The following is a 123,232-nucleotide window of genomic DNA, read 5'->3' as shown; positions in this document are numbered from 1 at the left end:
TTAGTTGGTTGCCAGGGATTTAAATTCTAAATCCCAATGGAATACTCAAGTCAGAATAGAATTTTATGGTGGTTTATTTACAATAGAAGGAAGAAATTAAGAAAGAGAGAGGGAAAAGGGGAGGGTAGCTGCCCTGGCCTGATCTGAACCCAGTGGGAGTTCAGAGGCCTAAGTCAAGGAAAGGGTGTCCCAAGAGATGGGCTTTTCCAGAGGCTGTTTCCTCCAGAAAAGACAAGGAAAGAGGAGTCAGTCTTAACACTCACCATGTGATCATCTCAAGGGAGCAGTCTGGGGTCTCACACTCGAGCTCCTCCAAGTCAAGTTCCACCACCAAATCCCTCTCACAGGAAGTGACGTGAATTATAAAGGCAGTTCTTTACATCATTTCCTGTGTCTCACATGTACCAATGGTGGCTTAAACTTGGCTTAGGACAGCCCAGGGGGTGTGATAGATAATTTTGAAGGGGTTATATTTGATGGGTAAGTGATAACTGATGGATCAGGTAGTTATCTTCCTTTTGCCTACCCTCCTCCCACTATATCTCCCTTTCTCCATCTTCCAGCCTCTTCTTCCCCTCCCCCTTTCTTCAGCCTCCTTCTAAGTGAGGGTGAGCAATGATGTTTCAGAGGAGATACTCTTTATCTCAAGTAGAGGTTTCTTGGGGAAAACAGGAAAAGATGGAGGATTGATGTAAGAGAGTTGAGGGTTTTTCTATTATCTATAGTGAATCTTAGGTTAGAGGATATTGAGAGAAGTGGCAATTCAGTCATTACCATAAAACAGAACAAGTCAGAGAGAGATATATGGACTATTGTCTTCTGCCTTCAAATCAGCCAGGCCACCTTCAACTTGATTATCCCAAGTCCCAGAGATAAACCCAGCTTCTTCTTTCAAAGTCACCACCATCAGCCAAGAAGCCCAGAAAATCAGTCAGCAGTTGGCTCTTGCCTTCAACTGTTTCCTGGTAGCATTCCAAATGAAATCTTCCTGTGATTGACAGCCAATCAACCTCCAACCATTGCTTCTTGTCTTTTTACATGTCTTATAATTTCTCTCCTTTCCACAATCCTCCCTTTTTGTCTTTAAAAATGCAACCAGGGGGCAGCTGGGTAGCTCAGTGGATTGAGAGCCAGGCCTAGAGATGGGAGGTCCTAGGTTCAAATCTAGCCTCAGACACTTCCCAGCTGTGTGACCCTGGGCAAGTCACTTGACCCCCTGCCTTGTAGCCAATACACAGTATTGGCTCCAAGACAGAGGTAAGGGTTTTAAAAAAAAAATGCAACCAGCATTTTTTAATGATACTTACCTTTTAGATATATTTTGTTATATTTCTAACTATCTAATTCTTAATCCTGTACCATCTTAAATATTCCTTTACCCTCCCCAAATCCTAAACTTATCTTAGGTATTCTTTCTATCTAGTTCTATGCTAAGTTTGGGTATAGGAAAATGGTTTAGGTAATAGGGATTTACACGAACATGTTTTTGATGTAATAAGTCATGTAACAATTTTAAACAATTCCAACAATATATTGAATATGTAACTGTCTTATCTCTTAATGTATATAAATTCAACTAAGTAAAATTTTCTATTACTAACAATTGGTAACCTAACATCATAATGCAATCCATCTTCTATACTTAAGTAGTTTTATGTCTCTCCCTACTTCCCTAAGACTTTGAACAAATTTTCTAAACTGTCCCTATATTTTGGTTATTAAAACATTAATAAATTACTCTAATATAGTTAGTTTGTTAGTACATTAGTATTTACATATGTATATAGGTTGTATTTATACAGATTTACATATGTACCTCCATAATACATTGTTCTAGATTTCTGTGCAACTCATGCAGATAAGAAATTTCTTTGTCTATTTGAATTTTCCACAGAAATTTATATATCAGTGTGACTTTTGTTTTGCAACTATGCATATGTTGTATACTTACCCATTCGATGAGATATTTTCCTACATTATATTTTAGTATAGCATGTGTATGTATATATGTGATGTTAACATGTATGTCACATTCTTACATAGCCTCATGATCACAAGTCCAAAATTTTAAAGCCCTTCCATGTTCTTAGATGTTGATTGTAGAAACTCGTGTTTCTAAGTCTCTTGTCATCTGGTTAGCATACCACTCTTGTCAGCTGTTAATCTTGATTATAGTCCTGTGTTCTTCAATTCAGGAACAAACTGGAACAAAAAGGAACATACTGGAACAATCAGGAACATGCATGCGTGTAAGGTTTTCACATGTGCATGTATATAAGATTGAAATTTTCATGGTGCGTGGAAGTAAGCTATGAGTTCTTGTCAAAATTCATTAGTTATTCTTCATGTGTGGAAGAAAGCATTACTTATGATTATCTTCATGTGTGGAAGTAAGCTTTACATATGTTAACCTTCATGGGTAGGTGTAAACAGTATAGTTTCTTAGAATTTTTTGTTAAGACTATGAATTTGAAGTTTTATCTTTTTGATGTTTGAATTTTCACAAGGAGATTTATTGTATGTTTTCTTTAGTTATGTCTTGGAGATAGAATTTGGATATAATGTAATTCGTTTGGTCATGGAGTTATGTTTTCATTTGAAATAACATTGTTTCTTTCTTTGCTGTTACCATGGTTGGCAGAGACTTTGTATAGAATATGTAGGGACTTTTTCATTGGCACTAATATTTTAAATGCATATTTCTTTTACTCTGTTTTACTGGCTTTTGCAGTGCTTTCCTTTTATAATTTCCATTCACAGGCTATATTATCTCTTACAGGGGTCAGTCAGTTGTTTCTGATTTGTCACTTGCTAGTACACATGGGTCATAGATCTTCCTCCCCCACACACAATCCTTATGTGGGGGGTGTATACATTCCTGGTTGCTAAAATTCTAAAGACTAAGCAGGGTGGAGTAAATCTAAAATTCACAGGAAGCAAGATAAAAGGGTGTTGTGCTCACAAGGCTACAAAAAATAATATGAATAAAATTTCCTTGTAGTCTGAAATGGTCTAACAAATATAAATAGACATTGATATAAGAAGCCCCTGATGTCTTTACCTAAACATAGGGTGCCTGATTTCTTGAAGGCTATGTCAGGGCTCGGATAGATCATCCTAGGACTTGCTTATGTAAAATGAAGTAGAATATCATCAATATATTGGTCATCAGATGAAATATTTGGTCAAGCTATGCCATAAAACAAGTCATCACTATGATAATAAGATAAAAATTATCAAATAATTAGTGTACATAATGATGACCCTATGTCACCCATAATAACTGCATATTTTTTCTGACCATAATGCAGTAAAAATTATATTCAATAGAAGACCTTCAGAGAATAGATTAAAAATTAATTGCAAACTAAATAACCTAATCCTTAAAAGTCAAAGAACAAGTATAAAGTAATTGGTTTCAATAAAAAATAATGCCAACAATGAGACAACATTCCAAATTTTGTGGGATGCAGCCAAAAAATTACTTGGAGGAAAACTTATATTTCTAAATGCTTACACAAATAAAAGAGAAAGAGTAAACCATCAAATTTGGCATGTTACAAAAAACAACAACAACAAAACAACTAGGAAAGGCAACTTAAAAATCCTCAACTAGGGGGCAGCTGGGTAGCTCAGTGGATTGAGAGCCAGGCCTAGAGATGGGAGGTCCTAGGTTCAAATCTGGTCTCAGACACTTCCCAGCTGTGTGACCCTGGGCAAGTCACTTGACCCCCATTGCCTAGCCCTTACCACTCTTCTGCCTTGGAGCCAATACATAGTATTGACTCCAAGACAGTAGGTAAGTGTTTAAAAAAAAATCCTCAACGAAAAATGAAAATAGAAATTCTAAAAATCAAAGCAAAGATTTTTTTAAATGAAAATTCAAAAACATTAAATTATAAACTAGGAGCTGATTTAAATAAAATAGATAAGCCATTGATTAATTTTATTAAACAAGAAGAAAACTATATTACCAGGACCAAAAACAAAAAAGTGAATTCTTAACCAATGAAGAGGTAATACAAGCAATTGTTAGGAACTACGTGCCAATAAAATTGATCATCTAAAATAAATAGATGAATATTTACAAAAGCATAAATTGCTCAGATTAACAGAACAGAAAATAGAATACCTAAATAATCCTATCTTAGAAACAGAAATTGAACAAGCATAACCCCAATCCCCAGACCAGGTGTATGTACATGTGAATTCTACCAAATATTTAAAAATTGATTCTAATAATATATATTTTAAAATAGGTAAAAGACTCTTATTTTTATGACTTAAATGGTCTTGATACTGATCAGAGATGTCAAAACAGAAATAAAATCAATTTAGTGAATTTTTATGCACAATTTAAAAATAAAATATAAGTAGGAAAATTAAAGCACTATATGACAAAGCTCATATTATGACTAAGCTAGAGATGCCAGGAATAAAGGGCTGATTCAGTATTAAGAAAACTATAAGCATAATTGATTATATCAAAGACAAAATTCAAAATTACATGATTATTTTAATTGGTGAAGAAACTTTTGATGAAATAATATCTGTTCTTGTTTAAAAAAAAAACAACTAAAAATCACAGAAACAAATTGAGCTTTTCTTAAAATTTATAAGTAGTATTATATCATCATTTAAAGCCAAGCACAAGTATTGTCTGTAATGGAAAAAAGCTGCCTTTCCAATAAAATCAGAGGTGAAGCAAGTATGATCATTGTTAAAAATGGGGAATAGCTTAATCAAATCTTCTGAAGTAGAGTCTGAGCAATTTTAAGATTCACACTACCCTGAACAAAAGTAGGAATTTTTACCTTATTTCCCTGATCAAAGAAGAAAGAGAAAAAAAACTAGAATAAAATTACTCTATGTTACTAATGTTACTAATAATATTCATTAGGTGCACATTTGCATAGGTCCCCATTGTTCCTTATCATTTTTCTATTGGTTTGTAAATGAACTAACACTAACTCTAACCCTAAAGATGTTTAATAGTGCTTGGACCTATTATCAATTAAAAATTCTGTTAAGCAAGAAATAGCCAGTACATGTTAGTGACAAAACAAAAAAGTAAAAACAAATTGCTATAATTATTCAGGGCTAGTGAATTTGTCCAAATATTCTTGAAAATATTTTGAAATTATGGAAGAAAAATTTCCAGGTGATTCATATGATTTGTTCTAGTAGTACCACTTTTGGGTTTATAACTCCAAAAAGTCAATGGCTGAAAGAAAGGATCTATATTGGTAAAATATTATTAGCAGCACTTCTGTGTTTTGGCTCTGCCTTTTTGAGTGCTACTCTGGCTCATCACCACCCCTTCACATTAGGAGATCCACTATGAACTTCAAAGATGTGATATCACCCAGTACATGAACCAGATTGTGAGACTTTTAAGATTTACTTTTTCTGAAGGAGGCCTCCACATTTTTGTTTTTGCTTTTGTTTTATTCTGTTTGCTTTTATTCCCTTCTCTTTCCCCTCTCTTAGAACTATCTATGACTGTAAGACTTTCTAGTCATTGAAATGGTGGAGATTTGTGTTAGGACCAATAGTCTATTGATGTAGGTTCACTGACTTCTTTGAGACAATTACTCCACCTGCACCCTTCAGCCACATGTAGTCAGTTACTCTGACCTCTGGGGCTATGAGTGGAAGGAAGGAAATTGAAGTGGCCTCAGATGTATTCTTGTTCCTTCAGGTCTTGTGAAATTTCACACACACAAGCACACGTTTCCTCAGCTGCTATGCTATCATCCCACACAGAGCATATTTCCTGCTTGTATATCTGAGATCAATAGGGTGCTATTTGTTAATTGTTGAATAACTCATGTGTGCCTCATTTTATTCCAATTGACAACATTATCAGTGTTAAAACAAAGAGCACAAAAATCAGATGACTGAATTAACTTTGAATTAGTCTTGCCTCTTTTCCAAGACTCAACTTCTTTTGCCTAAGAATTGAAGTTAAAGGGAGGCCCTTTCCAGTCATCCTTGTCTTTGCTATTTCATCTTTCTGAAGTTTTTTTGTGTGAATAATCTCAGAAGAAAAATTAAGAATCCCAAGTTCCCATTTACAATGGTTACCATCTGTTCTATTTAAAAATGAATATATCTACCAGTTATTATTGTTCATAAAGTTTATTAATAGAAAAGGTAGATAAGCATAGATTTAAATCTCTTCCTTACTCTGAGTTCTCAGACGATGTGTCTCTATTCTATCAGCATATTTTCCCTCTCCTTCACTTCTCTGCTCCCTTCCAGAGTCTGTGCCAAAAGACACAGATGGGCTCCACCCACTTTCTTTTATTGATGTACACAGGGGCAACTCTGGTATGAGAAGAATGTTGATGAACTGGGTCCGCAACTCAGGAGGGGGAGGGGATAAGATCCCCTTGACATAAACCCACATATTGGGAAATAACATAACCAATAAGAGAATTATCATAATTGTTACCATTTTTTTCCACCCTACCCCAAGGGAGGTGAAGAAAGAATCAATGGCATTTGGTGACTAATGGGATAAATGGAATTTCTAAACTTATTATTGTCAATATCAATTTCTCTAATAAGAGACAAAGAAAATGGCTTGGTCAATTTGGGGGTGATACAGAATAGTATTAGAATCATTTGATTTTCTCAATTTCTCCTTTTTGTCAATGGAATATTTGCCACTGTTTCCCCTTGTGTGAAACGAAGATTATGTATTATTCTCAATGTGTTAGGTAGTATAACAATAGAAGTAATATTAGCAATTTCAGAACAATACCCCTTTGGAAACTCACAATAGAAATTAGTGAAAAGTAGCAGCTCTTTAGGAGAGGAATTGAAGAAGCACTGACATAAAGCTGTAGAAGAGCCTTTGGTAGACTCACCAATCTCTCCTAACTAATGAAGTGTATATAGCAGTGATGGTGAACCTATGGCACAGGTTGCCAAAGATGGCATTCAAAGCATTCTCTTTGGAAACATGGCTGCTATCTTCTCCCCCACCCCAGTTGGTTACTAAAAAGCCAGAGGGCCTCTGTGGAGCTCCTCTCCTTCCCCTCTCCACTGTGCCTGATGATATTTTTTCACATCACCCGCTCCCAGCCCAGCAGCCCAATGGGGGTGCACAGTGCTAAGATGGGTGGTTAACAGTCAGCAGAGCTGAAGGGGAGCAGAGGGCTTGGGCCATTTCCCATCCCTTCTCTACACTCAGCTGAGGACATCCTCACATCACCTGCCCCTCCACCCAGCAGCCCAATGGGAGCACTTTCTCCCTCCCATGTATAGGGTAAAGGGGGCAGAGCTTGCCCAGCACTTGGGGGGGGTGAATGACACATGGTCTGGGGGGGGAGGCACAGCACTCTGTTTGCGGGGGGTGGGTGGGTGAGGCCTAGCACTCGTCTCTAAAAGTTTCACCAGCACTGGTATATTATATGATACCTCCAAAGTGACCATTTATTAGCGCATAAAATATTCACATTCAAATGCAGAAAAGCAAAAGTCTTAAATGCATCCTGTTTGGAACATAATGCAATAAAAATTATGTTCAATAAAGATATATGGAAAGAGATTAAAATTAATTGGAAATTCACCTAATCCTAAAGAATGAGTGAGCCAGAGAACAAATCATAGAAACAATCAACAATTTAATAAAGGAGAATGACAATGAGACAACATACCAAAATTTGTGGAATGATGCCAAAGTAGTACTTAGGGAAGAATCTTCATCTCTAAGCACTTACATCAATAAAAGAGCAGATCAATGAACTGGGTATGCAACTAAAGGAATAACTGAAAAAAAAAACAAATTAAACATTCTCAATTAAAACAAAGGAAAGATGGATAATATTGAATGTAAGAAAGCCATTTTACTAGTGAATAAGACTAGGAGCTGATTTTATGAAAAAAAAAATGAAATAGAAAAGCCACTAATTAATTTGATGAAAAGAAAAGAAAGAAAAAAGAGAACAAAATACCAGTATCAAAAATGGAAAGAGCAAAATCACCACCAATGTAAAGGAAATTAAAGCAATTATTAGGAATTATTTTTCACAATTATATGCCTACAAATCTGACAATCTAAGTGAAATGGATAAATACTTACAAAAATATGAAATACCCTGATTATCAGAAGAGGAAATAGAACCCTTAAATAACTCTTCATAAAAAGAAATTGAATAAGCCATCAATGAATTACCTAAGGAAAAAAACCCAGGGTCAGATAGATTAACCAACATCTCTTACTGTATACCAAGAAACATCAAAATGGATACATGATTAGACCTAAGGCTGATAACATAAGGGGTATCATTAGGGAAACATGGAATAATCAGTTCTATGGATAAGGGAAGAATTTGTGACCAAACAAGAGATAGGGAGTATTATAAGATGTAAAATGATAATTTTGATTATATTAAATTTAAAAGATTTTGCACAATAAAACCAGAGCAACCAATATTAGAAGAAAAACAAAACTGGGGGAATTTTTTTTACGGTGTCACCAAACAAAAGTCTTATTTCTCAAGTATATAGAGAATTGAGTTAAATCTATAAGAGCACAATCATTACCCAACTGATAAATGGTCAAAAGACATGAGCAGGCGAGGTTTCAGATGAAGTAATAAAAGCTATTTTCATATGAAGATATGCTCTAAATCATAATTGACTAGTGAAATGGGAATTAAAATAACTCTGAGGCACCACCTCACAGCTATCAGACTGATTTGTCAGGAAAGGGAAATGTTAAATATTGGGGGAAATGTGGGAAAATTGGTACTCTAGTGCACTGTTGGTGGAGTTATGAAGTGATCCACACATTCTATAGGGCAATTTCAAACTATGGCCAAATTTCTATAAAACTGCTTATAACTTTTGGTCCAACAATAAGACTGCTAGGTCTGTATCTCAAAGAGATACAAAAAAAGGGGAGGGGGAGGACATATTTGAACAAAAAAAAATTATGGTAGCTTTTTTTGTGGTGGCAAAGAAAAGGAAATCGAAGGGTATGTAATTTGAATCTGTTACCCTAAAAACTACAATCCCCAGCAAAACTATGATTCCCAGCACCCTACTCACTTCCTATCCTTAGGTGCTGATATAGATAGGATATAAATTGAGTGTAGCCTCCTCTCAGTCTCTTTCCATCCTGTCCTGGCTTTGGGGGAATGGGGATTTTTGAGCAGGTAGGAAGACTTAGTCATTTGCCTCTGTTTTGTCAGATAATAAACTTTATAAAAATAATACTTGGAGTATTGGACATTAATTAAAAACCTACAAGGGATACCCATCAATTGGGGAAGGTCTGACCAAGTTGTGGTATTTGATCATAGTGGAACACTAGTAGTAGTAGTAGTCTCTCGGTGATCGAGAATGACTATTGTCTTTGTGCAGTTTCATCTACGGTGTACCCTCATGTGGCTTTGGAGTCCAAAGGCTGAGGCGCAGAGTCTGTGGCACATGGGGCATGGGACGCCAGCTGTTACAGGAGGTGCAGTTGTGGCCTGGTGTCGGCCTTCGCTCATCTTCAAAGGTGGCAGTGGCATGGTTAATGTGGGTTCGCCAGCTGCTTCTGTCAGAGGCAGCGAGTTCTAGTTGCTTTGGTGTAATGCCAGCCCACTTCGAGTTGGACTTTAGCTGATCCTTGAATCTTTTCTTTGGTTGGCCTTGTTTCCTGAGTCCAACTGACAGTTCACCATAGAATACCTGTCTTGGTATTCACTGTGGGTCCATGCGGATGACATATCCAGACCATTGTAGCTGGGTTTTGAGGACCATGACTTCGATGCTGGTGGAGTTGGCTCTGTCGAGGACTTCGTGGTTGGTGATACGGTCCTGCCATCGGATCCTCATGATTGACCAGAGAGAGTGTTGGTGGAATTGCTCCAGCTGTTTCATGTGCTTCCGGTACAGTGTCCATGTTTCACAACCGTACAGGAGCAAGCTGAGGACCACTGCCATTTTTCATTTTATTTTCTTGATGAGTTTTTTAGTGACATGTGCCTTCTTCCACAACATGACAAATATGAAAATATGTATTATATGAGAGTTCATATGGTATAATCTATATCAAATTGGTTACCATTTTAGGGAGGGGAAAAAGAAGGGAAGAAGAGAATTTGGAATTTTAAAAGTGAAAAAATAATGTTAATAATTGATAATTGGAGAAAAAATAAAATATGACTGGAAAAAAGTGTAATCTGTACTTGAGACCAGGAGACAAAGGAGAACAATGAAATGCCATCTCTCTCCCTCCATTGCAGTTATGAAGACAAGAGGCTTTGTAGAATTGTGAGAATGGGAGCACATTACAAAGAGCAAAGGGCTGAGCTGGTGGGTTAAGGCAGATGAGAGGAGGGGGCAAGGAGATGAAGGAGTGAGGTGGTGTTAGGGTAAAATTCAGGGTGTGATTGAATATATTATATTAGTGGTTGCCAGGGATTTAAATCCAATCCCAATGAAATACTCATTGGTCAGTATGAGATTTCATGGTGGTTTATTTACAATAGAAGGAAGAAATTAAGAAGAAGGAGAAGAGGGAAAGGGTAGACGATCTGCTCCGGCCTGGCCTAAGCCAAGGGGAATTTAGAGGCCTCAGCCAAAGGGCCTTCTCAGAAAATTAAATCTAGCTCAGCTTCCAGCCATGAGGCCTCCTCCAAAATGAGGGGCCTCTTTGGAGGATAGTTTCTTCAGAAGGTCAAGGAAAAGGGGAGTCAGCCTTCTCACTTACCAAGTCTGATTCAGGGAAATTGCCTCACCTAGACCAAGCTACAGAGCTCCTCCCAGTAAACTCCACCACCAAGTCCGCCAAAGCTGCAAGCATGCCAAAAGCTCCCTCATAGGAAGTGACTGGGAAATATAAAGGCAGTTCTTTACATCACTTCCTGTGTCTCACATGTACCAATGGTGGCTTAAACTTGGCTTAGGAGAGTCCAGGGGGTCAGTCAGTTGTTTCTCATTTGTCACTTGCTAGCACATGCTGGTCATAGGCCATCCTCCTCTACAGTTAATCCTTAAGTGGGGGTGTATACATTCCTTGGTTGTTCAGATTCTAAAGACTAAGCAGGGTGGAGTAAATCTAAAATTCACAGTGGAAGCCAGGGGCTCACTGAAAGAGTTTTAAGCCAGCACTCCCTTTGTCCACCTTGAGGCAAGTCTCACCAGCGCCCAGGTCCCCCAACCCAGTCTCTCTGTCTCTGTCTCTGTCTCTCCCGCCTCCTGCCTCCCTCCTCCCCTCTCAGCATTGGCCCCCCCACCAGGTTCCTGTGGCAATAAATAGCTGATGGCAGAGGCCTTTTGGCTCAAGGGGAACACTGACCACCAGTCTGAAGAAGAAGCAGATCTGGATGCGGGGAGTAGCTGGCCTAAGAGAAGAATGCTGGGGTCCACATTGTGTACCTTTTGGCTTACAAGGATAACAACGTGATCTGGGACAGCAAGACCTGCGCTCGCTGCTGCTTCTTGATCTATGACCTCCACTGGTCACTGCAAACCAAGCTACTTGGGGGCACTGAGGACTGGATGTTGTGCTTCGCTCAGACCATCCAGCCGGGGGAGAAGTGGAGCATCCACATTGCTAGGCATTCACAGGGAAACATATATAGCCTGATCCTCCAGTGCTACCCATACCTAAGCATTGCCCTCATGAGATCACTGTGGACCGTGAATGTCCTGGGGTGTGGACTAGCTCATCACCCTGGTCTTCCAGGACCATCACTACAGGTGTGCAGACCACCTCTTCCTGTGCAACAAGGGGCTCTAGGTGGAGAGAACAGAGCCCAGCACCAGCTACACCCTAGAGTTTAGTTCCTGTAAGGTGGCCTTCTGGTCCTGCGAGGACCTCTACCTGGTGCTGTTGGGCCCCTGAGGCATGCTCAAGATGGGCAAGAGCACCTAGGTAGGCAAGAACAAGCACTTTGTCCTAGAACAAAATTGTCCCCTAGTGGTATCAGGTAGCAGGGCAACCAGAGTAATGTGTGCACCCTGCAGGGAATGGACCTCTCCATCAATCAGGATGAGGACCATGACCAAGAAACTACAGATCAATTGGGACAAGAAGTGTACTTTCCATGGAGAACATGGCTTCATTGGATGCCGGAAAGTGACTGGGACCATGGATTCCAATTGCTTTTCATATGATGGAGCTGGAATTTAATGATTTTGCCTAAAGTATCAAAGACTCTACTGGGAAGAACTGAATGGAGGGAAATTAATGATCTTTCACCAATAGCACCAATTCCAGTGGGCTTCTTTTTCAAGCTCTGCAACTCTAACAAAGTAGCCATCAAAACCAATGACTGATATCTGAAGGGTGATCATTCTGGAGTCCTGCAAGTTTCCATGGAGGCCATTTATCCTTCCACACTCTGGGAGTACTAAATGCACTTTAGCATTGGGTTTTCCTATTTTCCACCCAACCCAATTCCCATATCCTGCCTTTTGATAGTTTTTATTTCTGTCCTTTCCCTTCCGTTCATCTTGCTCCCCTCTGTTCCCACTCCCACCCTCACTTCTCTCTGTAGGATTTCAGGATGGTTTTCCTGAAGCCATTTTCCTATCATGATTAAAAAAAAAAATCTCTTGCAGCTTTGGCGGACTTGGCGGTGGAGTTTACTGGGAGGAGCTATTTGGGGCTAGAAAAGTCTGGTCATATGTTAAAATTTCTGCTGGCTAGTACCCAAACCCTTAAAGCTGCTATAGGTACTTTTGAAGTAGTGGACTAGAGATCCTTTGGTTGGAAAGAGCCAAACTGACTTGTTTCTTAGTTCCCTTTTTTAATTTTTTTCAGGAATAGTGGTTAGAGTTGCCAAAAAAAAAAGGTAAAAACTTTATAAATCAAAAATCTTTCTTGGTGAACTTTGCACAGTGGTGGTTGGATCTTTTTCTAAGTGTTCTGCTTTTCCCCCCTCCTTTTATATAATATACTGGAAACCTTTAACCTAATTGCACATTTGTTTTAACCACTAGATGCCTATTCCCAACTGCAGCTACTCCACTTCCCTGTAGCCAGAATGCTCTTTGAGTTTCACTCAACCCCTTTTTTCCTACCTTCTCCCCTACCCCCAAAGGATTTTTCCTTCTGCAATGATGGCATGAAAATATCATGTTACTGGATGCAGAGAAATAACCAAAACAGCTTTTTATTTTTATTTATTTTTAAATTTTATTTAATTAGATGATTTAGAATAATTTTTCCATGGTTACAAGACTCATGTTCCTTCCCTTCCCTCCCTTCATTCCCTTCCATATATGATGCACAATTCCGCTGGGTTTAACATATGCCATCAATGAAGACCCATTTCCTTATTATTAGTATTTGCACTAGGGTGATCTTTTAGAGTCCACTTTCCCAGACATAGCCCCACTGACTCATGTGATCAAGTGGTTGTTTTTCTTCTGTGTTTCTTCTCCCACAGTTCTTCCTCTGGATGTGGATAGCATTCTTTCTCATATGTCCCTCTGAAAAGTTCTGGATCATTGCATTGCTGCTAGTTGAGAAGTCCATTACATTTGAATTTACCGCAGTGCATCAGTCTCTGTGTACAATGTTCTCCTGGTTCTGCTCCTTTCACTCTGCATAAATTTCTGGAGGTCATTCCAGTTCACATGGAATCCCTCCAGTTCATCATTCCTTTGAGCAAAATAGTAGTCCATCACCAACAGATACCACAGTTTGTTCAGCCATTCCACAATTGGAGGGCATCCTCTCATTTTCCAATTTTTTGCCTTCACAAACTGTGTGGCTATGAATATTCTAGTATAGGTCTTTTCCCCTATTATCTCTTTGGGGTACAAGCCCAGCAGTGCTATGGCTGGCTCAAAGGGCAGGCAGTCTTTTAGCATCCTTTGGGCATAGTTCCAAACTGTCTTCCAGAATGGTTGGATCAGTTCATAACTCCACCAGCAGTGCATTAATATCTCAATTTTGCCACAGACCCTCCAAAATTCACTACTTTCCTTTGCTGTCATATTGGCCAGTTTGCTAGGTGTGAGGTGATACATCAGAGTTGTTTTGATTTGCATTTCTCTGATTATAAGAGATTTTGAACATATTTTTGTGGGCTTATTAATAGTTTTGATTTCTTTATCTGAAAATTGCCTATTCGTGTCCCTTGCCCATTTATCAACTGGGGAATGGCTTGATTTTTTTTGTACAATTGATTTAGTTCCTTATAAATTTGAGTAATTAGACCTTTGTCAGAGGTTTTTGTTTATTTTGTTTATTTATTTATTTATTTTATTTGGTCAATTTCAAACATTATTCCTTGGTTACAAAGATTATATTCCATTCCTCTCTCCCTTTCTCCCACCCCTCCCATAACCGACTGCGCAATTCCACTAGGTATTACATGTGTCCTTGATCAGAACCCATTTCCATATTGTTGTTTGCATTAGGATGTTCATTTAGAATCTACCTCCCCAGCCATATACCTTTGACCCATGTAATCAAGCAGTCATTTTACTTCTGTGTTTCTACTCACACAATTTTTCCTCTGAATGTGGATAGTGTTCTTTCTCATAGATCCCTCTAGAGTTGTTCAGGAACACTGCATTGCCACTAATGGAGAAGTCCATTACATTCGATTGTACCACAGTGTATCAGCCTCTGTGTACAATGTTCTCCTGGTTTTGCTCCTTTCACTCTGCATCAATTCCTGGAGGTTGTTCCTGTTCCCATGGAATTCCTCCACTTTATTATTCCTTTGAGCACAATAGTATTCTATCACCAACAGACACTACAATTTGTTCAGCTATTCCCCAATTGAAGGGTATCCCCTCATTTTCCAATTTTTTTGCCACCACAAAGAGTGAGAGGTTTTTGTTATAAAGATTACTTCCCAATTTGTTGCTTCCCTTCTAATTTTGACTGCATTGGTTTTGTTTGTACAAACCCTTTTTAATTTAATGTAATCAAAATTACCTATTTTTTTAAACCCTTATCTTCCATATTGGAATCAATACTGTGTATTGGTTCCAAGGCAGAAGAGTAGTAAGGGCTAGGCAATGGGGGTTAAGTGACTTGCCCAGGGTCACACAGCTGGGAAGTGTATGAGGCCAGATGGGTACCTAGGGCAAATGTCTCTAGGCCTGACTCTCAATCCACTGTGTAACAGTTAAAATTTAGGGGAGACGGGTAGACTGAGGCATCTGAGGCAGGTAGAAATTAGTTTCTCTCTGCAAGAAGTATTATATTTTTTAGAGGTTTATTAAAGGTTAAAGATTAAAGAATATACAAGTAAGAAACATGTGCCTAGGCCAGAGGCCTAGACAAAATAACCTCACATCATGCAAGAGACCCACCTGCTCCAAAACAGAAGTCCAAAAAGAGCCAAAAGAGAGCGCTCTCAAAAGCCTTTGAATCAGCTTAAATACCTTCTCGATCTCGGCCCAGGTGAGATTACAAGGCATTCTGGGCAAGTGGAGCAAAGGCTCGTGGGGATTGTAGTCCTGTATTTGAGTCTATTTTTTTATATCCTCCCGTGTGATCATTTTAGGAAAAATTAATTTTTCTCCAAAAGTATCATAAAAACATAATAAACTTAAAAGATTACAATAGTGTGAGGATAAGAGAAAAAAGAATCAAACCAATAATTGCTGAACACATTGACAAAAAGCCGTTAGGGGGCAGTCCCCTTTGGCATAAAAGTATACATACAAATAAATGTTCAATCAACCACACCCAAAGTTCAATTTTGTGCAACTTGTGGTCTGGAGGCTTCTTCATGGTGGCTTCTCCAATAGTTCAGTTCTGGATTCAGAGAGCTTGCATCTTCTTTACCTAAAATTCTTCTCAAAAGGAATTTAAACTTTACAATTTAAATAATGGTATTTTTTTACATTCCCCCGTGTTGTGGGTGATTGAAAGATTCAGAATCAGTTAGGGATGCATGGCTGAGGTATGAGGTATATGAATCAATTGGCAAGAGATATTAAAAAGACATCAGAAAATCCAAAAGAAAAGAAAAATTTCTGGATGAAAATATAGACTATCAAAGTCTTATGTGTAAAAATTCCAAGTAGAAGAAAAATAAACCTATAACAGGTCCTTCAATCAGGGCCCAATCAAAATGATCTAAGTAATGATGCATTTACCCAGTCAGTGCCAGTACTACAGAAAGGTACCACACTATGAGAGGCAGAAAAGAAAGGGACCAGATTATAGAAGCCAAGTAGGAGCCAAGGTTTTGGGGATACTCGTCTGTGAGTATCTTCAGGGTGAGTGTGAATACAAGGAAAGCCTATGTCTTAACACATGTTAAACACAGTAACCTCGAGTCTTCACACTAGGTTCAAGACCTTTGTATTGGCCTAGAAGTGCATCAATCCATCCTAGATTGGCCTTTCTTTGGCACTGTGCAAAGGCTCTTGTGTGTATATCTTCTCCTGGAATCAGACAGAATCATTAAGCAAAGTCCCATAATTTATTTAAATAATTAGTGGCATCATTTTTATAGTCACAAGCTTTTTGGGCATGCTCTGACAAATGTATCTTACACTTGTAGTACTGAAAAATCAAAAGGTTAAAGAAAATCTTAATGCTGGTGACATGTGCTTCAAATATAAAAATGAGAGAAAAAATAATAAAAAAAACTGAAAAAGTATACTGCACATGCAAGAAAAATATAATAATAAAAGAGCTTTAAAAAATTCAAAAATATAGCTTATACTCATTGACACTCTGTGTCAGTTAAGAAAATATAAAATACAAGGCTTTCTCACCAAAAAATGAGATCCATTTCCTCTTTGTATCTGGCCATGATCACTGTGAGTAGAAGCAAATGAATTGAACAAGGTTAACAATTTTTTCATCTTTAAAAATACAGTAGTACAAATATGCAGATATCAAAATCCCCAAAATTTTCAATAGCCCAATTAATTACAATAGCAAACAAACACACTTTCATATTTCACATAAGTTGCTGTATGACATTTTTAAAACCTATGAATTGATGGACATTTGTCACAATTTTTACAAACATAGCAATCTTTCAACCTTGGTAATAAACATATATTTTTTTTTAAACAAAGTAAAACTCATCTAGGGTTAAGAACATAATCAAGAAATCTATATATCATTCTGGTGCAAGTAAAGTAGTGAGCTGAAGAGTATAAATAAAGGGGTGCTCCTTTTGGAGGCTTTTTTTTTCTTTTCCCATTTCTTTTAGTCATAACCTCTTTTCTTTTTTAGCTTTAGTCATGTATATATATATATATATACATACACATGTATATGTATTTATGCATGCATATCTCTATATACCTATTTATGTCTTGTCCTTTCATCCTATACAGTTTGTCACTGTTTCCTCTGAGTGTAGTTCTTCTAGCTGCTTAGGTGATAGCAACAGTTTTTAAGAGTTGCCAATGACCTCTTTTCTTATAGGGATACATATCATTTTAACTTATTGAGTCTCTTAAAAAAAAACCTTTGTTGTTGTTGTTTTCCCCCTATTTTTTAATTACCTTTTGATGATTCTCTTGAGTTCTGTGGTTGGACTTCGAATTTTCTGTTCAGGTCTGGTCTTTTATTTATGAATGCTTGGAACTCTTCTGTTGTGTTAAATGACCATACTTTCCCCTGTAAGAATATAGTCAGTTTTGATGGGTATTTTATTCTTGGCTGTAGGCCTAATTCCCTTGCTTTCCGGAATATCGTATTCCATGCCTTTCGGTCCTTCAGTGTGGATGCAGACAGATCCTGTGTAATCCTCACTGTGTTTCCATGGTATCTGAATGGTTTCTTCTTGGCAGCTTGTAATAACTGTTCTTTTATCTGATTGTTTTTGAATTTGGCTATAACATTTCTTGGTGTTGTCAGTTGGGGATTAAAAACAGGGGGTGATCTGTGGATTCTTTCAATCTCCACTTTCCCCTCTTGTTCTAGGATTTCGGGACAGTTTTCCTGGATAAGTTCCTCTAGTATTATGTCCAGGCTTTTTCTTTTGTCGTGGTCTTCTGGTAGTCCAATTATTCTTAAATTGCCTCTTCTTGAACGATTTTCTAAATCGTCTGTTTTGTGAATGAGATGCTTCACATTTTCCTCAATTTTTTTCATTTTTTTTGTTTTGTCTTATAGTGTCCTGCTGCCTTGTGAGGTCACTTGATTCTACTTGTTTTACTCTGGTTCTTAAAGATTGGATTTCATCTTTGGCTTTTTGGTCATCTTTTTCCTTCTGGTCTGAGTTTCTTTGAAGATTGTCTTTCATCCTCTTTATCTCATCTTTCATCTCCTTTGCCTCATCTTTCATCTCCTTTGCCTCATTTTCCAGCTGGATGATTTTGGCTTTCAGGACACTATTTTCTTGTTTTAGTTCAAGTGCCTCTGTTTCCAGATGACTTATCTTAATTTTTAAGTTCTTTTCCCAATTGTCTTCAGCCTCTCTTAGTTGTGTTTTGAGTTCTTCCACAGCCTGTATCCAATTCGCTGGGATTTCTGGTTTATGGTTTGCTGATCTCTCCCTCTCTGTTCCATTTGGTGAGTAGTAGCTGTCTATTGTAGTTTCTTTCTTCTGTTTCTGTTGTTTCTTCAAATTCACCCCTTCTTTCCTCCCTGTATTTGTCTGTGCTCTTGTTCCTCTCATTTTTTTGTTTTTTAGGGACTTCTATCAGTCTCCCCTCTTGGAGCTTTAACAGAGGATCTCTTGGTGTAATCTCTGAGGGAGGATTGTTGGGGGTTTGAGCTTTCATGTCCTCTGGAGGCTTTTGATTGGCTTAAAGTTCAGCAGTCAGTGAGGATGGATGGGGAGCCTGGGCTTCCCTGTGTTATGGAGACTTTTGATGGGATTGAGTTCAGCTTAGTTGGGCTGGGTTTATTCTTAGTTTTAAACTTCCTGGACAGCTGGAGCAGATATGGAGGATCTCTAAAGCTCTGGCCAGGCTGCCATCTTGACTTCGCCTCTAGGTTTCTGTTTTTTTCAGAAGACCCAGCTCTCTAAGGGGGGAGGGGTTGTGGCTTGCCTGGACTCTGAGGGCTCCTGATGAGATTAGGTTCAGGTGGTGTGGGCCGAAAGATCCCGGAGCCAAAAAAAGGAAGAAAAAAAAAGTAGCCACCTCCTCTTCCACAGTCTGTGTTGAGTGCCCAGAAACTGGCCCAGGTTACTTTCAAGGTAAGCTCCCCGGAGCAACCCCCTTGCCAGCCCTGAGTTCTCCATCCTCTCAGCAGCTCTGAGGGCTCCTGATTGGATTAGGTTCAGCTGGTTCTTTCAGAAGACCCTGCTCTCTAAGGGGGGAGGGGTCTTGGCTTGCCTGGACTCTGATGGCTCCTGATGGGATTAGGTTCAGGTGGTGTGGGCTGAATGATCCCGGAGCCAAAAAAAGGAAGAAAAAGAAAAGCAGCAACCTCCTCTTCCACAGTCTGTGTTGAGTGCCCAGAAACTGGCCTGGGTTACTTTCAAGGTAGGCTCTTTGGAGCAACCCCTTTGCCAGCCCTGAGCCCTCTGTCCTTTCAGTAGCTCTGAGGGCTCCCGATGGGATTGGGCTCAGCTGGTGCCCCGAAGCTGGGACCTCCCCTGAGACCCAGATGGAAGAACCCAGCCAGGGGGCCACAGGCTTCCCCTTTCTCTCTATGCTTCCCTGCCGTCTGTGTTGGGCGCTCCGGAGACTGGCTGGGGTTGCTTTCAAGGTGAGTCCTCAGAGCCCTGAGGTTCCCGCTGCTGCCTTGGGCTCAGCACTCTGGGTTGGGGGGGATGGGTCCTGGGACCTTCTTTCTGTCTACCCCTTAGATCCAAGTGATCTAGGGTTCTGGCTTTTGGGGTGCGGTACCTTTTGATCCAGGTCCAGGAGGAGGTTTCCCCAGGTCTATCCTGTTGTTCAGCTTGAATTTCGGTGGCCTAGGAACACTCTGTTTGCGATTGGTAAGGAAGGGTTTCCGAGGTCTGAACTTTTGCTGCTTCTACACTGCCATCTTGACTGGAAGTGGAGGCTTTTTAAGGGTACAAATGCCCTGAAATTAACTGCCCAACTTCCATTCACATGTGGGAAGGTTGGGGTTTATAAAATGTATTTCACTTCAGCTAATGGGCCTTACCTCGTGGTAGGGGCAGGCAAAAATAACCAGATTGTTAAAAAAAAATTCCAAAAATCATATTTAAAAAACCCTTAAAATCAAATCATTTGAGGTATTTAGCACATTAAAATTCCAAAGGTTGTTAATGCAATTATAACCAGTTCTGAAGTCCATCTATCCTCAGCAAAATAGAAAAAAGCTGTTTTTTCATATATGGGCTTATTCACAATAATATTTGTTCAATACAGTTACAGGGGAAAAACAACAGAATTTTTAAAACTCAGTACATTCAAAATAAATTCAATCAACCTTCAGTTGAAGCAGAATAATATTGAATCCAGTAATATATGAACTTAAAATCACAAAGTTAAACCATAACAAAAAATGCAATAGAATACAGAGATTTTTATAAATCACTGGAGTCTGAAATGCCTTAGAATATAGTCTTTAGTCTTTAAAGTTCCTTGGGTGGGTTTTTTTTTGTTTGTTTTTAATTATCCATTTAAATGTCTATTTTCCGAAGGTAGAGTAGTAAAGGCTATCGATCTGTTCGATCTGCTTGGAGCCCCACAGCTGGGGAGTATCTGAGGCCAGATTTTAACCGAGGACCATGCTCTCAGTTCCCTGAGCCACCCATTTGCAAATTCAAAGTTGAATATTTGGGCTGAATGTTTCTTCTGGCACGCAGGTGAAATCAATGAAATTATCAGAACAGTCAAAAATCCTTTTAAACAGCCCATTGCATTTTAAGTTTCTGTTTGAAAAATCTGTTTCTTCTCCTCTCCCTTTTCTCTCTCCCCTGCTCTGATCCCCCTGTGGTCAATACCCCCATCCACTTAGCCTAAGGGAAAATTACCCATTCTCCTTTCCCTCTCTTCTCTCCCCTCCGCCCAAGTGGCCAATACTGTTACCAGCTGGTCGCAATAAGTCCTCAGCAATCGGCTCCAAGGATCTGGGTGATGAGCCGGCTGGGGTCACCGCTCGTGGGTCTGGGGCTGGGGTGATGAGCCGTCTGGGTTGGAGGCCAGATGGGTGAGAGACAGACCGCCAGGGTGGGTTGGGGCGGGAGCCGGAGCACAGCTCGGGCACCAGGTGAGAAGCCAGGAGCAGAAACAGGAGCCGATCAAGATGGTTTTCTAAAGAGTATATTGGAGAATTGTGGCTTTTTAAAAAAATTCTCTAGGCTAAAAAATTTTGGAGAAGTTCTCATCCAATCTAGTGGTCGCCAAAAACTGTAACAGTTAAAATTTAGGGGAGACGGGTAGACTGAGGCATCTGAGGCAGGTAGAAATTAGTTTCTCTCTGCAAGAAGTATATTTTTTAGAGGTTTATTAAAGGTAAAAGATTAAAGAATATACAAGTAAGAAACATGTGCCTAGGCCAGAGGCCTAGACAAAATAACCTCACATCACGCAAGAGACGCGCCTGCTCCAAAACAGAAGTCCAAAAGCTCCAAAACAGAAGTCCAAAAAGAGCCAAGAGAAAGCGCTCTCAAAAGCCTTTGAATCAGCTTAAATACCTTCTCAATCTCGGCCCAGGTGAGATTACAAGGCATTCTGGGCAAGTGGAGCAAAGGCTCATGGGGATGGTAGTCCTGTATTCGAGTCTATTTTTTTACACTGAGCTACCCAGCTGCCCCCCAAAATTATCTATTTTGCACTTTGTAATTTTTTCTAACTCTTACTTGGTCTTAAAATTTTTCTTTTCCCAAAGATCTGAAGAGTATACTCTTCTGTGTTCACCTAATTTACTAATTGTTTCCTTCTTTATTTTCAAGTCATTCACCCATTCTGAGTTTATCTTGGTATAGGGTATGAGATACTGATCTAAACCTAATCTCTCCCATACTGTTTTCCAATTTTCCCAGCAGTTTTTGTCAAATAGTGGATTTTTGTCCCCAAATCTGGGATCTTTGGGTTTATCATAGACTGTCTTATTGAGGTCACTTACCCCAAGTCTATTCCACTGATCCTTCCTTCTGTCTCTTAACCAGTACTGTGAACTTTAGATTTACTCCACCCTGCTTAGTCTAGCAAAACAGGAATGTCTATACCCCTACTTAAGGATTAAGTTTTGAAAAGGATGGCCTATGACAGATATGTGCTAGCAAATGACAAATCAGAAACAATTGAAAGACCCCTGGGCTGTCCTAAGTTTAGCTTAAGCTACCATTGGTACATGTGAGATGCAGGGAAATGATGTAAAAATGGTCTATATATTTTGCATCACTTCCTCTCTTGGGGTCTTTTCACAGAGAGGTGGCTCTGGTGGTAGCGTGCTGAGCATCTTGGCATCTTGGCATGGAGCCAGCTTTTGTACGGGTTTGGCAGTGAGTTTCCTTGATACAATACTGGGAGAAGCTTAGTAGCCTAGTTCAGGTGAGGCATCTTCACTGAGCTCTCTCAGAGTTTAGGCTGATTCTTTTCTCCTTTACCTTGCAAACACTGTCCTTTTAGGAAAGCCTCTAATCTGAAAAGACTTCGTGGTGGAGGTCTTTGAACTCCCCCTGGAACAGGCAAGGCAGGAGAAATCCTATACCTTTTCCCTCTCTCTTCTCCTTAATTCTTTCCCTCTATATTAATTAAACCACCATAAAATTTCCAAACTGACTTGGGTATTTTATTTGGGATATTCCCTGGTGACCAAATTAATTTAGATTAAGTCACAACCCTAAAATTACTCTTACAGTACCATATGGTTTTGAGGATCATTGCTTTAGGGTACAATTGAAGATCTGGTATTGCTAGGTCACCTTCCTTTGTATTTTTTTTTCATTATTTTCCTTGATATTCTTGATCTTTTGTTCTTCCAAATAAACTTTGTTATTGTTTTTTCTAATTCTATAAAAAAGTTTTTTGGTAGTTTGATGGGTATGGCCCCAAATAAGTAAATTAGTTTGGGTAGGATTGTCATTTTATTATGTTAGCTTGTCCTACCCATGAGCAATTAATGTTTCTCTAATTATTTAGATCTAGTTTTAATTGTGTGGAGAGTGTTTTATTAGTTGTGTTCATATAGTTCCTGCATTTTTCTTGGCAGATATCTTCCTAAGTATTTTATACTGTCTGTGGAGATTTTAAAGGGAATTTCTTTTTCTAACTCTTGCTGCTGGGATGAGTTGGAAGTATATAGAAATGCTGATGATTTACGTGGGTTTATTTTGTCTCCTGCAACTTTGCTAAAGTTGTTGATTATTTCCACTAGCTTTTTAGTTGATTCTGTAGGATTCCTTAAGTAGACCATCTTATCATCTGCAAAGAGTGATAGCTTGGTCTCTTCATTGCCTATTTCAATACCTTCAATTTCTTTTTCTTCTCTAATGGCTACTGCTCATGTTTCTAGTACAATGTTAAATAGAAAAGGTGATAATGAGCATCCTTGTTTCACTCCTGATCTTATTGGGAAAGCTTCTAATTGATCCTCATTGCAGATGATGTTTGCTGATGGTTTTAAATATATATTGTTTATTATTTTTAGGAAAGGTCCTTCTATTCCTATACTTTCTAGTGTTTTCAATAGGAATGAGTGTTGTATTTTGTCAAAGGCATTTTCTGCATCTATTGAGATAATCATGTGATTTTTCTCAGTTTGCTTGTTCATATGGTCAATTATGTGAATAGTTTTCCTGATATTGAACCATCCTTGCATTCCTGGCATAAATCCTACCTGATCATAATGAATAACCCTCATGATGACTTGCTGGAGTCTTTTGACTAGTATTCTATTTAAGATTTTGCATCTATATTCATTAAGGAGATTGGTCTATAGTTTTCTTTCTCTGTTTTTGATCTATCTGGCTTTGGAATCAGTACCATTTTTGTGTCATAACAGGAATTTGGTAGAACTTCTTCTTTGCTTATTATGTCAAATAGTGTGTGTGGTATTGGGACCAGTATTGGGATGTAAAAAATAGACTCGAATACAGGACTACCATCCCCATGAGCCTTTGCTCCACTTGCCCAGAATGCCTTGTAATCTCACCTGGGCCGAGATTGAGAAGGTATTTAAGCTGATTCAAAGGCTTTTGAGGCTCTTGGACTTCTGTTTTTGGGGCAGGCGTGGCTTTTTTTCATAATGTAGGTGAGGTTGTGTCTAGGCCACTCTATGGCCTGGACAGGTGTCTCTTATCCTGTCTTTTCTTTAATCCTTAATCCTTAATAAATCTCAAAAAAATATAATACTCCTTGCAGACAGAAACTAATTTCTACCTGCCTCAGTCTCCCAGTATTCCCTAAATTTTAATCTTAACAGTTGGCGACCACTAGATTGGATGAGAACTTCTCAAATTTTTTAGAATGATTTTTTTAAAGCCACAGTTCTCCGAGATGCTCTTTAGAAAACCATCTTGATCAGCTCCTGCCTGCCCTCTCTGGCTCCTGCTTCTGCTCCTGGTCTCTCACCTGGTGCCCGAGCTGCGCTCCGGCTCCTGGCCCGACCCACCCTGGCGGTCTGTCTCTCACCCATCTGGCCTCCGACCCAGACGGCTCATCACCCCAGCCCCAGACCCATGAGCGTGACCCCAGCCAGCTCATCACCCATATCCTTGGAGCAGATTGCTGAGGACTTATTGCGACCAGCTGGTAACAGTATTGGCCACTTGGGCAGAGGGGAGAGACCTAGAGGGAAAGGAGAACGGGTAATTTTCCTTTAGGCTAAGCCCCTGAGCAAATGGGGGTGTATTGGCTCCACGTGGATGGCCTGGGCTACACGTGGACTGGGGCAGGAGGAAGGATCATATCAGGGGAGAGGGGAAAGAGAGACTAGAGAGAGAAGAAACAGATTTTTTTCAAACAGAAACTTAAAAAGCAATGGGCTGTTTAAAAGGATTTTTTACTGTTCTGGTAATTTCATTGATTTCATCTCCGTGCCAGAAGAAACATTCAGCCCAAAGATTCAACTTTGAATTTGCAAATGGGTGGCTCAGGGAACTGAGAGCATGATCCTCGGTTAAAATCTGGCCTCAGATACTCCCCAGCTGTGGGATAGCCTTTACTTCTACCTTCAGACAATAGACATTTAAATGGATAATTAAAAACAAACAAACAAACAAACAAACAAAAAAACCCACCCAAGGAACTTTAAAGACTAAAGGCTATATTCTAAGGCATTTCAAACTCCAATGGTTTATAAAAATCTCTGAATTCTATTGCATTTTTTGTTTAAGGTTTAACTTTGTGATTTTTTTTTAAAACCCTTACCTTCCGTCTTGGAGTCAATACTGTGTATTGGCTCCAAGGCAGAAGAGTGGTAAGGGCTAGGCAATGGGGGTCAAGTGACTTGCCCAGGGTCACACAGCTAGGAAGTGGCTGAGGCCGGATTTGAACCTAGGACCTCCCGTCTCTAGGCCTGGTTCTCAATCTAACTTTGTGATTTTAAGTTCATATATTACTGGATTCAATATTATTCTGCTTGAACTGAAGGTTGATTGAATTTATTTTGAATGTACTGAGTTTTGAAATTCTGTTGTTTTTCCCCTATAACTATTGAACAAATATTATTGTGAATAAGCCCATATATGAAAAAACAGCTTTTTTTCTATTTTGCCAAGGATAGATGGACTTCAGAACTGGTTATAATTGTATTAACAACCTTGGAAAAATTTAATGTGCTAAATATCTGATTTGATTTTAAGGGTTTTTTAAATATGATTTTTGGAATTTTTTTTTTACAATCTGGTTATTTTTGCCAATTGTAGCTGAAGTGAAATTCATTTTATAACCCCTAACCTTCCCACATGTGAATGGAAGTTGGGCAGTTATTCTCAGGGCATTTGTATCCCTAAAAGCCTCCAAAAAAGGAGCACCCCTTTATTTATACTCTTCAGCTCACTATTTTACTTCTACCAGAATGATATATAGATTTCTTGATTATGTTCTTAACCCTAGATGAGTTTTACTTTGTTTAAAAAAATATATATTTATTACCAAGGTTGAAAGATTGCTATGTTTGTAAAAATTGTGACAAATATCCATCAATTCATAGGTTTTAAAAATGTTATACAGCAACTTATGTGAAATGTGAAAGTGTGTTTGTTTGCTATTGTAATTAATTGGGCTATTGAGAATTTTGGGGATATTGATACCTACATATTTGTACTACTGTATTTTTAAAAATGAAAAAGTTTTTACCTTGTTCAATTTATTTGCCTTCTACTCACAGTGAGCATGGCCAGATACAAAGAGGAAATGGATCTCATTTTTGGTAAGAAAGCCTTGTATTCTATATTTTCTTACCTGACACAGAGTGTCAATGAGTATAAGCTATATTTTTGAATTTTAAAAGGTCTTTTATTATTATATTTTTCTTGCATGTGCAATATACTTTTTTCAGGTTTTATTTTTTTCCTCTCCTTTTTATATTTGAAGCACATGTCACCAGCATTAAGATTTTCTTTAACCTTTTGATTTTTCAGTACTACAAGTGTAAGATACATTTGTCAGAGCATGCCCAAAAAGCTTGTGACTATAAAAATGATGCCACTAATTATTTAAATAAATTATGGGACTTTGCTTAATGATTCTGTCTGATTCCAGGAGAAGATATACACACAAGAGCCTTTGCACAGTGCCAAAGAAAGGCCAATCTAGGATGGATTGATGCACTTCTAGGCCAATACAAAGGTCTTGAACCTAGTGTGAAGACTCGAGGTTACTGTGTTTAACATGTGTTAAGACATAGGCTTTCCTTGTATTCACACTCACCCTGAAGATACTCACAGACGAGTATCTCCAAAACCTTGGCTCCTATAATCTGGTCCCTTTCTTTTCTGCCTCTCATAGTGTGGTACCTTTCTGTAGTCCTGGCTACTGACTGGGTAAATGCATAAGACTTTGATAGTCTATATTTTCATTCCAGAAATTTTTTCTTTTCTTTTGGATTTTTCTGATATCTTTTTAATATCTCTTGCCAATTGATTCATATACCTCAGCCATGCATCCCTAAGTGATCCTGGTTTTTTAATCACCCTCTTAAAGGGGGGAATGTAAAAAAATATTATTTAAATTGAAACGTTTAAATTCCTTTTTGAGAAGAATTTTAGGTAAAGAAGATGCTACCTCTCTGAATCCAGAACTGAACTGTTGGAGAAGCCACCATGAAGAAGCCTCCAGACCACAAGTTGCACAAAATTGAACTTTGGGTGTGGTTGATTGAACATTTATTTGTATCTGTACTTTCATTGCAAAGGGGACTTCCCCCTAACTGGCTTTTTGTCAATGTGTTCAGCAATTATTGGTTTTATTCTTTTGTTTCTCTTATCCTCAAATTATTGTAATCTTTAAATTGATTATGTTTTCATGATCCTTTGGAAAAAAAATATTTTTTTCAAATGATCAAACGGGGGTAAAAAATAGACTCGAATACAGGACTACAATCCCCACGATTCCACTTCCCCAGAATGCCTTGTAATCTCACCTGGGCCGAGATCGAGAAGGTATTTAAGCTGATTCAAAGGCTTTTGAGGCTCTTGGACTTCTGTTTTGGGGCAGATGTGGCTTTTTTTTCATAATGTAGGTGAGGTTGTGTCTAGGCCACTCTATGGCCTGGGCACATGTCTCTTATCCTATCTTTTCTTTAATCCTTAATCCTTAATAAACCTCAAAAAAATATAATACTCCTTGCAGAGAGAAACTAATTTCTACCTGCTTCAGTCTCCTCATCTCCCCTAAATTTTAATCTTTACAGGGACCAGTTCTTTGGATGTTTGATAGAATTCCATCAGGCCCTGGGGACTTTTTCTTAGAGAGTTCTTTGATGGATTGTTGTAAGGGGTAAAATTAGGGGTTATTGACTGAATATATTATACTAGTGGTCGTTAGGGATTAATTCAATCCCAATAAAATGCTCAAGTCGGTTTAGGATTTTTATGGTGGTTTAATTACAATAGAGGGAAGGAATTAAGAAGAAGAAGAAGAAGAAGAGAGAAAAGGGTATTAGTTTTTCTCTGGCCTAGTCTAAGTCAAGGGAAGTCCAAAGAACTCAGCCACAAGGCCTCCTCAGCAGATTAAAACTTGCTCAGCTTCCAACCATGAGGTCTACTCTGAGATGAGGGGCCTCCTAAGAGTATAGTGCTTTAGGGGGTAAAGGAAAGGAGGAATCAGCCTAACCACTCACCCAGGTCTCTTAGGGAAGACACCTCCCCTAACCCATGCTACAGCATGGTCATTCAACATTAAAAGAAATTGGGATTTTTTTTCAAGCTATTTAGAGCCAATTTTTCCTAACACAAAAGCAGACAAGGCAATACGTGATGGACTGGACAGTCAACACAGACACAACAAATATGAATGTTGGGCTAGACATACTCCTTTACTCACCTCAAGGGGCTAGGGGTGAGTGGTCCCAAAACCAAAGTGGTATGGCTGGGTTTCCCCTGGGGCAGCACCCCCTTCCTCCAGTGCATCCACTGGGTTTCTTACTTTCAATGGGGGGGAGGCTCTAACCATCCCAAATTCCAACCAGGGAGCCTCTAACCACCCTGAATTCCAACTGGGGGCCTCTAACCACCTGGAACTGGGGACTCTAACCCCGGGAAAGGGCCTCTAACCCTTGCAGTGAGGCCTCTAACCCTACAAATACTGGGGGGCCTCTAACCACCCCTAACTTCACTAAAATCAACTGGTTAGAATACCCTGATTAAGGGAGTTGAGTCCAACCGATCCTTCCCACAGCCCATCCAAGGGAGAAGGAGTCAGGGATCCTTAGGTGAAGGTAGCTAAGAGGGGTGTCCCAGTCTTTGTCCACATGCTTCCCAGGATTTCCTACCTATCCCTTCGTGGGAAATAGGAACTGTGTACTTTCCCTGTCCATACTCAGAAATAGGTGGGCAATTCTCCGTTGATGAGTCTGACTCAGCAATAGGCTGTCCTGGATAAACCCCAGGCCATTGACTAGTGGTCAGCCACTTAGCCATATGTTGATGACTCAGGAGATCTTACCCCCACACTCTCACACAAAATTCTCCGCACATTCATTCAACACCTCCAGAGGCTACTCACCAGACCCTGCTGTCCTCCACCGAGATGTGGCATGTTCTGGATCACATCGAACCGAGTTGCCCTGGGGACAGGGGCCCCCTTCCTCTGTTGGTCATACTCCATTTCCTTCATGGGATCCCAGACAAACCTCCATATTAAGTGCCTGGTTATGATCCCAAGTATGAAACGGTACCCAACAGTGTAACTGACAAGAGGGATTCTATTGTAAGGCTCAGCGCCAGGGTTGGCCAGCCCTGTGTGAACTTACTTGGGGTAATGAAAAGTGAAGAGTAATGAATGGACGCTATTGATAATGACCCTTTATTGAGTTCAAACAAAGCATATATAGATTAAGACCACAGGAAGATATGACGTTAGAGCCCAGCAACAGCAGGAACCAATAATTGGGCAACTTCATAGGAATTCATGATGTTACCTGCCAGGCACAAGGAGGAACTGAGAGGATTCAAAAAAAGGGCAGAGAAACAAGTCTCTCACAGTTTCCCACAGTGTTTATCAAACCTCTCTCTGTTGACTATTCCAACTTTGCATTTTCTCACAATCATTATCAAACCTCCCTCTATTGACTATTTCAACCTTGAGCATGCAGCTGGGCAGGTCGTACATAGTTCAATCCACGACCTTGACTATGCAGCCCAAGCAGGGAGAAGAGGAGGGCTTTAACCCTTACAGCTCTGCCTCGACTACATTCTATTAAAGCAAACTGCAATTTGGGGCACATCACTAAAATTTCTGGCCCTGAGGCTGGGGTTTGCAGGCTTTTTATACACTTTTGTGGTAGGGGGGAGTGCAGAGTAATTCCTGGGGTGGGGGGAGTTAAGAGGAACTCCTAGAGCTGAGGTGTTATCCATTCCTGGCATATGTCAGGAGGGGGAGAGATAGGAACTTCTGGAATTGGGGGTCAGGGAGAAAATAGGTTCCCGGGCTGGTCCAGACCTAAATTCAAATCTGGCCTCACTCACTTACTAGCTGTGTTACTGTAGGCAAGTCACTTCATTCTATTTGCTTTAGTTCCCCATCTATAAAATGATCCAGAGAAGGAAATGGCAAATTACTTTAGTATTTTTGCCAAGAAAATGCCAGATAGGGGGGTCATGAAGAGCCAGATAAGACTGAATAACAATAATAATCTCTTGTTCAATTTCTTCTAGGTATTTCTTCAAGTTCCTATGACCAGAACATTTTTTTCCCCCTCAGATGCTTTTCCTTGACTTCTTCAGGAGATTTAGTGCTTAGTGTCTCACTACCAAGAATTTCCTTTTGGTATTCAACTTGTCCCTGCTATGGTCTCTGCCTTGAGTCCTTCTCCTCTTCTTCCACTACTGGGCCCTTGGGTTACTCCTATGCTGGGTTCTCACTTCAAGCTTCAAGAACTGTTTGGGTTGATTTTGCATAGGGTCTCTCCTACCACTAGGTTTTGTCCATTGGTACCAAGACCTTTCCTAGACTATCCCAGGGCCTATTTTTCTACTTCTTGGGCTAGGTTCAGGTTCTCTTTGACTCTTGGACTTGCCCTAAGTTTGCTCTTTCTCAAGTTAGGCCACAAGGTTGGGAAAGGTCTTAGCTGTGTTCAGGCACTGTTTGGTTTAGGCAGGGAAGACCATGCTGGACCCACCCAAAAAGCCCTAGGAAAGTTTGGGCTAGGCTGGGCTTGCATGCTGCTGGATTCAGTCCAGGTGTTCAGAATTAGCCAGAAAGTTGAAGTTAGAGGGTATTTGGTCCTTTGCTTTTCACTTTTGACCCAAGGCTTGTAAATCCTAGAATGTCTGCAAGAAGCTCGGGGTGGGGGACCCTCTGAGGATTCCTGCATTGAGTGGGGAGTCTATCCTAATGAAGTATTTTTTGGGGATATAGAATCTTTTGTTTTCTTGCTTTCTCCTATCTTCCCACAACCATTGCCTCTCCTCAAAGTTGTGAGATTTTTTTGATTGACCTTGTTGATTGGGAAAAACAGAACTATTAAATAGTCAAAAATCACTCTTTAATCGAGGGAAAGGGGTTCAATGCAATAATAGGCCTTGACACAGAGCTGCACACCACACAACTGCATGGAGTCTGAGGATTGAACTCTGGCCATTCTGGACACTGACCCCTGGGAAAGCCAACAGTGCTAGATTGGACAATTCCAAGGAACAAAAGAATTTGGGGAACCTATATACTATTTGGGGGAAAACCAGGGGCAGGTAAAGATGATTGACATTACTATAGCTACAAAAGAAATGGAAGTGTTCAAACTATGCTGCTAGGATACAATCAAGCTTGGGAAAGGATCATAGCTAGAGGCTATGGTGTAAGGGAAAGGGCTGCTTACAATGGATACTAGAGGATGGTTCCTGCCCAGGTGTGAATCTTCTTGGGAAAGGGTCTCTGGTACAATAGGGAAGTCTACTTAAGACAAAGAGAGTCCTTAGCATATGCTTAGTCCCTCCTAACTAGGATTGTCCTTCACCTGAGGGTCACCACTCAGTCTGAAGCTGCTTGCCAGGGATTCCCTTCAGGGTGGATTCCCATGGGAACAGGGAACAAGTACAAACTTTGGAGTCTCCAACCTACAAACTAGTCCTGAGGGGTTAGCTGGGTGGCTCAGTGGATTGAGAGCCAGGCCTAGAGATGGGAGGTCCTAGGTTCAAATCTGGCCTCAGACACTTCCCAGCTGTGTGACCTTGGGCAAATGCTTAACAATACTCAGCATTGATTCCAAGACAGAAGGTAAGGGTTTAATAAAAAAGCTAGTCCTGAAACTTGGGGCTCACCAGATTCCACTAGGCCACAAGTTTGGGGTTCTAGATTCCATGTTGACAACCTCTTGGATAACTTAACTCACTTCATCTTTTTGCTTTGTTTTTGTTTTTTTTTCTTTGTTTTACTCATATTTTCAGCCTTATTCCCTGTTTTGGAATTTTGTGCCAGGACAAGTCCTCTAGTGCTTTTGGATGGGTTAAATGTAGGACTTGAGAATTTCCTCTCACCTCTGTGGTCTTGATGCTGTTAAACTGTAAATAACACAGAACTATTAAATAGTCAGAAAAACCAAGTCTTTAATCAGGGTAGAGATAAATTCAGTATTTCATTCTTTACTCATAGTCTGTTGCCACAACTTTTTCAGGGTATAAACCCTGGACTCTGGATAGTATCCCTGGGAGTGCCACCATACTAGATGGCAACTTGGAGGAGCTATTCAAGTTGGGGAGTTTAAATACCTTGCTAGGTAAAACATGGGGGCTAAGGATAAGAGGGACAGTTGATTGACTTTACAATGGTAACAAAGGAAAATGAGGAGTTCCAGACAGGAATAACAGTAAGGGGCTGATATTTTACAATGGACACCAAAAGGGAAAGACCCAGCCAAAGGTTGGGCTACTTTGGTAGAAGATTTTGGCTTTAGGGGGAAGAGACCTTTGGGACAAAAGAGATACTTAACATCTTAAATTCTATTGTTAGTCTAAGAGGCAGTGAAGCAGAATTTTCTCTCAGGGAGGATCTTTCATGTGACAAGGTCAAAACCTGGGGTTTCCAGATCCCACTAGGCCACAAGTTTGGGGTTTCTAGATTACATGTTGACAATGCTTACTAATCTGGATAGGCCCCAAATTCTTCTTTTTTTTTTCCAGTCTCCTTTTGGTCTACTGTGAGTTCTGTGAGTTGCCAGTCTCTGTTTTCTCTTGCACAATTCCTAGTTATAAATTGGTATCATGGATAAGCTATTACTGGAGCCTTTCCCCTTCCCTTTCAAGGCATTGCTTGAATTCAGATCTGTTTGTGGGAATTGGCATTGGCTTTCCAGGCACATTTCTTCTCATCCCTTCAGCTGGCTTTCATTTTGATATGAACTTATGCTGGCTCCCTGCTGATCTTTTTGGTTAGTACTAGATGAAACAAAGGAATTAACTTCTGTTTCTTTTCAGTCTTCTTTTATCATTGACCTTGTATGGGGTCTTTTGCAGATATTGCTGGGCTTAATGTAAGAAATCTTCGTTTCCCTATAAACACAACCAACTAACCAGTAAACTTCTGCAAATTGTTAAAGTGTTGTAGGAAAAGCATTTCTTAGTGATTGTATGGAATCCCTGCTCAGTTCTATGCTGATAAAATGGACATATTTTGGGAAAATGTTTTTCAAGGAAATCCTGGTATTTGCTAGTGTTGCTAGTATTTGGCATGTAGCAAGGCGTCTATAGCTATGCCTTACCATTCTCAAGGAGACCCACAGTCAGTTGTTAAACATGATAGGAACCCTAAGTATACAGGTTAGAAGTATCTCTGCCTATAAATGTTGTCACTGAATTATAAAGTTTTAGAGCTAGAGGAAACCTCATTATAATCCTCTCTTATTTTACAGATTAAGAAACCAAGATTAGAGATGTTATGTCTAAGGTTACACGTCTAATTTGTGAACAAGTCAGGACTAAAATCCTGGTTTCCTGGCTTCTGGTTTGTTGCTCTCTTCACCACCACTCAGCTGCATCTCACATACAAGAAAACTCGTATGCAGGTTTGAAGGGCCTTTGTTCAAATTTTGGCAAATTTTTGCGGAGTTCTCTGGCGATTTAGGAAATTGGTCTTAGGACAGAGCATCTCGGAGTCAAAGCTGGGCGGGATGAAAAGTGAACTGCAGACGTTCATAGAGCGCCAGACCTATAGTAAGGTAGGAACTGCCTTTTCTCAAACCCCGGGTGCTTCCCTTTGCCTCCTCTCAGCCCTGCCCCTTCCAGCTCCTGCTAAGAGCTCCCAGCGCAGGCGCAGTAACCAGGGAGCGGAAGTCGCTCTGTAGTGGAAGGTAGAAGGAGGAAGGACTACAATCTGTTAGCTCTGTGGATTCGTTCGGACTCCGTGCTAGGCCAAGGCCCAGCTCACTATGAACCGGCTTTCTGAAGATGATGATCCGTATGTAGTTGAAGAACCCAGCGATGAGGAACCAGCTTTGAGTAGGTAGGTCTGAATTGGGGCCTCCGCAGTTATCGGGGCAGGACTTTCTTGTATCTATCTCGGTTCCCAGAATGGACCAGGGCTAAGCTCAAAGGCAGATGCAGACTTGATGCTGGACACTTGATTACTGTTCGAGCCGTTCCGAAAAGAAATGGGACCTCGGGGAGGAGAGCAAGCGAGGGAGCGCCCGCCGCCTCCCCGACGGTTTTTAGGATCAGGCCGGGAGTCACCGAGCGAGATTCTTGTCCACCTCCTGGAGAGGTGACGGTGGGTCCCTGATATGTGACCCAGGAATCCTTTGGCTTTGCCTTGACATCTGGTGATGACAGTGGGGGATCTTGGGAGTATTTCTTGAGGAATAGCCACTGAAAACACCCAGCTGAGAGGGAGGGGTCTCCTGAACCTGAAAAAGCTAGGGGATAGTTGGGAGCACAGCCTGCAGGCATCAAATCTACAAGGGCCTCCCATGTGTCTGTCACTGTGCTCTGTCACTCTGGAGATACTAGGGCAAAAGACAGTTCAGCTCCCGAGAAGCTGACTGTCTGGTGAGAACGAAACACTACAAACAGGCTAAACTAGTCTTAGATGGATCAGAAAAGACTTCTTGCAGAGAGGGGGATTTTAGCTGGAAATGGAAAGAAGAGAGGAGGCAGAGATGAAGAGGGAAGAGAATACCAGGTATTTCACCAGGTACAGCTGGTGAAAATTCAAAGAACTGGGAAATGGAATGCTTTTGGAAAGTAACGGTGGGGACTAGAAAGGTACAGGTTATGAAGGACTTTAAATGCCAAAAAGAGGATTTTATATTTTATCTTGAAGATGATTGGGACCCACTTGAGTTGATTGAATGTGAGGAGAGGAACCCCAGGAGGGTGGTAACATTGTCAAATTTGTGTTTTAGGAAGATGTTTGTCAGCTGAGTGGAGGATAGACTGGAGTAAGGAGAGACTTGTGGCTGTTGCAGTAGTTTAGATCTGAGATGAGAGGGGAATAACCATTTATAAAGTGCCCTACTGTGTGCCATGGGAGTTAAGCACCTTACAAATATTATTTAATCTGATGCTCACCACAACCTTACTAGGTAGGTGCTGCTATTATCTTCAGTTGAGAAAATTGAGGCAAACAAGTTAAATGACTTTTCCAGGGTCACATACTTTGTGTCAGAATCTAGATTTGAAGTAAGATCTTCCTCACTCCAAGCCTGATGCTTTATTTATTGTACCTCCTTGCTCTGTTATAAGGACCTTCAGGTACCAGGGTAGCTGCAAGTTGAGGTGAAAGAAACTAGTTAAGCCTGGCTGAGTAAACTTTATAAACGATACTGCAAATTTCATAGTATCCAAAGTTCAATCAGACTTTTATGTAAGGAGCTAAGAAGATAGCAGACATGGATGTGAACTGTTGCACATATTTTTAGAACCAGCGGATATAGCTGTTAGTTTTGATGAACTGGGTAGGTAAGAGTGAAAGGATATTATGTGCGTGTTGTATTTAAATTAGCATTTCATAGCACTTTACAGTTTACAAAGCATTTTACATGTATCATCTCTTTTGATCCTCATTATAGCCTTAGTGGGGTAGGTGCTATTATTATCATCCCTGTTTTACAGGTGAATAAACCAAGGCTGAAAGAATCTGGTGACTTGCCCAGGATCATACAGCTATTATCTATATGAGATAGAAAACTTAAATTCAGATCTTCTTGACCCTTCAGTTTAGTACTCTTATCATTGGATCATTTAGCTAGGATAAATATAAAAGGCATCAAAACCAAGATTTTTCTTTTTAAAAAGAAGCATTTTGTACAGTAGAAACAATACTGGACTTAGAACCTTAGAACTTAGATTTGTTCCTGTGACCACTTCTGAATCTAATGCATTACTCTGTAAAAGAGAGCTGATGTTGGCTGCATTTTCTACCTCGCCAGGCCCTTTTGAGGCTCAATTAATAAAGTTAAATGCCTGCTGTGTATATATTATGCTGGGTGCTGGATATAAAGACAAAACTGAAACAGTCCTAGCCCCTCAAGGAACTTTTATTGAGGAGCTTACACTTACAAAATTAAGTGTTTGCAAAAATACTTTGAAAATATATATAAAAAATTCTGAGACTATATTAGTCAGAAATATCAAGTTTCATTTGTTCAGCTCTCTCAGCCCTTCCCATCAAAAGTTGGAGACTCAAGATTGTATACTCCATAGCAATACAATAATAATCCAGGACATTCCTGAGGGACTTATGAAAAAGGAAGTACTCTGGAAGTAGAAACACAAAAGAAAAACATAGACTTATCACTTGTTTATTTGGGTATGATTTGGGGTTTTGGCTTTAAAAGATTGCTTTGTTGCAAAAATGAATAATATAGAAATAGGTGTCAAGTGATAACATTTGTACAACCCAGTGGAATTGCTTGTTGGCTCAGGGTGGGAAGAGGGTAGGGGAAGAAAATGAATCATGTAAACATGGAAAGAAATTCTTTAATTAAAAAAACAAGCAACTCCAGAGGACAGAAGCAGAGAACCTGTATAATTCATATGTTGATTAAATACCCCCGAATAATTGATTTAATTATGAATAAAATTTGTAGAAAAGAATTTTTATATTTAATTTCTTATTGAAAATTAATTTTATTCATAGTCTTAACATCTCTATTTAAATTTATGAGGCTGGTTGGGGAAACATTAGCAAAGAGAAGGCAGAGAGAAAATTAACTTGTTGAAAGTGCTAATCAAGATTCTGCGTAAAATTAAATTACTACTTTCTCTTAGTTCTCCTAGACTTCTCTGCTTTTGCTGGATCTTCATTCCAGTCATGCCTGTTGTAAGTGGGTGACCCATAGAATTCAGTTCTGGTCCCTCTTCTCTTTTCCCTCTATACTACTTCACTTTATGATCTCATCAGTTCCATATTATCATTTCTATGCCAATGATTCTCAGATCTACTTATCCATCCCTAACCTCTCTGCTAATCCTCCAGTTTTTGGACACTGCCTACTGCCTCTTGGATATCTCTTATTGGATGTCCTGCAGGCATCTTAAACTCAAATTCCAAAATTGAACTCATCTTTTCTCCTCCAAACTCTCTGCCCTTCCCAAGTTCCCTATTACTGTTAAGGACATCACCATTCTACCAGGCCCCCAGGCTGACAACCTAGATGCCGTTCTTTACTCCACTATTAGATTGTGAGCTCCAGAAGGGCAAGGACTGTATTTTACCTTTCTTTTTATTCCCATATATTAGATGATTAATAAATGCTTGTTGACTGATTACCTTGTTTCCTCTGTTTACTGTGCCTTTAAGTAAGCTCTATTACAAATCTTTTGTATACTTATATATTGCTAATTGTCTGTTTTTAAATATTAGTTCTGAAGATGAAGTAGATGTGCTTTTACATGGCACTCCTGACCAAAAGCGAAAACTTATCAGAGAATGTCTTACTGGTGAAAGTGAATCATCTAGTGAAGATGAATTTGAAAAAGAAATGGAAGCTGAATTAAATTCCACCATAAAAACAATGGAAGATAAGTTGTCATCAATAGAAACAGGTAAATCTTCAACTTGGTATTTTAAACACTTAGTTTAGATCGCCGAGTCAAAAATTTTTTTCTAGTGATTTAGTTGATGTTTGTCATTCATTATCCACAGCAATTTTTTCTCTGTTGTTGCTAGGATACAAGTGATACTTTTATATTAAGACTGTTTTGGAATAGGATAATGTTGCAGAGAGGGAAAAAGAAAAGCTCAGAAAGACCTAAGATTAAGTTGTTTAAGGAAGATTTCAGGATTTACCATACTTGATTTCCTTTTTTTCCTGTCCTTGAAATTTGTCCCATGTTTTGAATATTCTTTAGAAAATTTTTTTAAATTATTTTTTTTAAACCCTTACTTTCCATCTTGGAATCAGTACTATGTGTTGGTTCCAAGGCAGAAGAGTGGTAAGGACTAGGCAGTGGGGGTTAAGTGACTTGCCCAGGATCACACAGCTAGGAAGTGTCCAAGGACAGATTTGAACCTAGTACCTCCTGTCTCTAGGCCTAACTCAATTCACTGAGCTGCCCAGCAGCCCCCTGAATATTCTTTTTTTTTTTTAAACCCTTGCCTTCCATCTTAGAGTCAATACTGTGTATTGGCTCCAAGGCAGAAGAGAGGTAAGGGCTAGGCAATGGGGGTCAAGTGACTTGCCCAGGATCACACAGCTGGGAAGTGTCTGAGGCCAGATTTGAACCTAGGACCTCCCCCTGAATATTCTTAATAGTTTAAATTTTTCAGACTTTTTTTCCCCTTTTGATTTGATAATAGTAAATGGCCCTGTGAGTTCTAATAATTACTCTGTAACACTGAGTAACCCATATAGGGCTAAGGAGATATTATTTTGATACTAAGTCCTTGGATAAAATGTAATTGTACTCCAGACTGATTTTTAGTTACATATCAGAATCTTATTTGTATTGTGGGAGGAGTTTGGTAGAATCCTTTCTTTCCCTGATTTTTACAGTTTATGTGATTGGATTCTGAGTTGAATGTGTGATAAATCCACTTGTAACATTTTTTTTTTTGCTTCTGGCTTTTCATTTTTAAAAATAGGTTCTTCCTTAGGACCTGTGAAAACTTCAGTGGTTCTATCAAAGTATTATGATGACATGTATTCTGATTCTGATTCTGAGGATGAAGATACAGGCAAGTACTATATACTTACTCTTCCAGTAAGGTTTTTTTTTTCCTTTTTGATAAACAAAAAAGGCTAGCCAGTTAGTATTATCTTGATATAACTGATTTTAAGTAGCTGTAAGACATTTTCATTTAGTGTAGCTATGTGGTAGAGCAGGGAAAGTGCCAGGCCTGGAGTCAGGAAGACATATTCTTGAGTTCAAATCTAGCCTCAGAAACTTATTAGCTTTATGACCCTTGGGCAAATCACAACCCTTTTTACTTCATTTTCCTCATTTGAGCTGTAGAAGAAGTGGCAAACTACTTTAGTGTCTTTGCCAAGAAAACCCTAAATGGGGTCAGGAAGAGTCAAACACAACTGAAAACAACTTTTCCTATCAACTTCCCTTTCTCTTAGCTAGATTTTTACTATAAACATTCAAAGGCAAGGGTGGTGACATGCTCTAATCTCTTTTCATTCTTTTTTTTCTTTTCTCTTTTTTTAATAATACTTTTTAAAATAATACTTACCTTCTGTCTTGGAATCATTGATTCCAAGACAGAAGAACGGTAAGGGCTAGGCAATGGGGGTTAAGTAACTTGCCCAGGGTCACACAGCTGGGAAGTGTCCGAGGCTAGATTTGAACCTAGGACCTCCTGACTCTAGGCCTGACACTGAGCCACTCAGCTGCCCTCAATCTCAGTTTTCTTAAAGAAATGTAAGTAATTCCATTAGAATGAATATCTGAAGACTTCATATGAAGAAAATATAAACTTTACTCTTCCTTGTTGATTTTGAAGTGTTTATACTATCAACTATATTTGAATGCCTTAAATATGAAGAAAAACAATTTTATTGATTCCTATTACAATATTCTTTACAAATCAACCAAAAGTTTTTAATTGTATAGTCTAAAATTATTTTCATTATAAACCCACCTGCCAACAAAAGTAACAAAATAAACCTGTAAAATAAAGAGGTAAGATCCTATTCTGATGTTAGAACCAAACACATTTATAAACAAATGAGCATATAAAAACTTTTCTTTTGCATCTACTTTGTGGACTCTGAGAAGTTCCACTTTTTGACCCTGTTTTCTTCCTCCATTCCCTTTCTTTATGATATTTCCTATTTATCATTTTCATAACATAATTTTCTATTCTGCTTTATGAATTCAGCAATTCTCCCAGTTAATGAGGTTAGGGGTTTTTTGTAGTAATTTGATATTACAAGTAAAGCAGTGGTGAATATTTTTAAACAGCTGGATCAAATTTTATTTCACAGTTCAATAGCACTTACCATGAGAATGGAGGGAAACTTTAGGCCCAGAGAAATTAAGTAATTTGCTTAAGATGATGAGTAAATCAGCATTTATAATATTAGTTACTAGAATTTTTATGGAGAGTTTTGTATTGGTATGTGGATTTATTCCTGTACCATAAAATGCTAAATTTCTTTTTTAGCTAGATAAGAACTTGGGGCTGAGGCAGGTTAGGAGGGGAGAGGTATCGTCTTTTTCCTTTTTTAAAATTTTTAACAAAAATGTATAAATGAGAAAGAGAACAGAAAATATTTAGCATAGAAAATTCTTTATAATGTGCTTAAAAAGACATGACTATTTGATTAAAAATTTTTTTTATTTTAATTTTTTAGACCAATTACTTGTAATAACAAATTTCCATACAAATTTTCCTAAGCTGAATGATCGAATTTATCCCCCTCCTTCCTTTTTCCTTCCTGGTGATAGCATATGATTTGATCCGTGTTAGACATGTATTATCATGCAAAACATTTCCATATTGTTTGTTTTTGTTAGTGAGTAATCTTATAAAACCAACCCCCCCCCAAACATAAACACAAATAAACAATTAAAAAATGGCACACTTCTATCTGTATTCAGACTCCAATAGTTCTTTCTCTGGAGGTGGATAGCATTCTTAGTTACAAGTCTCTCAGAATTGTCCTGGATCATTGTATTGCCTATAATAGCTAAGTCTATCACAATTGATCATTACACAATATTGCTGTTACTGTGTACAGTGTTTTCCTGGTTCTCCTTATTTCACTCTGCATCAATCTGTGAAGGTCTTTCCAGATCTTTTTGAAATAATCCTGTTCATCATTCTTTATGGCTCAATAGTATTCCATCACTATCACATGACTGAACATGTTCAGTCATTCCCCAACTGATGGACATCTCTTTAATTTCTAATTCTTTGTCACCACAAAAATAGCTATAAATATTTTTGTATAAGTAGGGCCCCTCCCCCATTTTTTTAAATCTCTCTGGGATATTCTTAGTGGTATTCTTAGAACAAAGGGTATACTTTGTTTTATAACCCTTTGGGTATAATTCCAAATTGCTCTCCAGAATGGTTGGATCAGTTAGATATGCCTATTTGAAATGGTATTAAGGCACTTCCTTTACATTTTCAGTAATATCACAAGTGAATAAGAAGAAAAAAAAACAACAGTATCGGATACCAACAAATGATGAATTATTATATGATCCTGAAAAAGACAATAGAGATCAGGCCTGGGTGGATGCACAAAGAAGAGGGTAAGAAATTTAAGCCATAAAAGAATTTATGTTAGAGCAGTAAGAGAAAATCATTATCTCAGCTAAGTACCTTGGGATAATTGGAAAATGAGATCTCATCTTTGTAGTGTTTGAAATAAATTTGTTTTTAAAATAGATGACTGAAATTGTTGAATTTCATCTGATTGTGTGATTAGGTTATTTTCTTTACTTTTTCCCCTAGTTTTTTAAATAATATTTTAAAGGTTTCTCATAATCTCACATATATAATACACATACAACCTTAAATTACTTCTTAAAAGAAAACTTAAACCCTGTTTCAACACATCTTATCAATACCCCTCCCTCTGACTGAAGAGATCTTTTGTTTAAGAAGGTTGCTCAGGCCAGCCCTCTATGCTTTTCCTCTCTGGCTGCATTTCAGTATTCCTTACGTTGTGAGTGCCTTTTTTTTTCTTTCTTTATATTGTAAGTACTTGGTACAGTTCCTGGCACATATTAGGACCTTAATAAATTCCACTTAATTTAACTTGAATGTTCTTTTCACTTTCCCAATCATTTTTGCCTATTAACATCCCATCTGTCTTTAAAGGCCATGTTCAGATGCCATTTCCGTGAAATTTCCCCTTTTATCATCACCATGATATAAACATTTTTTGTATTTTATCCTGCTTCTTTTGTGCTTTATCATATTTTACTTTGTTACATTATTTTTGTAGTTTTCCTACTTAATTTTAATCTCTTTAAAGGAAAGGAACCCATTTTATTTGTATTTTCATCTTCTCTAGCTTCCAAGATATAGTGCCTTGTATTTAATGTTTATTGGATCACTTTTGAATTCTTCCCAAACCTGCTTTTCTTTAGCATAACTCCATGCTCTAAAATTTCCTATTTTTATCCACAATCAAAAAACTAGCCCTTTAGACTGTTCTTTACTGTAAAATGTTCCTTTGTTGTCCCTTTTTTCTTTATCTAGACTATACTGAGAAAACATTTAACTAGATAATTAATCAACCAAAAAGAATTTTTAGAATTTATTTTTAAACCCTTACCTTCTGTCTTGGAATCTATACTGTTTATTGGTTCCAAGGCAGAACAGTGGTAAGAGCTAGGCAATGGGGGTTAAGTAACTTGCCCAGGGTCACACAGCTGGGAAGTGTCCGAGGCCAGATTTGAACCTAGGACCTCCCATCTCTAGGCCTGGCTCTCAATCCACTGAGCCACCCAGCTGCCTTCTAAAAAAAGCACTTGTTAAGAGTTGGTTACATACTAGGCATTATATAAGGCATTGGATAGAGCAAAATACAACCAGGTATATCTCATTTTTATGTTGATCCCTTGTTATTCCAAGCACAGAAATAACTTTGGTCCAGGATGCTCTTATTACCATTATTAAGCAAAGTAAAAACCAATCAATCAATTAAGCCACTCTAGTATGTACCAAGTGCTGTGATTAGCACTGGTGATATAAAAAGAGTCAAAAGATAATCCCTGTCCTCAAGAAGCTTGCAATCTAATGGGGAAGAAATAAGGGAGATACATATGGTTCTTATATGGTTCCTGATAGCTGATAGGTAAAACTGTTCACTTCAAAAATTAATCTTAGTTTTCTATTGCTACAAGAGATTCATTTGCTGTGTGAAGGGATGCAGATATATTTAAACTAGTTTTTCTATATATATGTGTAAATGCTGGTGGTGGCAAAGATAGTTCTGTGAGGAAATCTGCATTAATGCAGTGAATAAGCTTCCTATTTTATTCATAACCTCATGTTTTATATTCTGTATAAATCTATAGGCTGTACCATCTCTTAGGTCAATTAACCAAACACCTTAAAGTATTAGATACCAATTTAAAATATCTTTTATAGGTTTTATATAAAATGTCTGGCTATGATTTTGTGTGAAAGTTCTGGTACCAATATTGTAATGAATTCAAATTTATGTAAGCAATAAAGAATGAAATGACAGATACTGGAAAAATATTTTGTGAAAAACTGTATTTTTTATAACAGGACTGTGACAAAGAACTATCGGGATTGAGTCATTCTCCCAATCTATAATTTAATAAAGTCTTAACCACTAGGAGGTATCTGTAAAAGTTGGAAGCAGCATACCATTTTGCAATAAAATGTATATTTGTTTGACAAATAATATTTGCAATTTTGGGTTTAAGGGCTGGAATTATAGTAAATGTACAAGTGACAATTACTTTGTGCCTCGATATTAAAATTCAATTTTATTACTGTTGATAATTTCTGAGTAAGAATGCTGAGCAAAATTTAGTTGTAGTCTTCTGATTGACTCTCTTAATAGCCTGTTGATAAGCAGATCTATCAATTCTTCAGAAGGAATTCTGCTGAGATAGCAAACCTGGAAATATATGATTTCTAATAATTGTGTTGAAAGCTCAGTTTGTTTTCCTTCCGGTTTTGGTAAGTGTGTCATCATTGTCCTGGAAGATTTTCAGAACAGAGTCCAAATGGAAGAGGGATTCCACCTATAAAGATAGTATAAATAGTCCTCTATTAAATGAAAAAAGACATCCTGGAAGAGGCTTTGAATTCCCTGGGCTGATCTTCAGTTTTATTTGGAATATGGAAAGACATAGATAAGAATTATGTAAAATGAGAAACATAGAGAAGTGACAGAGAAGGCAGTCTTTTGGAATAGATGGGAGAGGATGGGTTAACCTTGGTAAAGGGTAAGGTCACTTTACATGAAACAGCATTGAAAGTGAAGGAGTTGTTAAGCGGCAGAAGGTACTTTAGAGTTTCCAGGAGTGAAAGTATTATATTCTATATATTTTTATAAAATAGGAACATAGCATAACAGTACACCTTAATATTATAATACCTTTTTTCACTTTTTCTGTAATAGATACCATTGTTTAGGAGTGCAACTCTCTCACCAACAACAGGCTGTACCAAACAGTGATGCTGTCTTAAATTGCCCTGCCTGCATGACTACATTGTGTCTTGATTGCCAGAGGTAATAAATGAGGGGGGATTGTTAATGGATTTTATTTTTAATTAGAAATACATTTCATATTGGGACAGCTAGGTGGCACAGTGGGTAGAGTGGTGGACCTGGAGTCAGGAAGACCTGAGTTTAAATTCAACCTCAGACACTTTATTTGCAGTGTAATTTTGGACAACTCATTTAATTCTGTTTGCCTCAGTTTCCTAATCTTTATTTAAAAAAAACAAAACTCTTACATTCCGTCTTGGAATCAATACTGTATATTGGCTCCAAGGCAGAAAGAGTGGTAAGGGCTAGGCCATGGGGGTTAAGTGACTTGCCCAGGATCACACAGCTGGGAAGTGTCTGAGGCCATATTTGAACCTAGGACCTCCAATCTTTAGACTTGGCTCTCAATCCACTGAGCTACCCAGCTGCCCCCAGTTTCCTAATCTTTAAAATGAGTTGGAGAAGGAAATGGCAAGCCACTCTAGTATCTTTGCCAAGAACACCCAAATAGGACCTGGGAAAGTTGGACATTACTGAACAACAAAAAAGTTTTCTATTTGTCTAATTTATATTAAGATTTTCATGAATTCCTTAGGACAGAGACATTATTTCATGCAAGCTCAGAAAATTCTTTAAAATATTAATAACTATTTTTCTATATGACCTGTTGTGTGGGGTAGAAATTGAGGGGACCTTGGAAATTTCAAAGTTCACCCTCTTTTTACCACTTATTAAACAATATATGACTGTGGGTGTCAGTCAGTTAAAATATAAAGTTTTATTGAGAGAGAGAGATGGGGGTTGGGGTTCAGGTTGAAGACCTGATTATAGATGCCCCCAGGGGATTACAGAGAAAATGTGGGGCACTGCCTCAAGTTGTGACCCAAGACAAATGCCCAGCAATTCACTTAAAAACCCCCCTTTTATAGGAGCCTGAAAACAAATGTAATAAATGGATGATCTGTCTGGAAACTATGTCTGGTTGTGGTAACTGGTATATACTCTGGCTTGGCTAGAGAGCTACTACCAGGGGAACATTAGGGATGCCTATGTGTTATAATGGAGATAAATGGATAGATGCTGCTAGAGGGGTGCTCTGGAGCTGCCTATTAATCACTAATGGCTAATAAATCAAGATATTTTCCTACCCTTTTCCTCCCTTCACCTCCCAGGTTTCACCCAAACCTTTTGCCACCTCTCTTGGTCAGTTACCCCCAGAGAGAGCCAAAGTCTCAGTTTCTCTCTCTGGCCAGCTTCAACTTGCCTCTTCCTGGGAACATTCCGTTTGGAATCTTCACCTTGATTTTGTAGATCAGGTCCCTAGCTTTGTTTCTTGCATGCTTGGCTTGTCCTACAAAACCTCTCTTTCTTCTTGCCTCTTCCACACAAGTCTCCTAGAAGGGATTATAATATTTTACAATAATTGGAGATAATGTTGAATAGTTGGCTTTACAAAAGCTTATTAACATCTTCAAGAAATTGGAGGGGGCAGCTGGGTGGCTCAGTGGATTGAGAGCCAGGCCCAGAGACGGGAGGTCCTGGGTTCAAATCTAGCCTCAGATACTTCCCAGCTGTGTGACCCTGGGAAAAGTCACTTAACCCCCATTGCCTAGTCCTTACCACTCTTCTGTCTTAGATTCTATTTTTTTTTAATCCCTTACCTTCTGTCTTGGAATCAATACTCTATTGGTTCTAAGGCAGAAGAGTGTTAAGGGCTAGGCAATGGGGGTTAAGTGACTTGCCCAGGGTCACTACTAGGAAATATCTAAGACCAGACTTGAACCTAGTACCTCCCATCTCTGGGCCTGGTTCTTAGTCCACTGAACCACCAAGCTGCCCCCATCCCAGTACTGATTCTAAGATGGAAGGTAAGGGTTTATTAAAAAGAAAAAAATTGAAGAATAGCTGCACAATGAATACATCAGCAATTAATATTTTATAGGAATGACAGGGGAGTTGGGGACAACTTCAAAGAAGGACAAAGATTCAAAGAGGGAAGTGGTTTGGGACTGGGTTATCTAGGAGGGACTGAGGAGATGATCATTCAAGCCATGGGCTTGACCTCCTATGAGAAGCTTCAATAATCCAAATACAAAGATACAAAAGGAGAGTCCTCTTAAGACAAAAGGGTACTCAAGATTACTCCAGTCCTTCAGGACCTAAGACCATCAGCCTGGGATTCCTGCTTGGAGCAATTCCTAGGTAGTGAGAATAACACACTAATTTCCCACTTCACATACCTATATTTCTAAATATATTCCTCTCCCTTCAACCACTCCCCAAACCACTCTCTTATAACAAGAAGTAATTACAAGTAATAAAAAAAACAGTTCAGTAAAATTAGTCAGTGGAGATGCCCTCAATATTTTGAGGGGCAAGCTTTGCCATTATATTTTTGCAGCATTCAATTTCAGTTGTTTGGCTATTCTTTCCATTTATATGTATATTGTTTTCCTAATTCTACTTATATTTCTTTTGTGTCAGATTATATAAATCTTTCCATCATTCTTTGAATTGGTCATATTCATCATTTCTTATAACACAGTAATATTCTATTACGTTCCAGTTCCATTACATTCATGTAGTACAACTTGCTTACCCTTTCCTTGTTTGTGATTTGAGCAATACCTTAATCTCTCCCTCTAATCCCATTAGGCTAGTATTTCCTTGATAGATGTTGAGACATTCCTCATCTCCTGAGTAAAAAGCACTCTAGGGTTTCAGGTAGGGAGAGACTTGGGAGGTTTGTCCCATGAATCAAGATGAAATCAGACAAGGGAACTTTGATCAGCTGAATCAGATCAAGATTTCTTCAATACTCATCCTTATTTGACTATCTTTCCATGCTATGGTTAAGTAAATCTCTTTGTTAACTGTTAAATGACTGCCTCTGAGTGTCTCATTTTGTTTTAGTGTTGAGCCTAAACTATTAAGGGACTGACCCGACACATGGAAAATCAGTTGGAATAGTCTTAGGATTAGAACATAAATTGAGCTCTTAGAGTGGGCAATGGGTCCTACAAAGGAGGGGATTTATGCTTTTGGTGGTACTTTTTGGTAATGCCAAGAGTTGGTTTCTTAGTATGAGGCACTTATACTCAGAGTAAACTAGCTGGGGCCATTCAGTGAGAGTAGAACTTATGTGATTTTGCTCTGTGTCCTTAAGAACCAAACCTTGAAGATAATTACTGTAAATTATTTTAGGCTCTCTAGCTTTGTGGATCTTCAAGCCTGTAAGCCTCTTCCAAGTTATGCTAGGTGATAGCTTCTGAACTATTTTCCTTAAAAGTAGCTTCTAGGGACTCAGTTTTGAGCAATGGAGAAAGAATTATTTTTTTGTTTGTTTTTCATTAGTAATGGACTAATTCAGAAGAACTAGACCATAGGCCTTGCTGGGAATGGTGCATTTGGAACAGATGCTAATTATCATTTTGACCTAATTGCCTTGTGGAACAAACGCCCCTTTTAGCTGTAAGGGAGTCATTTGTACAAACTGTGAAAATTTAACTTAAAATTTTTTTTCAATTACATTTGAAACAATATTTGACAATTAAAAAAACAACCCTTTTCTTTCTGTCTTAGAATCAGTATTCTATATTGGTTCTAAGACAGAAGAGTGGTAAGCACTAGGCAATGTGACTTTCCTAGAGTCTGTGAATCTGTGAAAATTTCTCAGACTCTACTTTAGAACATTTGGTTAAGGCTATTCCCCATTTTAAACAATTGAGGTACTTGATTAGGAATGTATTGGGAATTTTATATTACTCAACCCATACTTAGGAATACTTTAGGGGAAGATAAAGTTGTAAAACTCCTTACTGAACAATGAAAAAGTATTTACCTCATACTTATAGTGAGGCCAAAACCTTAAGCTAGGTCTATTTTTAGTAGTAGTAGTAGTCTCTTGGTAACCGAGGATGACGATTGTCTTTGTGCGTTTTCATCTATGGTGTATAGGTGAGTATGCACAAAGACACTTGTGCATGAAGGAGATTTAAGTGGAAAAGTCGTTGCACAGAGACAGTCCCACTTTCTCGGCGTTGGAAGCCTGGGTCCATTGGCACAAAAGGTCATTATACCTGGAGACTTCCTCAGCTGCATTGGATGGCCGTGTTGTCCTTTGTGCTCCAACATGCCCTAAGCACTCCACAGTGCTTTGCTGCATCGCCATCTCAGCCGTTGAACTTCAAAGGTCTATCTTTAGATCTAATACAAAAGGGTGCTAAGTACCTATAAAGGTTAAATTGATCACTAAAAGGTCAAGCAACTTAGAAAGGTCGAGCTTAGCAAGAGGTGTGAAGTTTTAGTCTACTCAGAGAAGGTGATAACAAAAGAAGATGTGAATTAATGATCAGTTCTGTGGAGAGCGTCTACTGTGATTGGTAGATGTGAAAATTTAGGAGAGGTGACATAAGAGAAATTTCTCTTTAAAAGGAGCTGGCTCTCTCAACTTAGGGGGAGTTCGGACTAGTGAGAGTTCAGTGAGTTGGATCTCGGATTAGTTGGAGTAGCTGGGCCTCTGAACTTAGTTGGAGTTTTGTTTGGGACAAAATCTTGTGGTGAGACGATAAAAGACTGACTTAGTTTTCTCTCTTAAGAGAAAGGCCTAGGCCTAGGCCCTAGCCTTTTCCTACTATTTCCTCTTATTCTATCTCTCTCCCTTCCCTTAATTCCTTCATTTGTATTAATTAAAATCTCCATAAAACCCAGCTGACTTGGGTATTCATATTTGGGAAATTTTTCCCATGGCAACCACTTATTTTTGATATAAATCAAGACACTAACAATTATTTTTACAGTTTTGGCAATTTAAATCTTGAAACCCACATTTTCAAGGTTACAAGTCACACAGCTAGGAAGTTTCTGAGACTAGAATAGAACCAAGGACCTCCTATCTCCAGGCCTAATGCTCTATGCACTGTGCTAACTAGCTGCCCCAGGTTGGCAGCAGTTGTTTTCTAACGTTTTTGATTCAGATTCTCTTCATTCTCTCTCTTCCTGCAGTGGTAAATAGTCTGACATAGGTGCAGTAAAAACTGCACTTGATCCAATTTATATGCACATGCAATTTATATTTCCATATTCTTCATGTCATGAAAGAAGACATATAAAACTTTTGAAGGGAATAAAGTAAAAAGATGATGTACTTTGATTTACAATCAGATTCCAACAATTTCATTTTTGGCTATGGATAGCATTGTTTATATCATGAATTCCCTGGGGTTTTCTTGGAACCTTATTTTGCTGATAATAGTTTAGTACTCTACAGTTGATCATTGTACAATATTTCTGTAACTGTATTCTGTTCTGCTAATTTCATTTTGTATCAGTTTATATGTCTTCCCAGGTTTTTCCAAACTAATCTTTTTTTTCTGGTTTCAGGCAATGAACTTTATTTTTTATTTTATAAGTTTTTAAATTTTTTATTGATTAATTAATTCAGAATATTTTCCCATGGTTACATGATTCATGTTCTTTCCCTCTCTTCCTCCCTCGCCCCTCCTGGAGCCGACAAGCAATTCCAGTAGGGTTTACATGTATCATTGCTCAAAACCTATTTCCTATCATTAATATTTGCAATAGAGTGATCATTCAAAGTCATTAATCCCAATCATATCCCCGTCAAAGCCATGTGATCAATCATATGTTTTTCTTCTGTGTTTCTATTTCCACAGTTCTCTTACAAAATTTTCTTAAGAATAATCATTTTAGATAAATAGAGTCAAATTCTCCAAGCCAGGTAATTATTTTGGTTTATTGGAATAGGGCCAAATCCTCCAACAAAGCCAGATTCCTAATTAACATCAGAAGACCCAGTACATTGGGAGAGACCTTCTTTTATAATCTTAAAGTAACAGTCAGGTTTTCCATACAAGCACAAAGAAAAATATAAGAATAGTCATACCCTTCAAAAGATGAAGACATTCAGCAACACTGTTCATTAGCTAGTTCAACTAGGAAGCAATCCTTATTTATCCATTGGTTAGGTCAGCTAGGAAGTACCCCTTATTTGGTGAGAGACCTAAGAGTCACTTGAAGGTTATGGGTGGGGAGGTGGAGAAGGATGTTCTCTGGGCCTATTCTGGATAAGGATGACTGGTGATGGATAACATCATATCTGGTCATGGAACTAAGGTCAAAGCCAATGACGCATACCCAATCACACATTAGGTGCAAGTCAAAGCAGTTTTTTAAAACTTTACTAAAATATAAATGAAAAAAACCTCCTAAATCATAACTTTTAAACTATCTTAGAATTACAAACTATCTTAGAATTACAATTATGATTATGTCAAAACTACTGATCACATTAAACTCTAATCATGTATAAGGGGTAGGAGTACTTTCTCACTCCCAGTTCTTTCTTTGGATATGGATAGCATTCTTTCTCATAAATCCCTCCAGATTGTCCTGGATCATTGCATTACTACTCGTAGAGAAGTCCATTACATTCCATTGTGCCACAATGTGCCACACTGATATCTCCAGGATAACAATGTTATCCTGATTCTGCTCTTTTCACTCTGCATCAATTCCTGGAGGTCATTCCAGTTCACATGGAGTTCCTCCAATTCATTATTCCTTTGAACACAATAGTATTCCATCACCAGCATATACCACAATTTGTTCAGCCATTCTCCAATTGAAGGGCATCGCCTCATTTTCCAATTTTTTTTTTTGCCAACACAAACAGCGTGGTTGTGAATATTCTTGTACAAGTATTTTCCCTTATTATCTCTTTGGCATAGTTCCAAATTGCCATCCAGAATGGTTGGATCAATTCACAACTCTACCAGCAATGAATTAATGTCCCAATTTTGCCACATCCCCTCCAACATTTATCACTTTCCTTTGCTGTCATATTGGTCAATCTATTAGGTGTGAGATGGTACCTCAGAGTTGTTTTGATTTGCATTTCTCTGATTACAAGAGATTTAGAGCACTTTTTCATGTGCTTATTGATAGTTTTGATTTTATTGTGTGAAAACTGCCTATTCATTTCCCTTGCCCATTTATCAATTGGGGAATGACTTTATTTTTTGTTCAATTTATTAGCTCCTTAAAAATTTGAGAAATTAGATCTTTGTCAGAGGTTTTTGTTATAAATTTTTTTCCCCTTTTTGCTGCTTCCTTTCTGAATTCATTTTGTTGGCCATTTCTTATGGTACAATAGTTTCTATTACAACTGTTCTCCAATTGATAGATACCCACACCTTTAGTTTCCAGTTCTTTGTCACTACAAAAGAAGTTGCTAAAAATATTTTTGTACAAGTAAGTCTTTTCCCCCTATTTCTTTGGGATGTAGATCCAGTAGGGGTACTGCTGGGTCAAAGGGTACACATAATTTTATGGATATGATTCCATATTGCCCTCCAGAAAGGCTGTATCAATTCACAGTTCCACCAACAATGTTTTCTTACATTCCCTCCATTATTTACTTTCCATTTTGTTTTTTGGTTATAGCAACTGTTGTATAATTTCTAAGCATAGGAACACAAATAAGAGAAAGTCTCCAAGTCAAAAAGAAATAGGTTTATTGGGAGAGGGCTAGTCTCACAGTAAAGCTAGACTTCTGGTCAAGACCAAAAGATCCCAAGCACTGTGAGAGGCCTTCCTTTATACCCCAAGAATATCACCAGTACATAAATAATTCAAGACAGTAGTTATACCTATCTAAAAGTAGAGCTACTTTCTAAGCCTGTTAATGTCAAGAATCATGTATTCTAAGGTGACCAGGGTAAGGAAGAGGTGCCAGGCCCATGATGTATACTAGGGTGTATACAAAGGTGAAGGGATGTCATCAGGCTTCTAATCGATGTAAAACCCTCTATGCTAATGAAGACCAAATCACAAGTTCAAGACCATAATTGCTGAGGATGTATGATATAGCACATAAGGATTAAGGCTGAAACTGAGGCCTATGTTAACAATGATTAGATATATTAAAGTATTTATCCTACTTAATTCAAAACTTAATATAATCATTACTTATACTAAAATCTAATCCTCATATAAGGGGGCAGAGGATCTCACACTCACATGGCCACTTTGATAGGTGGGAGGCAGTATCTGAAGATTTTGTATTTCTAATTAATCTAAAGAAATTTACATTTCTAATCAATAGTTCTTTGGAGTTGAGACAAATTTCTGATATTTCAGGATTACCTAATAACTGTGCTGAAGAAACAAATTATTTGTTGTAGCCCCCAGTAATGAGAGTATGCCTCAGTAAAATCAAAGCCATGGTGTAGCCAGAATCACTCCTCACATAAGGCCCCCAAACCCCTCCCTGGTGTACTTGGTAAATGACTATCTGTTCTATACAAACTCTCTGAAGCCAAACATTTCCCCGAGGATCTGGAATAGATGGTTACATATTTACTTGTGATATAGAAAACTATGCTTAGAGCCACTGAGGTAATCTAAATCCATAGTCTCCATCTTGCAAATCATTACTAACCATTGTCCCTTGTAAGGGGGAAAAGGGGTTTAGTTTTAAAAGGGTTGAACTTTATATTTTATGAGTGTGGTTGCTAGGAATTTAATTAATTTCAAAGAGATTTTATTTACAAAATGTAGAAAGAGTGAAGCAAGAAATCAGAGAGAAGATAAGGTAAGATATCTAGCCTGAACACTTAAGTATTTTGTCTCCAGCCCTTTACTCAGCCTGGGCAGGGAGAGTTAGTTCTTAGCTGGAGGGGCTTCAGCCCTTATAGCCGAGGCCCTGGGAATGCAGGAAAAGAGTAAGTCTCTCCTAAGGATAGTTTTTTTTTTTTCAGAAAATCCATCAGAGTCAGCTTTTCACTCACCACATGTCAGTTCATAGGAACAGGGTCTCAAGTTCAGTCAGCAGATCAAAGAATGAAGAATTTTTTTCTCTCACAGGAAGTAACAGCTCCTTTTAAAGACATTTTTTCTTGCATCACTTCCTGTGCCTTCCCCTAATTCCACATCTACCAATCACAGTTGAAGTCCTGCTCTAGGACTGCCCAGAAGGCAGTCAGTAGATTCTGAATCATCACCCAGTATCACACACATGGGTCACAGATCTCCCACTTCATGATTAAGTGGGATGTTTGCACTTTTGATGATTAGATCTAAAAATGGGCAGATCTCCATACTCAACTTTAAGTACTGTGTTTACTCTTATGGGGATTAAATCTGAAAATAGTCAGGGGTTCAATTTAATTTTCACAATCAGGGAAGAGTTAAGTATTTTCATTGTTATAATCAGGGGAGAGTTAGATTTAATCGTCACACCATGCAAAAGGTTTACCTAATCCCTCAGCCTACATCAATTACCTTATAAATTGTAGCCCCTTGGGCTACATTCTTAATCTGGTTATATACACAGATTGTTGTCTGAGTATGCTCTTATTATAGTTACATTATAAAGTTACTATACAGTTACATTTTATAGTTTAAAGATCACACTCAAAGCATTGATTAAGGTATTAATTATTGATTTTCTGATACTTAGCCCTCTATAATGACTGCACTACCCAAGTGCCTCTTTGGACATGAATAAATATGTTGATTGCACCTCATTGTTAGTTGAGAACAGGCAGGGTGCTGCATAAGTTTTGTTTTCATTCTCCTGCTAGGTAGTTGTTGATAACCTTAGTATCATCAGACTGAATTGGCTCCCTATTTAATGTTAATAACTCATTAGCAGAAGTGGAGGACACTTACATGCTCAGTGGTGTGTAAAGGGAACCCCTTCTTCCCAGGATCGTGAACTTTCTGCTAGTCTGAGCCAACCCATTAGTGACCTAGAACTAGGGGTTAAGAGTCTGGGTCATAGAGACTTTGATTGGTTTCTGAAATGTGGCAGACTAACACAGAGGGAAAAGGCGTGACAGGGAGAAGCAAGTCTATAAAAATGAGACTAAGAGGAGGCTAGGCCTTTTTCTCTGGAGATTTATCTCCAAACTGGTGTTGGTGGCTGGGCAGAAAACACTATTGTAGGCTGATAAGATTAGAGTGGCAGGCTAGGAAGTAATTTTTTCTATTTCCTCTCCTTATTTCTTTCTTAGACTATATATTAAAATTAAATTGTTAAAAGCTGCTATCATCCTCATGACTTAAGGGTTAATTATTTTATAAGTGATGACCATAATAATTTTTAAAACTAATATTATATTTCCAAATTTCTAAATATTACATTTAGTATATTTGGTATAATATTAATTTTTCAGTAGTACAGTGGTCAAAAGGCAGGCCCATGGTGTTGCTAATTCAGTCCCATAGGAATTGGTGCCCCAAGCTCAACTTGGAGGGTGAAAGGGGTCATTGTTGGAAAGGAACTTACTTAGAAAAGTAGAATTATCTATCTAGCTGCCCTTTTGGGGCCTCAGATTTTTTTACCCCTCATCCTAGAGTTCTTGGCCTATGGGCTATCAAACACTAAGTGGATGGCAGATAATTCTCCTAGAGCAGTGAGAATTAGTGATTATGAAGGAAGTGTTACCATCTTTGTAAGCCTGATCTTCCTAGTGCTAAGGTCATTTTACACTGAGAGACTCATTGGGAACTACAGAGATTTGGCATAACTTCCCAACATGGATGTGATTATTTAGACCCAGGACGTTATCCTTCCCAGGAGTCTCCTAAATTTAGTTACTCCTTCAAGGATACATTGCATTTTTTGTTTTTGTTTTTTCTCTTTTAGTGCCGTCTGTGTCAAGTTTCTTGAATATAGCTTTGGGTAGGGTTATCCTAAAGTCATTTTAAGTGGTAGATGGGTCTCTGTTGAAGTGTCAAACAGGCACCTCTTGGACACTATAATTGGGAAATATTTTACAAGATAAGTAAGAACACAATTGAACATAGATTATGTTAATATGTAGTTTTCTAAGTGATGAAGTTATATCTTATATTATAAAGATTCCTGCTATACTTTTCACATTTGACTTGCTTCCATTTTTGTTCTAGTTATATTACTTTCAGAGTATTTTAAATTATAAAATCATTTCAGCCCTTCTCCAACATTTTCTTCTATAGATTTTTATGATATCTGGATTAAAAGTTATTTATACCCAAGAGTTTATTTTGCTCTTCCCATTTCTTTTTGAGGCCAAAGCTCTTTTAGTCAAATCAACAGACAATTCTTTTTTTAAAAAATTATATTTTTCAGTTAACAAAAATCTGTTTTTGTTCCCACCTATTCTCCCAGTCCCAAAAGAAATTGAAAAACTTAATAAATATTTGTGTCATAATGCAAAATAAATTTCCATTTAGCCATGTTCAAAAGACAATTCATTACTCTCAACTTTTGCTTAGATGGCTTCTATTTTTGGACAAGAGCACATCATGACTGTATTTTACTTAATGATCTGTACCACCTTTTCTCTAGTAAGTACCTTTTGGAAAAAAAAAAAACTTTTAAAATTAATACATTTTTTTTCTCTCCTCACCTCTTTCCATTGGGGAAAAAAAGGAAAATCCCTTTGTAACATATTTGTAATCAAACAAAATAAGTTCCCACATTGTCTCTGAAAAATGTTTAAGTGCATCATCAGCCCTGATCACCTCTCTCAGGGGGACTAACACAGTCTTAGTATGCTGTTGAGATCTTCACCTCACATTGACCAGGGTGATGAAAACACTGCTTGTACCTATCATTTCCCGCTTAGTGAAGCGCACAAATCTAGAACAGGAAGGACTTCAGAGATCACTTAGTCTAACCTCCTCTTTTTTTTTTTTTAAACAAATGAAGCAATTGAGGTTAAATGACTTTCCCAAAGTCACAAAGGTGTTACACATTAGAAGGGGAATTTTTAAAAAATATATTTTTTCATGTTATTTGATACATTTTTTTGATTCATTTTCTTTTCTTCCACTCTTCCTTCCCCCTTCCTGGAGCCGACAAGCACTCCCACTGGGTTATACGAATGTTATCACATGATACCTTTTTCCATATTATTAATTTTTGCAATAGAGCAATCTTTTGAAACCAAAACCCCAAATCACATCTAAACAAATGTTATATGTTTTGTGTTTCTACTCCCACAGTTCTTCCCTCGATGTGGATAGCATTTTTTCTCATATATAATTAGAATTAGAAAATGTCTGATGCCATATTTGAACTCAGGATCTCCCATCTCCAAGCCTGGCGTTCTGTCCACTGAGCCATCTAACTACCAGCATTTTGCATTTGACTACTATGTTCCATAACTGTGAAAATGTGTTTTGCCAAGACTGTGAATTGCCAAAACTGTAAAGGTTTTGGTCAAACTGTAAAGATAATTTTTAGTGTCTTGATTTAAAATCTAAAATTAAGTGGTTGCCATGGGAAAATTCCCAAATATGAAAATACCCAAGTCAGCTGGGTTTTATGGAGATTTTTTATTTAATACAAATGAAGGAATTAAGGGAAGGAGAATGAGAGAGAAAGAGAAAATAGTAGAAAGGGCCTAGGCCAAATGGCTTAGGCCTGATCCAAGTTAGTCTTAATTACTCACCACAAGATCATCTCAAGCAAGCTCCAGTCCTCCACTGAATTCCTGAACTCCTGAACTGAGTTCCAATCCTTATCCTTTTAAAGAAATTTTCTCTTATGTCACCTCCCCTAAATTTTCACATCTACCAATCACAGTAGATGCTTTTTCCCAGGATTGCCCATTCTTAGTTCTCATCTTCTTTTGTTCTCACCTTCTCTGGTTAGATAAAATCCTCTGAGTACTTCACAACTCTTTTGTTAAGCTGGCCTTTTGTAAGTTGCTTGACCTTTCAGTGATTAATTTAACCTTTATAGGTATTTAGCACCTTTTTGTATTAGATCTAAAAGTAGACCTAGCTTAAGGTTCTAGCTTTACTATAAGGTGTGAGTTAGGGACTTTTCATTGTTCAATTAGGAGTTTGCAACTTTATCTTCCCCTAAGGCACTGTCTCAGTAGGGTGGAGTAATCTTAAAAGTTCTCAATACATTCCTGACCAAGTACCTCCATTGTTAAAAATGGGGAATAGTTTAATCAAATCTTCTGAAGTAGAGTCTGAGCAGTTTTAAGATTCACAGTTCCTGGTAGTTTTTGTTTGATAGTTTTATTCAAGACAACTAGTGGATTCTGTTTCTACTTTACCCCCTAATACTAGAAGATTGGAGAAGTTTGCTTTAAATATTTTTTTGAAATTTGATGTTTAGGCTCTTTTTGGGCATGGTTTTCAAATCATCTAATGATTCTCAAATTTTTTTTCTGCTTGGTCTATTTTCCAGGGCAATTGTATTTCTTTTGATAAAATCTACATTTTCTGTTTTTTTCAGCCTATTGAGTTTTTTTTTTTGTGAAGAGAGTTTTGTAGCTAAATATGATAAAATGTGTTTAGAAGACAGTATATAAATTACAGTATGTACAGTATCAATTTGGGCTGAGACAAAATACCCCTTTTAAAAAAAATCTTTTTAAAAACTCACTAGCTTATAAAAAGTATCTTTAGTAATATTTCCTGTTCCATATTTCCAAGTGAAGGGGTTATGGGTCCTTTCCTCCACACTGAAGGAGGTGAGGATGGAGAGAATAGGAAAAGTGATGTCTGCCAGCCACATGCTCAACTCCCACTTCTTATACTCAATTGTTCCCCTTTGACATTCAATTCTCATTCAAAAACAAGGTTTTGTAGATTGTTTTTAATTATGTTCAGGAAGTCTCTGGTATTAAGTTATTCAGCTTCACATTACTTCAAACATGGATGCAGCCTATGAGGTCCTTGGCCACATCTTCCTGCTATCTTGTCTCAATACATACTTCTCCAGTCTGTAAATCTTATTAAGTCCTGATTACTGTCTAGCTTCCCTCAGTGTTTTAATCTTGTCCAGACAAAAACGCTAGCAGTAGGATTGGTGTTGGTGGGATGGCCCTTTTGGTGTTCTTAGTATTCTTAGCAGGTGACAGTTCCATGGTAGCCTCTGCTTCAGTGGTCTTTTCATCTGGGCAGACCAACACCGAAGTCATCGGGCCAGGGGAAAGTAACATCTTAGTTCTTAAAAGTTCAAACCCAAACCACCTGAGACTTGAGTACTTGGGCTACCATGTCATCAGTGAGTTGGTGTTCATACCAAATATTGTTCTTGTCAATCTGTCTCATAGAGCTTGTCAAAGATTTCTTAAAAGATGTCTTTGAAGTGATTGTCATAGGCTTTCAGAATGGTGTTCCTCATGCTCATGTATAGGGGTCACTTGTGAATGGCATACTAGAAGCAACTGCATGCAAAACCTGAAATAGACTCTTCAGTATTGTACATGTCCATGCCTACATCTCCAGCAGGGAAGTTGTACACTCCACATTCCTTTACACCACTGTCTAGTGTAAAAATAGACTCAAACTCTGAACTTCAATCCCCACAAGCCCTTGCTCCACTTCCCCAAAATGCTTTGGAATTCTGAGGTGGGTGAGATCGAGAAGGGATTTAAGCTGATTGCAAAGGCTTTTGTGGCTCTTTTTGGACTTCTGTTTTGGAGCAGAGGTGTCTCTTTCATGATGTGAGGTTATCTTGTCTAGGCCTCTGGCCTAGGCATGTGTTTTTTCTTATTATGTATTTTCTTTAATCCTTAATCTTCAATAAACTTCTAAAAATATAATACGCCTTGCAGAGAGAAACTAATTTCTACCTGCCTCAGTCTCCCCTAAATTTTAACTGTTACACTAGTTAGAAGGATACTATTTTTATCTCCATTTTACAGATGTAGAAACTGAGGCTAAGAGAGGTTAAAATAAAGCTCAGGCTTCTATAGGTAGGGAATATTTAAGGAAAGATTTGAATTTAGGTCAATTTAGATCTATCTCTAGTAGTATATCCACCAAGCCACATTCCCTACCCATGTATAAAGAGATGATACTAATGATTATATTATTTACCTGATATCATAACACTCAAATGACATAATATGTAAAGGGCTTTGCAGAGTGCATCATAAATGTCATTGGGAGTTTTGGTGAGTAGTTGATGGTAATAGTCTTACTTTGTTAGATAAACATATTTATAACATTTAATTTCTCTTCCCCTTTCTCCTAGGCATGAATACTACAAAACTCAATACAGGGCAATGTTTGTGATGAATTGCTCTGTCAATAAAGAGGAGATTCTAAGATATAAAGGCCCAGTGAATCGGAAGAACAGGCAGAGCCATAAGAAAATGAAGTCTGACAGTGAAGATTCTACAGTTCAAGCAGAGAATGAAGAAATATATCACCCAGTAAAATGTACTGAATGTTCAACTGAAGTAGCAGTATTTGATAAGGATGAAATCTTCCATTTCTTCAATGTATTAGCAAGCCATACATAAAAACATTGCTGACAATTTGCATACCTGCTACTATATAAATACAAATTTGGAATATATATTCCTCTTGAGAGTTTGTACATTTAAGAAAATCTAAAGTTTCTAAAGATATAGAATAAAAAAATCTAAAATTGTCACTTGAGGAAATATTTTCAATCTTGATTAGAAGTGGTTAGTAATTTTTAGGCAGGTTTGATTGAAAGATGATTTAGAAGTCATGATGTTTAACAGGTAGTTGGATATTGATTAGCTGTTTGGAATAAACATTTTCCTGAATTATAGCAGTTCTTGGCCTTTATGAAATTATTTTACCTTTGCCCTTTCTGTTACTAGAAGCTTTTGTGTTATTTAATTGTAGGGTTTGGCTCACAAATGTGTCACTTTAGGGACAGCTAGAGAGCCAAGCCTCCAGGTTGAGTGGCCCTGGTTTCAAATTTGGCTTCAGGTACTTCCTAGCTGTGTGACTATGGTCAAGTCACTTAACTCTAATTGCCTAGCCCTTACTGCTCTTCTGCTTTAAAATGGATACTCAGTATCTATTTTAAGACAGAGGGTAAGGATAAAAAACAAATAAACAACCATGCATAACTATAGAATCCACCATAATCTATACTTTCTTAGAAAGCTCCTTGTGTTGAATTATCAGTAGATCAAAAACAAGTATAGTATCTGGAGAGTGATAAATATGGTTTTTGAAACTATTATAAGCTATTGTCAGTTAAAGAATTTACTTATCAGGATTTTAAACTTAATGAATTTATTCATTAACAGGTTTATTCAAAAGCATCCTTAAAAAGTAAAGCTCTTTGATCATTCTTTATACCCACAAGGTATCTCTGGTATGGCCTTTATCTGGAGTTATAGTTTTAGATTTGTAGTAATGGTTTTTTAAAAAGTTTCAACTTTAGGAAAAAACTAAAGCTTACAGAAATAAATAAGCTTTTAAAAATTTCCTGATTGAGTATCAAAATAGAGGGTTTTTTCCCAAAGCAAACGTTATCTTGAAAACTCTACATTCTTTTGTTCTACAAGATGACTGTGACAAGATGATGAAGGGTCTCAAACATTGTATCCTATATTGAGACTTGGGAGTGTCCCATAGGAAGGGGAATGGAGGTGTGACAGTGGGCAAAGGGTAGAGTGTGATGCCCATGTGCCCACAGGGCAGAAGTGCCTGATCTCTACAAGCTGGTCTGTTGACCTGAGGCCAGAAGTCGACGAGACTGTGGAGGCCATTAGACCCACGAGACTCCTCCTTTAGATCCCTATTCATCCATAGCTCGCTAAGAGTACACATGAAGACCATCTTCCCTGGAAACAGGGCATGGAAACATACCTTCCCCAACCATCAAATCTGCATTTTGTGCTATACCAGCTAGGAAAAAGTTTGATTTCTCCTGTGACAGAAATAAGCCCTTTGAGTTTGTGCTGGGATGCAAGTAAGTGTTGAGACTTCTAAAAAAAGCGAATTTCTATTGAACTTCTATTTATTACATCAGTGTAATTTGCCCAAATATCCCTTTCCCTAGCCTTACAGAGAGTCATCCCATATAATAAACAGTAATTTTTTAAGAGAAAAAAATATCAGTACAACTGGATAAACATTGAAAAGGACAAAAAAATTGTGCAATATGTACCACTTATTGATTTCCCAACTCCACAAATGAGTGGGTTAGGAGTTTCTTCTCATATCGCTTCAATAGAATCATGCTTGATGGTTTTTTTTTAATTAATGGAATTTATTAACAAGTGTCTCAGTCTGTCCCTCTCCTCCCTGGATCATCAAGTATTAAATCTATACCTGTGTATGATGTTCTTTTGGTTCAGTAGTGATTTAGAGCCTGTTTTTTTTTTTCATATATCTATATATGGCTTTGATTTTTTTCATCTAAATTGTCCGTATCTTTTGTCCATATCTCAGTTAGGAGATGGCTCTTATGAGTTTGACAAAGTTCTCTCTATATTTTATATATGGGACCTCTATCTGGGATTTGTTTTATCTGTACAAAAACTTTTCAATTTAATGCACTCAAAATTACCCCTTTTACATTTCTTAATGCTTCCTGTCTCTTGTTGACTCAAATTCTTCTGCTATCCATAAATCTGATAGGTAATATATTCCCTGTTCTTCTAATTTACTTATATCTCCTTTTATATCTAGATCATGTATTCATTTTGATCTTGTCTTAGTGAGTAGACTAAAGATACCTAGTTTCTGCCCAACCTGTTTCCAGTTGTCCCAGCAATTTTTACCAATGATTGCTTATCCCAAAAAATTGGAGCTCTTTTTTTGTCAAATATAGGGTTACTACAGTCTTTATAATGTTTGTTGTATATCTGTCTTGTTCTACTGACCTTTTTTTTTCTTAGCTAGTACCAGATAGTTTTGATAATTACTGCTTTATAATGCAATTTAAAGTAAAGTTATTGCTAAACTTGTTCCTTTACATTTTCCCATAAATTCTTTTTATATTCTTGATCTTTTATTTTTTCAAATGAATTTTGTTATTCTTTTCTAGCTCAGTAAAATAATTTTTTGGTAATCTAATTGGTATGACATTGAACAATTAGATTAATTTAGGTAGTATAATTATTTTTAGGTAGTATAATTTTAATTAGCTATGCCCATATATGACCAATTAATGTTTCTCCAATTATTTAGATCTTACTTTTTTGTATAAACAGTGTTTTAAAATTATGCTCACATAGTTCCTGGATTTGTTTTGTCATGTAAACTCATGTTTTGTCATGTAAAAAAAAGGTATTTTATTCTATATGTGATTATTCTAAATAAAGTCTGTCTATCTCTTCTTGTAAGACATTGTCAGTAATATATAAAAATGCTGATGATTTATATTGGTTTATTTTATTTCCTGCTACTTTGCTAAAATTATTGGTGGTTTCAACTAACTTTTTAGCAGAATCACTCAGATTTTCCTCATATACCGTCATGTCATCTGCAAACATAGTTTTATTAACCTAATTCTAATTCTTTCCATTTCTTTTTCTTCTCATTGCTATTCCTAGCACTTCTAATAACATGTTAAATGATATTGGTGATAATGGGCATCCTTGTTTCACTCCTGATATTATTGGGAAGGCTTTTAGCTTCTTCCCATTACGAATAATATTTGCTGATGGTTTTAGGTACATGCTTTGTATCATTTTAAGAAAAATATCTGTTTATACCTATGCTTTACAGCTATCTGTAAAAATATCTGTTTACACCTATGCTTTTTTTTAATTTCTGAATTTTTAAATTTTTTCCTCAATTACATTTAAACAGTTCCCAACATTTTAAAAAGGATATTGAATCTCAAATTCTCTCCCTCCCTTCATACTTTCCCGATCTTTGACCTATTGAAATGAGGTGCAATCAGTCATATAAAACATTTTTCCATATTATTCTTTCTGTGGAAGAAGACTTGAATACAAAAAATAAGACAATGAATTATTTTCTTTGGTTGGATTCAGACTATCAGTTCTTTTTCTCTGGAAGCAGTTGACATTTTTTTAAAAACATGAGTCCTTTTGTATAATTTTGGATCATCATATTGTTGAGAATAGCAAAGTTATTCATAGATGTTCATTGTACTGTATTCCTGTCACTTTGTACAGTGTTCTCCTGGTTTTATTTATTTCACTCTGCTTCAGTTCACATGAATCTTTCCAGTTTTTTTTTTTTTTGGAGGTCCTTCTGTTTGTCATTTCTTATAGCACAATAGTATTAGTCTTATTATAATCATATACTATAACTTGGACATTTCCCAATTGATGGGTATCCCCTCACTTTCCAATTCTTTGCCCCATGAGAAGAGTGGCTCTAAATATTTTTCTACATATAGGTTCTCCTTTTTGTTTTTTCATTCTCTTTGGGATACAAACCTAGTAATACTATCACTGGGTCTTTATAGCCTTTTGGGCATTGGCCCAACTTGCTCTCCAGAATGACTGAATTATTTCACAACTCTCCTAACAGTTTCAATTTTCCCACATCCCTCAATGTTTTGTCATTTCCCTTTTCTGTCATAATAGCCAATTGGATAGGTGTGGGGTGGTGCCCCAGAGTTGTTTTAATTTGCATTTTTCTAATAGGTGATTTAGAACATTTTTGCTTGACTATAGAGAGCTTTAATTACTTTGAAAATGGCTTGTTCTTATCCTTTGACCATTTAAAAATTGGGGAACGACTTGCATTATATAGTTGACTCATTTCTCCATGTATTTGAGAAATGAAGGCTTTATTAGAGAGACTTGTAAAAAAAACATTTGCACCATTATGATTACTGTGTATTCCTTTCTATCTTATTTCCTTAGTTTCTGACTACCACTTCCTCCAATTCACCCTCTTTTCTATCAGTCCCTGTCTTATCCCCTTCCCCTCCTACTATCTATAGGATAAGATAGATTTCTGTACTCAGTTGATTGTGTATATCCTCCCATTTAGCCAATTCCAATGAAAGTAAGGTCCACATACTCCTTTCCCTACCTCCCCCATCTTCCTCTCCATGGTAAAAGATCTTTCATGCCTCTTGTGTGTGATAGTTTACCCCATTCTATTTTTCCCTTCTCCCAATACATTTCTTTCTCATGCCTTAATTTTATTTTTTCTTATATCATCCCATCATATTGAATTAACACTCTTGCCCTTTGCCTTTGTATATTCCTTCCAACTACTCTAATGATAAAGTTCTTTGGAGTTACAATAATCATCTCCTCATGTAGGGATGTACAGTTTAACTTTACCAAATGTCTTTTGATTTTTCTTTCCTGTTTACTTTTTCATACTTCTTTCGAGTCTTATATTTAGAGAGTCAAATTTTGCATTCAGGTCTTATCTAAAAGATCAGAAATGTTTGAAAGTCCTTTCTTTTCCATTTTTTTCCTCCTGAAAAATTATCTTCATTTTTGCTGGATAAATGATTCTTAGTTGAAGTCTTAGCTTTTTTTTTGCCCCCTGGAATATCAAATTCCAGGCCTTCCAATATTTTATATAGAAGCTACTAAATACTGTGTTATCCTGACCACAGTTCTTTTTGGCTACTTGTAATATTTTCTCCCTAACCTAAGAGTTCTGGAATTTGGCTATGATATTCCTGGGAGTTATCCTTTTTTGGGTTATCTTTAATCAGATGATTGGTGGATTCTTTCCATTTATTTTTTGCCCTCTCATTCTAGAATATTAGAAAAGTTTTCCCTGATTTCTTGAAAGATAATGTTGAAGCTCTTTTTTTGATTATGATTTTCATGTAATCCAATAATTCTTAGATGATCTCTCCTAGATTTATTTTCTATATCAGTTGTTTTTCCAATGAAATATTCCACATTTTCTTCTATTTGTTTTATTCTTTTGACTTTGATTATTTTTTTTTGTGTCATAAAGTCATTAGTTTCTAATTGCCCAATTCTAATTTTTTTAGGGATAATTTCTTGAGTGAGTTTTTGTACCTCCTTTTCCATTTGTCCAATTTTAATTTTAAAAAATTCTCTTCTGCAGTGAATTTATGTACTTTTTTTCCATATGGCCAATTCTACCCTTTTTTGGGGGATGGGGGAGGTTAATGAATACTTTTATTCTTCACATAAAAAACACTATGGATCTGGCTTGGGATCTTGTCAAGGTTGCAATCACAATTACATGGCTCAATACATGGGCACAAATGGGTGGGAGCAGAGAATGGGGATGGCACAAAGTGAGGGCTTTGAACAGCACTGGGTGATCAGGTGTAGCCTCTGATAGGACAATTCTAATAAAGCAGTGAGAACATCATATAAAGTTAAGGTGAGATGGGCATTAAGCAACACAGACCCTGGTCTCATACTTGAAGCAAACTTATACCCAGGTAACTGGTGCTTGCTAGCTCTAGGTTGTGCTTACTGGGCCTGAGGGTTTCTTAAGTATCTTATAACAAACAGCCTTGTTGCCCAGTTCCTTCTCAGTTCTGAGAATCTAATTATACTTGATCAGATGCTCAGATTGGCAAGGGATTTTGATCTGTCTTGTGCAGAGATCCACCACTGGGTCTGCAATTGAGGTACTGGGCTAGCTTCTATGACCTGGAGAGGTTTGGTCATGGAACCAATGTGGTTGGTTCACTTTGAGCAGAAGGCTGTTTGTAGGCTTTGATGTCCACAGCCTTTTCAGTGCACTTGGGATTGGTCACTGTGAAGTCATTCTCCGCCACCTAGATACATGCAGTATCAATAAATTTGACCAAGTTTTCTAGTCATCCTGGTCAAAGGGATCGTCAATAAACACCACTGAATAGACCTTGATGAAGCCCTAATAGAGGTCCCCAAGAGTATCAGAGGTGATGTGTCAGCTTGGGTCAGCATCAGACTTGAAGTCCAAGGGAAATATCCCAGATTGGTAGAATTCTGAAGAAGAAACATCCATGCCAATGACCACCTTATCAGTATAGCCAGTTTTACCAATAGCAGTTGTTAGCAGCTCCAGAATTTCTTTATTCTCCAGGATGTTAGGAGCAAAGCCACTCTTATCTCTTATATTGGTGGCATCCTGTTCATATTTCTGCTTAATCACATCCTTCAGGTTGTGGTAGATCTGAGATCCAATGCACTTGGCTACTTTGAAGTTTGCTGCCCCAAGAGGAAGGATCATGAACTCCTTCATGGCCAGCTAGCATGAGAACCACCACTGATCATGTTGAAAGATGGAACTGGCAAGACAATTTCTTTCACTGACTGCAAGGCCAGCAATGCGGTGGTGCAGAGAGACATCTTGCTCAGTAGTTCTGGTCTTACAAACAGAGAGACTCCCAGGATGACATTGGCACCAAAATGAAATTTATTATCAGTGCCACTCATCTCTAGCCTCAATGTGTCAATCTTCTCCTGCTCTACAACATTCAGTTTCTTGTTAATCAGGGTTGTGTAATAGATTTAATAATGTATTAAACCACTTTTGATATGCCTTTCCTTATGTAACAGGTTTTATCATTGTCTCAGAGCTCCAGGCCTTCATGGACACTAGTAGACACATCACTGAGTACAGTATTTCGGAAGAGACCTTTTGAAGTGTGAAGATCACCTTCAACAGTAGGGTTTCCATGAGAGTTGAAGATTCTCTTGTATGGATCTTCCCCCCACCCCTAAAATCTGTTTATTAGTTTTTTTATTTGGAAATTTTAATTTAATTAATTAATTTAGAATATTTTCCCATGGTTACAACATTTATGTTCTTTCCCTCCCTTCTCCCTTCCCCCCTCCCATAGCCAACCTGCAATTCCACTGGGTTTTACATGTTTCATTGAACACAACCTATTTCCATATTATTGATATTTGCTCTTCGGTGATCATTTAGAGTCTACATCCCCAATCATATCCCCATCAACCCATGTGATCAAGCAGTTGTTTTTCTCCTCTGTTTCTATTCCCACAGTTCTTTCTCTGAATGTGGATAGTGTTCTTTCTCATAAGTCCCTCAGAATTGTCCTGGATCATTGCACTGTAGAGAAGTCCATTACATTCAATTGTGCCACAGTATAAAATGTTCTCCTGGTTCTGCTCCTTTCACTCTACATCAATTCTTGGAGGTTGTTCCAGGTTACATGGAATTCCTCCAGTTCATTATTCCTTTGAGCATAATAGTATTCCATCACCAACAGATACCACAATTTGTTCAGCCATTCCCCAATCAGAGGGCATTTCCTCTTTTTCCAATTTTTTGCCACCACAAAGAATGCAGCTATAAAGATTTTTGTGCAAGTCTTTTTCCTTATCTCTTTGGGGTATAAACCCAGCAGTGCTATGGCTGGATCAAAGGGCAGGCAGTCATTTAGCTCCCTTTGGGCATAGTTCCAAATTGCCATCCAGAATGGTTGGATCAATTCACGACTCCACCAGCAGTGCATTAATGTCCCAATTTTGCCACATCCCCTCCAACATTTATTACTTTCCTTTGCTGTCATGTTAGCTAATCTTCTAGGTGTGAGGTGGTATACCTCAATGTTGTTTTGATTTGCATTTCTCTGATTATAAGAGATTTAGAACACTTTTTCATGTGCTTATTAATAGTTTTAATTTCTTTATCTGAAAATTGCCTACATCTTGAGAAAAGTCATGTTGAGTTCCTGGATATGGTTTCCTCCAATGAACTTAAACAACAGAGGCCAAGGCCAATTTAAGAGTTCTCTTCAGTGCATTTTTGAATATTTTTTGACATTTGGCCAATTCTGCTTTTGAAGGAGTTCTTTTCATCAGTGGATTTTGTTCCTCTTTTACCAACTGACCTTTTCTGGTTTTTAGGTATTAATTTTTTTTTTACATTTTTAAATTGTCATGCAAAGCATACTTCCATATTGGTTATTGTTGTAAGACCAAACTCATACATAACCAAAACCCCTAAATAAAACCATAAATACTGATGTGAAAGATGACCCCAACAGCTCTTTCTCTGGAGGTGGATAGCATTCCCCATCATAAGACTTTCAGGATTGTCCTAGATCATTGCATTGCTGAGAGTTGCCAAGTTTTCACAGATAGTCATCATCCAATATTACTGTTACTATGTACAGTGTTCTCTCAGTTAAATTCCTGTAGAACTTTTCAGCTTTTTTTGAAATCATCTTTCTTATCATATAATAGTAGTCCATCACCAACATGTACCTCAATTTGTTTAGGCATTCCCCAATTGGTGGACATCCTCTCAATTTCCAATTTTTTGCCACCACAAAAAGAACTGCTATAAATATTTTTGCATAAGTAGGTCCTTTCTGCTTTTTCATTATCTTTTTGGGATATAGAACCAGTAGTGGTTGATAGATCCTGGGACCAAAACTCCCCTTTCCCTTGTACCAGCTGGAACTCCAGAACAAAGCATGTAGTTCCATTTCATGGAGTGCCATTACTTCCCACTCTGTGACCTGACAAATCTATGATGGATTGATGTTCTGGACTTATACTGTATGTACTGTAAAGGTTAAAATTATGGTTGAGACTAAATGTAATAATTATTTTGGTCACCAAGGATTTTATTTATAAAATCTTAATGAAACACCCAAGTCAGCTGGAAGTTTTATGGGGATTTAATTGATAGTGGAGGAGATTAAGGAGAAGGAAGAAGGAAAGGAGTAGTCTCCTTTCCCCCTCCCCCCACCTGACTAGTACTGAGTGGGGAGATTAGGAGATAAGGTTTTGGAGTATGAAGGAGGAAGGAGTCAGCTTGAACTCCAAAAAGGAAAGGGCTAAGCCAAGATGCCCAAACCTGAAATCAACTCCAGGGCAAACTCAACGCCAAACCCAGACAAAATAACTGCCATCACTCCAAGATTGTCAGAACGCCTAGCACGCTGCCAGCCAGAGTCACCTCTCCAGGGAAAGAGGAAGAGAGAGGAAGTGATATGCCTTATATAGACAGTTTTATATCACTTTCCTGCATCTCATCTGTACCAATGATAGCTTAACTTGACTTAGGACAGCCCAGGGGTCTGTCCGATTTTTCTGCACATGTGTGTTGAAGGCCATTTCCTCAGATAATTAAATCTTGAGTTTGGTGCAGACCTTCCTAATCTTGTTAAACTAAGGAGGGTGGAGAAATTCAGGATTCCCAAGACCTGGTTCTGTTAGTCCTAGTGTCTCTATTGTTATTGATCAGGAAATAGCTAAATCAGATCTTCTAAAGTATGGTCTGATTAGGATGGAATAATTTTAAAATTCACAGTACCATACTAAGGACTATACAAACCTGGGAAACACCCCCCCCCCCAAAGCCATTTAGCCTGAGACTGGATTTTGGAGGGAGCAACAACAACAAAAAAAAGAAAAAACTTTCTATTTTAGGCACAATGAAAGTAAAAACTCCTCAGAGCCTGAGCTGGTCTGAGAGAGCAAAAGGATTTTATGGGTGTAGAATACAGGCTTAATAAAAATATTCATAGCTGTGCTCTTTGTGGTGGCAAAAAAATTGGAAAATGAGGGGATGCTCTTCAATTGGGAAATGGCTGAATAAACTGTGTTGTATGTTGGTGATGGAATACTATTGTGCTCAAAGGAATAATAAAGTAGAGGATTCCATGTGACCTGGAACAACCTCCAGGAAGTGATGCAGAGTGAGAGGAGCAGAATCAGGAGACTGTACACAGAGACTGATACACTGTGGTAAAATCGAATGTGATGGACTTCTCCATTAATGGCAATGCAGTGATCCTGAACAACTTGGAGGAATCTATGAGAAAAACCACTATCCACATTCAGAGGAACAACTATGGGAGTAGAAACACAGAAGAAAAACAACTGCTTCAATACATGGGTCGAGGGGATATGGTTGGGGATGGAGACTCTAATTGAACATCCTAGTGCAAACATCAACATCATGGAAATAGATTCTGATCAAGTACACAAGTAATACCCAATGAAATTGTGCATCGGCTGCGGGAAAGATGGATGGAGGAGAGGGAGGGAAATAATGTGATTATTGTAACTAAAGAATAATGTTCTAAAGTTACTAAATAAATTAATTAAAAAAAAAAGAATACAGGCTTAAGAGGCTATGAAAGCTTCCCAGGGTTAGTTTAAAATTGTGGGAGCTAAATGGGGGTGGTTGGTCAGCATGGAAAGGGCAGCTCAGTGGTCTAATAGCAGCCTCAGCTGCAAGCTGGAAGTTCAAGTGGCTAGCATGTGCTTAAGACCCATGTGTGTGGGGAGAAGGGGATTTATACCTTATCCTTCAAGAAAGAAAATGGCTCTAAAGGACCCCCCAAGCAGTTAGCAAGGGAGACAGAGGCAGAAGCTTTTAAAGTGAATCTGTCTTTAACTAAGATAGGAGTAAGGCTCCAGACTTCTGGTCACCAAAAATGTAAGATTTAAATTAATATTAATAACTCCAAGTATTATATTTTATAAGATTTATTAGTAATCACTTGAAGTAGAAGAAATAAAAATAAAAGTACAAAGCTTAAGTATGACCACGTGAATAAACTTTCCTGCCTCACTCTCCCCCCTGCCTCGCTCTCTCCCCTGCTTTCTGGGAATTTTAAAATCTTACCTTGATTGACCATTGGATACTAATGAGGATAGGCAGTGGGAAATGGGGCTTTACACTCCTAGAAGTGCTTTGACATCCCTTTTACCATAATAGTGCTTTTAGATCCTGTGCTTTTTACTAGTTAGCAAATATCAGAATTTGTAAACTTTTCTAGCTACTCCCAGTTGAAGAGCTTACTGAGTTCAAAGAGGAGAAAGCACCAGAGATAACCTGTAGATCATTATAACCTTGTTACCTTTTTTTTTGGGGGGGGTCTGGTTGTCTTTCTTTTATTTTTCTTTAAATTATTTAAAAGAAACTTAAAATAGCACATAGAAAACTTAAGTATATGAAGAAAATGGCCAAAGTGAATGGAACACAGCTCTAATACAAGGTGAAAAATCTGGAGATAATATATTGCATTTAAATTCAACACCCACAAATACTGAGTCTTCTCACTTTCTATAAGCTTCTCTAGCTAATTTGTGAACTTCAGTATTTCCTCCTTTTGAATGAGCAGGAACATACTTCTAGTCAATATTCATGTCCCGAGTCATTTCATCCAACTTAACTAATTGGTCTTTGTGGACAACATCCATATTTTTACTTCTTTTCCAATCATTTTCTTTCCATTTGTTAATCCATTCATTCCTTTGGTGACAAGTTGATTATTTGAGTACACAATGATTTTGTCAAGGTTTTGGGCCTTAGCTTGCTCAATTCCTCTGGTAGCTGCTTCTAATTAAGCACTTTGGTTTGTCTGTCATCCAGAATATGTACTACTTATATTTAGATCATTGGCTTCTGGCCAGTAGATACCAATGCCTCCTTGGGTCCCTTCTCTTCCATTATTTTTGCAGGCACCCTTGATATACACAGGGTCAGATCCTTGGTGTAGATGCTCATTCCAACCTCCAGAACCTCTACTCTGCCAACCATAGTTAGACCTCCCTGAATCCTGCTGATAAGGATTCAAACTCATTTCTAGTCTTTCCAAAGGTTTGGAAGGAAGAGTATCTCTGACCTTCAGGGTATATGCAACTTTGTTACCTTTTGATGAGTTTGAAGGTGAAATAACCTTGAATGTCTGCCAAATGACGACATGAGAGGAATTATTACCCAGGTTCACTGGGGATTTTTTTCCCTCTTTACTTATCCCTTTCCTCTGGATTGCAATATGATTGAGGGTGGGGAACTCAAAGGAGGGAAGGAGGACAATACCCTTGATCCATAATGAAAATGCAAAAAACCTGAGAGAAGAATGGGGGCATTCCATTGTCTTGGACACACTATCTGTATACATCCTTAAATAAATACTTACAAAAAATAAAACCCCTTATCTTCCATTTTGGAATCAATACTGTCTATTGGTTCCAAGGCAGAAGAGTGGTAAAGGCTAGGCAATGGGGGTCAAGTGACTTGTCCAGAGTCACACAGCCAGGAAGTGTCTGAGGCTAGATTTGAACCTGGGACCTCCCATCTCTAGGCCTCACTCTCAATCCACTGAGCTACCCAGCTGCCCCTCTTAAATACTTTCAAGCCTTAAGATGGATTCCAAGTTGCCATTCTTTGAGTGAAAACCAGAATTTGCTCTACCACAACAAAACTCATTCTCCCACAACAAATACAACCTGGAGAGAGAATCAAATGAAACCCAAAAGGGACTGTGGACTAGGAGAAACTCCTCATGGTCAAGAACTGTCTTTTTTCTTTGTAGCCTTACCAGCTAATATAGTGGTTTGAATAAGTTGGTGCCCGATAAACGTCTTTTGAAATTACTTTAATTATGGGTTCAGGTATTGATGATAGCAAAGAGCAAGCCAAATATCAATAAGTAAATATGATAAAGTAGAAAGCAAAATATGAGAGATTGAGATACTGGAGTTTATGGAATAGTTTCAAGAGATAATAATATCTAAGGTATGTTCCTCATTGGTGAATTGTTTTTTTTCTCTCTAAAATAAACCATTTATTGAGAGAAAAAGAAAAACCAAAAAACTTTTCCCTTAATTTCTATTAATTAGCTCTTGTACCTCTCCCTCCAAAACTGTATATTGGTTCATAGTCAGTGCATTCAAACAAGATATTTAAAAACAAAGTCCAGTTGCATAACAACTTTTTTGAACCTAGAAATGTAAAAACTACTACATATTAATATGATGGTTCTTCATATGTGAGAGACAGAGCCGACAAAGAAGGAAATGGTCCATGTAAAATACTTATGGTACTTTGACTTATACTCTCTGCAGACACAGCTGCACATGAGCATCACATGCCATGTAAAATAGGAGCATCAAGACAAGTGGCATTTGTCAACTGTGCAGTCTTCAGTCATAGTAGGTCATTGGTGAATTATTGAAGGAAATGGTGATAAGGTTTTTTGAGCTTAAGAATATCAGAGATTTAAGAGAAGAAATGTCCAAAGACTGTTTCTTTTCTGTCCTTGTAGCATTACATGTTTGTGTAGTAGTGGTAGTCTCTCGGTGACCGAGAATGACTATTGTCTTTGTGCATTATCATCTATTGATGTACCCTCATGTGGCTTTGAAGTCCAAAGGCTGAGGCACAGTTTGTGGCACATGGGGCATGGGACGCCAGTTGTTACGGGAGGTGCGGTTGTGGCCTGGTGTCGGCGTTCACGCGCAGCGGCAAGACGTCAACGTCGCTCATCTTCAAAGGTGGCGGCGGCATGGTTAATGTGGGTTCGCCAGCTGCTTCTGACAGAGGCAGCGAGTTCTAGTTGCTTTGGTGTCATGCCAGCCCACTTCAAGTTTGACTTCAGCTGAACCTTGAATCTTTTCTTTGGTCGGCCTTGTTTCCTGAGTCCAGCTGACAGTTCACCATAGAATACCTGTCTTGGTATTCTCTGTGGGTCCATGCGGATGACGTGTCCAGACCATCGTAGCTGGGTTTTGAGGACCATGACTTCGATGCTGGTGGAGTTGGCTCTGTCGAGGACTTCCTGGTTGGTGATTCGGTCCTGCCATCGGATCCTCATGATTGACCGGAGGGAGAGTTGGTGGAATTGTTCCAGCTGTTTCATGTGCTTCCGGTACAGTGTCCATGTCTTGCAACCGTACAGGAGCAAGCTGAGGACCACTGCGTTATACACTTTGAGCTTCGTCGCAGTGCTTACACCTCTGTGTTGGAGGACTTTGGAACGCAGCCGCCTGAGTGCCTGGCTGGCCTTTTGGATCCTGGCATTAATCTCTTGGTCTAGGGACTTGTCGTTGGTGATGGTGCTGCCCGGGTACTTGAAAGTGTTGATGTTAGAAAGCTGCGTGCCGTCGATAGTTATGCACGGCTGGTTAGTTGGCCTCCCTGGTGCAGGTTGGAACAGCACCTCTGTTTTGCTGAGGCTGATAGTCAGGCCAAACAGTTTTGTTGCTGTAGAGAACCTGTCCACAATGGTTTGGAGATGATTTTCTTGGTGGGCCATGAGAGCACAGTCATCTGTGAAGAGAGCTTCCAGGATGAGTCTCTCTGTTGTCTTTGTTTTTGCAGTCAGGCGGCGAAGGTCGAATAGTGAGCCATCCAGTCGGTATTTGATGTAGACGCCCAAGTCTAGATCCATCACAGCATGTCGTAATACTAGGGTGAAGTATAGGTTGAATAGTACCAGAGCGAGGACACAGCCTTGTTTCACGCCATTGGAGATGTTGAAGCGATCGGAAGTCTCTCCTCCAGATAGGACTTCCCCTGTCATGCCGACATGAAAGAGCTGGATCAGTTTGACGAATTTTGCTGGGCAACCGAGCTTGCTGAGGATCACCCACAATGCGTCCCTGTTCACTGTGTCGAACGCCTTTGAGGTCTATGAAGACAATGTAGAGACTCAGGTTCTGCTCAAGGCATTTTTCCTGCATTTGCCTCACCGTGAAGACCATATTGATGGTGCTACGATCTGTTTGTGTAGTGGCTTGAATAATAATAACACTATTTTTCATGTATCCCAATTCACTCCCCTGAGACTTTAAAACTTTATCCTTCAAAAAAATCAGCTTACTACAAGTTATCTGGCTCATTAAAAAACATTAAAGCCTCTGCTTTAACTTAAGAGGTGTGGTACTAATACTACTCATTCCTTTCACAAGATAAAATATACACTAACAAAAGATACATTCAAGTCAGATGTGCCCGAGAAAACAATAGTCAGTTACTTAAGAATCAGGATCATTACCCAACATCAAGATAAGCAGTTCTGACTCTATTATTAAATGAATGCTTTGCCTCTCCTACTTACAACATCTTGTTTAGACTATAATCTATGTGCATTACTGGACGAGTTATGAATAAGAATAATGTCAAGATCATGTCCTGTTATGGTTCTTCAAATTGAAGGGTTCCTCCATAACTATAGAAATGATAACTATCAGTTATCGGGATAGTTAAACCCTCTTACTTTTCTTATAGATTATATTATAAAGACATGGATATAATTATGTTTCCATTAGTAAGGCAAGTTTGTTGATTCCCTAGTATAGAAAAACTAGATGTAAGATTTGATTTTAAAATATACTTTGTCAGGGTAGCTATGTGGCTCACATAGCTGTGGATAGAGAACCAAACCTGGAGAAGGCATGCCCTTGGTTAAAATGTTTCCCTCTGATACTTCCTAGCTGTATGATGCAGGGTAAGTCTCCTAACCACAGTTGCCTAACCCAGGGGTCCCCAAACTATGACCTGTGAGCCACATGTGGCCCTCCAAGGCCATTTATCCAGCCCCCACTGCACTTCAGGAAGGGGCACCTCTTTCATTGGTGGTCAGTGAGAGGAGCACTGTATGTGGTAGTGCTGCAGAGCCCAGTGTCACTCACATACAGTACTACTTCCAGTGACATAATCCTTTGTGTGGCGCCTTGTTCTGGGAGTAACTGAATGAGAATAAGGCACCACACAAAGGATTATGTGGCTGCACAATGGAAGACATCAGCATGGTGAGCAGGGATCTGGGGGAGGGGATTCCACACTGTGTATACGGCTGCCCAGTATAGTGGTGGTAGTGATGGGGCTGTGCAAGGTATGACAGGCCCATCATAGCCAGTGCTGCCTCTCCTATCCCAGACAGCGGTATACAGATTTGTTCATAGTTGTTGTTTTTTTTAATAGTCCGGCCCTCCAACGGTCTGAGGGACAGTGAACTGGCCCTCTGTGTAAAAAATTTGGGGACCCCTGGTCTAACCCTTACCACTCTTCTGCCTTAGAACCAATACTTAGTATTGATTCTAAGACAGAAGTTAAGGATTTAAAAAACAAAATACATTGACTAGGCAAGTTACTTCTAACTAATATTATAAATAATCCTTAGGGGCAGACATGAGAAGTGAAAATATTTTTTGCATCTTAAGTTCTGTCAACTGTGCTTTTTGAAATCCCAAATTTGCCCCTTGTCCTTTAGGAATTTGCCTTAGGGGAAGTTCCTGACTGCCCTGACTGACCCTACCTCTGGACTGAACAGTAGACTTTGAGGTACTTAATGATCCCAGTTTATATAGGATCAATATGCAATCAAGTCTTAGGTACCCTTTTTGTTTTAAAAGTTTATCCTCATTAATTAGAGACCCTCCCCAGTAGTCCAGCCCCTGGCTGGAAACATCTTTTTGAAGCTAGTTTAAAGCATCTGCCTCTTCCTGTCAGTCAAGCCCTGGGCTCCTCATTTCCTTGTATCCATTGTAGAGCTAATCAATCATATTTTCCAGCCCTTTGTTTTCCCAAAGGATATATAAGACCGCCAAGTTCTGTTACTCTTGGGAGAATTATCTTTGGCCTTGCATTTTCCTAGAGACTCTGTTCCCAGAGTCCCAGAGCTTTGGATCTGTGTGGTATTTAGTGCTTGATTATGTGTGGTGGCTGAATATTAAGAGCTTGTCTCTTATCCTGATTAAAGATTTGTTTTTTTATGGCTACTGTAACAGTTAAAATTTAGGGGAGACTGAGGCAAGTAGAAATTAGTTTCTCTCTGCAAGGAGTATCATATTTTAGAGGTTTATTAAAGGTTGAGAATTTAAGAATATACAAGTAAGAAAAGGCACGTGGCAGGTGGGCCATGAGGCCCACCCAAAATTTCACTCACATCATGAGATGCATCTGTTTGCCAGCGGAGACAGGAAGTAAAGAGAGCCCCGCCTACGGGGAAGACCCTTTAAATAAAATTTTGCTCTCATCCTAGGTGAGAATTCAGTGAGATTAGAGGGCATTCTGGGAGCTAGCAAGGACTCCTGGGGAATGGCGTCCAGAGTTCAAATCTCAATTTTACACTACTTTAATGGCTCTGTGTTTCTTTCCAAGTCAACAGTTCCTTTGTTCTAATTGACTTGATGAACTGGAGGTAATATGGTACATAAAACACCCCAAATAAAAGTATTAAATATGTGGTGCCTCTTCTGGACCATACTGAAATAAAATGTTGATAATATAGTTGGAAGGGTTTGTAGACTTGATGTTTCACAGTTTGGCGTATCACTCAAAGACTAGGCCTTCAGGCCTGTGTAGGCCTGAGAAGCAGCTTGTAATGCTCTCTGACTGTTTGTAAAAAACAGTAACTTAGGTTTATTTATATTCAAGTAAAGAGGAAAGAGGAGGACCAGGGAAAAGGTGTCCCTAACTTTAAAATCTAGATTCTCTATCCAAATACCTCTAAGGGCTCTTCACGGAGCCATCTTCATAGGTCTTCCAGCTACACTGTCTCTACACTGGCTCTCTATAACCAAACCCCACTAACTATTGAATCTGAGCTAATTGGTCCTCAAATGGCTGATAGACAAGTTAAAAGTTCATTCATATAAGATAGATTGAACTCTTGATGAGTTCACCCTTGTAGGCCAAAGGCAGCTCTCTCTCCCCCACACAGTCAGGAACTCTCAGGGACACAGGAGCTTACAGGATCACAGGGAGATGGAAACTGGAGACAGGGATGGAAAGGATCTCAGGAATCTCTGGATTGCTGGGATAGGTTGTAGGGTCCAAGAAAATCCCTCAGGAATGGAGACATGGAGACAATGCAAGTAAGCAAAGGATCGTTTTTAATAAATCTAAGGCGTTAGGGCTGCCCCAAAGAAGGAGCCCTGCTGGCTTGGCTAGGGGAACACCTTTTATAGTATAGGGGCTAGCATGAAATGTTAAACAATAGGATGTCGTGATTTGGCAGTTGCAGCTAACTGAGGGGTTCACAATACAGGGAATGTCTGCTTAGCTGCTGGACTTGGGCAAGAGTTTACCCCTGGCCCCCAGAGGGAGGTTGTTCTGACTTCCTTGAAGGTAAATCATCTCCTTCAGGCTTAGACAGAGCCACCCAATAGAAAGGTCCCTCTCCACTCCCCAGGCAGGACAGGAGCAATGGATCCCCAGCTGCCTCAGGTGTCCAGTTTTATCCCTTCCCCAGATTCTGGAACAGCTCTTTCAGTTCTGTGCGTGGGACCAGACCCTCTCTTGCAAACCCTTGTCTTTAGCCTCTTTTGCAGAAGTCCTGCTTTCCTTCATTCTCCCTTACAATACCCTAATTTGTACTCATAGACTTGTGGGTTGGACTCCTAAAGAGTGACTCCTTCAGGTTCTAGAAATAACCTATAACGGGCCTGTATTTATAACAATATAGCTTAAAAGTTCCTATTAACAATCAGTTGGACACAAATACCTCTTACTGAAGTCCTTTAGAGTAACGCAGTAAACTAGCAGCAATGCAATGACCCAGGACAATTCTGAGGGATTTATGAGAAAGAACACTATCCACATCCAGAGAAAGAACTGTGGGAGTAGAAACACAGAAGAAAAAGAACTGCCTGATCACATGGGTCAATGGGGATATGACTGGGGATGTAGATTCTAAACAATCACCCTAGTGCAAACATCAATAATGTAGAAATAGGTCCTGATCAATGGCACAAGTAAAACCCAGTGGAATTGTGCATCAGCTATGGGTGAGGGGGGGCGGAATGGAGAGGGGAGGGAAAGAACATGAATCATGCAACCATGAGAAAATATTCTAAAATAATTAATTAAATAAAAATTTCAAATTAAAAAAATAAAGTAATGTAATAAGAATAGTAGCTACATAATATTCCACCCCTTGCCCCCCCCACTCTCCCACAAATGCATAAGATGTCCATGGTAGACTCAAATTTAGAGAATAGTAATGAGGAATATGTGTAGTATACATGTATGTCAAAAATGACTCATGACTGCTGAGTTATGAAGTCCTTTATAGAGGCCTTATGCAGCTCCCATTGGACATACTGCCTCTACTGAGAGAGTTGGTCACTTGGGTTCCCTAGGCTTATACCTTTCTATCTTTCCATATCCAAGTCCATCTGGAATCTATATCTGTACTCCCTATTGGATTAAGTAGTGTCTTCTACTAATTGAGTGGATCCCTGGAAAAATTCCCTCCACCTTCCTCCCTTCCACCTCCATAGAGGTCTCTTCCATAGGGAGCTCCAGTATGTCTCTAATTCCCCAGAGCCTCACTATTGTATTTTTATTGTATATTATTGTATAACATTCCCTCAATGTTTGAAGCCCAGCAATCATACATCTCAACCCCCTCCTCCCCAGCCCAGGATTCCCCAGGAACATTAAAGAGATACTAGATAGGGTGTTTTGGCTCTCTTCCATTGGCTCCAGCCTCCAATGATGTGTTTCCTTCCAATGTCAAGGGGGAGGGTCTCCTGTGTCCCAGTTCCATATAACTACTGAATACTGAGATTAATTTTTTACAAAGAAATATTTACTTCAAGAGTATAGTAAGAACAAACATTCAAAAACATTCTCCTCCCCTTTGAATACCCTCATTCTCTGGGAAGGAGAGGAAGATTCGTTTACAGTTTAATTTAATTTCTATATGGCAAAGTTCCATGAAATTCCAAGTTCTGGGCCTTCTTTTAGCTACAATCTCAGATATCCTTGGCTTCTCAGAACTGACTGGCTGAAAAACATCTGGCCTGGAATTCTGCATCCACGGTTACCATGGCTTAATTCTGGACCCAGTGGATATTCTACTGCCTGTCCCTAGAACTAAGAAAGACAAGAAAAATAGATAAGAACAAAGTCCCAAGACCATTTCTCAGAGTAAAAAGAGAGACCTCTTTCCTCCTGTCCAGAAAGTTCATAGTACCTTTGCTGGGAGGAACATGACCTTTATACTTTCTACATATGCAAGAAAGAACATTTTAGTGTTATAGTTTTAAAGACAGCTTACTCTGTTATGCAGCCATCAGAAAGAGGCTACTCTACCTATTTGGTAGAGGAATGAAGAATGTCTTTTCCTAGAAGTAGATCCCTGGTGTTTCCTATATAGCTGCCTCTATTTTAGACAACTTGGGCAAGCACAAGGCAACGCTTTGGTTGCACTCACGGAGGTTTCTTCCTTTGGTTTTGTCAGAGAAAAGAATTCACATTTGATAAAGGAAATGCCTGGTGCCATTTTTGCCATTAATTTAATACATCATTAATACCTTGTGATTACATCCTAGACTTTCTGGATTGAGTTGGGGTTGTTTAGTGATAAACTCACCTAAAAATGTGTACTTAGTCATATGTGTTGTGAGTTATGGGTATAGGTTTTCCTAGAGTCTAGAGTTTTCTAAATATTGGGTTGGGAAACATTGAGGATGATTGTGGGAGGATGATACAAGAAACAGAAGCCAAAATTATTATTGGATATTTCCAAGTACACTTCCTGCATCAGTACTTTCCACTTTTTTGTTTCAGTGAAAACAAAGTTTTAAAAAAGTCAACAAAAGCAAGACTTACAGAATGTATTAGTATCTATTTTGGTGGTGGGTGATGGGCTGGGCAACAGTGATAAAGGGGCTATGTGCACTGGCAGAACAGTCTCTTCTCCTTGGAAATGAACTATTATTCCCCTAATTCATTGATAGGATTCAACATTTGGGTATATAGCTCTGTAACTCTATCTGTCAGCCTGGGAATATTAGGAAAGGTTTCAGCTAGAGAAGGAAATGTAGCATAAGTGGTTGGAGGAAACCAATATTTGCATTTCGCTAGAAAAGCCCTTCATTCTGTGTGTTCAGACAAGGTCCCTGACTCATATACCTTGAAGGGAGGAAAGGATGTGGATAGGTCAAAGATCATGAAAAATTTGTGGCAGGAGAAAGGGCATTGACTAGAGTCAGAGTCCCCAAATCAAATTCTGCTTCTGATGTTTTATGACTTTCTGGGAGCATAAGCAAGTCATTTAATCTCTTTGGGTCTCATCTAAACTGAGAGATGGGACTATATGGCCTCTGGGGTCCATTCTAGTTTTCAAACTATGATCCTTTGATTTTTAGAAGCAGGAACAAGTAAGTCATGGTGAAGTTAAGGCTAGTTTGTAGGAATAGCAAGGTTTGGTTACAGAAGAAAATATAACAGTTGATGATATAGTAAAGAAAGAATGACTTATTCAGTGGAGTAGGGCATGATCCCAGTTCTGTCATTTATGTTCTAACTTGAACAGTTTCTCAAACTTTCTTGATCTCAGTTTCTTACTATATTAATTGAAGAGGTTGGCCACTAGGTTCTTTCTAGCTCTATGATGCTAAAAAATAATGAATTAATAAAAATTATTTTCATATGTAATTATGTTACATATGTAAATCTATAATAAAATTAATAAAACAAATGAAAATGATCAAATAGCATATGAGGATGATTGTCCTAATATCTATAAGTAGGATAGACATCCTATAAGAAGATGAAAGGGAGATCCATTTAGAACTTAAGAGATAGTCCAGGTATGATGTCATTAGCACCTGGGACTAGGACCAAGGAAACAGATATGAAGATCTGAGAGGCATCATGAAAAAGTAATATGAAGGCTGGTGATATATGGGGCAAAGAAGAAAAGCAAGTTTAAGATCCTGAGAAATTGGATACATTGACTGTGATGCAAAAATCAGAAAGGAGTAATTTTTTCTGGTAGAATATTATGGAATGGGTTTTTATGTGTTTAATATTGGATGTTAGCAAGACATCTTAGTTTCCACATAGATCTTTTTATTAGAAGATGTGTTACAAGTAGAAAATGTAAATAATTTCACAAAAGTTTTATTAATTCATAGCATATAGCACAGGGATTATTCATGACCAGGTGGGATTTATACCAGGAATCCAAAGCTAATTCAATATTAAAAAACCTAATTGATCAAACCAACATTAATTCTTCAGATGTTGACTAGAAGCCATGAAATGTTGAAAGGGAGAGACAAAGGCTGGATACACACACACACACACACACACACACACACACACCACACACACACGCACACACATTTATAGATAGTAGCTGAAACCTAATATAGATAGTAGCTGAAGCCACAGAAGAACTCATACCTCCATGAAGAAAAAGTTTAGAGGAAAGAAAGCCAGCCATTAGTGGAAAGTAGTTGGTCTGACTAGGAATCCTGGCCCCTGGAAAAATTTTATTGGGGACTGGAGGATTGGTAGAGAGAACATGGATAGACGTTTACCAGAGCATTCTATGTCCTAGAGTTTGGCTTCAGTATCCTTTGCCCTTTCTAAGTCAATCATTAATGGCAGTGGCTAATGAGATTACTCTCAGAAGCAAAAATAGAACAGGGATTTTTTTTTTTAGGAGGATAGTAAAGAAATGTATTTATCTAAATTGAGAAATTAGAGAAAATCAGAGAAGCTATACATAGGAAAATGTATACCAGACAATACAGAGTGAAAAAACTTTTCCAGTGGGAGTAAAATAACTTGGGTTAACAAAGAGAGAGTGTCCTAGATCTCACCCAACAGGAAACTCCCTGAATTTTTTCTAGAGTAGCAAGCTGGAAATAGAGACAGCTCCTCCCATGTTTTCCCTGATGTTTCTTTTAGCAACCTAAAGTGGGTTTGGCCTCTTTCATTTTTCCTTTTGAAACTGGAAGCAAGAAACACCTGAAGAGACTGTATATTACTCAGTACTTAAAGACTCAAGCTCAAGGAGTGGCAAAGGAGAACTGATTCTAAGAGTACTGAAATGAGACTCAAATAAACTTTTTACTTGAAGAATCCCAAAAAGGACTGATGAAGGCTGGAGTTCTTTTTCTTCTCTTATTGCTAAAATTAATATTTATAATACAATATTAAATAATAGTGATGATGATGGGCATCCTTGCTTCACTCCTGATCTTATTGGGAAGGCTTCTAACTTATCCCTATTATAGATGATACATGCTGATGGTTTTAAATAAATACTATTTTAAGGAAAAGCCCTTTTATTCCTATGCTTTCTAATATTTTTAATAGGAACAGGTGTTATATTTTGTCAAAGGCTTTTTCTGAGATAATCATGCAATTTGTTAGTTTGGTCAATTGGGTTTTTTAATATTAAATTAATTTTGGATTCCTGGTATAAATCCCACGTGATCATAATGAATAATCCCTGTGCTATATGCTGTAATCTCTTTGCTAGTATTTTATTTAAGATTTTTGTATCAATATTCATTAAGAAAATTGGTCTGTAATTTTCTTTCTCTGTTTTTGCCATAAGGATCTAACTCAATGATGGCCTTGGTTATGAATATCCTTGTGATGACGCTTTACCTTTAGACTTAGATTATGACCCTTTTCCTGAGTACCCTAGACCACCTCTGTTCCTTGACTATTTCTGTTAGCTTTCATACTTTTCACCAGATGTATCTGTTTTCATGGAGAATATCTCCTTTTTCAGTCTTTTCAATGAAGCAGACTTAAATTTTTAGCCTTTTCTGCCACCAGTGCTTCCTCTCTAACAAGCTCCTCCATCTTGACTAGATCCTATCCTGCCAACCACTAAGATACCCTCACCACCATAGATCTTACCAATACCTGTTTTATCTTCTTGTTTGGCATATCCTATACTTTTTGTTCATCTCATCAGACAACTCTTCGGACAATACACAAGAAACTCCACCATGTATGTAATGATCTTCCTGATGGTCTTCATTATGGTACTACCACATATGTACCCTGTGTAAACTTCTTCAAAAAGAACTGGCATAAACAGTGTTTAATGACTCCATGTCCATTTTAAAATAATTGTCCCATTAACTTTGACACTCAAAAGCTTTATAAAACATCCTGTCTTAAAAAATACCTTGATGTAGAAATAAACCTCACAGTTGCCACTCAATTTCAGATAGTTGTCACTTGACTTCAAATCCTTGCTAATAAAATTAGTCCTGTTTTTCCTAGCCCTACTACTAATGCTGAAAATATTCAGTTATTTCTAACTTGAAAATTCTAAAGAAAGCTAAGGGGTTCTCTTTAAAACTCAAATCATTTAACAAGTGGCACTTCTCTGTAACATTGCTACTTTTAAGACTCTCAAAACTCAATAATTTTTATGGTAACTTTGCAACTTGATAAGGGAGTGCCCCCTCTGGTTTTGTATTGCCTATGTAAAGGGAGCCCCTTCCTCCCAGGATCATGAACTTTATGCTCATCTGAGATGGCCCATTTTCCACCCAGAATTAGGAGTTATGGGTTCGGGTCAGAGAGACTTTGATTGGTTCCTGTGATGTGGTAGACCAACTGTAAAGGGTGAAATTATGGTTGAGACTGAAAAAATCTAAATTTAAATGGTCGCCAAGGGAATACTCAAGTCAGCTGCCAAATTTTATGGTGATTTAATTATGACAGGAGGAAGAAAATATTAGAGGGAGAGAAAGAGGGAGAGAAGGAAAGGAGTTTAACTCAAAACCACTCTGGCTCAGGCTGAGCCAAAGTGGGAGTTTAAGGCCCTAGACAGCCAAGGCAGAGAAAGGGGTCAGTCCTTATCACTCACGTGACTGGTCTGAAGGAAAGCTATCTGTGGAGCTCCTCCAAGCTCGAGCTCCAGGATTGAATTAAACTCTAGCCCTCTCCACAGGAAGTCACGAGAACTCCAGAGGCTCTACCTCTACCTCACTTCCTGCATCTCACATATGTCAATGGTGGCTCAAGCTTGACTTAGGATAGCCCAGAGGTCTGTTCTTTTTTTGCACATGTCTGTTGAAGGCCATTTTCTCAGATAATTAAATATTGAGTTTGATGCAGCCCTTCCTAATCTTGTTAAACTAAGAAGGAGGAGAAATGAAGTTTCCAAGACCCGATTCTGTTATTCCAAGTATCTCTATTGTTATTGATCAGGAAATAGCTAAATCAGATCTTCTAAAGAATGGTCTGCTTAGGGTGGAATAGTTTTGAAATTCACACAACACAGAAGAAAAGGACATGGCATGGAGAAGGAAGTCTATAAAAATGAGACAGTAGAGGAGGCTGTTTTTTTTTCCTTTGGAAATTTTTGGCTGGGATATTGTCTACAGTCTAGAGGTTGGTGGCTGAGGCAGAAGACACTCTCATGGGCTGTGTTATTGTGATTTTAGGAAAGGGGAAAGGTTCATACACAAGGGAAGAATCAAATATAAATAAAATGAATTTATTAACAGAGATGGGAAAGTTTTTGGGAAAGGAATAAAGGGGAGGAGATACCCACTATATTTAATTATCTATGCTTACACTGTCTAACTATCTTAACTAAAGACTATTAAGAATAAATCCCACAGTAAACCCAGAATTCTCATACACACAGAGTCAATGGTTGGTCAGATATCAGGAATCCAAGCTGTGGTGTCCTCAGATGGTCTCAGCAAGGTAGGGGTCTTCTCCCAGTCGATCTATCCAGTAGAAGACTGGAGATTTCCTCTCAACCTCAGCTAGTTGATCCTCAAAGGCCAGTTGCTTGATGGATGAACTTTCAAGAAGTCTCAGCTACACACCTTCCTTCTTCACCTTTCAGCTCCATACTGTATTAGTCAGTAAACTGCTCCTTGAAACTCTGACCCAACCAGCTAAGGAAAGATTCTAAGTCTTAATCCCTGTCAATCATTCTTGCAACTTTTGCCTTCCCTTGCTACAGCTGGTAGGCTAGGAAATATTTTTTTTTCTATTTCATTCCCTTCTCATTTTTTCTTATATATTAAAATTGTTAAAAGCTACTATCACTCTTGTGACTTAAGGGTTAATTATTTTTATAAATGGTGACCACAGTAATTTTCACTAATATTATATTTCCAAACAAAATTCTAAATATTACATTTAACACATTACATTTGGTATAATATTAATTTTTCAAAATTACACCTATAAAGGAATGCCCAGTATAGAATTATGAATTAAACTTGTCTGTTACTGACTCAATCATTAAATTATTTGAGGCAGGGTGAAAGGGGGGAATTATAACAGGAAAAATATATTATCGATGCCCTAATCAATGCTTTGAGTTATGTCTATATTAGAATTATAAGATGTAACTGTCTATAGTAAGAATATAGTCTCAGGCAATAGTCTACGTAGGTAGCCAGATTAAGAATGTAGTCCAAGGGAGGAGGAGTCAAGATGGTGGTGCAGAGGCAGCAAAAGTTCAAACCTCTGAAAACCCTTCCTTACCAATGAAAAATCAAAAGACCCTAGGGGACTGAAAACCAAACCTAACAATAGGACAGAGCCAAGGAACCATCCTGCTGGACTCAACTTAAAAGGTACTCCCTCCAAAATCCTGAATTTGAAAACACTCAGGTTTAAGGGGAAGGAAGAAGGAAGGTCCCAGGACTCCTTCCCCACCTAGAGCACTGAGTCTCCAGCAGTGGCTGGAATCTCTCGGCGGGCAAGGGAACTAGTCTGGAGGGCAAAGCTGTGCCAGGCTCAGGGCTCTGAACACAAGCGGTGAGGAAGCAGTTGGAGAAGAAGCGCAGAGAAGCCTAGACACTACATATTGACCCCCCCCCCACCTCCTTCCCGAGGTTTTGGCCTCAGGGCACATCCAGCTCTGAAAGTTCAACTCTGTTGGGCTAAATCTTATCAAGCCTTCAGAGGGAAGGGAAGCTCAAACTCCAACACCCCTCCCCCACAGAGTGTTATGAGAGCCTTGCTAAACTCCAAGGGTGAATGTCACCAAAAAGCCCAAACCCACAGATCCAACACATAATGAGAGGAGCAAGAGTGCAGGTAACTACAGAGGAAAAAGAAGGGGGCAAATATGAGCAAACAACAGAAAAAGAAAAAAGAAATTACAATCAACAGCTTCCATCCAGGCAATGAACAAAGAGCAAATGTAACAGAGGAAGATCAAGGAACACCAAGCAAAAACACAGAAAGTCCAGCAAACTGGACACAGGCTTTGGGAGAACTCAAAATATAATTCAAAACACAATTAAGAGAGGCTGAAGATAAGTGGGAAAAGAACTATAAAAGCAAGATAAGTCAGAGGCAGAGTCAATATGGCCTCATAGAAGGAGCAGAAGTTCAGACCTCTGATTACCCTTCCTTACTGATCACAAACTGAATGCTCCTAGGGGACTGAAAATCAAACCTAACAACAAGACAGAGCCAAGGAACCCTCCTGCTGGACTCAACTCAAAAGGTATGCCCCCCCAAAAGCCAGAATCCAAGAACACTTGGGATTAAGGGGAAGGTAGAAGGAAGGTGCCAGGACCCATCTCCCCACCCCAACCTAAAGCTCTGGTCCTCCAGTGGCAGCGGGAAACTCTGGGCGGGCAAAGACGCTGTTCTGGAGGGTGTACCTTGTGGGCAGGGCAGAGTTAAGTTTGGAGCGTTGACCACAGATGGCGGGGAAAGAGCTGGAGAGGGAGCTGGCAGCCTGGTCAGAAGCATGGAGATCTTCCATAGTGCTCCAGCCTTCCAGGAGGTTTTTGGCCTCAGAGCACACCTAGCCCAACTTAGCTGAACTTAATCCCATCAAAAGTCTTCAGAACATGGGGAAGCCTAAGGAGCAAAACCCCTCCCTCACTGACTGCTGGACTTTAATCCAATAAAAAACCTCCAGAGGACAGGGAAGGGCAAACTCCAACACTCCTCCCCCACAGACTGCACTGAGAGATCTGACAAAGCTCCAAGAGAGGAGACTGACAGAAAACCCCAAAACAAAAAAAAAATGAGAGGAGCAAGAGCATAGAAAAATATGGGGAGCAAAGAAAGGGTAAATATGAACAAACAACAGAAAAAGAAGAAAGAAATTACAACAGCTTCTGCACAGGCAACAAACCAAGAACAAACAATACACAGGAGGAGGAAAGTAATAAAACAGAAATCCCAGTGAATTGGACACAGGCTTTGGAAGAACTAAAAATGCAATTGAAAACACAATTAAGAGAGGCTGAAGATAATTGGGACAAGAATTTTAAAACTAAGATAAGTCATCTGGAAACAGAAAATAGTGTCTTGAAAGCCAAAATCAACCAGCTTGAAAATGAGGCAAAGGAGATGAAAGATTAGGCAAAGGAGATGAGGGATGAGGTAAAGAGAATGAAAGATGAACTCCAAAGAAAATCAGACCAGAAGGAGAAGGATGACCAAAAAGCCAGGGATGAAATCCAGTCTTTAAGAACCAGAATACAACAACTGGAATCAAGTGACCTCACAAGGCAGCAGGACACTATAAAACAAAACCAAAAGAATGAAAAAATTGAGGAAAATATGAAGCATCTCATTCACAAAACAGAGGATTTAGAAAACCGAGGAGAGACAATTTAAGAATCATTGGTCTACCAGAAGACCATGACAAAAGAAAAATCCTGGACATAATACTACAGGAAATCATTCAAGAAAACTGCCCTGATATTCAGGAACAAGAGGGAAAAGTGGAATTTGAAAGAATCCTCAGATCACCTTCTGTACTTAATTCCAAACTGACAACACCTAGAAATGTTATAGCCAAACTGAAGAACTATCAGACCAAAGAAAAGATATTACAAGCTGCCAAGAAGAAGTCATTCAGATACCATGGAACCACAGTGAGGATAACTCAGGATCTGGCTGCATCTACACTGAAGGACCAAAAGGCATTGAATATGATATTCCAGAAAGCAAGGGAACTAAGTCTACAACCGAGAATCAACTAGCCATCAAAACTGACTATAATCTTACAGGGGAAAGTATGGTCATTCAACAAAACAGAAGAACTCCAAGAATTTGTAAAGAAAAGATCAGACCTGAACAGAAAATTCAATGCCCAAGCACAGTACTCAAGAGAATCATCAAAATGGAATTAAAAAAAGAGGGGAAAAAGAAAAACAAAACAAAATAAACAACGCCCCCCCCCCCTTTTAAAAGAGACTCAATGAGTTAAAATGTCATGTATTCCTATAAGAAAAGAGGTCATTGGTAACTCTTAAAAACTGTTGTTATCACCTGGGCAGCTAGAAGAATTACACTTAGAGGGAACAGTGACAAACTGCATAGGCTGAAAGGACAAGACATAAATAGGTATATAGATATATGCATGCATAAATACATATACATATGTATATATATATATATATATATATATATACAACTAGAGCTAAGAAAAGAGGTTAATTCTAAAAGAAATGGGAAAAGAAACAAATGGGTGTAAATTTATATGTCCCAAAGAAGCTCATGAAGGGGTAAAGAGGTTGGAGATAGGAAATATTCAACTCTTATGTGCATTGAAATTGACCCAAAGAGGGAACAACAATCCAATCAATTGGGGTAGAGAATAGATTTTCACTCTATAGGGGAGTAGAAGGGTAACAAATGGACTGATGGGGAGGGAAGCAATATAAGGGAGGGAGAGGGTGGGGGCGTAGTTTTAGAAAGACTACAGGGAAAACAAGGGGGGGAATAAAAAGGGAGGGGGTAGAAAGGGAAGTAAAATAAGGGTGGGAACTAGGGGGACTGATTAAAACAAACATTGGTGTAGAAGGAAATAGTGAAAGAAGAAAAGGCAGGACCAGGAGTAGAAATCAAAATGCTGGGAAATACACAGCTAGTAATCATAACTCTGAATGTGAATGGAATGAACTCACCCATAAGACACAAGCAAATAGCAGAGTGGATTAGAATCCCAAACCCTACCATATGTTGTCTGCAAGAAACACACATGGGGAAGGTAGATACGCATAGGGTGAAAGTAAGAAGATGGAGCCAAATCTTTTGAGCAGCAACTGATAAAAAGAAGGCAGGAGTCGCAATCATGATATCTGAGAAAGTCAAAGTAAAAATAAGTCTAGTTAAAAGAGATAGGGAAAGTAATTACATCCTGATAAAAGGCAGTATAAACAATGAGGAAATATGAGTACTCAACATGTATGCACCAAATGACTAGCATCCAAATTTCTAAAGGAGAAACTAGTGGAGCTCAAGGATGAAATAGATAGAAAAACTCTACTAGTGGGAGACCTGAACCTTCCTCTATCTGAACTAGATAAATCAAACCAAAAAATAAATAAGAAAGAGATTAGAGAAGTGATTAATATTTGAAAAATTAGAGTTAGTAGACATGTGGAGAAAAATAGGGACATAAAGGAATACACCTTCTTTTCAGTAGCACATGGTATATTCACAAAAATTGACCATGTATTAGGGCACAAAAACATTGCAAACAAGAGCAAAAGGGCAGAAATAATAAATGCAACCTTCTCAGATCACAATGCAATGAAAATAATAATTAGTAAGGGTACATGTAGAGGTAAGTTAAAATTAATTGGAAATTAAACAATACAATTCTCCAAAACCAGTTAAAGAACAAATCATAGAAACAATAACTTCATTGAAGAAAATGACAAGGATGAGACATCCTTTCAAAACCTAAGGGATTCAGCCAAAGCAGTACTCAGAGGGAAATTTATATCCTTGAGTTCATATAGTAACAAATGAAGAAGGGCAGAGGTCAATGAATTGGGCATGCAAATTAAAAAACTAGAAAGCGAACAAATTAAAAATCCTCTGATAAAGACTACGTTAGAGATTCTAAAGATCAAAAGAGAAATTAATAAAATTGAAAGTCAAAGAACTACTGATTTAATGAATAAGACTAGAAGCTGGTACTTTGAAAAAACAAATAAAATAGACAAAGTACTAGTCAGTCTAATTAAAAGAAGGAAAGAAGAAAACCAAATTGACAGTATCCATGATGAAAAGGGAGCCCTCACTTCTAGTGAAGAGGAAATTAAGGCACTCATTAAAAACTACTATGCCTAATTATATGGCAACAAATATGGCAATCTAGGTGATATGGATAAATACTTACAAAAATATAAATTGCCTAGACTAACAGAGGAAGAAATAAATTACCTAAACAACCCCATATCAGAAAAAGAAATTGAACAAGCCATCAAAGAACTCCCTAAGAAAAAAATCCCCAGATCTGGATGGATTCACAAATGAATTCTATCAAACATTCAAAGAACAACTAATCCCAATATTATAAAAACTATTTGACAGAATAAGCAAATAAGGAGTTCTACCAAATTCATTTTATGACACAAACATGGTACTGATCCTAAGGCCAGGCAGGTCAAAAACAGAGAAAGAAAACTATAGACCAATCTCCTTAATGAATATAGATGCAAAAATCCTAAATAGGATACTAGCAAAAAGACTCCAGCAAGTGATCAGGAGGGTTATTCACTATGACCAGGTAGGATTCATACCAGGAATGGCAGGATGGTTTAATATTAGGAAAACCATCCACATAATTGACCATATTTACAATCACATTTATAAAAATCAAATGATTATCTCAATAGATTCAGAAAAAGCCTTTGATAAAATACAACACCCATTCCTATTGAAAACATCAGAAAGTATAGGAATAGAAGGGCCTTTCCTAAAAATAATAACCAGTATATATCTAAAACCATCAGCAAACATCATCTGCAATGGGGATAAACTAGAAGCCTTCCCAATAAGAAAAGGAGTGAAACAAGGATGTCCATAATCACCCCTATTATTTAACATTGTACTAGAAACACTAGCAGTAGCAATTAGAGAAGAAAAAGAAATTGAAGATATTAAAAGTGACAATGAGGAGACCAAGCTATCACTCTTTGGGGATGATATGATGGTCTACTTAAAGAATCATAGCGAATCAACCAAAAAGCTAGTCAAAATAATCAACAACTTTAGCAAAGTTGCAGGATACAAAATTAACCCACATAAGTCATCAACATTTCTATATATATCCAATCGATCTAAGCAGCAAGAATTAGAAAGAGAAATTCCATTTAAAATCACCCTAGGCAATATAAAATACTTAGGAATCTATCTGCTGAGACAAACACAGGAACTATATGAACACAATGACAAAACACTCTCCCCAAAATTAAAACTAGATCTAAACAATTGGAAAAACATTGATTGCTCATGGGTGGGATGAGCTAACATAATATAAATGACAATCCTACCCAAATTAATTTACTTATTTAGTGTCATACCCATTGAACTACCAAAAAACCTTTTTTACTGAATTAGAAAAAACATAGCAAAGTTTATTTGGAAGAACAAAAGATCAAGGATATCCAGGGAAATCATGAAAAAATAAATACAAAGGAAGGAGGCCTTGCAGTCCCAGATATCAAACTATACTATAAAGCAGTGGTTATCAAAACAATTTGGTACTGCTTAAGAGACAGAAAGGAGGATCAGTGGAATAGACTTGGGATAAATCACCACAGTAAGACAGTGTATGATAAGCCCAAAGTTCCCAGTTTTGGGGACCAAAACCCACTATTTGATAAAAACTGCTGGGAAAATTGGAAGGCAGTATGGGAGAGATTAGCTTTGGATCAACATCTCACACCCTACAACAAGATAAACTCAGAATGGGTGAATGACTTGAATATAAAGAAGGAAACTATAAGCAAATTAGGTGAACACAGAATAGTATACATGTCAGATCTTTGGGAAGGGAATAATTTTAAAACCAAGAAGAGTTAGAAAAAAATCACAAAATGTAAAACCAATAATTTTGATTACATCAAATTAAAAAGGTTTTGTATATACAAAACGAATGCATCCAAAATTAGAAGGAAAACAACAAAGTGGGAAACAATCTTCATTACAAAAACCTCTGACAAAGGTCTAATTACTCAAATTTATAAAGAGCTAAATCAATTGTACAAAAAATGAAGCCATTCTCCAATTGATAAAAGGGCAAGGGATATGAATAGGCAATTTTCAGTTAAAGAAATCAAAACTATTAATAAGCATTTGAAAAAGTGTTCTAAATCTCTTATAATCAGAGAAATGCAAATCAAAACAACTCTGAGGTATAGCCTCACACCTAGCAGATTTGGTAACATGACAGCAAAGGAAAGTAATGAATTCTGGAGGGGATGTGGCAAAGTTGGGACATTAATGTATTGCTGATGGAGTTGTGAATTGATGCAACCATTCTGGAGGGCAATTTAGAACTATGCTCAAAGGGCACTAAAAGACTGTCTGTCCTTTGATCCAGCCATAGCACTACTGGGTTTGTACCCCCAAAGAGATAATAAGGAAAAAGACTTGTACAAGAATATTCATAGCTGCACTCTTTGTGGTGGCAAAAAATTGGAAAATGAGGGGATGTCCTTTGATTGGGAAATGGCTGAATAAACTGTGGTGTATGTTGGTGATAGAATACTATTGTGCTCAAAGGAATAATAAAGTGTAGGAATTCCATGGGGACTGGAACAACCTCCAGGAATTGATGCAAAGTGAGAGGAGCAGAACCAGGAAAACATTGTACACAGAGACTGATATACTGTGGTACAATCGAATGTAATGGATTTCTTCATTAGTGGCAATGCAATGACCCTGAACAACCTGTAGGAATCTATGAGAAAAACCACTATCCATATACAGAGGAAACACTGTAGGAGTAAAAACACCGAAGGAAAACAACTGCTTGAATACATGGATCAAAGGGATATGGTTGGGGATATAGACTCTAAATGAACATCCTAGTGCAAACAACAACATGGAAATAGGTTCTGATTAAGGACAAAAGTAATACCCAATGAAATTGCGTATTGGCTGCGGGAAGGGAAGGTGGAAAGGAGGGAGGGAAATAATGTGATTATTGTAACCAAGGAATAATGTTCTAAATTGACTAAATAAACCAATTCAAATGGGAAAAACATAAAATTAAATAAAAAATAAAATTTAAAAAAGAACTCCCTAAGAAAAAATCCCCAGGACCAGATGGATTCACAAATGAATTCTATCAAACATTCAAAGAAAGACTAATCCCAATATTATACAAACTATTTGACAGAATAAGCAAAGAAGGAGTTCTATCAAATTCCTTTTACAACAGAAATATGGTACTGATTCCCAAGCCAGGCAAGTCAAAAATAGAGAAAGAGAACTACAGACCAATCTCCTTAATGAACACAGATGCTAAAATCTTAAATAGAATACTTGCAAAAAGACTCCAGCAAGTGATCACGAGGTTTATCATTATGACCAGGTAGGATTTATACCAGGAATGGCAGGATGGTTTAATATTAGGAAAACCATCCACATAATTGACCATATTTACAAGCAAACTGACAAAAATCAAATGATTATCTCAATAGATTCAGAAAAAGCCTTTGACAAAATACAACATCCTTTCTTATTGAAAACACTAGAAAGTATAGGAATAGAAGGGCCTTTCCTAAAAATAATAACCAGTGTATATCTAAAACCATCAGCAAACATCATCTGCAATGGGGATAAACTAGAAGCCTTTTCAATAAGATCAGGAGTGAAACAAGGATGCCCATTATCACCTCTATTATTTAGCATTGTTCTTAAAAACACTAGCAGAAGCAATTAGAGAAGAAAAAGAAATTGAAGGTATTAAAATTGGCAATGAGGAGACCAAGCTATCATTCTTTGGGGATGATATGATGGTTTACTTAATGAATCCTAGAGAATCAACTAAAAATCTAGTAGAAATAATCAACAACTTTAGCAAAGTTGCAGGATACAAAATTAACCCACATAAGTCATCAGCATTTCTATATATTTCTAACACATCTCAGCAGCAAGAATTAGAAAGAGAAATTCAATTCAAAATCACCTTAGACAATATAAAATACTTAGGAATCTATCTGCCGAGACAAACACAGGAACTATATGAACACAACTACAAAACATCCTCCGCACAATTAGAACTAGATTTAAACAGCGATAAAAACATCAATTGCTCATGGGTAGGATGAAGTAACATAATAAAAATGACAATCCTACCCAAATTAATTTACTTATTTAGTGCCATATCCATTGGATTACCAAAAATCTTTTTTACTCAATTAGAAAAAACATAACAAAGTACATTTGGATGAACTAAAGCTCAAGGATATATATAGAAATAAAAAAAAATGTGAAGAAAGGTGGCCTTGCAGTCCCAGATCTCACACTATACTACACAGCAGTGGTCATCAAAACAACATGGTACTGGCTAAGAGACAGAAAAAAGGATCAGTGGAATAGACTTGGAGTAAGTGACCTCAATAAGACAGTTTATGATAAGCCCAAAGATCCCAGGTTTTGAGACACAAATCCACTATTTGATAAAAACTGCTGGGAAAATTGGAAGGCAGTATGGGAGAGATTAGCTTTGGATCAACATCTCACACCCTACACCAAGATAAACTCAGAATGGGTGAATGACTTGAAAGAAAAGTATAAGTAAAGTAGGTGAACACAGAATAGTATACATGTCAGATCTTTGGGAAAGGAAGATTTTAAAACCAAACCAGTTAGAAAAAATCACAAAATGTAAAACCAATAATTTTGATTACATCAAATTAAAAGGTTTTTGTACAAACAAAACCAATGTAACCAAAATTAGAAGGGAAGCAATAAATTGGGAAACAATCTTCATAACAAAAACCTCTGACAAAGGTCAAATTACTCAAATTTATAAAGAGCTAAATCAATTGTACAAAAAATGAAGCCATTCTCCAATTGATAAAAGGGCAAGAGACATGAATCGGCAATTTTCAGTTAAAGAAATCAAAACTATTAATAAGCATTTGAAAAAGTGTTCTAAATCTCTTTTAATCAGAGAAATGCAAATCAAACCATCACCTCACTCCTAGCAGATTGGCTATCATGACAGCAAGAGAAAGTAATGAATTCTGGAGGGGATGTTGCAAAGTTGGGACATTAATGTATTGCTGGTGGAGTTGTAAATTGATGCAACCATTCTGGAGGGCAATTTAGAACTATGCTCAAAGGGCGCTAAAAGACTGTCTGTCCTTTCATCCAACCATAGCACTGCTGGGTCTGTACCCCCAAAGAGATAATAAGGAAAAAGACTTGTACAAGAATATTCATAGCTGCACTCTTTGTGGTGGCAAAAAATTGGAACATGAGGGGATGCCCTTCAACTGGGGAATGGCTGAAGAAATTGTGGTATATGTTGGTGATATAATACTATTGTGCTTAAAGGAATAATAAACTGTAGGAATTCCATGGAGACTGGAACAACCTCCAGGAAGTGATGCAGAATGAAAGGAGTAGAACCAGGAGAACATTGTACACAGACTGATATACTCGACTAGTACAATCGAATGTAATGGACTTCTCCATTAGTGGCAATGTAGTGATCCTGAACAACCCAGAGGGATCTATGAGAAAGAACACTATCCACATCCAGATGAAAAACTGTGGGAGTAGAAACACAGAAGAAAAATAACTGTTTGAAAACATGGGTTGATGGGGATATGATTGGGGATGTAGACCCTAAATGATCACCCTACTGCAAACATCAACAACAAACATCAACAACATGGAAATAGGTTCTGATCAAGGACACATGTCATACCCAGTGGAATTGCGCATCGGCTATGGGGAGTGTGGGGGGAGGGAAGGGAAGGAAAGAATATGATTAATATAACCAAGGAATAATGTTCTAAATTGTCTAAATAAAAAAAAAAATAGAATGTAGTCCCAGGGTGAGCATCTCATTTTCATTAAACAACTCTCTGAACAATACACAAGAGAATCTATTGTTTGATATATGTAATGTTCTTTCTGTTGGTCTTCATTATTATATTGTGTACTCTATGCATATTTCTATATTAATCATAACTGTGTTGCTAATGTAATCCCAAGTGTGTGATTAAATATTATACTAATCTTTATATGAAATTGATTCATGTAAGAGTCCTGAGAGACTAGAGAGGTCTCAAAGATGAAAGGTCTTAAAGATCTTGGGGGAGGGGAGGAGGTCTGAGAGTGGGGATCACTCAGAATAGGAGTTGAGGATTTAGTTAGTATAGACATGAAACTATAAAGGAGTGTTATATTTTGTAACTTGGAGTTTCAGACATGCTGGGTGCATCTGCAGAACTCTGGCTTGTGTGATTTTCTTTGTTCACAATAAAGTCAGATGTTTGCTAAGGAGGGTTTTCCAGTCTCCTTTCTTTCAGCCCTTACCACTCTTCTACCTTGGAACCAATACTTGGAATTTTGATTATAAGATAGAAAGTAAGGGTTTTTAAAAAACAAGATAATAACTGAATTTGGGGGGGAAGTACCTTTTACATTTTTCTTATCTCTGTGAGGTTCCTTGCCTCTTTCAATTTTGTCAGGGTCACAAAATCTTATCAGCTCTGAGAAATGTTGTTGATAACAGGTTGGGAAGTAGAAAAGAATTTAGAATTTCACTTAAAATAAAAGACTGAATATTGTATGACAATTTGATCATTGTTTATGAAGATTATGAAATGGTACATAAAGAATATGTATTGAAGTTACCTATTTGCGTCAACTTAGTAACAATGAAACTCAGATTCAATATTTTATTTTTGTTTTAGGGTTAATGCCAAGGCAATTTAGCTATCTCTTAGGGTGGAGGCTTACATAAGTCATTGTTTTTTCTAGCTTGAAGAATGTATTTGCTACATGTGTGAAACTCTAAAATGTAATTATTCTTAATTTATAAATCAAGGATAATAAGATGTCCTTATATGTGCTTATTGTTAACTATTATCAAAACATTACAAAAATAATAATAATCTATACATAAATTGTGATTAGTGAAATTTTTACAATTTGAGGGAAAATCTCTTGGGATTATAATTTGATATTGTTCTAAATTTTATTTCAGGTATGTTTGTCTGAATTGTCTTTAAGCCAGCAGTTCACCAAAGGGAGTGTGGTCTGAGAACTGCTATAAGTGAAAGTTTGTGCCTGGGAAAATTGAAGTGATAACTTTGTATACACAAAGGTGGGATTCTGTTGACTTAGTTTAGTTTCTTCATTGAGATGTGGGCTGACAGTGGACAGTAAGGGGCAGTAATAGGAACATATACCTCATACCCTGAAATCTTGCATTTCTCACTGGTTAGTTCTAGTTAAACATCAACTGCAAAATCTGAAGTATCAGCATTAGTCAAGCATGGATTATAGATTGTCCCATTATCCACTCTGTGTACTATATCTGTAACATTCTATACTAGGCATCAGCTTTGTGTTCTTAGAAATAATTACCTCTAGTGGTCTTCCAAAATACTGAATCCCCTCCCCCCTTCCCCCATGTTCCCACTCTAGAAGGGCAACAAGACTTCTTCCATGTTGACAAATGATGGCAAGGATAACAATGGAGGAACATGGAGCCTGTGTACTAGGGACTCTGGCATTCCAGAAGAATTCCCCAATCTTGCGCATGCTACTTATTCATTATGACAACAAACCTTAAAACATATCTCTATCTGACTTTGGAAAGGGAGATGCTAAGTGATCAGACCCCCCAAAATATGAGAACCCTGATCCACAGAGTGTGAAAAATGCTACTCCACAATGGAAGCTGCCACTCTCCAAATGTTTGTAATGGGATATGTATGCCTTGACTATGTTTTAGTATTAAGTTCTTAAAATCAATTAAGGGTTTTACATCCAAAATTGCATGAATAAGCAATGATGTTTTTAATCATGTATTTTGAAGTATCTATGATAATATTTTGTTAAAAACTCTTACTTTCCAAGTTAATACTAAATATTGATTCCAAGGCAGAAAACAGTAAATGCTAAGTAATGGGAGTTAGGTAACTTGATAAGAAACACAGCTAAGTGTCTGAGGCTAGATTTGAACCCAGGTTCTCTTGAATCCAGGCCTTGAATTCTATCCACTGACCTGTCTAGCTGCCCTCTTCCATACATTCTTGAATCTACTAAGTATTATTCTTCATCATGCACTGAATTGTTTTCCTTAGTCTTGCAATATTTATTCAGATATTTGGACTTGGTTAGACGTTCCTAGAGGCCATCTTCCTTTCCGTTATATTTTACCTTGTTACAGTTGATCAACTGTTTATACACAAAGTTTTCAATTGACCATTTTATTTCTTTCTAAGATCTTTGATTTTCTGTCTTTCTCCCTATTCATCACAATTTTTATTCCTTCCCTTATTTATTCTCTTAAATTTCCCATGGGCTGGACTAAAGGCTATCTCAGTCTCCTTCCTTACTGGGGAATTCACTTGCTGCTGACATCAGTCTTTGCCTTAAGGGTCTTTGGAAGGCATAGAAACTAGCCCCAGATGGAAGACAATTCCATTTTATTCAAACCTGGTGCCAGGAGTCTCTTTTCTCTAAACCCCACATATAAGTGCCTCAGTTCCCTCTGTAGGCTGATTACTGCTGCATCACAGTGGGCATGGTGGTACCCCAGATATAACATGCTTTTATCTCTACCTCTTCTGAAATCTCTACTTCTTCAGGTATTGGGTGCTGGGGCACATTGTTCTAGCCAGAAGTGACATTAACTGGTAGACGCAGAAGTGCTGTTGGGACACCAGCCCAGAGTTTTGCTAGGCAATGCATTCTCTAGATCTGAAGCTGTCTCCATGGGAGGGTATCCCAAGGGAGCATTGAAGTCTGGGCCAGCTTCTTTTTCTGTGGCATTAGGAGGCAGCTGTTGCCACAATGACCTAGACAGGTTTGGTGGCAAGGCCAGAGTTTCAAATGGGTTATTGAGCTAAGTGACCCTGGAGGTGACATCAGGGGCCAAAGTGACTGGCTAGGGACCAGGGAGATTCCATGTATACAGTTAACCCAGTATATAGTATACAGGATTACTAGGACAACCAAATGCCAAAAGAGACAGATGGGATCCTAGTAAAAAAGTATTGGTGGGACATTGTCCTGGACCCCCTTAAATAGATTCTGATGAGCCTTTTCATCACATATATGGTAGGCAACACCTTCCCCATCTTCCTACCATGATGGCATATTCAGTCAAGCATTTATGGCTATTTCAGTCATTTTCAAGCTAGAAGTTCCTCTAGGGCTTGGTTTATCTCATTGGAAACCTCTTGGCTTTAGCTGTCCATAAGTGCCAGTCAGTGGGGCTGGTGCCCATCAGATTGGTTGGCTTTCATTGAATACCCTGAGAGAATGGAATTTAGTGGTGGTGGGCTACTTTTATGATCAGGGGAAAACATGAACTGGCATTTTGGATCACATTTGATTTTTGACAATTGCTCCTTCTCAGTAGCACCCGAGTCCATTCTATTTTTCAAGTCTTTTGTGCTGAAAAGAATCAATTTCTTTTCTCAAAGGTAAAAAAAGAAACAAAGCTTATAGGCTAAGAGTTCCACAGAGTACCAACAAAGAAAAACTACAGTGATACTTCTGGTTGAAAATAATGTAAAAAACTTTGTTTCCAATACAGAGCAAAAACAACAATCAAAACCATAATTCTATGTAAACAAAAGAATGGCTGCTAATGTGACAGAATGTTGGATCTGGGCAGAGGCATGGAGGTGTGCTGGTAGAGAATGAAATAGGAAGATGGGAACTGCTAAGCCCCTTGTACCATCCTATCAGAATGTTGGGGTTGATGGGGTATGGAGTCCTCAGTGTGCCTCTTAGGGAGCCTTCTTTCTTTTAATTCATAAGGTTGCCATCTTGATTTTCTTGATGTTTTAGCTTATGTGGATAGCTCCAATTACTAATGCATGATACTAATTTCTTTTTTTTAAACCCTTACCTTTGGTCTTGGAATTAATACTGTGTATTGGTTCCAAGGCAGAAGAGTGGTAAGGGCTAGGCAATGGGGGTTAAGTGACTTGCCCAGGGTCACACAGCTTGGCCAGATTTGAACCCTAGGACCTCCCATCTCTAGGCCTGGCTCTCAATCCACTGAGCCACCCAGCTGCCCCCCGCATGATACTAATTTTGCAGAGTGTCAAGACATTACCTGGTTTGGGGAAAAAGTGTTGTCCTAAATGTGAGAACTAAGTCTTGGGGATGGTTTTAATGCCTTTTAAGAAAAAAAAAAAACAAACCTAGCCTTAGCTGCATGTCAGTTATTTAGTAAGCATTTCTCAAGTGTCTACTATGTGCCAGGCATTGTGCTGGTGCTGTGGATACAAAGAAAGGCAAAAGACAATCCTGATCCTTAAGGAGCTCACAATCTAATAAGGGAGAATACAAAGAACTATGTACAAATAAGCTATGTACAGAATAAACAGAAGAATATTTTAGCCTATGTGGAAAACTCCAATTACTTATGCATAATACTAATTTTGCAGTATCGAGACATTACCAGGTTTGGACAAAAAAGTATAGTCCTCTTCCTTATTAGTTATGTCAGAACTAAGTCTTGGGGATGGTTTTTAACATCTTTTAAGGTAAAACTAGCCTGGCCTGCATGTCAGTCAGTCAGTAAGGATTTCTTAAATGTTCTAGGCATTGTGATGTCGCTGTAGATACAAAGAAAGGCAAAAGACAGTCCTGACCCTCAAGGAGCTCATAATCCAATTGGGGAGATAACATTCAAAGAACTATGTACAAAGAAGTTATATATAGGATAAATTAAAAATAATAAACAGAAACAAGGTATTAGAACTAAAGGGGTGGTAAAAAAGACAAAGGAAGTCAGGAAAGCCATGAGAAAGAAGTGAGGAAGGAAAGAATTCTAGTTTTGGTAGACAGGACCAGAGAAAATTTCTGGAGCCAGTTGAAGAGTATGTGGTGGTTAGGTGGGCTTAAGGTATAAAAGATTGGAAAGGTAAGGAAGGGTAAGGAATGTCAAGAGGAGATTTTATATTTAATCCTATAGATGATTGGGAGACACTAGAGTTTACTGAGTAGCAGGATGACACAGTCAGACTTGTACTTTAGGAAAATCAAATATTTTAGAGGCTTGATGCTAGGTAGATGGGAGTGGGGAAAAGACTTGAAACAGGCACACGTCCCAGCAGGCTATTATTGCAATAATCCAGGTGTGAGCTGATTAGGGGCTGCACCAAAGTAATAGCAGGATTAGAGGAAAGAAGTGGATATTCTGAAGAAATGTCCTAACAGGCTTTACTAATAGATGGGTTTTAGGGAATGAAAAATAAGGAATCTAGAATATTCCTAGGTTGGTGTCTGAGGGACTGGGAAGATAGTGTTGCCCTCCACAGCAATGCCTCACTTCACAAAATAATAGTAAAGACAACGATGTATATCATGATGGAGTCTGTAAAAAAAGTTAAGCTTCAAAAGTAGAATAAAAAAGTGCTGCTTGAGTGGCCTCCACGTGAACTCAGTTAACAATATGTGAACAATGCTGTGTTGAAGAAATGGCTAGTCATATGGATTTGTTTCTGGAAAAGGAGGCATTTATAAGGAGATAAATTTGGGACCAGTTTGCCATCACACATTACAGAAAGATTATTCTCAATGATCTTAGTGATCTTAGTGATCAAAGCAGCTTACATTAAAAAAAAAAAGATAGAAGCTGCACACAATGCCTAGGAAGATATGACATGGTGATTAAAATCATAAAGATTTGAAACTATCATGGACTGAAAAAAATAAATGCCCATATTATGTAACAACATATAGCTCTCAAAATGTTCTTATAAGTTGAAGCAAAGGACCATACTGAAATCCAAGTAATATCATAGACTGATTTGTTGGCTACCACAACTCAGACATAGCAGAGATCAATAACATTTTAAAATATGTCAATGGAACTCCAAATGAAGACATTCAGACTTATTAACATTGAGAGGTAACTATACTTTTCAAAATATATCATGGTCAATGTTAGTATCATATTATCAAATAGAACACTGGTTATCCTTGCCTCTGTGAAACTGAAAATCGATACCCTCCTTAGTCCTGATTGGTAAAATTTGTAAGAATTTAACTTCCTTATTCCTCTTGTCCAAAAACAAAGATGCAAATCTGTGACCTTTTGCTGCCCATGGAGGGAAATAAGTCAACCTGGTCATAGGATATTTACTTACAATGAAACATTCTGGAAGATGTTAGTCATTTTTGTGTTTTTCCCTGTTAGTCTGGGTTATGGAAAGCCACCTTCTGAGTTATGACAAGCAAAGCCCATCCTTCATCAGTCATAGTTTAGTTTGCAGAACTGAACAGTTTCTGATACCTTATACTCACTCTATAAAAGGGCAGCTCTTTCAGACACGTCCTTGGCTACTGAGGAGCCTAGGTTCCTTTTTATTGCTAGCAAGGTAACTGTTAACCTTGTTAATAAAATGATCATATTCAGAAAACAGTGCCTTGGTTCCTTTTTATCACAGCTCCATAGGTTTTTCTGAAACCACCCTACTCATCATTTTCATTTTTTAAATTAAAAAATTAATTAATTAAAATTTTTTTTCTATGGTTATATGATTTATGTTGTCTCCCTCTCCCCTCCTGAAGATGACAAGCAATTCCATGGGGGTAATACATATATTATCATTCAAAATCTATTTCCATACTATTCATTTTTATATATAGAATAATCTTTTAAAACCAAAAACTCAAATCATATACCCATATAAACAGTGATAAATCATATGTTTTTTTCTGGATTTCTACTCCCACAGTTCTTTCTCTAGATGTGGTGTAATAAGGGATTATTTGAATGATAAATGATAACTAAAGATCAGGGCTGTTAATCTTCTTTCCTCCCTTTATTGCTTTATCCTCCCTGGTATCCCTCCCTTTCCAATTGCTTCTTCTGTTGGTCTTTATAAATCAACTCAGGGTGAGTTTATGATGTCTCAAATAAAATACTCTTTCTCTTCTCTAAGATTAAATAAAGGATTATTGGGGAAGAAGGGAAAGATAGGGAAATGGAAGGAAAGAGGGTTTGGGGTTTCCCTAATACTAGAATATTTCCTAGGTTGGAAGATGTTGGAATATAGTTCAGTTTGGGAAATGGGCTGATGGGTCTGGAAGTTCAGTCACTATATTACAGCAGGGAAATCAGACAGAGCTGGTCTTTTGTCCTTCTTTCTTTCTGTCCCCAAGCCAAGAGACCCTTCTCCTTTCTGTCTTCAAGGCTAAAGACACCTTCTTCCTCCTGTCTCAAAAGCAAAGAGACCTCAGACTTCCTTTGATCTCAAAGGCAAAGAGCCGGTTTCAGTTTGCTCTGATCCTTTCTCAACCTTTCTTGACATCATTTCAAATAGAATGTTCTCTTTTTGAGTGACAGCTCAGCAGTCTCAGCTATTGCATCTCTGTTGCAGGCTTTTCCATTTTCTTATTTCCACGCCATCACAGTGGATAGCATTCTTTCCCATGTCCCTTAGAATTGTCTTAAATCATTGCATTGCTATTAGTAGTATAGTCAATTACATTTGATTGTCCCACAATGTTTCAATTACTGTGTATAATGTTCTCCTGGTTCTGGTTATTTCACTCCACATTAGTTCATCCTACTCATCATTTCTTATGGCATGATGATATTCTATCAACATCGTATGCCACAACTTCAGTGATTCCACAACTGATGGGCATCCCCTCAATTTCCATTTCTTTACTGACACAAAAAGAGCTTGCTATAAATATTTTGGTAGACGTAAGACCTTTTCCTTTTCCTTTAATCTCATAGCAGTAGTATGTCTGGGTCAGGAGATGAGGGACCTCCACTCTAGGACATAAATGTTCATATAAATCTTCCCAGGTTTTTCTGAAAATATCCTTCTTGTCATTTCTTATACCACAATAGTCTAACATATGCTAAAACTTGTTCAGCTATTCCCCAGCTGATGGGTAGTCCCTCAGATTTTTAATTCTGATGAGCCTTCATCATAGAAAAATTATATTTTGGAAAAAAATTTAAAACACATAAAACATGCATATAAAATGCAAAATATTGTTTTATTAAGTTTGTAAAGCTCCTTGAATTATAGTTTAATGAATTATTTATTTGGAGGACAATTTGGTGCCACACCAAAACCACAATGTTAAAATAGACAAATATACATAGAGGAGAAAACCTGAATAATGAATACTGGGATTGCTTCCTAGTTCTATTAATATGGAATTTAGTCATTATAGTTATAATGTATGTTTGAAATTTGTGAAAGTCTAATTACATCATGGAAAGTTGCTTCTTCCCTTCAATGGATCTCTGGTCTTTCTTCTTGAGTACATTGTGGCCATTGTACAATTTCAAAGTAGTATAATATTGCTATGACATGTTGAGGCATGAAGATATATCCAATGTATAATGCCATTCCAACAATGGAAACCAACATGGAATCTGAGTAGTAATTAAGGAAAATTATTAGGTTGTTCTTGTCCAAAAATTTAACAAAGATAATTTAAAATATATTATAAAAATGTATAGTCTAAAAGTAAATTTAAAAATTTCAAAATGAGGAATGTTTTCTTTCCAAACTCTTGTTTCACAATAAAATAATTATATGACAAAGTATCAAAAAACAAAAAGGGAAGTAAATTTAAAGTTTATATACAAAAAAATAGACATCTTAATAATTCCATTTTGCTTCAATTTTCAATCTTTTCAATACATCTCATGTCTATTGTTATAAGTCAACAAAACTATTAATACCTCTGCCTCCAAAGAACTAAAGATGGATAACACACTGAACTGTGTGGTTCACAATATAAATTCTGACCAACTAAAAGTCCCAAGAAAAAGGGGAGTAAAGGATAAATTGTAATATAGGAAGAAAAGATGGGTTAGTCACATAGCATTAATAGGAGGATAGCAAATAGCCAGAATCAGAGTCTCTCAAGAGAAAACTAGGAAGTTCTCCAACACATGAATGAGAATTACAAGGTATGAATAGTTTTGATCTGCATTGTCACTGAATTAATGAGATTAAAGATATAACTCTGAATAACATTCTCAAATAAAAACCATTTATCTGACCTAAATGATAGCTATATATTTTATACTTATTCCTCAATCATGCCCTGACAATATTAGCTAAATATAAACAGTATGTCAGATTACAAAAGAGAGTCATGCTTTACATCAATAACAATAACTCCAGGTTCTTATTTTCCATAGAGTTTTATTAATAATCACTAAAGATAAAGAAAGCAGATTAAAGCCTAATCTAACCTAACTGACCACCACCTGGCTCTCAGCCAGGCTCCCCAGCTACGTTCTAGGAAACAGAGAGAAGGGGAGGTGCCACACCACACACTTTTATCCTTTGTCCCCCTATGCAGGTGCCTTGACATCCATTCACACAGCATAAGTGTGCAAATGGGATGCTGGGTAAGATGAGCTGGTTCGAATGAGCCTTGGGAAGTGAATTCTATCTACACACAAGATTAGATCACTATGAACAAAGCCTCACCACTGTTTATCTTAATAAGCTATTATATGTAAATGGAAAATCATGGAGGTGAAAAGAAGTCAAAAGTTACTGCTAAGAACAATCTATCTTAGCTTCACGATTCCTGCTAATTTTAGTATTCCTCATTCGTACTATCTGTTCCAGTTCCTCTCTTGGGTTTCTTCATGTAAGGCAATGACTTCCACCAGGCAGCAATGCCTGGCTCAATCACTCAGGCTCCATGCATGGGAGGGCAGGTGAGCAAAATACTTCCAACAAATATGAAATTCCATAGTTTTTACAAAAGATTTTTACACCTCAGATGATTATAAACATATTCTTGAGGGAGAAAAATGGAATTAGAACATATAACCTGGAAACTTTAAAAAGGTTTATCAGGAAACTTTTATTCAACTATCTAAATTCTGGGGCCTAGGATAGACTCTCAGGAGATATAGGTCATGAAGACTAGCTAGCAATATTTTAAAAATTATTATAGAAAGGTAGGAGTATACTTTTTTGAGTCATGCTGTTTTTTCTCCTATGATAGAGTCCTTTGCCCTATCCTCAGTTCTTATAAAACTATACACATATTACACAAATAATTTATACTCCTTCCCAAGATTAGAGATAACATGATAATTGGTAACTTCCAGTGACAAATGACTAAATTTGGGACCCTAAGCTCAAATTTTAATTGAGTAATTTAATTCAGAGGTGGAAACAAGATGGAGGAGAGCCATGGAAAGCTTGAATTTCTCTGAGAATCCTTTCTCACCAACCTTAAAATAATGATTCAAAATGAATACTGGAATGACAGAAAACAAATGAGGGGACAACAAAAAAATTTTGCCAATTTTTTTTTTTTGGAGAAAACAACTTGTAAGTTAGGTAGAGAGGGTCTGTTTCATTGGGGTGAGAAGGGAGGGTAGTCTGCAGCAAGGCTACTCAGCCCACAGTATGGCTGCATCAAGGAGTGCTGTTGTAAGCCAACAGTAAGCTCCAAACCCCAACCCTACTGCTTCAAGTTCTGAACCTGGGTCCAAGCCAACCTTTAGAAACAAGGCCTAAGCCAACAACAAAGTACCCCACACTCACCCCTTAAAGTTCCAAGCCTGAGTGTAAGACAGTTAACAATGCATTTTGCCTGTGCAAACCTATAGAGAGTGAGGCTCTGAGCTCCTGCCCAATCCCTAGAACCTCAGTGTAAGGCAGTCCAAAATGCTCTTGCCCAGAGCTCCTGCCCAAGTTCAAGGTGAGATCCTGAAACCCAGCACAAGGTAGCTCACAGTGCTCTGAGCCCTGCAAGCCATCAGCAGGCCCTGGGGGAAACTGAATCATCATTGGGAGGTGGCTTTCAGAGCTCCAAGTCCAATACCACCTTGGAAAAACTGAAACTTGCAGAAACTCAGAACTAGAGCAAGGAAAATTTGGAGTTTAAGAGAGTACCCCCTCTACCCTGGGAACAGATCCTACCTTTAAGAAAAGCCAATAAGAATGCTGGAAACATGAGTAAACATTAAAAAATAAAACTTTACCCTAGAGAATTTTTGTGGAGATGAAGAACAAGGCACAAACTCAGAAGGATAAAGCAAAACCAAAGAAGCTACATGTAAAACTTCAAAGAAAAATGTGAATTGTTCTCAGGCTCTGGAAAACTTCAAAAATGATTTCAAGTATCAAATGAGAAATAAATAGGAAAGAGAAATGAAAGTGATGAAAGAGAATAATTCCTTTAAAAAGCAGAATTGGCCAAATGGAAAGAAGTTTCAAAAGACCACTCAGGAAAATCACACTTTAAAAATTAGATTTGGGCAAGTAGAAACTAATGACTTCATGAGACATCAAGAAAAAAAATCAAACAAAAATCAAAAGAATGAAAAAATAGTAGAAAATGTGAAATAATTCACCGGGGAAAAACTCAACTGACCTGGAAAACAGATCCAGGGGAGACAATTTAAGAACTGTTGAAATATTTGAAAGGCCTGATTTCTCCCTCACCCCAAAAGCCTAGACCTCATATTACAAGAGTTTATCAAAGAAAACTACCCTGATATTCTGATACCCTGGTAAAGTAAAATAGAAAATTAAAGAATCCATTGGTCACCTCTTAAAATGAATTCCCAAATGAGAATTCCTAGGAATATCATAGCCAAAATTAAGATCTCCCAGTCCAAGGGAAAAAAAAAACCATTGCAAGCTGACAGAAATAAACAATTCAAATATCATGGAGCCATAGACAGAATTACACAGAATTTAGCAGCTTCTACATTAAAGGATCAAAAGGCTTGAAATATGATGATATTTCAGAAGACAAAGGAACTAGGTTTACAACAAAGAATTACACCAATCCAGCAAAACTATATATTTTTTTTCAGGGAGAAAAAATGGTCATTTATAAAACAGAAGATTTCCAAGCATTCTTGATGAAAAGACCAGACCTAAACAGAGAATTTAATGTTCAAATACAATACAGACAAGAAGCATAAAAAGGTAAACAAGAAAGAGAAAATTTAAGGGATTCAATTGAAATCAAACTGTCTATATTCATGGAAAAATATCTGTAACTCTTAAAATTTAGATCATTAAGAGAACAGTTAGAAGGAGTATATATAGATGGTGTATAAGTTGATTAGAATGACATGATATCCCCCCCCCCAAATCAAGGGATTAAAAAGAAGATTGTAGTAAGAGAAAAGGGAAGAGAATTGTCACAGAGAAGGAATATTATATAATAACAATACAAACCATACTCATTAGAATCCTATCTTATCCTATAGAGAAGTAGAAAGGGAATAAGACAAGGGCATAATTAAAAGCAAAACACTTGTGAGGAAAGTCAAAATAAAAAAGAGAAAGAGCACAGGGCAAAAAGGGAAAAATAATATGGAGGGGAATACACAGTATCATAACTGTGAATGGGATGAAAGCCTCCTTAAAAAGAAATGAACAGTAGAGTGGATCAAAAACCAGAATCCTGAGATATGCTTGCATGAGATATGCTTACATGATTACAATATGTTTACAATAAACACATTTGAAGCAGGGAGACACACACAGTTTAAAATGAAAAGGTTGGAAGAAAATCTATTATGCTTCAGTTGAAGTAAAAAAAACAAACAAGAAGTACTAATCATGATTTCAGATATAGCTAAAGCAAAAATAGATATAATTAAAAGGAAATTACAAGGAAATACATGTAAAACCCAGGGGGATTGCTTGTTGGCTCCAGGATTAGGGAGGGAAAGAACATGAATCATATAACCATGGAAAAATATTCTATATTCATTAACTAGTTAATTACATTTTTTTTAAAAAGAAAAAGGGAATATCTTGATAAAAGGGACAATAGATAATGAAGTAATATCAATACTAAACACATACACACCAAATGGCATAGCTTCCAGATTATAAAAGAAGAAATTAAATGAGCTACAGTAGGAAATAAGCAATAAAACTGTATTAGTGGGACCTCAACTTTCCCCTCTCAGAAATGGATAAATGCAATAAAAAAATAAACAGAGAAGATAAGGATGTGAATGAAATCTTAGAAATTTTAGATTTATCAGATTTTGGGAGAAAAATTGAATAGGAATAGAAAGGAATATACCTTCTTTTTAGCAGTACATGGCAGCTACACAAAAATTGTCTATGTTTTAGGGCATAAAAGCTTTACCACCAAACACAGAAAAGCAGAAATAATATGCATTCTCCTCAGATCATGATGCAATAAAAATTATAACCAATAAGTGTTCATTAGGAACAACCTTTTAAATTGGAACTAATCCTAAAAAAGGGGGGTGGGTGGGATAGAGAAGAATTCAATAATTTCCTTGGGGAGAATGATAATGAGGAGACAATATATCAAAATTTATGAGATACAGACAAAGCAGTACTTAGGGGGAAATTTATGTCTTTAAATGCTTACATCAATAAAAGAGAGAAAACTCAGATCAATAAATTGGGCATGTACCTAAAAAAACTAGAAAAAGGACAAATTACAAATCCCTAATTAAAGATCAAATAGGAACTCCTAACATTCAAATGAGAAATTAATTGTAGATAAGAAAACCATTAAACTAATAAATAAGAGTAGTAGTCAGTTTTATAAAAAATAAATAAAATAGTCCATTGATTAATTTAATTAAAAAATGAAAGAAGAAAAATCAAATTACCAGCATCAAAAATGAAAAGGGTGAATGCACCACCAATGAGATGCAAATTACAGTAATCATTAGGAGCTATTTTGCCTAATTATATGCCAATAAATCTGCAAATAAAATTGAAATTATTGAATATTTACAAAAACATAAATTGCTAAGATTAACAAAAGAGGAAATAGAATACTTGAATAATCCATCTCAAAAAAAAAAACAAGTCAATGAAATCCTTAAGGAAAAAATACCCAGAGCCAGATGGATTCATAAATGAATTCTATGACATACTTAAATAACAATTAATTCTAATACTATATGAAATATTTGGGAAAATAGGTAAAGAAGGAATCCTACAAAATTTCTTTTATAACAAAATATGGTGCCAAGAAGAGAAAAAACAGAAAACTATAGCTTATTTTCTTTAATGAACACAGTTACAAAAATTTTAAATAAAATACTAATAAGGAGACTAAAGCAATATATTACAAGGATCATTCATCAGGACCAGGTAGGATTTATACCAGGAATCCAGGATTGGTTTAATATTAGGAAAACAATGAGCATAATTGACCATATCAATAATAAAACTAATAGAAATGACATGATTATATCAATAGATGTAAAAAATGCCTTTGACAAAATACAATGCCCATTCCTATTAAAAACACTAGGAAGCATAAAAATAAATGGATATTTCCTTAAAATGTTAAGTAGTATATATCTTAAACTATCAACAAATATCATGTGCAAGGGGAATAAGCTAGATACTTTCCTAATGTAAAAATTAAAATTAGATCTCAAATAATAGAAATATTATATTTTAAGGAATTTTATTAAGTTTTCATTAGAAATAAAGGAATATAGAGGATACAAAATAAAAACCACGTGGCCATGGCTGGTTAGCCATTTTCAAAATCCCTACCTTACCACCATCACCACTGATTGCTGCATCATGCTAAAGAGGGCGTGGGAGGAGTTACAACCATTTAAATACCAACAACGTGATCTTGCCAATGTGGAGATGCAGGAAGTATTAGGGAATTTGGGGAAATACTAAGAACTTCTGGGGAATGAAGTCAAAGGTTCAAAATCTTCATTTATACACTAACAGGAAAAAAGGTTGCCCATTTTCATCACTATTATCTAATAATGTACTAGAAATGCTAGCTTCAACAATAAAAGAAAAAGGAATTGAAGAATAGAGGAGGCAATAAGGATTTGCAGATGATATGATGGTATACTTAGTGTGAACTTGGAAACTACTCCACCCTAATTAGACATACTTGAAGGGAAGATAAAGTTGTAAACTTCTGATTGAACAATGAAGGTACTTAACTCATACCTTATAGTGAAGCTAAAACTTAAGCTAAGTCTATTTTTATATCTAATACAAAAAGGTGTTAAGTACCTATAAAGGTTAAATTAATCACAAAAAGGTCAAGTAACTCACAAAAGGTAAGCTTAACAAAGAAGTGTGAAGTACCTCAGAAGATATAATCTAACCAGAGAAGGGAAGCGTATCAAAGAAGGTGAGAACTAAAGAATAGGCAGTCCTGGAAAAAGTGTCTACTATGATTGGTAGACATGAAAATTTAGGGGAGGTGACATAAGAGAAAATTTCTTTAAAAGGAGGCTAAAAAAGTCAGTTTAGGCAACTGAATTAAATTCAGTTTGGAGTGCAATTGTATTTGGAATTCAGTTCAGTCAGGACTGGAACTCAACCTGGAGGATCCCCCTTAGACAGCTTACTGGAGACTGTCTCGTGGTAAGTGATAAGACTGACTCCCTTTCACTTGGGCTCAGGGAGGCCACTTTGGCCAAGGTCTTTAACTACTGCCTGGCTCAGCCTGAGCTAGAGCAGTTTAAATTAATTCTTTCTCTCTCTCTCTCCTTTCCTTAATTCCTTCTCTCTATATTAATTAAAATCACCATATTTTCCAGCTGACTTGGGTATTTTATTATTTGGAAATTATCCCTGGCAACCAATTATTTAGATTTTAAGTCACAACGCTAAAATTATTCTTACATTAGAGAATCCTTGGCAAAGTTGCAGGATACAAAACTAACTCATATATATCATTAGCATTTTTATATATTACCAACAAAGTCCAGTAGCAAGGGATAGAAAGAGAAATTTCATTAAAAATAACTCTACCCAACATAAAATACCTGAGAATCTACTTGGCAAGACAAACACAGGAATTATATGAATAAAACTACAAAAATAAAGTCAGATCTAAACAATTGAAAAAATATTAATTGCTCATGGGTAAGGTGAGCTAATATAACAAAAATGTCGATTCTACCTAAATTAATTTACTTAATGCCATACCAATCAAATTATCAAAAATTATTTTATAGAACTAGAAAAAAATATCAAAATTCATCTGGAAGAACAAAAGATCAAGAATATCAAGGGAATTTTAAAAAAAATGTGAAGGAGGGTGGCCTGGCAGAACTAGATCTTAAAATATTCTATAAAGTACAAATCATAAAAAAAATCTGGTAGTCACTTAGAAATATAATGGTGGAACAGTATAATAGATGGGATACAGAGTATTCAGGGGTAAATGATCTTAGCCCTAAGATCTCAGCTTTTGGGTTAAGAATTCACTATTTGACAAAAACTGCTAGGAAAACTGGAAAACAGTATAGCAGAAACTAGGTATAGATACCCTATACCCTATACCAAGACAAGGTCAAAATGGATATATGATTTAGACATAAAGGGTGATACCATAAGCAAATTAGGGGAGCATAGAATAGTTTACCTGTCAGATTTATGGAGAAGGGAAGAATATAGAAGTTATTGAAAGAAAACATTACAAGATGTAAAATGAAAATGTTGAATATATTACATTTAAAAGTTTTTGTACAAACAAAACCAATTTAACCAACATCAGAAGGGAAACAACAAACTGGGAAATTTTTCTTGCAGCAAATTTTTTAGATAAAGATCTAATTTCTCAAATATGTATACAACTAAGTTAAATTTATAAGAATACAAATCATTCCCCAACTGACAAATGGTCAAAGGATATGAACAAGAAATTTTCAGAGGAGGGGGCAGCTGGGTAGCTCAGTGAATTGAGAGCTAGCCCTAGAGACGGGAGGTCCTAGGTTAAAATCTGGCCTCAGACACTTCCCAGCTGTGTGACCCTGGGCAAGTCACTTGACCCCCATTGCCTACCCTTACCACTCTTCTGCCTTGGAGCCAATACACAGTATTGACTCCAAGATGGAAGGTAAGGGTTTAAAAAAAAAAAAGAAATTTTCAGAGGAAGAAATCAAAGCCATCATCATATAAAAATGTTTCAAATCAGTCTTGACTAGAGAAATACAAATTAAAACAACTCTGAGGTACCACCTCACACCTATCAGATTGGCTAGTATGACTATAAAGGGGGAGTAGCTAGGTAGCTCAGTGAACTGAGAACCATGCCTAAAGATGGGACCTTCTGGGTTCAAATCTGTCCTCAGACACTTCCGAGCTATATTTCCTCAGGCAAGTCAATTCCCTAGCCCTTACCACTCTTCAGTCTTGGATACAATACACAAAATTGGTGCTAAGACAGAAGGTATGTTTTTTTTTTTAATTAAAAAATATGGCATAAGGGAAAATGATAAAATTTGGAGAAGTGACAAAATTTAGAAACTAATGCATTGTTGGTAGAGCTTTGAACTGATCCAATAATTCTGGAACTATGGATCTAATTTGGAACTATGCCCAAAGGGTAATAAAACTGTTCATACCCTTTGATCCTATAATATCAGTATTAGATCTTTATTCCAAAGAGATTTTTAAAAAGTGGAAAGTACTCACTTGTAAAAAATATTTATAATGGCTCTTTTTTGGGGGGAAGCAAAGAATTAGAAATAGAAGGATGTCCATCAGTTGGGGAATGGTTGAAGAAATTGTGGTACATGTTGGTGATGGAATAATACTATCATGCTATAAGAAATGATCAACAGGATGATTTCAGAAAATCTGGAAAGACCTTCATGAACTAATGCAGAGTGAAATAATCAGAAGCAGGAGATCATTGTAGAAAGTAATAGCAATACTGTGGAATGATCAACAAAATTTGACAGGAAGCATCAATTCTGGGTGGCTACAAATCAAGTTCAACCACTAAAGCACTTTACATACATTGTTACATTATCTTTTTGTGTCACATGATTTTTGTTTTTGGGTACACTTATATTTCATAGATATACAGACAATGCTAAACTAGATGATATACTCGCTCTGAACCTAAGAGGCTTACAATGTAGCATGCAACACTGAGGAGTTAAATGATTTGCTCAAAATCATACAGCTATCAGTCACAGATCTGGTTAAAAAAACAATACAGATTTTATGAATTATTAGTCAGGTTTTTTATTCACTATACCAGTTGCCTCTCCTGCAAATATTAAAAATTAGTCAATTAAGTGTCAATAGGATATTATCATACTTAGAAGTCAACTTTAATAGAATACTTGTCTTCAAAATAGTTGACAATCAGTAAAGAACCTAATGAAACAATAGCATAAATGTGAAGACAAATCTATAAAATCATTTCTATATATTATTACAATAAAGCAACAACAGAAGAAATAGATACAAAATGCATAAAATACAAGGAGTTAACCAATAAGACACATTCAAGATTTAAAATAAAACATTATTCATAGGAATAAAGATTTGAATAAAATTTGAATTTTTTCCAGTAGTATTTTTCAGATTTCTGAGCAGAACAGTGACATGGCTTGATTTTTGATTTAAGGTTATTTTGGAAGTTGTGTAAAGGATAGGGAAGAAGGGAACAAATTTTTAATTTGAAATCTACTATATTATGAATTCTAATGGGTCACAAAGCTCTGATGTAGTTTCTAAACACTTATTCAAAAAAATCTGATTACAAAAGCATCTTATAAAAGTAAATATTTGTTGAAAACTATCAACCAGTGATGGAATTCATATCTGCAGCAGCAGTGTTGATATTTCCCTCATGTAATTGGAGGAATAACTATACAAATGCATTCTACAAATTAGTCACTGAAGTATTTGCTAATGGAATAGTGCTGGGGCATATATAATTTTAAATTTGCTTCTCTGAATTTCAAATAATAACACTCTGAAACTTCAAAGTATTTAAAAATATATTTTTTAAGTATTTTAGAGGCAGCTAGGTGGCTTAGTGGATAGAAAGCCAGGTCTAGAGAAAGGAGGTCATGGGTTCAAATTTGACTTCAGACAATTCTTACCTGTGCAATCCTGGGCAAGCCACTTAACCTCAGTTGACTAGCCCATACCACTCTTCTGCCTTGGAACCAAGAGGTAGTATCCATTTTAAGACAGAAGGTAAGGGTTAAAAAAACCCCAACAAAAACAAAAAAACTAAACTACAATATCATCATGTAACTCACAAAGAGTGAGGTAGGAATTCCTTAGGTAGGAATTTGAAAAGCACCTTCACCTTCCACTTTCTAATTAGAGATTGCTACATTACACTTCAAACCATTATTAGCCAAGTACCAGACTAAATTGACCAATCTCTAAAATTTCTCAGAGGATACCTAAAGTATTTAAGAGTCCAGTTAATGAGAAGGGTAAACAGAAAGACCTAAAAATAAGTTAGTGATACTCTCTTTAAGGTTGATTTGGCATCAACTAATTTTTTAAAAACATCCTATCAGTATACATTTAAAAAAATAAATTCAGATAAATATTTTATATTCAGTGGTAACAAAATTGCTTCCGTACTTTACTATATTTTTTACACGGTCCTTTTAAAAACTAAGCTACCTCCAGAAAAAGAGAAAAACAACACATTGAAAACATCAATGGTACATAGGGTACAATGGTACATACGCCATATTTTTCTACTATGACAGGACCCAAAATAATTTACTGTGTAGAGAAATCAAGAAAATAAATACCATCATTCGTCATAATATTTCCTCTGGACAATGAACAAAACTGTACACGATACATTTTTGTTACTCGTTGCTAATTCTTTTTAACCCAAATATAATGAATTCCTTTGCTAATGATATACAAGTAGCATATACTGTATAGTTCAGCGTTAATGAATAAAATCTGGAATTTAAAACTGATGCACCGAAAAGATAAATTTAAACTGTTTTTCTTAGATTAAATATTATGAAAATTGGAAAAAGGCTGATAGAATGGATTTAAAAGGTGCCTCTACAAGTAGCACACACACAAATCACAAATCTCTGCCTCATTCTCACATACCAAGCCAGAAAGCAGGGTACTCTCAACTCAATCATACAAATCTAAGCTCCTCACAGCTTCTTCAGCGTGCATCTTCACTTGCTGGAACACTTTTCCTTGGCTACCCTCCCCAATCTCAACTCTATCTACCACTACAGACACACACATAAGCACACAAGAGCGCGCGCCCCCCACAACCCCCAGGGCTCTCCTTTTCACTTGATAATACCAGTCAAGTCTTTCCCACGCACTTACAGACCACACTCGCTCTCTAGTCTAGGTTTCTACCAGAGTATCAGGAGTTCTCTCTGCTATTCGCCACTCGAAAATTGGCCCCGTTAGGATCTACAGTTCAGGCCACTGTTACCTCCTTCCCCATTCCAAGCTGGCTTTTATTTCGTGCCCACCCATCTCCCAGTCCTTCACTACCCACCCCCACAACCAATCAAGCAGGATACGGAAGACGGTCCTCTCCCAGGGTTCCAGAATACAGATCGAGGTGAGTATCAGATACTGGTAATAGAGCCAGGACAACTGCTGCCAGGCCTTTCCGAGGGTCATCCCAGCCATCTGAACCTCTATCAGTAGTTGTGTCTTCCAGAAACCTCCTTTTTAGTCTACACCCAGTTCCAGCAAAACCTGCTATCAGCTCTTTGTACTAGCTAAGATTCTTCGCAAGTTTTGCCCTGCCTCGCGATCTACGCGTCTTCTGATTGGGTAGGCGGCTTGAAGGGGCTCGGTCGCACGGCTCGCCCCGCCCCAGAAGCGAAAACTTTTTATAACCATGAAGTTTAGGAGAGTCCAGGAAAAGAGACCTACTTTAATATAAAAACGAAAATCAAAAGATTGGGAAAATGAACCAAAATGAAAGAACCCAGGATCTCTGCAACAACTTGGAATAAAGGAAGTAAATTTCCCGAGAAGACTGTCAGAAGATGATTCCTGAAGGTGGGGTTTGTTGGCTATGGGGACAAATTGCCCAAATGCAAAGAAGCCTGATCTTTAATCAACGTTATCAATTGCTATTGTACTAATTTCTTCTGTTTTTATCTATTACTTAAGTCTTTGGCTTCGATTTCTATCACTCCTACACTGCCTGTGGTCTCAGGGACTGAAGCCACTCACCTGTGCTCTGCCTGTCAGTTAGGAGAATCAGTTGCCTCTGCAAGCCCTTCAGATCTCTGGCTGCTGCTAGGACCAGGCATTCACTGAGGATATGCCCTAATGATCCTGGTGCCCATAGCCACTCTCTCTTTCTCCTTTGATAGACAGCCCTATGCCCCTTATCAGCCTTGAAGAAATTACAGAAGCTCTTTTCCCCTTTTAAGTTAGGAGGAAGATGATATGGGAGCACAGGGTCCCCTGAATTACATAAGGAATTTTCCAATCTTGCACCCCTGCAGTGTTGATTGAAGAAAACTGGTCCTAGAGTAACTGAAGAGATGGCTGAATAAACAAAGGATTCTCTGCCTCTTGTTTTAGATGCATTTACATTCCACCTTTAAGGTATAAAAATCCTGGACACTTTGAGGAGGCAGACCTTGACCCGCAAATGCTTTCTGGCCATTCAGCTCAATACATTTCTCTGTTTTTAAAGGTAACCATCAGAGTCTATTCATTCTTTGATAGAGAGTACCTTCCTAACCCAGGTTAATATCAAACTCTCCCACAACAGAGTAATTCTTATAAGTGATTAAATGTTACTTAATTAAATTTCTTCTTACAAGTGCTAATCGAACAGTCCAAGTTCCTTTTCTTATAAACTGCTTCTATGTGGGAGAATGAGAGCAATTCAGGGTATAACCAATACATGTTTTTGTTTCTTGGAGCCACGGAGCCATAGTGCAGTCCTGAAAAGGACTTGGCAAGCCTTCATATTGTAGGTTTTTGGCCTCCCTAAGCACCCAAATAAAGGGAAAGAGTAGAAGTTAAAAAAAGGTAAGCAGAGACAAATTTTTAGGAACGTTGTGTAGTATCTTTTAGACTGAGCTAAATGGAAAATTCATTTTATACAATGGATATAGCTGTGTTGTGGGAGAGTGAGTTTGTGGTGAGAGAGAGAATGCTGGTTCTCACCGAAAGAATTGCATCTCAGACCTATTCATCTGGAGGCATGAAAGTGTTTATTCAAGGATGTTACAGATGGTGTGGCCAGGGTGATAAAAAAAAAAAAGCCCATGGTAGTGGAATGGCTCTTGCAGCAATGGAATGGCTGGAGCTGGGATAGAATTGCAGTAGCTGCAAGGGACACAGGTTGGGAGATTTATTGATGGTGGGGGGTGGGGTGGGGAATGCCTTCCTCCCATACTTAGGAATTTTCTACTTTTCCTCAAATTATTCCTTCTCTGGACATTCCAGAAGATGGTCCAGGCTGAAAAGTGGAGAAGGGGCATGAAAAGAGGAATGGGGGCATGGTAGGGCTTGGGGTTTCCCTGATCATAAAGATCTTCCCTTAATTGTAAAGATTCCCCATGTGAATTTGTGATTCTCATTCCCATATCCTTCATCTGTCGGACCCTTCAAGATAGTCCTGCCCTCCCTTCCCCACTCCCCACTCCCCTAGACTTGGAAGATCAGGCAGGGAAAGCACAATGTTGGAATTTATATTCTAATTAGCAGTATCTGCCAATAAAAAGCTCTCAAAGCACCATTTAAAGAGGAATCCAGAGCATTTCCAAGATTTACCATTTAAAGCACCATTAAAATAAAACAAACAAACAAAAAAAAAAACAACCTTACTTTTTGTCTTAGAATTCCTATTGTATCACCCATTCCTATTAAAAACACTAGAAAGCATAGGAATAGAAGGGTCGTTCCTAAAAATAATAAACAGTATATATCTAAAACCATCAGCTAATATCATCTGCAATGGGGATAAACTAGATGCATTCCCAATAAGATCAGGAGTGAAACAAGGATGCCCATTATCACCTCTACTATTTGACATTGTACCAGAAACACTAGCAGTAGCAATTAGAGAAGAAAAAGAAATTGAAGGCATCAAAATAGGCAAGGAGGAGACCAAGCTATCATTCTTTGCAGATGACATGATGGTCTACTTAAAGAATCCTAGAGATTCAACCAAAAAGCTAATTGAAATAATCAACAACTTTAGCAAAGTTGCAGGTACAAAATAAACCCACATAAGTCATCTGCTTTTCTATATATCTCCAACACAGCTCAGCAGCAAAAACTAGAAAGAGAAATCCCATTCAAAATCACCTTAGACAAAATAAAATACCTAGGAATCTATCTCCCGAGACAAACACAGGAACTATATGAACACAACTACAAAACACTCTCCACACAACTAAAACTAGATTGAACAATTGGAAAAACATTAACTGCTCATGGGTAGGACGAGCCAATATAATAAAAATGACCATCCTACCCAAACTTATTTATCTATTTAGTGCCATACCTATTGAACTCCCAAAATATTTCTTTACTGATTTAGAAAAAACCATAACAAAGTTCATTTGGAAGAACAAAAGATCAAGGATATCCAGGGAAATAATGAAAAAAAAACCACATATGATGGGGGCCTTGCAGTCCCAGACCTTAAACTATATTACAAAGCAGCAGTCATCAAAACAATTTGATAATGGCTAAGACACAGAAAGGAGGATCAGTGGAATAGACTTGGGGAAAGCAACCTCAGCAAGACAGTATATGATAAACCCAAATATCCCAGCTTTTGGGACAAAAATCCACTATTCGATAAAAACTGCTAGGAAAATTGGAAGACAGTATGGGAGAGATTAGGAATAGATCAACACCTCACACCCTACACCAAGATAAATTCAAAATGGGTGAATGACTTAAACATAAAGAAGGAAACCATAAGTAAATTGGGTAAACACAGAAGAGTGTATACACGTCAGACCTTTGGGAGGGGAAAGACTTTAAAACCAAGCAAGACATAGAAAGAATCACAAAATGTAAAATAAATAATTTTGACTACATCAAATTAAAAAGCTTTAGTACAAACAAAACTGATGTAACTAAAATCAGAAGGGAAACAACAAATTGGGAAAAAATCTTCATAGAAACCTCTGACAAAGGTTTAATTACTCAAATTTATAAAGAGCTAAATCAACTGTACAAAAAATCAAGCCATTCTCCAATTGATAAATGGGCAAGGGACATGGATAGGCAGTTCTCAGATAAAGAAATCAAAACTATTAATAAGCACATGAAGAAGTGTTCTAAATCTCATAATCAGAGAGATGCAAATCAAAACAACTCTGAGGTATCACCTCACACCAAGCAGACTGGCTAACATGACAGCTATGGAAAGTAATGAATGCTGGAGGGGATGTGGCAAAGTAGGGACATTAATTCATTGCTGGTGAAGTTGTGAACTGATCCAACCATTCTGGAGGGCAATTTGGAACTATGCCCAAAGGGCGACAAAAGAATGTCTACCCTTTGATCCAGCCATAGCACTGCTGGGTCTGTACCCCAAAGAGATAATGGACAAAAAGACTTGTACAAAAATATTCATAGCTGCGCTCTTTGTGGTGGCCCAAAACTGGAAAACGAGGGGATGCCCATCAATTGGGGAATGGCTGAACAAATTGTGGTATATGTTGGTGATGGAATACTATTGTGCTAAAAGGAATAATAAAGTGGAGGAATTCCATGGAGACTGGAATAACCTCCAGGAAGTGATGCAGAGCGAGAGGAGCAGAACCAGAAGAACATTGTACACAGAGACTAATACACTGTGGTATAATCGAACGTAATGGGCTTCTCCATTAGTGGCAGTGTAATGTCCCTGAACAATCTGCAGGGATCTAGGAGAAAAAACACTATGCATAAGCAAAGGATAAATTATGGGAGTGGAAACACCGAGGAAAAGCAACTGCCTGACTACAGCGGTTGAGGGGACACGACAGAGGAGAGACTCTAAACGAACACTCTAATGCAAATATTGACAACATGGCAATGGGTTCGAATCAAGAACACATGTGACACCCAGTGGAATCACACGTCGGCTATGGGGGGTGGGGGGGAAAGGAAAAGAAAATGGTCTTTGTCTTTAATGAATAATGCTTGGAAATGATCAAATAAAATATTATTAAAAAAAAAAAGAATTCCTATTGTATATTGGTTCCAAGGCAGAAGAGTGATAAGGGCTAGGCAATGGGGGTTAAGTGACTTGTCCAGGGTCACACAGCTGGAAAGTGTCTGAGGGAAGATTTGAACCTAGGACCTCCCCTCTCTAGGCCTGGCTCTCAATCCACTGAGCCACCCAGCTGCCCCCAAATGTCTTGCTTTTCAGTTTGAGAGGAGGAAGAAATGTTTTAGTGTCCTCTGTTCTTAAAATTAAAAGATGTTAATTATAACCATTTGTACAAATGGCTCTCAGTACACTGAACCACCCAGCTTCCCACTAGATACTTTTTGAAAGCCTATCTGATGAACTCGTTGCTTGTTTGTACCCACCTTCTTTAGCAATATAAGTGTTGGCCACTGTAATTTTAAATGCTGTGTTTCCTTCATAATCCTATTACATCTTTGTGTTTTATGTTTTGTGTAACTCCTTAGATCCTGTTCTTTTGAGAAGAAAAGAAAGCTACACCTTTTGGCTTAATTCTCAGAGTGCAACCCCTACACGTTTAGAAACATATAAATATTATTTGCTTTTAAGGTTATTAAACCCTAATAACTGCCTTTTGTAGTTATAATAGAATGGATATTTTTAAAAAATTGTATTTGAGAAAGAGAAGTTTCTAGCAGTCTTTTGTAGCTTTTTGTTGGAGGTCTGAGAAATTTTCTACTGTATTGCATAGTTTGGATATGTCATGTCAAAGGGACCTAATGGAATTGCCTTATTTTGGGTTGTAATATTGTGGAAGCTTTAGAGCAGGGGTCCCCAAACTTTTTACACAGGGGGCCAGTCCCTCAGGCTGTTGGAGGGCTGGACTATAAAAACCTAACCCTAACCTTAACTCTAACCTTAACCCTAACTTGGCAACAGTATACACACTGTGGAATCTCCTTCCCCAAATCGCTGCTCACCATGCCGATGTCTTCCATTGTGCAGTCACATAATCCTTTGTGTGGAGCCTTGTTCTATGGCACCACACGAAGGATTATGTCATCGAAAGTAGTACTGTATGTGAGCAATGCCATGCTTTGTGCTCCAATCATTGACCACCAATGAAAGAGGTGCCCCTTCCAGAAGTGTGGTGGGGGCTGGATACATGACCTCAGGGGGCCACATGTGGCCCATGGGCCATAGTTTGGGGGCTGCTTTAGACAAATGTGTATACTGTTATGAGAAATTTGTTCCAAACAAAATGTTAGCATTCCTTTTATTCCCCCCCCCCCCCCTTTAAGTCTGGGAGATTGATTCTATTTAGTTCCTACCTTTCTCTGGGTTTGTTTTCCTGCTAAGTTTTCCTTGCTGACCAGCCATGACAGGAATTTTTGCTACTTGGAAAATTCCATAGTGACAGAGCTCTTGCTTCTATCATCCTACCACCTTAATCTTTGAATTTGGTAGAATGTATTAATGTATTATTAAGATTCATTTGCTAAATTTATCAATGATTTGCCTTCTGTCTTACTAGAGAGGACTTATTAAAAACTTCTGAATTTCTAACCATCTCATGTCCCAGGCATTTCCTAGGCAGCCAGTACCTAGACAAGTCCACTTTACATTTGGAATCTAGATATTGGATCTAATTGAAAAGAAACTGGTGGAAAAGAGGTTCTTATCAAGTCCAATTTTGCTACAAGACTGAAAGGAGTTGACAGATAGATGGAACTAGCTCATTTATAGAGGACCCTAACCCAACAGTGGACAGCCCTGCACCTTGGTGATGCAGAAAAGTCTTCCTGACTCAGAAACAGAAAGGTGACAGCATTGGTAGACCCCCAAACAGGATATGGGAGGAAATGTCACTCAGGTGCACCCCTTACATGTCCCCTGGAATGCCAATGGGAGGAATAATCTGAAGGTGGTTGGGAGGAGAGCAATATCCACAGTTGCACAATAAATCTAGAAACTTGAAACCCCTGCTTTGGCTTTTTCCATTACTTTGGTACACTATCTGTAACATCCTTGAATAAACATGTGAATTATTGAATAAACACTTACTCTGATTTTTTTTTTTGACACCCAGAAGTATATATTCTTATTTTACCAGGATTTGGAATTATTTCACACATTGTTACACAATATTCAGGTAAAAAA

At 37.7% G+C, this 123,232-nt stretch overlaps 2 protein-coding genes and 4 pseudogenes across 3 annotated transcripts; 3 read left to right on the top strand and 3 right to left on the bottom strand.

The window, feature by feature from the left end:
• Window positions 1-6,922: 6,922 nt before the first annotated feature.
• On the top strand, window positions 6,923-12,139 carry LOC130457193 (fascin-like; annotated as a pseudogene).
• A 21,290-nt stretch (window positions 12,140-33,429) lies between these two features.
• On the top strand, window positions 33,430-62,166 carry EAPP (E2F associated phosphoprotein). 2 transcript variants are annotated; one of them, XM_001364929.4, is made up of 6 exons: window positions 33,430-33,915; window positions 37,276-37,457; window positions 38,497-38,589; window positions 40,997-41,120; window positions 43,979-44,089; window positions 59,082-62,166. In XM_001364929.4, exons 1-6 carry the CDS (start codon window positions 33,842-33,844, stop codon window positions 59,350-59,352), a joined length of 855 nt encoding a protein of 284 aa, XP_001364966.1. In that variant the 5' UTR covers window positions 33,430-33,841; the 3' UTR covers window positions 59,353-62,166. The 2 variants fall into 2 exon arrangements, with proteins under 2 accessions (XP_001364966.1, XP_056677546.1); XM_056821568.1 differs by lacking the exon at window positions 38,497-38,589 and having other exon boundaries at window positions 33,720-33,915.
• Window positions 57,665-58,934, bottom strand: LOC103102541 (isocitrate dehydrogenase [NADP], mitochondrial-like; annotated as a pseudogene).
• Window positions 62,167-64,938: 2,772 nt separating the features above from the next.
• Window positions 64,939-71,272, bottom strand: LOC100616831 (enolase-like; annotated as a pseudogene).
• Window positions 71,273-84,892: 13,620 nt separating this feature from the next.
• Window positions 84,893-99,526, top strand: LOC130457192 (ER membrane protein complex subunit 4-like; annotated as a pseudogene).
• Window positions 99,527-104,190: 4,664 nt separating this feature from the next.
• Window positions 104,191-116,713, bottom strand: LOC100616785 (serine palmitoyltransferase small subunit A-like). The gene is made up of 2 exons (XM_003339508.4): window positions 116,484-116,713; window positions 104,191-104,594 (listed from the first exon to the last, which is right to left on the bottom strand). Exons 1-2 carry the CDS (start codon window positions 116,593-116,595, stop codon window positions 104,452-104,454), a joined length of 255 nt encoding a protein of 84 aa, XP_003339556.1. The 5' UTR covers window positions 116,596-116,713; the 3' UTR covers window positions 104,191-104,451.
• Window positions 116,714-123,232: the final 6,519 nt, after the last annotated feature.

Source organism: Monodelphis domestica, chromosome 1, assembly GCF_027887165.1.
Source record: "Monodelphis domestica isolate mMonDom1 chromosome 1, mMonDom1.pri, whole genome shotgun sequence".
Classification (NCBI taxonomy): Eukaryota; Metazoa; Chordata; class Mammalia; order Didelphimorphia; family Didelphidae; genus Monodelphis; species Monodelphis domestica.
This window is presented reverse-complemented; position numbering and strand designations above follow the sequence as displayed.

Bases quoted from the DNA above. Each gene is read 5' to 3' on its own strand.
- LOC100616785 (XM_003339508.4), bottom strand. From the start codon at position 116,595: ATGGCTGGGATGACCCTCGGAAAGGCCTGGCAGCAGTTGTCCTGGCTC. The intron at 104,595-116,483 runs GTATCCTGCTTG...ATTACTACTCAG, and splicing joins CTGGGAGAGGACCGTCTTCC to ATTCCATGTTGGTTTCCATT.
- EAPP (XM_001364929.4), top strand. From the start codon at position 33,842: ATGAACCGGCTTTCTGAAGATGATGATCCGTATGTAGTTGAAGAACCC. The intron at 33,916-37,275 runs GTAGGTCTGAAT...TTTAAATATTAG, and splicing joins GAGGAACCAGCTTTGAGTAG to TTCTGAAGATGAAGTAGATG. The intron at 41,121-43,978 runs GTAAGAAATTTA...TTTCTGTAATAG, and splicing joins GTGGATGCACAAAGAAGAGG to ATACCATTGTTTAGGAGTGC.